The following is a 144179-nucleotide window of genomic DNA, read 5'->3' as shown; positions in this document are numbered from 1 at the left end:
AAGTGCGTGCATGGGTTAGGTAGGGGTCTGTTAATTTCTCTCTTTGTTGCTTCTCTTTTTCTTACTAGGGAAGGGAAGGAAGCAGGCAGAGGGAAGAGGAGATAGGGAGGGAGTGAAGGGGTGTCGGAGGAGAGGGAAGTTGTGGTGGTGTATGGGCAGCGAGGCTCCCTGTGATTGGCTGCCAGCAGGAAGGGCCCACCAGAAGGTCCCGGTTTCGGGTTTCGGGAAGCCAGTGTACCTGGAACATAGCCCTTAATGGAAAGAGCTTGGGGGACTGAGGGCATGGGGGAGGGCGGAGGGGGTGGTGCCAGGAAACAGCAGGGAGTTAGGTCAGATAGGGTTTGGCAAACCTGAGTCAAGAGTTTAGATTTTATTCCAAATGAACCCTTAGGAAAATTATTTAAACTTTGCACCTCTGTATTCCACTTCTGACAAAATAAGGTGAGAATCCATAACCTTTCACCTCTCAGATTCTTGACCTTGTGTGAAAGCGATAATTAATTCTTAAGTGTTCATTAAAGTAACATCTCAGATCTCTTGATTCTTAAGGATTTGTTGAAAAGTACAATTTCTCCGACAGGCATCTTCCCTCTTATTCTTTGACTAGCTTTCCACTTTGCTCCAATATCTTGATCTTCTGATTGCCCTCTCTTTCTGGAGCTTGCTTTATGGATTCAATTCTAAAACTTTTCATGGAGAAAACAAATAGGGGTCAGGCATTCAGCATGTCTTTCTTGAGCAGAGACAGTGATCCTGGCACTGTGAACTTATTTTCAGCATTTTTTGAATACTTGGCAAGAATATGAAGGTTAAAAGATTAAATGTGAACTTACTAAAATTTGATGGGCAAGTCTGAAACCAGAAATAAATATTCCTTGGGCTTCTAGGTTAGTACTGAAGCAGGGATTTCTCTTCTGTGGACATTTCCCCCCTTCCTGTTTATTCATATCTTCAGGAAAAGCCCCTTTTGCCCCCTTGTGAAGAGGCTGATCACAGCGTGATTTCTAATAGAAAAATCACAAGCATCCTGTATTTCCAAAAATCGTGCAAGCATAAAATAAATTATCCATGTGATAGAAAAATCCACACACATTTTAAAATTCTCATTTTGAAGACTATTTAATAACATGGGGGAATGCTCATGGTGTAATGAGGAATATAGTAGAATAAAATGTTTACTATAACCTCAATTTTTAGGTGAATGTGTTTTTTATTTTTAACCTGGGATATAATATATCATAACATTTTTTTACAAAACAGTGATTCTCTCAAAGTAATATGATTAAGGGTGTTGCGTTTTATGTCTCTCTGAACATTTTTTTGAAAAATTTCTGTAATGAAATGCATTCCCTTTATGATGAAACTAAAATTCAATTTACTAAGACACAATAATTTTTCTTACATCTGGAGAGAATTGATGATTGAAAAAATACCAATGTTTTTCTCTCCTGTTAGTGATGCTCCCCACTTTCTACCTACTGATGGCACAGAGCAAACTAAGGTCCCCCAATATGAGAGCACAAAGGTCCTTGAGCCACTTGGAGACAAAAAAAATAATGCTCGAGGTTAAAAGGTTCACAAAAATAATAGGGAGGAAAAGAAGCATTGAGTGGAGTATGGGGGCAAAATATAAACATATATACTAGTCCTCAGATCTTTTAAAATTGTAAATGCCTCTCTCATTCACTTTTCTATATCATGTGTTAATTGTCTCACAAATATTGGACAGTCTGTTATTTATTTAATAAGCACTTTTACAGCACTTACTCTGTGCCTGCTTTATATATAACTCATACCAATCCTCGCTGTAGATTTATGATATGGATAGCCTCTTTTAATGGGGGAAAAAGTTAGACATAAGCAGGTTACATACTAAACTAAATTGCAGACTGTGCACTAGGCTCTTGGTTTTACTTGCTCCAAAACAGCAAGATTTATTGAGTCCCTATCCTCGGGGAATGTCCAGTCTTGTAGGAAGACAGATGTCGATCCAATAATCACACAACACAAATGCACGATTACAAAATATAATCAACCTATGAAGAAAACTGCAAACAGTGTATGCGGCTGGAATGAGGCCCTTGCATCTTGGTAAATTACAGGAAACCTCTCTAGGCTCATTTCTCTTTCTTATCGAGAGCAGTGCATAGAATTGTGGTGCACAGCTGCACTAAATACTGGGCAAGAAAAGAGCAAAAATGGAAGATCTCACCACCCCCACTACTGGTTATAGACCTAAGTCAGTGATGCACTCCTTGCTTTCAATAGAGCGACAATAGGGACCGGCCCATGCAGAGGCAAAGGAACTACGTTCTCCCTTGAAAAAGAGTCAAGAAGAAAACATTTATTTCGGCAGAAGTCTCAATCACCGTTGGTTGCTCTGCAGTAAGTTGCCAATATCTCCCACCCGGCATTTGCCCTCATATACTTCTGGTGCCCACTTTGGGTGAGGGTAAAACAAAATTACAGCATAAGGAATAATTGTAGTTTGAATTTGGGGTTGGTTTTAATGGGTACAAGTGCATGAATTTTCATGGTGTAGTCCGGAGGATTTTTTTTGAACTTGCTCTTTTAGCAGAGAAAGGAAAAGATACCTTTAGTGGGAACCAAGACTTGTGTACATGGGACAAGGTGAGCTGTACATTCCAAATCTTGTTTTAGTTGTGTATGATTTTTGGGGTCTGAACACAATGATGAGTGGAATTTTCCACTATAAAGAATTCTTTGAGGAATCGAGGGCATTTGGGCAGCTCAGTCAGTTAAGTGTCTGACTTCGGCTCTGGTCTTGATCTCCTCATTCTTGGGATTGAGCTCCACATCGGTCTCTGTGCTGACAGCTCAGAGCCGGAACCTGCTTCAGATTCTGGATTCTGTGTCTCCTCCCCACCCCGTGTCCCTTCTCTGCTCACTTTCTCTCTCTCTAAAAATTAAGGGTTAAAAAATTTGTTTAATCTCCTTTGGGGAATCAGATTCAACTTTACTTTCTCGAATAAAATTCCCAAGGCTTTGGAGAACTCACAGGTTTAGAATCCAGCATAGGATTAATTTAGGGATACTAAGTTAACATCTCAGATCTGGACGGAATTTAATCCCCATATAAGAGAGCATCAAACCCAGGAATATGATGCCGGTCAGATCCCACATTTTGTGAAGAACTATGAACTGCTTCAGGCACCACTACCTGTTTGGCTGAACATCTCAAGATGGCAGCCGAGTTATTCCCGGAGCTTAAAGACTTGTGTGCTCATGGGCTAGTGGGATGGTCACTCCTCCCAGCCTCACTACTCTGTCCCGTGTATAAATTTCTTTTCCCCTCATCACAGTAACAGGGCAACTGCATAGAGCAACTACCAAACTCTCAACAAGTACTCTTAACTGTCACCCTCATCTACCCCCGGGGGCCTCTTAAGGTGAGTTCCTCATCTCCCAGTTGCATTTGGCTGGGCAACTGGAGTGTGAGAATCTGTACCAAATTTGACTCCCTTCCAATTCCTAGTAATTTTGAGCTAGGAATAAGAGAACATTCATTTCTCCATTGGAAGGTACCTTACGTCTGTGACATTGGGAGTTGCTGAGGACCACGTTGAGTCTGCACTAAGTAGCAGATAAAGGTCTTTGAGCAGAAGGCATAAACTGGAACAGACGGAGAGAATGGACAAGCCATGAAAGTGGGAGAGAGTATTCCATCAGTTCGAGGCTGGCTTTGAAATCTGGGGACTAGTTCTTCCTGAAACCCAACAGATTTCCTGCTTATAAATCCATGATTTCCCTGTATCATCATCAGGCATTTGGTTGGTTTGGTTTAAACCGTGCTTGACTATTGTCACCTGGAGCTGAAGAGTCTTAACTGATGTAGAGGCTTTCATAGTTCAACAAGAGTACTTACCATAATCACACACTCCCCAATCTCCTTTAGAAGTAGCTGAGGCAGGTGTCATGCCAACGGGTCTAGTTATAGATGCGCCCACAAATTACCTGTTTTCATATCAAAGGAACAAAGGCATCGAGCAGGAAAAAGAAAAACGCCAAGAAGTTTTAGTTTGAGAAAAAGTAGCAGGCATTTCCTAGAAATAGCTCTGACCCAAACCCAACCAGAGCAGATTCAAGTGGAAAGATATAAACAGAAATCACACCCGGACTGCTATAATTAAACTTAACTAGATTTTAGAGGAAATTCTTCTTTGTGAAAAGCAAAGAATCTCCAGAGTGGTTCGTTCGTCCTAAGCACTTAGGAAAACAATTACCAAATGTGTGGTTTGCAGGTTGGAATCTTTTTCAAATCAAATCAATCAGTGTAAAAATAAAACTTTAAAAATCCATTTCATGAATGCTGAAATAATATTCATGCAGAGGTCATGGGGGTTCAACTGTATTAGATATTTCCTGTGACTGGAGTCTGCACCCAACACACGTCTTGAATAATCATCAAGTTCAGTAAAGCTTTTGTCATTGTTTTTGTCTTACCTCTGTGTATGTTACTAGTACCTTTATCCATATTTTATCTTTTTGCTTTATGTCTGATTATACTACTCATACCTAGGGATGTGGGTCCCTGATAACTTTAAGAGAAAATAGGCTTTATTAGTTTGGATTTGTTTTATTAGTATTCTATAGTTTGATTAAAATGGGACAGTCAAGAGAGTGTTATTTACCAAGCAGAGTAAAAACAACATGAAATGAAATAAACTGAGCCTCAATGTATTATTGATAAAACACAAAGACATTTCTACAGCATTATTGTAAGTACAAAGGTCCTTGTGTGAGACAACAAAGGAGAACAAAGACGTTTTTCCCCCTAGACTGTTTTCAGTTTCTTTGCAGATACCTTTAGTTAACTGAAGGGCATACTTTTCCTTTAAAAGGAAGTTAGAGAAGAAGGTACCAAAATATACCAGACAACTATATTGAAATATTTACCATTTGTTGATTTGGGACATAGAATGAATGACAGATTTCAGCATAATATTTGCAGAGGGAAAAAGAGAATTTTCCATGAGCATCTAGAATGTTGTTTTGCTTGGGTTTATGCAGAAAATACATCTGAGAAAAATGAAAATTAATCTTGAAGAGGGGGAGAATTCCTCTGAGAATATAACCATATAATGTCAACAGAGTTTTTCAAGTGATTAGCAGTAAAGAAATAAGATTGTTGATGGATTTTTTTTTTCAATCTACCTTTTGCAAAAGCGAGTTGAGCTTTTAGATGACAAAACGGGTGTGGTCCTTTCTAAGTATTTAAAATATACATGATCTGGTGTGCATGTTTGCATATGTTTCTCTTGTCTTCTCATCTACTCCCCTACCCCTCCATGGTTTGATAAATTCAGTTGCTGGTTATAGATTTGGAGATGTTCCCTGTAAAAGCCATTTTGAGTAAAGGCATATGATTATCTAAAATCATTGGCATGCCAAAGAACAATAAGTGGAAAGAAACTAATTGGAAGTTTCACTTTTTCTTTTTCTTTCTTCCTTCTTTGCCCTTGAATTTAAAGTTGAAGAGTTCTAGCATGTGGAACAAGGAGCCCATTCATTGTTTGCATGGAAAATGTAATAACAGAAATAGTCAACCAATACAAGACAATAGTCTTAAAGACAGAGGAAAATGAATTCATGTTCAAAGGGCCTTAATGTTTATTTGATAGAAAGAGTTCAGAACATTGGAGGCATAGAAATACCTGCTCTGAGGCGACCAGAACCGGGCACTCTGGATGCGAAAACAAGGCTATTTATGTAGACAGCTTTAGCAGTCCTGCACAGTCACGAAAGATCATTCATTTGTCATCAAAACCCTATGTGTGAAGAAAGGCAGGCTCTGCCGCTCAACACCTGGGTAATCGTGAGATGGGTCTCAGTTTTCTCATCTGTATAATGGATATTATTATCTGTGAACCAGAAATATAACTCACCTAGCATGCTGCCTGGTGCATAAATCTTATCTGAACAGAAGTACTTTATCTAGACTTGATATCACCAGCACCTCTTCAACTATGCCAGAACTGCAGCTCTTATGATTGTGTTACTCCTAAACATCCTGGCTGCATTTCTGTGGAAAAAGTAGAATTGGATTTTATATTTCAGGTAATTTCAGCCACATCATTTTTCGTCACCCCACACCCCTAGTCTCAACGTACCTGTCATGTCTCCCTCCCTTCACTACACAGACTTAATGGGCAGAACTCTGGATCAAACTACTAAATTCAGTTTAGGACTATTTACAGACTTTTAGCCTAGCCCAACTTCCATGCACAAACACAATCTCTGTAAATTCAGTCTTCCTGATATAGTTGCAAGATGTGGATAGGCAAAAATCTTTCATTTTGAGTGTTGAAATCCTACTTTAATGGTTTTTAAACTTTCTAAAGCAGTAATAATTTATTTGAAAAATATTTCAAATTCTCAAAAAAGGATGCATATATATAGTACTGTCTTTCATCAAGTCCTAATACTTTGCTATATTTATTTCGCTTTTCAGAAAATAAAACTTGACAGATTTATTAAGAGCCCAATCTCAACGTTTTCTACGGTAACCACTATTCTGAATTTTAGGTTTATCATTCCCAAGCAGATATCTGTCTTATTACCGCATATCTAAGTGTCCATAAATGTGAGGCACAATTCTTGAGTTTTTTTAAGTTTTACAAAAGCAGCATTTTCCTTTATATATTACACATATGGCTTTTTCAACACTTTTGAGATTTCTCCATATTGATTCCTGTCATGTCATTCATTTTCATTTCTATATAATATTTCATGAATTGCGTGAAATTCATTGTTAACACGTATTTCATTTCTTCCAGCTTTTCATTGTACCAATGATGATATGAACATTTCTGTACCTATCTTCCAGTGAACATGCACAAGAGTTTCTCTGGTAGACAATTCTAGAAGTGGGGTTGCAGGGATCAAGGGACAGGAATGCAGTCTTAATTGTACCATCTATTGCAAAGTTGCTCCTCAGAATGGCTGTGACCTATACACTCCTACCCGGGATATCTGGGCACCCTGCTCCTTTTCATCTGTTCTAACTAGTGATATTGTCAGATTTTGTAATTTTTTGGAAACCTGGTAATCCTAAAGTAGATTTTAAATTTGTATTGTCCTGATTGCCATGGAGATCAGCTTGCTTTAATATCCTTATTGGCCACTCAGGTTTTCTCTCCAGACTCCTATGTCTTCACATCTGTGTCTTTTTTTTTTTCATTCCTTGTTAATTTTAGGAGTTCTTCATATATTCTGAATGATAATCATTTGTTATATGTGTTGCGGATATCTTTTCTGGACAGTCTGTGTTTTAACACCGTGCGTGGATTTTTTTAACTTTTAAACTGAGGGTTTTGCTTCTCATGTTTTATTTTTAAAATTCTTCTCAACTCTGAGGTCATAAAAATGTGTTCGCTTCATATGTAAGAATTTGATCCAACTGAACTTTTTGATGTGAAGTTGAAATGGGATTGTCACTATTTTACTAGCAGATAACCGTTTTCCCAGATGACCGAGTAATCCTCCTTTCTCTCACGTCAGTAAAGATATTCTCTACCTACTTCTACTATTTTATGCCATAGTATGGCACTAAAGCTATGTTTACTAAAGCCATATTATTATAACCTTGTAGTTATTCTAGATTCCCTATATGGTATATCTTCCCACCCCATCACCACCCTGCTGTTGTTACTATTTAGATACCCATGATGCTTTGCTCACCCAAATAAATTATAGTTAACTATAATCAACAATATGAATTATTAACTTCCACCGATAGTTTTTGGGGTTTTGCTTGTATTCCAGCCATTTCATAATTTGGGGAGAATTGGCACTTATGTCATTGACACTTTCTGTCCATATTCTTGAATATCTCTCCTTTTGCTTAACTCTTCCTCTATGTCCTGTATAATTATGTTAGTTGGGATTAATTCAACTAGATAAAGCAGAAAGCCTAAACCAGCAGAAGCCTAAACAAGAGTCTATTTCCCTCTCACATGAATCACATCTGGAGGCACTCACTCTGGGGCTGATATGGCAGCTCTGCTGTCACCAGAGACCCAAGCATCCTCTAATTTTCTGCAACAATCCTAGCACATGGCTTTGTTTTCCGAGCTATCTTATCATCTATTGGTTCCTGGAGCTACAAATGTCTCATCCATATCAGTCAGGAAGCAGAGAAATCAACACAGATTGATCTGTCTTTCACCCCTTTAAGGAGTCTTTCCAGAAGGTATACCCAATAACTTACCTTACATGCTACTACTAGGAAGAATATAGCCTCCTGTCCCTACTCAAATACAATGGAGACTGAAAAATGTGGTCTTGTAACCAGACTCATTGCTCCCCCCAGCAATACAGGAGCCTTTATTACACATATTAGGAGTGCCTGGGTGGCTCATTCGGTAGAGCATCCAACGTTGGCTCAGGTCACAATCTTACCATTCATGGGTTTGAGCCCCGCAACTAGCTCTGTGCTGACAGCTCAGAGCCTGGAGCCTGCTACAGATTCTGTGTCTCCCTCTCTCTCTCTCTGACCCTCTCCTACTCGTGCTGTCTCTCTCTCTCTCAAAATTAATAAAACATTTTTAAAAGTACAGATATTAATAAGTAAAAAAGTATAGATATTAATGGTCTTACACAATTTATAAGTTTTGTAGATTTGTTTGTAGGTACCTTATATTTTTGCCACCCTTATGACTTCATTCATTTTTATTAAGTTGATAAAACTCATATATAGGAATATTTTTGCATTTTTATGTGTTTGATCTGGCAATATTAGAAGACTGTTATTTGTTCTAATAGCTTGCTGATGGTTTGTACTTAGACAGTTGTTATGGGCTGAGTTGTGTCCCCTGCCTACAAATCCATAACAGAAGTCCTAATTCCCAGGATGGGCATACCTCACTTTATTGTGCTTTATTGTACTTTGTGGATGTTGCATTTTTTACACATTAAAGGTTTGTGGCAAGCCTGTCTTGAGCAGCTCTATCAGTGCCATTTTTTCAGCATTTATGCACCCTATGTCTCTTTGCCAGATCTTGGTAATGTTTGTAACATTTTAAACATTGTCATCATTATTATATTTGTTAAGTGATATGTGATCAGTGATCTTTTATTTACTTTTGTGATTGTTTGGGGGCAGCACAAACCACACCCATATAAGATGGCAAACGATCTATGAATGTTGTTTGTGTTCTTACTACACCACCAACTGGCATTCCCTATCTCTCCCTCTCCTTGTACCTTCCCATTCCCTGAGGCACAGCAATACTGAAATGAGGCTAGTTAAGAGCCTTATAATGGGAGTGCCTGGGTGGCTCATTTGGTTAAGCATCCAATTTTGGCTGAGGTCATGATCTCACAGTTGGTGGGTTCAAGCCCCACGTCAGGCTCTGAGTCAGAGCCTGGAGCCTGCTTCAGATTCTGTGTCTCCCTCTCCCCCATTCATGCCCTGTTTCTTTCTGTCTGTCAAAAAATAAATAAAAGTTTTAAAATATCCTTATAAAAAGAGGATGCTAGGAGTTACATTTGGTCATGGTAGGCCATAATCTGTGACACAAAAGGTAGAAGACAGCAATATTGAACAAAAAGAGCTAATGGGGGAAACCATATGTCATGAGTCTTCAGCACTACCTATAAATGTTCAAGTGAAACAAAGAGTCACATGTCTCTCATTTGAAATCAAAAGCTAGAAATGATTAAGCTTAGTAAGGAAGACATGTCTTAAAAGCCAAGATAGGCAGAAAGCTAACTCTCTTGTGCCAAACAGCTAGCTAAGTTGTGAATGCAAAGGCAAAATTCTTGAAGGAAATTAATAGTGTTCCTCTAGTGAACACATGGATGATAAGAAAGGCAAATAGCCTGATTGCTGATATGGAGAAAGTTTGAGTGGTCTGGAGAGAAGATCAAAGGAGTCACAACATTCCCTTAAACCAAAGCCTAATCTAAAGCAAGGTCCATGACCCTCTTTAATTCTATGAAGACTGAGAGGTGAGGAAGTTGCAGAAGAAAAGTGTAAGGCCAGCAGAGGCTGGTTCTTGAGGTTTAGAGAAAGAAGCTGTCTCCATGACATAAAAGTGCAAAGTGAAGCAGCAAGTCCTGGGGTATAGAAGCTGAAGCAAGTTCTCTAGAATATTAACTGGATAATTCATGAAGGTAGCTACACTAAATAATAGATTTTCAGTGTAGACAAAACAGCCCTGTATTTAAAGAAGATACCATCTTGGGCTTTTATAGGTAGAGAGGAAAGGTCAATGCTTGCCTTTGAAGTTTAGAAGGACAGATACACTCTCTGGTAAGGGTCTAATACATCTGGTGACTTTAAGTTAAGACAATGCTCATTTACCATTTCAAAAATCCTAAGGTCCCTAGGAATTACCATAAATCTACTCTGCTTGTGCTTCTAAGTGGAACAACACAGCCTAGATGACAGCACATCTGTTTACAACTGGATTTCCTGAATATTGTAACCCCACTCTTGAGACCAGTTGCTCAGGAAACAAGATTCCTTTCAAAATACTACTGCTCGTTGACAATGCACTTGGCCACCCAAGTATTCTGATGGAGGTGGACAATGTTTTTGAAAAAACATGTTGTTTTCATGTCTGCTAACACCACATCCTTTCTGCAGCCCATGGATCAAGGAGTCATTTTGATTTTCAATGAGTATTTAATGAACACATTTTGTAAAGCTATATTTGCCATAGTAATTCCTCTCATGGGTCTGGGTAAAGTTCATTGAAAACCTACTGGAAATATTTGACCATCCTAGATGCCATTAAGAACATTTGTGATTAATGGGAAGAGGCTAACCTACCAACATTAACAGGAGTTTGGAAGAAGTTGATTCTAGCTCTCATGGATGGCTTTGAGGGGTTCAAAACCTCAGTGAAGGAAGTAACTGCAGAAGTGGTGGAAATAGCAGGAGAACTAGAATTAGGAGTAGAGCCTGAAGGTGGGCTGAACTGGTGAGATCTCATGATCAGACTTGAATGGATGAGGTGTTTCTTCTTAGGGACAAAGAAAGAAAGTGGTTTCTTGAGATGGAATCTATTCCTAGTGAAGATGCTGTGAAAGTTGTTTAAATGACAACAAAGACTTTAGAATATGAAATCAACTTCGTTGATAAAGCAGCGGCAATGTTTGAGATAATTGACTTCAATTTTTAAAGAAGTTCTACTGTAGACCAAATGCTATCAAATAGCATCACATGCAGCAGACAAAGCATTTATGAAAGGAAGAGTGAATCAATGCAGCAAACTTCAGTGTTGTCCTATTTTAAGAAATTGCCACGGTCACCCCATTCTCAGCAACCTCCACCCTAATCAGTCAACAGATGTCACATCGAGGTGAAACCCTCCACCAACACAAAGATTATGATTTGCTGACGATTCAGTAATTAGCATTTTTTAGCAATAAAGTCTCTTCAAATCAAAGTCCATACATTGTTTTTAGACACAATTCTGTTACATAGTAATAGCTTACAGTATAGTGTAAACATAACTTTGATATGCACTAGGAAACCAAAAAGGTATGTGATTTGCATAGGTATGCTTTATGATGGTCGTCTGGACGTCAACCTGAAATAGTTTTGAGGTATGTCTTACCTCAGAATGTGACTGTACTTAGAAATAGAACCTTTAAGAAGGTCATTAAGTTAAATGAAATTCTTAGAATGGACCCTAATCCAATATGACTGTGTCCTTATGAGAAGAGAACTTTATGAGTTATATTTGGGCATGGTAGGCCATAACTAGTGACGCAAGAGGAAGAAAACAGCAACACTGAGCAAAAAAGAGCTAATGAGGGAAAACCATATGTCATGAGTCTTCAGCACTACCTATAATTTCTTTCATATTTGCCCATGTCCAGAACACTGCAATCAATAGATCCAGTAACTGATCTCCCAGGAAAGTACATTTATTGAGAAGGAATATGTGTTATCCATTGATAATACTCTTTCCTACCATCCTGTAAGCAGGACCGACCCATGGAAATATACTTTTCTACAGTTTCATGTGTAGTTGACACAGTCCTTTTAGATTAAGAAATTAGAACTCAGAAGCTAATCCACAGGGAGTGGAAAGTCATCATTTCTTTGTATCCCATTAGGTTAACCAGTGATATTACCTTAGAGGGGTAATCTTTTTTTAAAATGAATTGATTTACTGTATCCTAAGAAAATGAAGCACATTCCTTTTCCCATTTGAAATTTATCTTTATTTTTGAAGTTCATATATTCATTCATACATTTAACAAAAGAACTTGGTCACTTACTCTGTGCAAACACTGTAGTACATGTTGATGCGACGGTGCGTCCAGCAGACATGGCACAGACCTGTATTCATGGAGTTTATAATCTAGTTTTTAAAAGGGTTGCAGACTCTGTATGGAAAGAAACCAGAGCTCTGGTGTCCAATGTAAACACACATGACTTTTTAAGTTAAAACTAATGAACTAAATTTAAATTTTATTTAGATTTAAATTATTAAAATTTAAGCTACTAAATTAAATCTCATTAAATAAATTTAAAATTCCAGTTCTCTGGTGCACTAGCATTTTAAGTGTTCAAGAGCCTCACATGGGTAGCGGCTACCGTATTGAACAATGCAGACATAGAACATTTCCATCATCGTCAAGGCTCTCGTGGAAAGCGCCGTACTAGAGACAGATGTGCAGAATTAGTCAAGTGAATGGGTGAGAAAGGTCAATCTTAGAGTCCTTTCCAGAAAGCCACCCAAACACATGAAAACCAAGGGTAGAATAAACAACTGAAAAGTTTGTCCTGAGGTAAAATATAAATGCTTGGCTACAAACTAAAGGGAGCCACTAATGTCTTCCTCAGTCGTTGGATGAGAGACATTCAGTGCTATTCTGCAGCAGACGTGGGAGCTCCAGGAAATTTCCAAAAAGGAAGGATTTGGCCGGGAACATCTCCAACAGAGAAAAGTTCAATAATTGTGTGAAATCATTTGATGCTGACTTGGCCAAATTTCTGTGGTAATTTTGAACCTCACAAAATGTCAGTTATTTCACACACACACACAAATATTTGTAATGCATAATTTCAGTTCCTCTGAACAATTTGCCAGCATTTCCCGTACTTTACCTTCGAATTTTACAAAACTTCAAGATATTTCGTGGTTACATCCAAAAGAAATTTGGGATTATTTTTTCTATTTTTTCTAGGTCTTTTTTTAAAATCATAGCTCTCATGAACTTGTAGTCTTCTGTTCTTTTCTGAAAATCGAGATGCTAAATCCGTTAACTTTCCTATCAAACAAATATTTGGCCCAAATATAATTACATATTAATTAAAAAAAAACAAGAATGGCCCGTTTGTGCTCACGGTTAATAACAGTTGGAATGGTGTGTATGTGAGGAGATGTGGATGCCTGAGACGTGAGATAAACTTTAAAATGAATCCGCAGGAGAGTCAGAGTCAAAGTCCTAAAACAATAAATCTCCCAAATTTCAGTAACAGGAGCTTTCGTTTTGAAACATATAGTCATTATAGGCAACAAATAATAAATATAACTGTGTCCTCCCCCCGAAAAAATCCAGTATTGTCCTCATTTAAAAATACTTTATATAGAAAAAAACCAAAATTCCTGAATCCCCAAAACTAAGGTCCCTCAATAGAAACTTGAGCAGGCATATTTTTGCCCCAAAAGATAAGAAAAATCAAGGCATTCTATTGAATTAAAAATCACTTCTATCTTTCCTCCATCAAAATTGCCCAATCCAAAAATGAAAACAAAATGAGCAAACCTATCACTCATCCATCTGGGCCATGATAAATCCATACCAGGAGGTGTGAGATTTAAAAGTAAACTTAAAGATTCACTTAATGTTAGGAGCAGAAATAGAAATTTAACTCCAGTTTTCTGATCCCAGATCCTAGTCTCAGCCTCATTCACTAGACTAGATGAACTTGTCACAGCAAGAATGCAATCAGGGTTCTATTTGGAAATGAGGACGTCACAGTAGTAATTAGGGGTGAGCAATGATACAAAACTGAGCAAAAGGCTCGATCAGTTTTAGAACCTTTATTGAAAATACAGTGATGGGCTTCATTTACACTAACAATGCAATTTGAGATAATAAAAATGTATCACTCTATATATTCACAGTTACATATAGAAATATTTATATATTCAGAGTTGTACATGAAAAAAAAACATTCAAACTCAGGATAAGTGTTGTATTGAAACTCCAAAGCAGGATTCAAAGGAAACCATTCAGTACAGATCAGGCAGGGAACGTTCCCTGGGCTGCAGTGTTGCATCTATTTCCCTTACGTAGTCAGATTTCCTGGAAAAGAAAAAACAAGTCCCTTTGGCTTTGTTGATCCACATTGTCATTTGAATAGATTAGGCAATTCATTAAATGTTGCCAGTGTGAACTAATGAATTCTAAATTGCAGAACAGCTTTAGAGAAATAATTTACTCTAGACACAATTTACTCTAGTCAAAAGGCTTGTACCATAAAAACGAACTAAAATATCTACTAGATGTTTTTTGGAAACCCGGTTTGTTTGTTGAGATGGCAGTAGTTCAGTAGCACTTCTTCTCACTGTTCCTGACAGTGAATCATCTGTCTTAGTAAACTTTGGAGTTCTGACTTATGCGCACTACTTACAGGTTTCCATGTCTAGAAACTTTCGAGAGCCACAGCTGAAATACCAATGTACCTGCTTTGCGGAAGGCCTTGCTTTGGTGTGGAGGGGCATCTGCTTCTAAGTTCCTGAGTAAATCATCGGAGCCTAGAAACATCAGGCCTTACCTTTGTTTCTTTGGATAATCTGTAGGTAAATAACTCTATATACCTAAACTGATCTCTTCAGTTTGAAAGCATCTTCATTTGTACTCTTGGCTCTCTGTGGTGTGAATTTTTATTTTTCCATCACCCAGTCCAGTACTTTTCTGGAACCTACCCCTGTAAAATGAATCTAAACACTAGGATGGCTTATAATTAAGGTACTAATTGTCAACACTTAGTTATATGTTATTCAAATCCTTTTACACAGAGATTGGCAAACTTTTTCTGCAAAGAGCACGAGAATTAATATTGCAGGCTTGGCAGGACGGTGATCTCTAACACAATCATCAGCTCTACGGCTACAGCGCAAGAACAGCCCTCAACGATACACAAATGTATATACAGGATAGTTTTTCAATAAGACTTTGTGTCTGGACACTGCAACCTGAATCTCATACAGTTTTTATATGTCATGAAACAGTCTTCTTTTGATGTGCTTCAACCATTTATTGATGTAAAAACCATTCCGAGTTTGCTGTCCAACTACACAGCAGCCCAGATTCAAACTCAAAGGCTATAATTCGTGCCCCCCCTTCTCTAAAAGTTTTCCTAAGCAGTTGAAGGATTTTTCTTGAAGTTTCTTTTACACTATGATTAATTACTCTGGCATATGTTTTTAAGTAGGAAAAGAGACTCTTGGGCTTCATCATCTGAATTGTCTCTAGGTAAAGTAGTGGGACTCGAGCGAAAGCATCTTACCACAGATTGGCGTATCCAGGAGGATTTGGACCCTGTCTGTGTAGCAGAAACTATCCTTCCTGACTGATATTCTTCTTCCTGGAAGCACACTTCCAAACCCCGTTTGTAGTTAGTTTTGTTGCCACAGCCAGCCTAGCCTTACTAATGCCATCTTTTCTCTCAACCTGAACGCTTAGTAGACTGGATAGTACATAGTGGGTGTATTTATTGATTCCTGACTGCTGATAAATAGTGATCTTAGTAGTTAGGCATTTTATAATGTAATGTTGTATATTATTAAAATCTATTTTATTAAAATCTATTTGTGATATGTGTCCAAGCTTCACTAATTGTACACATGGATGGAGAAGAAAGATAGAAATCCTGTTCTAGTCGAATTAGTGGATTCATGTGTACTATAGTGTTGTGTTCATTCTTCTACAATGATAAGTATTTGTTGGTCTGCCAGGGATATAGATAGAAATCATTTGTGATAAATTTAATTACAATTTTCTCAGCCTCACCCTTCAAGAGTAAGATGGGCAAACCAGAACCAAAGAAGAGAAATCAGCATATTCAGGCTATGAAGGGTTATGAAAAGCGTGTGTCACCTATATAAAAAAAAAGTCTTTTGTGCCAAAATCAACGTGAGTGGTGAGAATACTCAGATGAATAAACTGTTCTCCACTCTTCAGAAATGAGAAATTTGAGGGGCACCTGGGTGGCTCAGTTGGTTGAGTGTCCAACTTTGGCTCAGGTCATGATCTCGTGGGTTCAAGCCCCGTGTCAGGCTCTGTGCTGACAGCTGGCTCAGAGCCTGGAACCTGTCCTCAGAGTGTATGTCTCCCTCTCTCTCTGACCCTCCCCTGCTCATGCTGGCTCTCTCTCTCTCTCTCTCTCTCTCTCTCTCAAAAATAAATAAAACATTAAAAAAAAAGAAATGGGAAATTTGAGGCAGATGGACAGGGGGCCATGCTCTATAAAAGGCTAAAGCTCTGTGAGTTCAGAATGGAGAGTAAATGGCAATTTCTGAGGACTCCAAAAAGTAGCATTTGAGTTGAGCCTGAAAAGAAGGATAAGTGTCACCTGACAGATAAAGGGAAAGCACTTGTCCAGTGTACCTAGGGGGTGGCATATGTGATGTAATAGGATAGGGTTTGTGGACAATAAACAGACATAAGCAGATGAGTAAATGTCAAATAGGCCATATCATGGAAATCTTGGATGACACTCAGAAGGGCTTGGACTTTTCCATTTGAAGAAGGAAGTAACCTGGATGGTTGTATTTCTAAAAAAATAAGTAAGAAAATTTCAGCCGCTAAAAATGCTATGAAGACAATGTAAAGACATATCAAAACACATGGGATGTATGTGAACTAGATCATGAGTAGGGATGAGAATACTATTTTAGATGGTAGCCAAAGACTTTTCTAAGGAGGTGAGGTTGAGCTGAAACATGGAAGATCAGAAGCTCATCCCATAAGGCCAGGAAGAGGGAGAAACACAAAGGCCCTAAGCCAGGATGGAGTCGGGCATGTCGAAGGTTCAGAAAGATGGCCAGTGAGGCTAGACTGTGGTGAGAGAAGATAGGGGTGGTAAAGCATGGGACAGAAAATCCAGTTTGGGACATTAACATATTTTTTCTCATATAGGAAGTATGGACTTTTTTTTTTTCGTCTAAGTGCAGTGGGAAGACTTTGGGGGTTTTCTGAACTACCACTTCAGCAATTGTGTAAAAAGGAGATTGTAAATTGGCTAGGGTGCTAGTTGAGCATCTGCTGAGGAAACAGTTAAATAATCCAGACTACAGATGAGAGTGTTTGGAGAGGAACTGGAAGGAACTAGATTTCAGGGGCATGTATCTGGGGGAAAGGCTGGGAGGGCTTCTTAGTGGTTGGTTGTAAGAACTGGGATAAGGAAGGAATCATATATCCCTACTAGCTTTTCAATCACCAAGTAGGAGAAAGGCAGCACTTTCTGAAATGGAAACAACCAGGATGCAGGAGATTCACAAAGGGAAACGGAATCCTGATTACCCATGCTAAGTTTGATATTCCTATTAACTATCCAAAAGACACGTTGAGTAGACACCTGCATATCAGAGTTTAAAAAAGTCAAAGCTAGAGATACAAATTTGAGAGCCATTTAATATGTTAATTTTAATTAATGCCTTAAAAATTTATGAGATCATCTAGGAGACAGAATAGATAGAACAGAGGTGAAGCCTAGGGCTGAACCCATAGGGCGTTTTGACAATCAGAGATTAAATGAACTGATAAGGAAGAACAAAAAAACCTGAAAAGAATTCAGTAGAGGAGACTGAAAATCAAGTGAGTGCTGCTTTTGGTTGGCGGGAGTAGGGAGAGGGGGGAGACGGGGACCAAACACAATAGAAGAGAGTGCTTTGAGAAGGAAAGGGAGGAACCCATCTTTCAAATGGTGCTTAAGAAGTCAAATAAAAAGAGATCAGAAAACTGACCATTACATTTCTCCATGCAAAGGACATGGTCATCTTGGCAAGAGCCAGTGATGATGAATATAAAACAAGAAAAAAAATGGGGCAAAGGAAAGGATGACTATAAATGACTCCCAAGAAGTTTCATCTGAAAGAAGTAGAGCAATACAGTTGTAGATAGAGGAGAATCTAGGAACAAGGAATGTAGATTAAGAAGGATAACACTATTGGGGTGCCTAGGTGTCTCAGTCAATTAGGCATCCAATTCTTGATTTTGGCTCTGGTCATGATCTCTCAGTTCGTGGTTTCAAGTCCTGCATTGGGCTCAGCGCTGACAGTGACAAATGGAGGAGCTGCCTTAGTTTTGATTTTGTGCCTTACAGCAATCACATTTATAAAGTTCATTAAATGGTATAAATATTCAAAAGATGTATAAGGTCTGAGGATCTAATGTATATCATGGTGACTATCGTTGCTAGCACTGTGTGGTATATTTGAAGTTTGCTAAGAGAGTAGAACTTAAATGTTCTCACCAAAAATAAAAAATTTTACAAAGGAAGGTAAATATGTGAGATGATAGATGTGCTAATTATCTCTCTGGGAAGAATCCTTTCTTGATATATACAAATCATCAATGGTCCACTCTACATAACTTATCATTTGTCGATTTTACTTTGGTAAAGCTTGGTGATGGAGGGAGAGAAGGCAAAGGGTTAGATTGTGGGTATAGATAGCTTGATACAGTAGGGCAGCTCTATTTGTATCTGTTACATAGTTTTAAGATTTGAGGAGGAAAATGGATCCACCTGCCAGGAGAGTAGACACTTGAAAACCATGCTACTAGGTAGTAACAATTATTAGAAATTCTTTCCTTGCTTGGAATTCAAAATTCACTTTGAACTTGCCAATATTGCAAATTTAACCACACACACTTTCAGCTATGGTCTGATTAGCAAGAAATTATTACATCCTTCATTGTAGACAGTAATTAATTTTGCCCAAGAGTGCTTACAGTACATGTGAGCTCACAATAGATTATTTGGGGCTTGTTTAATAAGAGCCAGATAAAATCCCAGATGTTTCATATTTGCAAAATGTTAATTTAAATTGCCTTTATTTTGTGCTTAATTTATTGGGGGAAGAGATTGGCTAAAGAAATTTTTATCTATTAAATTTGTAGCTTTAAATCTATTTTATCTTAATGGTTTTCTCTTAGTCACTGAGAATTTTGCCTCTTTCAACCAAAGTATTGACTATTCTTTCCATTTTGTGCCATCCACAAATTGAATCAATGCCTCATGTCTCATCAATCAGTGACCCCCAATCTATTCTCAGAAGAGAATAGATTTTTTTTCCCACTTAATACACCTATCTTTTACTGAACAATCAATCTGAGATTTGCTAATGGTTAACATCAACTTTATTCTAGACCTTCTCAAGTCTATTGGTTATCTCCTTTCTAAATACCAGGACAAGTCAGCCTCTCTCCCATATCCATGGACCTCTCCTGCTTCTCCTCATTTCTAAAACATTTGCTTTTCTTTACTTACTGAATCTATGGAACTTTTAAAAAATCTTGACTCTAGGAGAACCTGGGTGGCTCAGTCAGTTAATTGTCTGACTCTTAGTTTTGGCTTGGGTCATGATCTCACAGTTCATGAGTTCAAGCCTTACATCAGGCTCAGCCCTGACAGTGTGGACCTGCTTGGGATTCTTTCTCTCCTTTTCTCTCTCTCTCTCTCTCTCTCTCTCTCTCTCTCTCTCTCTCAAAATAAATAAATAAACTTAACATTTTTTTTAAATCTTGGCTCTAAAAAAAGGTTCCTCTATGGTTAACATTGATTTTCTTTTTTAATATATCTCTTTTTTCTCTGTTAATATTTCTGGAATTAAATTACTTCTGAGGAAATGCTAATCATTCTCCAAGCATAATCTTTTAGACTGTCTAAAAAATCACATTTATATTTCTTTTTTATTTTATTTAAATTCAAGTTCGTTAACGTACCATGTAATGTGGGTTTCAGGAGTAGAACCCAGTGGTTCATCATTTACATATAATACCCAGCTCTCATCCCAGCAAGTACCCTCCTTGAGGCTCATCACACATTTAAATTTCTTATGCGAGGTAGTTTTGGATATATGAAATCAAGTTTTGAGCAGATGTTTGGATATCCCTATATTCTCTCCTGTCACTGTTACTGATTTCAAAATATGTTGGGCTTCTCCTCCCAAAGTACCAGCACAGCTTCCCATTCTTACACAGGATCAGATTTCATTGATCAATCCATGATATCCCTGATCCTCAAGCAATCAAATATTGGTTCACTTTATTTCACAGGAATATTAAGTCAGTGCCACATATTTTAGGGTTTTGATATCAATGCTCATTTCCAGGACTAATTTCTATATTGGCCATTGTAATCTAGATTGTGGTATGGCAACAAACCTTGAAATTGCAGTGGCTTAACAACAGAATTTCATCTCTTGCTTAAGAGAAGTCCGCCGTGGGTCGGGGCGGCTCTCCAGGGCATCTGTCTCCCTTGCGGTGATTCATGCCTTCCTGTGGCTTTTATCTCGTGACTCTGTCCTATCAATATGTGATACCAACGTTGCCTCAGAGGGGAAGTTTCTGACAAGTCACACAGGACTCCTGGAAGCTCCAGACTGCAGATATCATCCATCACTAATTCTCAGCGTACTGGCCTGAACCATGTACACAGCTCCATAACTGCAAGGGTGCTAGGAAATGTGGGAGAGCATATGGATATTTGCTGAGAAGTAAATATCCTCTGCCAGCCTTCAGTCGGGAAAACAATGTTCTAGGAATTTCAAGTAGGAAGGGATTTAATATAGGACATGAGAAGCCCACATAACCATTTAAAGGATAGAGAAAGAGAAGGGTAGGCAATATGCCACTAAAGTTCATGAAATCAGCAAATGCAGGGATTACAGGAAACTGTCATTGATGATTTCAGCTGCCTGTAGGACTCAGAGAAGCTGCTGGAAAAACCTCCTGTCTCCTGTCTGCCAATGCCAACATGACTCACTGCACCTTCTGCTGGAGATTAAGGCCTTCCTCTCCCTTTCAGATCTCACATGGAAACTCAAAGGGCCCAAGACGCTAGCCACGAGACCCAAGTGACTTTTGAACACCTAAAGTATGGCTAGTCCAAATTGAAGTGTTCTGTAAGTGTAAAATACACAGCCAAATTTGAAAAAATTAGCATAAAAGTGGAATGTAAAACATGTCATTATTAATTTTTAATATTGATTACATGCTGAAATAATATATATATTGGACTCTAGAGACTATGTTGTTAAACCTCATTGCACTTGTTGCCAAACTTTTCTAGACTAACTGTGCTGTTTTACATCTCCACCTGCAATATGTGGAATCCACTTTCTTCACATCCTTGCCAACATTCATATTTTAGCCATTCCAGTGGTTCTAAAGTGTTACTCGGTTGTAGCTTTGATTTGCACTTTTCTCATAGTTAATGACATTGAGTTTATTTTGTTTTGTTTTGTTGTTTTGTTTTTGCATGCTTATCCTCTCTGGTTAAAAGTAAAAAAAGTGACTCACATTTTTGCACACTTTCTAATTGGATTATTTGGGTTGGTTGAATTTTCAGAGTTCTTCATCCATGTTAGATGCCATCCTTTTGTAGGATACGTGGTTTGCAAATGTTTTCTTCAAGTCTGTAGGCCATCTCTTCATTGTGGTAACAGGATCCTTTGCAGAGCAAACACTTTCCATTTTGATGAAGTCCATTGTTTCTACTCTTCTTGTTACAAATCATGCTTTTGATGGCAACGGTAATCATTTTTCACCCTGTCCTGGATGCTGAAGATTTTTTCTTATATTTTTTCTAAAAATTTTATAGTTCTGCATTTAAGTCCACTTTCAATTTTGAGTTCAATTTTGCCTAAGTTGTGAGTCTCAGGTCAAGGTTCGCCTATGGATGTTCCTTTGCTCTGGCACCATTGACTGCGAAGTATCTTTCCTCCACTGGGTTGCTTTTTACTTTTGTCAAAATCACTTGACTAGTTACCCTGACTAGAAGCTCCAGTACAATGCTACACAGAAGTGGCAAGAGCAGACATTGTCTCCTTTAAGGTCTTACTTTCCGGGCAAAGAGGCCAGTCTTTCACTTCTAAGTATGGTGTACACATAGGGTTTTGTAGGTGCACTTTTTCCAAATTGAAGAAGATCCCCTCTCTTCTAATGTTTCTGAGAGTTTGTAAAATGAATGGGTTTTTAAATTTATAAAATGCTTTTTCTATACTAACTGATAAATTATCTGAACTTTCTTTGTTAGCCTGTTAATATGGCTGACTTCTCAAATTATTGAATCAGCTTGCATCTCTAAAATAAACCATGCTTGGCCCTGGTATAGAATTCTTTTTATGTATTGTTGAATTTTTTTCCTAATATTTTCATAAAAGATGTTTGCATCAATACTCATAAGAACATTGTTTTCTAACTGTTTTGCACTGTCTTGGGTTTCATGTTCAGAGTAATGCTGGCTTCATAAAAGAAGTGGGGAAGTTTTGCCTCCTCTTTTCTGGAAGAGATTGTGTACAACTTGTTTTAATTCCTCTTTACACACTTGGTAAAATTCTCCAGTGAAATCATCTGGGGCCAAAAATTTCTGTGAGGGAATTTTTTCAATTATGAATTCAACCTCCTCAATGATTTTATGACTAATCTGTTTCATATTAGGTGAGTTTTGATAGTTTGTGTTTTTCAAGGTAGTAGTCAACTTCTTCCGTGTCATCAAATTTATGTGTATAGAGTTGTTTGTAGTGTTCTCTTACACTTTTCTATCATGTAGATAGTCCATAGCAAAGGCCTTTGTCTTATTCCTAATATTGGTAATTTATGTCTTCTATTTTTCTTTTTCTGCCCCACTATAAGTTTGTTAATGATCATTTCCATGAAATAGATCTTTATTAATTTTATCTATTATTTTTCTGGTTCAAATTTATTGACTTCTGCTCATTATTTCATTTCTTCTCTTTGCTTTGGGCTTATTTTGCTCTTCTTTTGCTAGGTCCCTGAGACGGGAACCTAGATGATTGATTGAGGCTTTTCCTTCTTTCTTTTTGGATGTAAGCATTTGATGCTATACATTTCCCTCTCAACACTGCTTTAGCTGCTTCCCACAAATTTTTATATGTTGTATTTTTATTTTCATGCCAATTGGTGTATTTTTAAATTTCCTTTGATACTTTTTTTAAACCCCTGAGTTGTTTATATGTGTATTGTTTATCTTCTAAGTGTTGGAAGATTTTCTGGTTATCTTTCTGTTTGAAAGAATGATTTCTAGTTTGATTTTGTTGTGACCATAAAACACACTCTGTGTGATTTCACTTCTTTAAAGTTTAGTGAAATACAATATGGTCTATTTGGGCACATTTTTCATGGTCACTTAGAAAGAATGTGCATTCCCTTGTTGCCTGAGTGATAGTTCTACCAATGTCACAGAACTTGGTGGGATGGTATTGAGGTCTTCTATATTATTGCTGATTTTCTCTGTAGCTCTACCAATTAATAATTTTGGATTTTTTCTTTACTTTTTTTCAGTTTTTGCCTCACATATTTCATAGATCTTTTGTTTGATTCGGACATCTTTTTGGTGGATTGGCCCTGTTTTCATTATAAAATATCTCTATCTGTGTTAATATTCTTGCACCGAAGTATGTTTATCTTATATTGATATAGCCATTCCTGCTTTCCTTTGATTAATACATTTAGAACCAAATCATAGAATGTTAAAATTTTTGCTCCGATCATCAAACATAACTTGGAAAACTCAAGATGGAGGAATATCTATTGTATTTACCAGTATTTTTACTTATCCAGTTCCTTCTTCTGGATGTTCCTTCTTTTATTATTGAGCAAATTTCCTTTATCCATGTATTTAGAGGAGATCTGCTGGCACATTCTCTTAGTTTTCCTTTAAGATTATCTTGATTTCCCCCTTATTCCTAAAGAATGCTTTCACTGGGTGTAGCATTCTGCATTTTAGTTCTTTTCTTTCAGGACCTGCAAAATATTGCGCCACTTCTTTCTGGCTTCCATGATTTCTGTTGACAAACACTCTGTCATTCTAATTATCTTTCCTCTGTAGGTAAGGTGCTATTTTCTCTACTCCTTTCAAGACTTTTTCTTTTGTCTTGAGGTTTTGGACATATAATTATGATGTGTCTTACTATGGATTTCTTTGTGTTTATTCTATTGGGGGTTCACTTACTTGGGGATTCATTAACCTGTAGTTTTATGTATCTTGGTAAATATGGAAGGTTTTACACATTATTTTTTTCAGTAATTTTAGCCCATTCTTTTTCTCCTCTTCTCTTGGGACTCCACTGACACAAATATCACATTTTTTGTTACAGTCCCACAGGTCCCAGAGGCACTCACATTTTTTTCAGTATATTTTCTTTCTATTAAATAATTTCTGTTGATCTCTGTTAAGATTCATTGATTCTTTTACCTATCTCCTCCATTTGGCTGTTGGACCCATGCATTGATCTTTTTATGCAGATTAGTGTATTTTTTTACTTCTAAAACTTCCACTTGGTTCTTGTTCTTACCTTCCATTCCTTTGTTGATTTTTTCTGTTTTTAAAGATGTTTTATTTTTTCATTTGTTTCAAGTATATTTTTAACTGGCCATTGAAGGATTTTTATCATGGCTGCCTTAAAGTCTCTGATAACTCTAATATTTCTTCCATCTTGGTGTTAGGATCTATTGATTGTCTCTTTCATTCTTATTTAAACTGTCCTGGTTCTTGCTATGATGTGTGATTTTTAGTTGAAATCTAGACAATCTCGTAGTATGTTGTGACATTCTGAATCTTATTTAAACCTCTGTTTTAGCTTTATTTTTTGTTATGGCACCAGCATGAGAAAGGAGGAAGCAATGACTCCTTACTGTCAGCTAGCAGTAGAAGGTCAGTCTCCTCACTCAGCCTCTGTTGATACCAAAAGTGATGTCCACATTAATTTTTGTGGGAATGGAAGGCTCCACTATGGTCTCCACCAACACCACAGGGAATTGGGTTGGGGCGGATGTCTATCACTTGGTAGGAATGAAAGTCTGAGCATGCAGTTGGGTTTTGCTGGTGGTGTTGGGGGGGGCATTGTTATAGTCCAATAAGGGTGACTATCTAGGCCTCCCACTTTATCTGCTGAAATGGATGGTGTGGAACCACATTTTTTCTGTGGTGTTTGCCTGGAGTGGAGTGATTATTTTCCCCAAATGTTTTGTCTTTTTAGTCTGCTGCCTTCCTGATTCTTTAACTAGAGAGAATAGGCTTTTGTTTGAGGCTGGGTTGTTGTTTTTTTGTTCAGCACCCATTGGAAATCTCTGGATTGCTAACTTCTTCAGCTCCAAGTCTGAGATACATGAGGCAAAAAAAGAGACCCAAGAAACTCGCCTCTACCATGTTTCTTGGGTCCTAAGCTCCCTATCTTGTCTGCCTGCTTTTTCTACCTTTCAGAGATGTGTCATATACATTGTATATGTAATCCAAGAGTTTTAGCTATATTTCAGTGAGGAAAGTAGGGACAGCCACATCTTCCCAGAAGTGCAAATTTATGATTCTCTTTTTAAAAGGTAATATAAAGCCTTCAAATAAATAGCCTATTTTTGAGGATCTGGCACCCACATTTTATATCAATTATCAGTTAACTACTCCTCATAGTTCTCACAATCATTGGTAAGTAAATTTCTCAAGCGGCTTACACAGAGAGCACTCTCTGCAGTCTCCTGCTTATCATAGGCTTCCAAAAGTAATCTCTATTTTTGACACTACCCATTTAACTCAGATGTCCTTCTCTAATGAAGGAGGACATGTCCTTGGTCGTGGAACTATATCTTGCTGATGGAAACTTCCAATAATCTTAGAAGATATTGTTCAGCTCAATGATCTATGTCCAACTATTAATTTGTTAAAACTAGAACATCCAGCAATGAACACTTCCATCTAAATGCCTCAAAATTCTATACCACCTCACACCAGTCAGAGTAACTAAAATGAACAAATCAGGAGACTATCGATGCTGTCAAGGGTGTGGAGAAATGGGCACCCTCCTACATTGTTGGTGGGAATGTAAACTGGTGCAGCCACTCTGGAAAACAGTATGGAGGTTCCTCAGAAATTTAAAAATAGAACTAACCTAAGACCCAGCAATAGCACTGCTAGGGATTTACCAAGGGGTACAGAAGTGCTGATGCACAGGGGCACACGTACCCCAATTTTCATAGCAGCACTGTCAACAGTAGCCAAATCATGGAAAGAGCCTAAATGTCTATCAACTAATGAATGGGTCAAGAAGATGTGGTTTATATATACAATGGAGTGCTACATGGCAATGAGAAAGAATGAAATCTGGCCATTTGTAGCAACGTGGATGGAACTCGAGGGTATATGCTAAGTGAAATAAGTCAGGCAGAGAAGGACAGATACCATATGTTTTCACTTAAATGTGAAACAGGAGAAACTTAACAGAGGACTATGGGGGAAGGGAAGAGGGAAAGATAGTTAAGGAGAGGGAGGCAAACCACAAGAGACTTCAAAATACTGAGAACAAACTGAGGGTTGATGAGGTTGAGGGAGAGGGAAAAGGGAGTGATGGGCATGAAAGAGGACACTTGTTGGGATGAGCACTGGGTGTTGTATGGAAGCCAACCTGACAATAAACTATAAATGAAAAAAAACCCAAATGCCTCCAAATTCTGCTTTGAAAGGCAATTTAGAAGAAACACAGAGTAGTTTTATCCACTTTCAAGCCTTCAATTACTTGCTCTTCACAGGTACCACCTACATCATGATGGCTCCAGCTTAGAGTTACCTTCTGAGCTCCAGAGGCATAGATCCAACTGGCCACCTGACTGTGTAGTCTAACTCTCTCTTTAAAGTCAGTATTACCCAGCCTGACAATGACACCACCTTCCCAGTCCCCACCCTTCAACCCTATTCCTTGTCTAATGTTCTCTGTGTAAGGGAATGGGTACCATGATGTAGGCAGTTGAACAAGATAGAAACTGGCAGCATCTTTGATACTCCTTCTCTCTTGACTCATATATACCCAATGGTATTCTGTTTGATAACCAGATCTCCAGGAGAGAAAATGTACACATATATATTGAAATTTATCATAGATGTTATCAATATAAAGAATGTCTGACATAGTTTACAAATAATAAAATATACAATAGCCTGTTTTAAATTTTGTCTAGCCAATTGATGCTCCCAGAATGCTTTCATTCTTATTCTTGAATCCATAGTCAACTTTGGGTTGCACCTGAGTGTATTTCTGATGTCTATGTTTATTGATAGTTTCCTTTACGTTAAAGAGTAAGCCATGAGTGAAACAACTAAGATGTTTGTCAAAATTTTATTCTTTTTTCAATGATGTGAATGACTTATTTGCTGAATCAGATCATTGTTTTCACATACTAGAGGAATGTTTCCTCAATTTTATGCAATACTAACAGTGAAACATCTGCAGACATGACACTCTTTTAAAATCAATCTGTATTGTTAACATTTTCTCCATCACTTTCTTAAGTCTAGAAAATGAACAATGTAATAAAGCAAGCCCTGATTTATACTGTTTGACAGTTACCAAGGATTGAATATTCCCACTATGACTAACTTCATACTGCAAACATGACATAACTGATGTGGATTTGGGAAGATTTGTGCGGTAACCCTCCCCCATCAAATGGTATTTCCCATAGAAACACAAAAGACATAAATACTATGAAGAGCACAGAAAATAATTAAATGTATAAAATAATTAGGAATTCATTACTTTTACATATTTACTAAGTTTATTTTAATATGATTCATTTCATTTTAAGTTTATATAACTTAATTTTTAATAATGCCTATGGGTAATAACCAACCAACAAAATTCCTGAAAAATCTGAAAATTTAACTATTGGCTCTGGCAAACCAGTAGGAACCAGCTCTGGTGCACTATGATAGATAGGCCCTGATCCTGGGGAGCTGGGGTGGCTCAGTGGGTTAAGTGTCCCACTTCAACTCAGGTCATGATCTCATGGTTCTGAGCTGTGGTGACAGCTCAGAGCCTAGACATGCTTTGGATTCTGTATCTCCCTCTCTCTCTGCCCTTGCCCTGCTCATGCTCTGTCTCTCTTTCTCTATCACATTAGAGAAAATTTTTGTAAATAGGCCCTGATCATTCACCCCTAAAAAATCCTGTAAACCAGTTTACCTTCTTCTGTTTCTAGCACTATTGCCCTAGCCTAAATTGCCATTGCTTTTTTAATTAGATCTTCCATGTAGCCTCTTGTTTTTCTATCCAACTATTCTTCAAGCATCAGCCAGAATTTTTTTCAGAATATTTTTTAATGCCAATATGATCATGTTGTCTGATGCATTCATTAATTTCTTCAGCAAATGAGAACTAGATTGCATGTCCCAGGCAGTCTTAGTTGACCAGGATAAATGTCAACAAAGGACAGAAATTCCAACCTCATGTAAAATACATTCTACTGGGGAGTATAGACATTATACAAATTATAATAAGTAAATGAAACATATTATCCCGGGAGGCAATGAATGCTACTAGAGGGAAAAAAACAAAACAAGGTAAAAGTAGAAATGGCAAGGTAATTACAGTATTAAGTCTGGTTCTCAAGATATGCCCCATAATTTAGTAGAAATTTGAGCAAGGACGTGAAGAAGGTGGGGCTGGATCCATTTGGATTCGGGAGCCAGTGGGCACAAGGAGCTCAGTGCAGCAAGAATAGAGTGAGCAAAGGAAGGAGTTAAAAAAGAAATTAAGAGCATTAACAAGGACACAATATAGAGGGTCTCATAGGTCATGGTAAGGACTTCATCTTTTACTCTGATTGAAATAGGTAACCATTGCTGGGTTTGAAAGAGATTTTTTTTCAGCAGATCACTCTTGCTTTAAATGCTTCAGCTGCTTTCCTTTCCTTTTTTTTTTAAATTTCTTTTTAACATTTATTTATTTTTGAGAGATAGAGCATGAGCAGGGGAGGGCAGAGAGAGAGGGAGACACAGAATCCGAAGCAGGCTTCAGGCTCTGAGCTGTCAGCCCAGAGCCTGACACGGGGCTTGAACCCATGGACCATGAGATCATGACCTGAGCTGAAGTTGGCTGCTTAACCGACTGAGCCACCCAGGCGTTCCATGCTTTCCTTGTTCTTAAAATAAAGTCTAATATTCTCCAGATGGCCAACAGACATATGGAAAGATGTTCAACATCACTGATTATCAGAGAAATGAAAACCAAAACAGTGAGGTGTCAGGTCACACCTGTTAGAATGACTCCAATCAAATACACAAGAAACGAGTGTTGGTGAGGTTGTGGACATAAAGGAACTCTCATGCAATATCAGTGGGAATGTAAACTGGGACAGTCACTGTGGAAAATAGTATGGAGGTTCATTAAAAAATTAAAAATAGAACTATCCTCCAATCCAGTAATCTCACTATTGGGTATTTACACAGAGTACAAAAACAGTAATTAGAAAAAACATATGCCCCCCCTATGTTTATTGCAACATTATTTACAATAACCATATTATGGAAGCAGGCCCAATTGCCCATCAATAGATAAATGGATAAAGAAGATGTGGTGTGTGTGTGTGTGTGTGTGTGTGTGTGTGTGTGTACACATACATACACAATGGAATATTATTCAGCCATAAAAACAGATGTAATCTTGCCATTTGCAACAGCATGGATGGACTAGAGAGTATAAAGCTAAGTAAAATAAGTCTTTAAGAGAAAGACATATATCATCTGATTTCACTCATATGTGAAATTTAAAAAACAAAGCAAATAAATGAAGAGAAAAGGAGAGAAGGCCAAGCAAGAACAGACTCTTAACTGTAGAAAACAAACTGATGGTTACCAGATGGGAGGTAGTGGGGGGATGGGTGAAATAGGTGATGGAGATTAAAGAGTCCACTTATTATGGGAAAAAAAAAGAAAAAGAAAGGCTAGTGTTTTTCATTTGGCATACCCAGGCCCAAATGGTGCCATCTTTTTGCCATTTTGTCATCCTTACCTCCTGCAACTCTCTCTCTCTCTCTGCTCCTTTTCCTTCCAATGTACATCTGAATGGGGTTCTGCTTTCCAGGACTCCTGTCAGGCACTCACAGCAACCCCTGAACTCATCCTCAATACTTATCATACTAAATGATTGCTTTCAGTTTTGTGATTCACCGTTTATTGTGCATATTGCCTACCTCCACTGCAACTCCCTGCTCAAAAAAAAAACAAAAAAAGCTGGATTTAAGCAAGACTGCTGACTTTTTTGTTCACTGATCTATCTCAAAGAATTAAACCATTGCTTGGCACATAGTAGACACTCAATATTTGTTAACTGATGGAATGAATGTTTTGTGTGAGGGTCTGTCTCATGATATACATTCTGCATTTTTTTTGGTTGAATGAATAGGTAATCCAAAGCATGATGCGTGTATGGACTGACTATGAAATTAGTGAAAAGAAAGAATGAATAAATGAATGGTTGAAGCATTTCTTTATTCTTAGTGCTGAACCCAAATCTAGCTCGTGGTAGGCATTCTTTGCTTTTTTTTAAATAAATAATCAGGTGAATGAATGAGTGGATGATTGAATGAGTGAATAAAAGTGAATATGCGAATGAATGACTGAATGAATGAATCATCTTGAGTAAAGTCAGAAGAATTTCCATCCTCCAAGAAGAATGTCTCTTCTGCCCAGAGTGTGTCACTTGACTGGCCCATTAGTTCTCTTCTTGGTTTATTGCCATGCGTATATTTTGAAGAACATTTTTATTAGCTTTGGAGTCACTTGCAAGGTGCACTTGAGTTCTCTTCTGGCTGGCCTGCGTTCTTGTTCACACCTGACCGGCCGTCGTTTGTGGATCTCCCTGGTTTCCTTACTTGGGCCACATTTCCAAGTGCCCCTTTGATCTCTGGTGCATACTTTTGCTAGGCTTCCAATAAGGTGTTTTTAAACAGTCTCCAGATTTCCTGTGGCTTATTGGCTTTTTAAATTATTTCTTTCATTTGTTTTTCCTAACCAGGGCCTACACTTGTTTTTAGATTCTCTTTATAAAATGGAGTAACCACATGAAATATAAATTTTCTCTGCTAGCCCAGAATGGTCACAGTGTTATGATCACTCAGTGATACTTTTTCTTCCAGGTCCTGTCCATCACTGGAGCCAAGTATAAACTATTTTCCCTCCTTAATAATTCTAAAGTCATTTTCTAAGAGGAGGTCATTTATCTTATCCAGTAAGCTTATATTTGTATCCCTAATCAATATGTGAACTGTGAATAAATATGTCTTCAGGCAAGCATGGAGTGTGCTGTGTACATATGCCACAGCATGAATGTGTGTGTGTGTGTGTGTGTGTGCGCGCGCACACACTGTATAATGAACAGGCACTTTGAAAACCATCTCATTTATTTCTGACTACAAAAGCCTCTAATCATGATCTCCCTTCTGGCTGAAACCCAAATCTATTCAAATACAAGTCATAAATGTGTTTGGTTCCCATCTAGAGAGATCAAATAAGACTTTGTTTCTTTTTTGTCATACGTTCACCTTCCAACGCCTATGTGAGGATAAAGTTCAACAACCAAGTGGAAGTAGGAATCATTTAACATAACGAAAAACTCGCGTTTGCATTTTTTGACCGAGCATTTCATCAGTCAGGATTTTTCCTACCAAAGATGTTTATTTTCAACCATTTAATGCTTTATTTGGCCAAAAGGTACATTCTTTGCTACATTCAATGGTCATGTGTACACTACCCAAAGTAGAGATCACAGGGTTTTCTTCTCCAGATTTTTACCAGACTAAAGTGAACTGAGGAGCATGTTAGGAAATTCGACCCCGTGGTGTGTATATATATATATACTTCTTGCAAATATTTTAGCAGACTGGCTGGTCTTCCAAACTTTTATATGATAAATCACTTACATAGTCAATGTTTATTCAGATTATAGATTGTGGCGTGAAAATAATCAATGGTGTTTTAAATAGTAAGAACTGAAAATGTCCTTTTTCCCACTTGCAACTTTTGAATTAATTAAGTTGTAATGAAGAAGCTTTAAAATTTTGGTGATATGTTTTCCACTCATGGTATTGATATAGGCACATAATCGGCTTTTTTTTTCTTTTTGAGACAATTTCATTCTTTGTCGTGTTGGCTGTGGTGCACCAATAAAGCCAAAATATCATATTAGAATTCATGACAGTTTTCACATTGTATTATCAATATGTGGAAATAATTGTCTGCTCTGAGATTAAATTACATTATTGTATATCTTTTTCATGCCTAATAAATAATGATGGATGGCTTTTATTTTCATCACCACCTGCGACCATTTAGTCACCCCTTGATTGTTGGAGATAAAATAATAAAGGCAAGTGTTATGTTGCAGGCAGGAGAATGTAGTCAAAACAGTTGTATGTTCCTTGTTTCCATTTGGATTGTTTTAGTCCCTAAAGAGCAATGCATGGTGGTCTATAAAAGAGATCAACCTGGGGGAAACATAGCAAACAGTTCACATAAATGAGGGGAGAAAGTGGGAAAATAGTTTTTTTTCCAGTAGAACAATAATTATTTCTTGGTGCACGATTCTTAATCTGAAAATGAGTTTTTTGTTCTGCTGTGCAAATCAGTGACATGCAATTAGAATGCAAAGCAGAGGCACATCTTACTGTTTAGCCTTTTTAAAATAGAAATGAAAACAGCCCAGAAATTGTAGCAAAGTTGAAAATGCATGCTAGGTAATTTTGAAATCCAAAGACATAAAACCATGCATAATAAAAAGGCCACTCTAAACTCATTACGTTTTTTGAAATTGGCAATTGGGAGGCTTAATTTTAAAATTCGAACTTGCGTGTTTGGGAACTTAGTAACTATATTTGGAATGGTCAGTTGTATTGCCAATGTTTAGTTGTGTTTTGTCCCTCCTCCAGTATACAGCCTGGTAATTTGGTTTTATCTATGTCTGACCTGTTCACGCTTTTTAAATTGACCAATGTTATGCTTAAGCAAAATTGATTCATGTTTTCTGGTGAGATTTTTGAATTAAAATTATAATCGCTAAAGCTCTGTGTCTTCGGGGGAAAAGAATCACCTCCAAGTTTTATGATACTATTATATGTCATGTTTGAAGAATGTCAGCTGTTTTAGAAAATAAATATATAGTGTTTATAATGGAAACTAGTCATTTGATCATTTTAGTTGCAACACTGAGGTAAGAAAGCAAACTACAGACAAAATCTTTTTTGATGTTTGATTATGAGTCACAAGTTGACTCTACAGAACAGCTTTCCACGCTTGGCTCTATTATCCTTAAATCAAAAGACGACAATCTTTTCAGGCATAGCAGACTCAGACCAGAATCTAAAGATAATCCTATCGAGTGTCAAGTTACTACATAGAAATGGCTTGAAAAATAGGCCAATGGTCCATTATTTAACGAACCCCAAGGGACCACTTAGCTTGTGGAGTCTGTCTTTCACTGGGTGTTCTATTAATGCCCTGCCCAATTGTTTTAGAGCATTCATTTAAAAGGAAGGAGGGACCTTTCCCTTGTTTATGGCGGTTTTGCTATCTGACTACCCATCTCCCTCTATAATTAAATGCCGTGAATAAAATAAAAATAAACATAATTTTATTTGTACCATTACTCACTGCAGAAATTACATCTTCACATTTCCTATGAGACTCAAAGAACACTCGTGCTCGCTTCCTTCACATCTGACAGAGTTAGGCAGAAGTCACAGGTTTTCTAGATTCTCTGAGCCTGCTAGGAATTTCGTGTGTTAGCAGCCTTTGAGACATGTTATTTTGCAGTGGGTACATATATATTTATCCTCTCTCGGTGGTCAAGATTTTGCTTGGCCTAGGAAAGCACCTTAAAAGGCTAGTCCCACAAAACAGACTTATATAAAGTCACCCAGAACTTATAACTTGGACATCTATCTGTGGGCACAAAGCTATTCTAAAGAAAGTAAGATTTAGCACGTGCCATATAACTATTCTAATCAGAGCCCCTGAGAGTCTTTTTGCACCCCATCCCCAGTGTTCTTTGGAAGTCCTGAGAACCCAAGGCTTTACCCAAATGTACTTACCCATAAATACCTTGATCTCCCTCCCTGGCAAATAGAAAGTTCTAGAATGACATCCCCATAGGATAGGGTGGGGATTTTTTCCTTTTAAATTATCTCTTGTCTGTTGTGATTTTCTTCAGCCAAAATCTTTCTGATATAATCTAGAAGAAGAAGGAGGGGTGGCGGAAGTAGAGGAGAAAAGGAAAGAAAAGGGAAGGAAAGGAAAGGAAAAGGCAAGAAAGGGAAAAAAGAAAGGAAAGGAAGGAAAAAAAATGTGTGGAGTAACCCCACCATAAATACACAAAATGGAAATGCTGAGCTAGCTCCATTAAAATAAGGTGTTCTTACTGCTGTAATCATTTTGGGGGGCTTCTCTTTTACTTTCTCACTTTCCGTCATCCTACTGGGTTTCTAGTTCTAACAGTGTTTCTATGTAGCCTGTGCTACATATACAAAAGCATTTAGGAGTTTTTAATTCACACCAAAATTATTGATGTTCTCCGCTTATGTGTTTGCAAGGAGATGTAGGAGCAAAATAACACACATCCAAGCGTGCACTAAAATACTGGAACATGGACACTCCCCTACTGTTAACAGTTAATAGTTCAGTGCTCTGGGCTAACAGCAGTTACTCTGCACTTCTCCGAAAAACATTTGGGAAAAAAATACTTCTGAGTAATAAAATTAGTGTCAGAATGACAACAAATGTCAACATATTTGAAGCAGCTTGGGCCCGTTGGACATTTAGAAAACTCTGCACACAAGTTGGTCATTTTTAGGCAGTGTCCCTACTTATAAATGTAATTTTTAAACATCAGGAAAAATCACTTTGTCTAAAATATAGACAATGTTCAAAGCATTACCACCAGCAAAGTCATTTTGGATTAAGACTCTTGAAATAAACGTACTAACTGAGCAGTAAATATTTGTCCAATTGTATCTTCTAAATGTTGAAATGTGTTAGTCATTGTGGTTGAACTAATGCGGCACAGTGAGATTGCTTTCACTTTTCCAGCAGCCGCCTTAAGTCATGTTAGTGCTGGGTTTCAGAAAACACTGTTAGGGAAGGAAAAACAGACTCTTTGGCTACAGCTATGGAAGGAGGGTGGGACCTTATGAATTACATGACTCCATAAGTTGTAGGCAATTTTCTTTTGGCAAGAAATTCAGGCTTTTGCATTTTATTTTTACACTCAACTCAAGTACATGTGCACAACTCCCCTAAAAAAAGGAAAGATTCTTACTCATCTGCAAAGCATAGATTAATTAATAAATAGTTGTTCCATTTTATCTTTCAGGTTACAGTCCCACACATTAAGGAATTCTGCGAGCCATAAAATGATCTGCCCAATGGTAAGTGACTAGGATCACAGTATAATTACAAAGAGATGAGCTCAGATCATGTCCAAATACATGTGAAGGGAGGTCCATTCTTCTTGATGAACATAGTCACGATAATGTCATGGGTTAGCTTTCATCCTCTGGTGGAATGTCTAGTGTTTTCGGTTGTCTTCAGAATATTATATAAAGCACCCAGAAAATTGTGCCTTTAGGGGGATCATTTCTTAGGTCAAAGAGTGCAGTGAGCTTATCAAGATGTGTCATTAGCAAGATATTTATTTAGAAACTGTGAAATACACATATGGGAATGACGGTGATATTTATGGCAACTTCCACTGGGCTAGTAGATTTCCCTTCGCAACAGACATCCTAATAACGGGCTCTAATCTGCCTTTCCAGACCAAGGACAATTTGATGTAGCTCCATTATAGCATATTTTAAACTTTTCCTGAAGTTCAGGAATATATCTTTCAGAATCCGTCAGTACTTCAGAAGCATGGCTCGCCAAACCAATCAATCTAGTACAAAGTTTGTTTTTAGATTTCAAGTTCCTTGTTACTGCTTTGTAAGCAGATGTCTTCAAAGATATAATATGGTGAAGAGATTATGTGATTTTTGGGTGTAGCAATTCTGCCAGTTATAATTAAAAGGGCCAACATCCAAGTTTTGTTTTCTTTATAAACACTGCGGAGTGTGTCAGTGGCCAATCTAAAATTACCCACAGAAGAGTGTGTGCTCTCTTCTTTAGCACAAGATAATGAAGATGGTGTGTGAAACGCGCCATAGTTATAATAAGCTGATGGACTTGTGGTCCTACGCGCAAACTTGTCCAAGTGTAATTATAAGAGTTTTAAGAGAATTGTTGCTTCCTAAACTGACTAGTCAAGTGACTCAAAAGTTAATATCACCAAGTTAACAATCTGACTTTGAAGGTCTACAACTGTACCTTAGAAAAGAGCTACTTGGAATCCATCATCCTTTCTAACAGGGAAAAGACATTTTTTGAGATGTATCTCAATGCAGGGCAGCCTGTTAGCATTTTCTCTATAGATTGTTTCTGGAAAGGTGCAGTGTGTCTAAAAATGAAAGGCAGTGAAGAGCTGAGCATCCAGTCTTTTTTCCCACGCATGGAGGAGAAGGGGCCAGTATGAACCTGCTCTGATGTTTATGTGGTTGGAAAGGTGTGATTCCTGGGCTCCGCCTGCAATCACCAGGGCAAGAAATCACATTGGGACCCAGAATAGGACCCGAAGCATCTCAAGTTGATTACGTAATCATAAGCCTCTACAGCAGTGTTTTTCGTGTATAAAGAATAAAATCAGTATAAAAGAATTAAGACATCAGCATAAAATTCAAAGATTGGGAGATAGTCTGAGACAGATGGACATCGATGGTAGAAATCTGGGTAAATCAGGGAAGCTGAGAAAGCCTTTTCTCCTTCATGTTTTAAGCATAATTCTTCATAAATTCCATGGGTAAACTGAGATGTCATAATGTCTTTCCAGTAATACATCAGGGGATCCTGATACCTCCTATTGGGAGTCTCCCTTGGTGACTGGTATAGATGAATAACTTACAGGGTCTTAAAGGGACTGGGTACAAGAGCCATTAAAGACAAAAATCTTACTCAAACCAGCCTCATATTTTGCTGCAACTTCATTTGCCTTGGATATTCTCGGTGTCTTAGGCTAAATGTCTTCTGTGTCAAGCTTACCAGATTGAACTAGCAGGTGACTTGTGATGATTTTTTGAAAAAGCGAGGAGTTAATAGTAACTACACCTTACCAAAACAACCAACCAATCGAAAAAGACTTTTTCAGTGCTGAACTCTTTTTTATATTTCCTTTTATTTCTGGGGTATACATACACTGATAGGTAATTCTCATGTAATCACATACTCTCTTCACATAAATGCAGGCACATGTTTACATTGAATCCATTCCCCTACAATGTAGTCAGAGCGGCCTTTTCAGAGTTAAAAAGGGAAGTATGATTATTTAGTATCTTAGTGAAGAGCAAAATATTACTCTTTGCTGGATGGGCCCCTGCATTCTCATCCAGACTCATCTTACACCATTTCCTTTCATTGTCTCTACCCCACCTACTCTGGCTCTCTTTCTTTCCATCTCCTATGATCTGACTTCCACATGGTAGTTGTGTTTCACTCCCCCTTAGCACGGCATCCTTCCTCTGGCATGCCTGCCTAACTAAGACAAGCACTTCTGATTTTGTGTGTGATTAGATCATTATTCTTTTGTCATGGAAGTAGTAGTGATTATAACTTTACATGTATATGCATGATCACTTGTCTGATGTCTACTTCTTGGACTCATAGCTCCATGAGGAACATAACCATGTTTATTTGGCTCATTATTATATCTCTTGAACCTATCCCAATGCTTAAAACATAGGCACTCAGGAATATTTCTGAGGTGTGTGAAGAAATGTCCAGATATGTTTTGATTATGTGTTCCTATGTTGTAGAGGCCTTATACCTATAATATATCTGGTGGAGCCTCTAAGCAACAGAGAGGGGGATTTGTCTATTATACTATCATGACTGGTCAGATTAAGTAGCCCTAGTGTCATCTCAGCATTTGACATAATAGAAGTTGATGTTACACTCTTGATGCAGTCAAATCTGGATTGGGAGTATGGGTTTGCTCTCCTCCACAAAGTCATGCATAAATCTGGGCTGCTTTCTCCTACTACCCATCCCTCTGTTAAATCCAAGTCCTCCCTGAATTCTTGTTATCTATCGTCCAATAAAGAAACAGAAGGATGAGGCCAGGAGGTGGATGTAATGAATCTCTTATCCTGAATATCGTCACATGATTGCACTTGATTGCAAGGCAAGCTAGGAAATATAGGCTTTTATGTGTGACACATAGTTTTGTTTCAGCTACAATTAAGTATGATAACTACAATTTGCCAACAGTTATCAGGTGCTCCAAATATCATATCATCAGTGAGAAAAGGAGAACAAGGCTCAAAACTGAACTCACAAGTAAGGCAAGTGCCAGCATTAAATGGATTTACTGGTATTGTGTCTGTCTAGGAATGTGCTACATGGTTTGGTAAATACGGTTTTCCTACTGCAGAGAATCTCAAAACAAGTACATTTTGAAAATGAACTTTGAAGAATCAGCTGGAGGGTATACAGATTTTCATATTCACTTAAGGATTTTTCATTTTCATATTGTACTAGTTAATGTGCCAAAATGAAAATAGCTTTCCACAAAGTGGAAGTTATACTATAAAGTTGGAATTGGTATTATCTATTGCTTGAATTTCAATGGAATCTCAGAGTGATGTAACTATGAAAGCAGGATCCTCTCTCTGAATGTTTCCCTAAGATTGTGTCAAATAGATCAGGAAAATGAAATGTATGCAAGGTTGACTTTTCAACCAACAGGCACAAAAAGACCCGGGTAGATAAATCAATTGAAAGAGAGCATATACAATAACTAACAGGCAGTATTATAAAGACAACTTTTTAAGCTTGACATTGAAGATATTCTTGAAGAATACTTTATCTCAGAGAAAATCAGCCTGCCCTGTAGAACTACCAAATTTAGTATTACTCTACCTAATGCATTGTCATCAACCTTACTATTTGGAAAAATGTTTCTCTTTTAATTTAACTTTTTCTTTCGAGAAAATATGTACCTTGGACCTGTGTTGCTCTTCAATGTGAAGAGCGGACATTAAACTCATTTCAGATTAAGTGACACAGGCAGACTAAGATTAAGTGCCAAGGTCATCTATGAAATCGATTTAATCACATGTGTAATCGTGACGTGCTTTGCCATAGAACAGTGCTTACCAACTTTGTATACTTTTGTTTTTCTAATAAGCAATTCATTGGATATCTTTTATTATCTTTGCTTTTTTCCATTTGCTGTGGGGAAGGATGGTGTCTTGTTAATCAGTATTTTCATCCCAGTCTCTCTCACTCTTTTCTTCTCCTCGCTTCTTAGATAATGAAAGGTGATATCTAAACTTAGTTCTGTATTTCACTGAGCCTAGTTACTGTCACTTGTAAGATGCACCATTTTTATTTACCAAGAAAGAAAACGCAGCGCTGCTTAAACGATCATGCAATGCTTTCTTACACCTACAATTTTTATTCTTTGCTTACCAAAAGAACAGTTTTAGACTTAGACACATTTTTATCATACTTCACACTTGTACAAACATAAAAAGTAAAACATAAGTAAAATAAATTGGTTAAAGTGTTCCTAAAATCTCCACATACTTATAGTCCAAGTCCTTCTGAATTCATTTTTGACACAGTTGTTGATGTTTGTGTTTTTCCATACACTCTCATCTTCTGTGCCATCACGAATGTTAGGATTCTTAAAAGAAAGCTCCACTATTATTCCCAAGACTTTCTTCCAAGCTGCTGACATGTGGTCCTGCGGCAAGTTTTCAGGAGCAAGCACAGCTGCTGATGGTCTGCCATGACCCCTGTCTGGTCCGCAGCCATCTTAAGACACTTTCCACTTGTGAAAAAAACATATCAAAAACTTGTTAAATACTCTTGACTGCTGAAGGTGCATGTGAAAACATAACCCAACAGCTTATCTCCATTCCCTAATACTGTCTGCTGGGTTTTTTGTATTTTTGTTCATGGTTGTTTACTTATTTTGAGAGAGTGAGACAGAGCATGAGCAGGGGAGGGGCAGACAGAAAGGGAGAGAGAGAATCCCAAGCAAGGTCTACACTGTCAGTACAAAACCTGATGTGGGGCTCAAATTCACAGAACAGGAGATCATGACCAGAGCCAAAATCAAGAGTTTGATGCTCAACCAACTGAGCTGCCCAGAAGCCCCTTGTCTGCTGTTTTCAGAATATAAAAATATCACTAGCAGGACATATCTTTGCCTTATTTATTTAGCCTTTTATAATGATATTGATGTTTACTGGTAAAGGACACTCAGAAAAGATTATCACAGAAACATTAAACTCCATGCAATTCATGTAGGTAATGTAGATTAAAATCTTTGTCTTTAGACTTACTCAAACTTTTTAGGCTTAAAATTTGACTCTGTATCCTCTCAAAGTCAGTGACAACTCACTGTGGGCCTTCCTCACATATTACACTATTGTGTCCTTCCAGAGCTGCCAATAAATCGAGTGTTCCTAAATAGAATCATATTTTCTACCATCTTAGATTTTTACTTCACAATTTCTTTCCTGAATTTTTGCTAGATCTTAACATTCTATCCTCTCCTGAAGTGAGTCTTTCCCTCACTCTTGCTTTTATCTCTTTTAAAGACAGATAAAGTTATGCAAACTTTAGCTTAACTGTACTTGGGAGTGCTCGGGGTTTGAAATAAGCTCCCTAGAAATGTTTTTGTGAAGTCTTAAACCCCCTGCGTATCGTGAATAATAAACAATGATTATCTGGTTTAGATTTGTTTTGTTTTACAGGCTGGCTTACGCTGAAGACATTTTGGTTTCCATTTATGAGTTAACACCCCTAAACATGTTCTGTCGAACACTGTAATTGTGTCCTAACAACTTTGTCGTAAAAGCAAAGAATTCCTTATTAACTCCATTATTTTTTATTTGTTTTTTTTTCCCTACATGTTTGTATTTTAAATATATTTTCCATGGTAGGGACTATGTGAGTCTTAGAAATGCAACTAGACAGATGTACTGACCACGGTTACCAAGGAAGCAGTTTCCTTGGCGATGGCCAGCCGTCATCAAAGCAGTCTACGTTCTCGGTCCTTCCCACGTGACTTGCTCTCACATGCTGTAAAACTTGGGTAGCGGAAGCAGCTCTTTGTAAATCATCAACCCTCACCCGTCCCTCCTCACCCAACACACCACGAATTTTTATGAAGCAGGCAAGTAAGAGCAGGTGGTAAATTGTTTGTGATGTTCTTTGAGAAGTTTCACAAGGGCCCCAGGCCACAATTCACCATGAAGGATTTCTGGTTTTCCCAACTTTCAATTCAACCCAGAATTTATTCCAGCTATTTGAAGAAGATCCAAAAATATATCAGCCAATGCCCAAAGGTCAAAGCTGCAAGAGATCCAATAATAAGAGAGAACACTTTTGCAGAGTAAATATTTTCTAGTGGCTAAAAGGAGAGGTATAAAGAATCAGGCATTTCCCTAACCAAGACTTGTAGCCAAGCTACATTGCCTCTCTGCCTGAATTTCTGCAAGTCATGAATGAGAATATTAATCCTTGTTGGTATAGTATTTGATCCTCTAATAAAAGTCTATGATTAAGATTGTTTGATTTTTTAATCTTAAGAAACATTTGAAAACAATATTTCATTACATCCTTGGCCCTTGAAAATGTTAATGTCACTTGCCACCAGACTATTGTTTTCCCAAGTGAAATTTACAACATGGATGGTACCTGAGTATTGGCTATAGTGAGACACCTCCCCCCCTGTTGCATGTCCTTATGTATGCTATGTCATTTTCTCTTTGCAGTAACTCTACTTGGTAGACATTACTATTCCCAATTTGTAGGTGAAAAACAGACCTTGAGAGAGAAAATAGTTTACCAAAGCCTACAGCTAGCAAGTAGTATAAGGGTTTGAACTTTAGGCAGATTGACTACAGATCTTACTACTCTTCAGTATTCCTTCAAATATGTGCAGACATCTTCTTTTGTGTGTTAAATTAACACACCATAGATTGCTTTTCTTTTTCTGTTCTCCCACCTGTAAGTATCAGGATGTTTGCAACTATGTATAAAATTCAAGAACATGAGGGGCGCCTGGGTGGCTCTGTCTATTAAGTGTCGGACTTCGGCTCAGGTCATGATCTCGCTGTCTGTGAGTTTGAGCCCCATGTCAGGCTCTGTGCTGACAGCCTGCTTCAGATTCTGTCTCCCTCTCTCCTGCTTTTACTCTCTCTCTCAAAAATAAATAAACATTTAAAAATTTTAAATTGAAGAATGTGATATATCAGCCTCAAGTTTTTACAAACTTAGAAAATAATTTTTTTTTTTTTGAGAAAGAGAGAGTGAGAGAAAGAGCATGAGCTGGGAAGGGGTAAAGACAGTCTTAAGCACTCTCCACGCCTAGCATACAGCCTGACTCGGACTCATGGGGCTTGATCTCACAATCATGAGATCATAACCTGAGTTGATCAAGAGTCCCACGCTCAATGAACTGAGCCACCCCATAGAAAATGAATTTTTAATATACTTCTAAAAGTTGTCAACTAATCACAAATATTAGAAACAGGGAAATACCAGTGGAGACATCCATCTCCCCAAAGGTATTAAGAAGCGTATTTATAATATAAAGACCAGTCCTCTTAAACTTAGATTTTTCTTCCATGGCATTCTTGTTTTTTTGCACCACAGTTTCAGTATGGACTTTTTAGTAGTTTTCAGTTTCAGGGTCCACATATGAAAATGCTGGTGGTTTTAAAACAACAACAGGAAACCATCGCAAAAATTTCTAATATTAGGAATTGGTTCTGACTATACAAAGGTACATGAAACCCTAGTTGTCATCCTACACTGTAGCTATTCCTTGTAGACCGGGCTGGGTCAATGAAACAAGAAGGATTTGAGGACACCTATCCCTCCTTCATCCTCTGTTTGAAATTCGACCTATTTGAAATTACAATTTTATTTGAAGAGAGATTTCTTAGGCCAAACCATTTTGAAAATAATAGTCTTACAGACAAAAAAAGGGAAGCAATTTTTGTATCTCAAAAAATAGTTACCATGGTAATTATTTTGGTAATATATAAACAGTAATATAGTTGATACCATTCTGTTTTTACTAGGACAAGAAAAGAAGAAATAGAGTTAAGTAACATTTGAAGGAAAGACTTCAAAGGAAATACTCCTTGATTCCAAGAGCATCAACATCCTACAGAAATAGTACTTGCATGAATCAAACTAATAGAGATCCTTCCCTGGGAACTTTATAGGTGATGTGGAACATTTCAAGATGATTTCATTTTCCCTATTTTCACCTTTCCAGGTGAATTATTCTGTGATACCAGAATGTTTCTACTCACCTCACCTAGTTCATACACTAAGAATTGGGTTCAAGTGGAAGAGAATGGAACCATCTTTGAGAATAGTCCACATCAATCTAATTTGCAAATTGGTTACATATTATTTTAAACATTTGTTTCTAGATGATCCTTTTTCCTCAGTGTATACCTCACTTTTAAACGTTAAACAAAAGGGGCACCTGGCTAGTTCACTCAGTAGAACACGCAACTCTTGATCTGAGGGCTGTGAGTTCAAGCACCACTTTGGGAATGGAGCCTACATTAAAAAAAAAAAAAAGGTAAATGTGAAACTGTCCTCTTTCTGCATTTCAGAGAGAATGTAAAAGCCTTTTTTATTTTGGCAATTGGGCACTAAGTATCAAGTATTTACAGGATTTATTTTCTTTCTAAAGATGGAGACTTCCTAACTATGGCCCATTACAACTCCATCTTTAACAGCCACATTGTGGTTTGGGGACTGTTGTAATTTTTTTTTAATGACACAATATGATTGATGTAATCTGGCATGATTCATTACAATGTCAAGCATCAGCAGAACATTTTGAAAAAATATTCATCAAAATCTATTACTGTAGAAATTGCCATTTGCAGATTCTTTTTCTGGCTAATTTCCTGCGTGGTGAAACAACACCTTGTTGACGTCAAAGCACATGGTTTTAGGAAGTGTGGTTATATAATAGGTGTTCCTTAAATCCTGACATTGCCTTAAGGTTTATCGTGAGAAGCTAACAAATATCAGGTGAAATCTCAAAGATGATTTTGCACTTACGCACTATGTCTAACTGAAAGAAATACAGTGTTATGACTGGTGCTCCTGCCTTGATCCTACTTTTTGAGTACCAGACACGAAAATCCTTATATTCAGGTTGGTTGCAGCTTAATCAAATGACGACAAAGAGAAGCAAAGAGCTGGGTGATGGGCTCAGTGGACTGTCAATTTCTTTCTTATGGAAGATGTTTGTTTCACAAAGCTCAGGGCCATAAGGCAAAAGTCTAAAGTCCCCCTTTTTCCTCTCTAGTGGTCAGACATTTCGAACTGGCTTTATTGTCTATGATGTGACAAACAGTGACTCACATGGAGGTAATCCAAAGCCCTGTTTAAAAACACTCTAAAACCAGATTAATCCTGCAGTCACTAACTACACAAAGCATGTTCCTCACCCATTTGGCTTGTGGTCTGGTGCCCTTCTTACATATAAGATAGAGGAAAGGCTAGAAGTCAATCAATATTCTTAGCAGATATATACCATAAGGACGTTATTAGGCTAAAACAATTCTCCAGTTTCAACAACAAGATTGTTTCATTTTGCATTTAAAACTTGCCTGAAAACTCATCTCTCCAAAAGTACTACTCACTATATCTATTGAAGCAGATGAAGTAATTACTGTAAGAAGCCTCATGTTAGCCAGTTTTCAAACATCTTTTCAACTGATTTTTAAAATATTTAGAGTTCAGCTTATTTCTTAGGTTATAATTCTATCAATCAGGAATTGTTTCTCTTTCATCTTTGTCATACCATGTGTTGTTAAAATCTTATAATTTATACAAGATGTGAGCAAAGGTGAATGTTTAAAGATACATTTTGGAATGTAAAGGATTGCTTTTTTAATAAAGTCTTTTTGGAGTAGCTTCACAACTCATTTTCAAAAACTATTTTAGCAAAAGAAATCTCTCCTGCCTCAATTTTATCTGTGTTACCAAAATACACATCAAATGTTTGCCACGACTGTATCTTTTTAGCTGCCCCACCCCCAGTTTCATATTTTATGTGCTGAATGTGGCCTACAGAAAAAACACTCACTCAAAAATGTTTATTGAGCACATAGTAGGTGCTTGTCACTGCTTTGGGTCCTCATGACACGCAATGAACAAAGCAAAGCCACCCTCCACACCATCAGGCTTACACTCAATAGAGAAGATAGGCAGCAACCAAATGCATAAGTAAATATATAATATGTCAGGTGTGATGAGCGCTGGGGAGAAAAATTAAGTGAAGCAAGTAAATGGGGAGAAGGGAGGGACACTCTCCTTCATGTGATCATTTATTCAAAATATATATTTGGAAACCACTGTACCCACTATGTGCAAGGCACTGTACTGAAAAGCAGACAAGACAGACACAAGCCCTGGATTATAGCTCATCAGAGGAGACAGAAACTTAAACGTAACCAGTTTTTTTTTACACCTTTTGAGCCCTGGTAGGGTGATTAGCCATGAAGTAGTAAAATAATTACTTTCAAGTGTGCCCTACCCAGGATTCCTTTCCCACCTCCTAACCAATATGGAGGAGTTCTCCAAAAAGTCCCACAGGAGTCCTCCTCACTGAAAGTTCGTCAGTGGATCCTAAGCCTGTTTCATGCCTCAATATTCTCTCCAAGTTCCACCCTAAAGCCCCCTGCCCCCAGCCTCTGCCTCTGCAGAGACATCTGGCAAGACAACACAACTGGTTGGTCCACTTGACTGACACAAAACTCACATGGCCTTGTTGTTGAGTGTAGTAGTATAGCCTGGTTCCCTGCTGTTCTCTTGTGACTTTATTGCCTCTCCCCTGTTTATTTTCTCATATGCAAAAGGGCACAAAGACAGAGCAGAAAAAATGATGGAGAAGCAAATGTCCAATCAGAGAATGGACTCCCAGTTTTCCACCTACAAATACCGTCTCTACAAAGGAATCTCCTAAACCCCTCAGTCTTGGTTAGGAAGATGGAATATTCCCCTTTCATTCTCCACAAGGAGGGAAGGAGAAAAGCCATATCTTTGTTCTCAATACGCTCCATCGTTCAGACTCTACATTTTATATAGGCCAGCATAAAATGGTAAATAATGAAATGTGAGAAGAAATAAAAAAGTGTACCCAACACATAATCAAAAGAAAACATAACCAATAGAAGCAGATCAATAGGTGACATTTACTGAAATTAGCAAAGGCTCTAAACTTTTATGCTTAGGGGTGCTAGGTGGCTCAGTCAGTGAAGTGTCCAACTTCGGCTCCTGTCATGATCCTGCAGTTTGTGAGTTCGAGCCCCACATCAGGCTCTGAGCTCATAGCCTGGATCCTGCTTCAGATTGTATGTTTCCCTCTCTCTTTGCCCCTCCCCTGCTCACATTCTGTGTGTCTCTCTCTCAAAAATAAACATTAAAAAATTTTAAATAACTTTTATGAATACATGAAATGGTTTATAGGAAAAGATCTATATCATGAGGATATTTCTGGCAAGAAAATGGAAACTTTCCAAAGCACCAAATGAAAATTCTAGTACCAAAAAAAATGATAATACAGTATCTAAGGTTTTTCTAAGTTGATGGGACATGCTTAGGCAAATTGAACATTGAGGAAGAAAGGACTAATAAAGACAGGTAAATAAAAACTATTCACATTGAAGCCAGAGGCAGGGAGAGGTTGAAAATAATTCAAATATATAGAGAGAGCATTGATAAACTGTGGGAAATTACCAAAGGATCTCATTTTATCATTGGAGTCCTAAAAGGAAATAAAGAGAGCAGAAAAACACTTAAAGATGTGATGTTGATTTTTTTTTCCAAATGATGTGAGAAACATCAACCCGTAGATCCAAGTAACTCAACAAATTGCCAGCCAGTATAGATGTAAAATAAACCACAGTTTAAAATAGTCAAAAATTAGATTAGACCAAGTCCAGTAGGTTTCTTTTCTGGAGACTGTCTTACAGTCTTCTGCATATACATTACAGAATTCCTACCAGAGAATATAATATGCACTGTTTGCAATTTTTTAAAAAGAAAGCTCTTTTTTTGTAAAAGGTTATTTTCCCCTGAGGCTGCTCTTCTCAGGTACATAGTTTGTGAAACTCTGGGATGGTGATAGGGATAGATCTATAAACAGACCGCACATTGGAGGCATCACTACAGTAATGTGGAGAATATGTTTTATAAACATGACAAATAGACCAAGCAGTTTTACCTAACTATAGAACACATGTACGGGTGAGCAAGACAGTAAGACTATCCTATGTGGACGAATGGCTTCTGTGAGAATAAAATACCAAAAGGGCCTCTAAGAAAAAATGAAAAATTCAGTGTGATAGGAGGTCAGGATGCATGGGGGAAAATGGCTAAGTATAGTAGGCTAATTTGGGAATGGCTTTGTATACCAAATAAAGGATTTTGAATTCTACCCATTTTTTAAAAATGTATTTTGCAAGGAGTAGGATGAGGTAAACAAGAAAAAAAGCTGGGTATGCTTAACTTGTTTGGAAAGTTTAATTTGCCAGTTATAACGAGAACGGACTGGAATGAGGTCATTGGTAATGGAGAACCAATTAGAAAGCTACTAAAATAATCTAAGGAGAATGGAAACAAAAAAAACAGTAATAAGAGCTAGTGGTAGAATTTCTCTCAGTGGAGAGAACCATCTAATGATTAATTTTATGTCTCAAATTGATTGGACTGAAATGTGCCTAGATACTTGTTCAAACATTATTCTGGGTATATCTGTAAGTGTGTTTCTGGACGAGATTAACATTTATATTAGTAGACTGAGTAAAGCAGATTGCCCTCCTTCATGAGAGTGGCCCTCATTCAATCAGTTGAAAGCCTGAATGGAAGAAAAAGGCTGACCCTCACATATGAAGGAAAATTCCACCTGCCTGACTGCCGTGAGCTGGGACATGAGTCTTTCCTGCCTTGAGATTCAGCCTGCAACATTGGCCCTTCTTGAATCTTGAGCCTGCTGGCTTTTGGACTGGAAATTACACCATTGGTTCTACTCGTTCTAGAGCCCGAGATGTGGATTGGAATTACACATCAGCAATAGGGGCCTTTAACTTGCTGAGTGCAGATCTTGGGACCTCTCAGAGGCCACAATTGCAAGAGCCATTCCCTTATAATAAATCTCTTTCTATAAACATGCACATTCTACTGGCTCTGCTTGTCTGGAGAACCTTGACTAATACACACTGTGTTTAGTTTCTGACCACTTTTGTTTGGAGAAGATATCCCTGAGCACATGGCTGGAATAGGAGGAAGGCTACACTATAACTCAACTTGCCTAACTTATCAATCAGTGGGAACCTGGGGCTGAGAACGAGGATCACCGTGAGAGGAAGGAAAACAAAGCAGACAAAGGGAGGAAAGACCCTCTACCCTAATGGGCATTTTGAGTCAGTTCACAAGTGATGATGTGGAATAAACAGTGAGCCCTGATGGCAGTTCAAAACTCTTGCAGATCCAGTGTCCTGGAATCCTGGAAGAGCGGCTTTCTGCACAAGAGAAGCCTACAGCCAAAGTAGTGTCTCCTGGGAAAATCCAGATTTCATGTGGAGGGAAAGGAGGAAGGATTCTTTAAAGAAAGTAGCATTTGGGTATGCTTCACAGGAATATCCCAACTTAGCCCTGGTATTCACCCTTCAACCCCAGAGATTGCCACAAGAGGTTTCTATACAAGGAACAGTAGCCAAATGAGACCAACTTTGCTATTTCATGTTAGTCAGGTTTCTTCCTAAGTGCCTGCTATGGTTTAAATGTCTGTGTCCCTGCAACATTCCTATATTGGAGTCTTAATGCCCGCTGCATTGGTATTAGGAGGTGAGGACTTTGAGAGGTGCTTAGGTCATGAGGTGGAGCCCTCATGAATGGGATTAGGGTTCTTATCAAAGAGACACCACAGAGCTCCTTCCCACCTTCCACCATGTGAGGATACAGTGAGCATCAACCAGCTATGAACCAGAAAGTGGACCTTCCCCAGAACATTATTGTGCTGGCATCTTGACATTGGACTTGCCAGTCACCAAAACTGTAGGAAATAAATTTGTTTATAAGCTCCCAATCTGCAATATTTTATGATAGCAAATAGACCCAAAGAGACAAAGACAGTGCCCTACCTGCAGACCTTTGATAAAGGGGCACAAGAGTATATAGCTTGACCTCAAGGTATGAGCAAGGCCTCCCATCTCTGCACAATTGAATATAGATCTTGGAAATATTTATTTTGTGTATGGCCATTCCTAGGGAAATTCCAAGAAAAATGTAGCACATAGAAACACAGCCTTGTATGTTCAACATGACCTTGTTACAGAACCAGTAGTATGAGTAATACTGGCAAATTCAGGAAGTTAATGTCCTAGATTCTGCCCATAGTAGCAATCCCTCCTTCCTTGGCTTGCTTGGTACACAGGACCTTGGGAGGGGAGATGCAAGGAAAGAAAGTAGGGTGCTAAACATGAGTAATAGTGTCCAAAGACCGCTTCTTCTCACATATTTGAAATAGTCTTGTTTATGATTAAGTAATAGTTTCCATTCTGTGTTTTCTGGACTGTCTTATATTCTACAAGGGTCTCAGGGGGCATTTATAGGAGGGAGAGAGAGCAATGGGATGCACAGTGATGAGGACACTGACAGTACTTGTGAATTTTCATCATCTTCTCAAAGAACAATTCCCATTTCATCTGGTGTAAGTATTCATCTTCTAATAGCATTTTCTTTTAAGAAAGAATTCTGTGGCTAAGTTTTTTAAAATCTCTGTGATATGAGATTATACAGTTGGGTGAGTAAGAGTAAATAAGGGATTATCTTTGAGAATATAGGAAGGAAAAGGAATTTGTTTGGTTCTCAGATAGACACAAAGATATCCAGGGCCTAAGAGAGGCAGAACTTTGTCAAATGCAGATACGTTGGCATAGGATGCACTGATAATAGCAGCAATGGTTTATTGAGTATTTACTCTGTGTCAGGCACTACTCTAAACACTTTCTATACAGTAATTTATTTGATCCTCATAACCAACCCTATGAGACAATTGAGTAGGTTCAACTTAAACTCCCAAACTTTATGTTCAAGTTCTAACCCCTAGCACCTAGTATACGACCTTATGTAGAAATAGGACCTTTGCAGATGTAATTAAGTAAAGATGGAGTCATACTGGATTAGGGTGGTGACTGGATCAGTGCATACGGAGAGACACAGAGACTCAGATACACACATGTACACACAAAGAGAGCACCACCTGAAGATGGATGGAGAGACTGGAGTGAGGCAGCCACGGACTGCCAGCAACCACCAGAACCTGGAAGAGGTAAGGAAGGATGTTTCCTTAGAACCTTCAGAAGGATCATGACTCTGAGGATGCCTTGATTTTGGACTTCTAGTCTCCAGGACTGTGAGAATAAATTCCTTTTGTTTGAAGCCACCACAAACTGGGTGCGAGCTAATACAGGAGAAATGTGGTTTGGAACCATATAAAATTGTTCTTTTTCTAAATATAGATGAACATCAAGCCATTTCACATAATTTCATCAATTATTACTTTTTAGATGATGAACTATGTTATAGACATGTAAATTCACACTTCCAAGATCACTTAGGTAGGAATAGGCAGAGTCAGAATTTGAATTCACAATCTGGCTCTAGATCCTGAACTTGAATCATTTGGACACAAAACTGGGCAGAATTCCAGAAGGTAAATGAGTAATAAGTCTGGGAGGATTGGTTTTATTTTTGATGTTTAGTTTTTATTTGCTTTTCCTTTTCTTATACTATCATCATTGAGTAGCAGGGGCCTGCTTCCATCTAGATCAGAGGAAACAGATGTTGGTGAGCTTTGGAGAGAAGATGAGAAGAGGTTGTATAGACTTGGCCTCTATGTCTGTGGCTATTTTGAATCTGGTTCTGGTTTAGTCTCTGAGTATAGAACCTTGTGGCAAGCCTCTTTTCTAAATGCACTTGACATTGAGACTATCTATTCCTCCAGGTGCAACATGCACTATAAGTATGTGTTTCTTGGTTCATATCCTTTGGTGTGGCTTCATATGGGGAAATATATATATATATATGTGTGTGTGTGTGTGTGTAGTATAGTCTATACACATCATATGTACATTGATACAGTAAACTCTGAAAGAGACCAGCCATTAAGCCTTTCAAAAACCAAAACAAAACAACACTGCCTCATTAATTCACATGTAGCTGTAGCTGCCTCCTTTACCTCCCAGGGCAACCAAACGTTCTACCCTTTAGTTATGCAGGTTTCTTTAGAGACCCCCTATATACTTTCTTGAATTTTTGAGTTCATCCAAAATTGACACTGGTAGGCAAGTGATTTCATACAAAATCCTTCTTCATGTTGGCTGTTCCTCCTCTTACCTTCTAAGACTTATGTTACCAGTAACAGGGGTCCTTAAACTTTCTTGAGATGGAGAGCATTTTAACAATCACTTTGATCCCCCAGGAAAATGCACATAGGGTAAAACACTGCTTATAAGTTCACAGATTCGATTAATCTTCTGAAATCCATCCTGGGCCATCTACCTTTAATAGGAATTCTTCTCTCAAACTTCAGGACCTGATTTGGTAAGATAGTGTGATGCTATGATGTGAAAGGTTGGGCTGTATTCGTTAGAAATGTTTTTACTTGTGAGTGAAAAAAACTCACCCTTAGATGGCTTAAATGCTAAAACCAAGTAAAATAGAACAACATGGTGGTGAAGGGATTGGAGAAGGTCAGGGTGCGCCTAAACCTAGGGGTAGCACCAGAGTGCCTTGGTGTAGGTTACACGTGAGTTGGCCAAGTTCCTTTTGTTGGCGCTGCTTCCTCTGGATTGGCCCTTTCCTCAAAAGATGTAGTCCGAGATAGCTGTCAGCAACTATCAGGGCTATTTTCTTGCAGGCACCCAGCCAGCAGAAAAGAAAATATTTCTTCTTTGAACTATTGATTAAGCATCCCCGTTTTCAGGAATTCAACCATCCTGGTTAAGATGCTCATTTGTAAGTCAATTACAACAGCCAGGAGGGGTGGGCTTGCTTTGGCCTTTTCATTCCAGAACTTCCAGCTTCCCCAGGTGTAAATGAGCAGGGAAATGAACCTAAATAGAAAATTGGACAAAACGGAGTAGACTCTGGGAGGCCAAAGCCAGCAAATGTCTCCCATAAGGATATAAACTAGGGTTTACATTTGAAATTTATAGATGAGTCATGGTTGAAAACTCATTGCTTCCCAGATGTGGATGGCCATGACCAAATCATGCCCCTTGAGTCCCAACGTGTACCTCAGTGAGTCAATATCGGGTGGCCACTGGTGAGAAGCTGGTGCCTTTCCCCTCCACCAGTATTTGTAAAAAGGTCCCAGTGAAGTCATTTATATATTTTAGAGTAGTTAATGTGCCCCTATGGGCCTGCAGCAAAAGATGCATTTTGAATTATCTAATGAGTAAATGGGGCATTTAGTTAGACACAGTCTAATTACTTTAGGTCTTTGTAAAATATTAATTTAAGGCAACTGCAGCGTTAAGGAGTAAGTTTGCCAAGTGGCGCTCAGTGATTCAGCTTTGCTGCTGCCATTAATATCAATAGAAGTCTTGCAGCTCGCTTGCCACCCATTGCTTTGGAAATGCACCCTAAGGTATAGAAATCAGCTACTGTGAAATTTTTTTTCAATTAATGTTCCAGGAGGAAGTGTAGCATTGTATCACCTTTATTGATGGGCCGTCATTTCAGGGGGCCGATTGATGTCCTTAAACTCAGGTTGCATTTCATCCTCTGCCATTGCTATACTTGAATTTCTAGTGTAAATGAAATCCCAAATTCTAGAATACACCTGTAAAAATAAATTGATTTTTCTGACAGCATACCATGATTTGCCTTGGAATTAACATACGTTGTGAATATACCACTCCAGATTTGTTTGGGCATTTTCGTAAAGATGATGGGTAGTAAGTCTAAAGCACGTGACATGAACCCTGAATAACTGAATTGCCGCTAGCAAAATAGTACATCAGAACAACCCTGAAGTTACCTTGCACTGGACTGTCTTATATAAGACAACCTTACGTAAGACAACAGTTCTTGACTTGCCTGGTTTGTACCCGTGGAAGGCAATGAACTGGCGGTTTTGTTTGCTATTCTAAAATGTCTGATTCAATTGAGAGCAGCTTCTCAAACACCTATCAGGGACTTATTGCCTGACACCACTTTATTACCCTTATTAATTCGTCCTCCAAATCTGAGGAAGGTATTGTGGGAAATGAGTAGTCATCCTTTGATCCTGACCCTTGCACCATCTCAGTGCTCAACTCCAGACAGGAGTGGCGGACATGATGTCATGGGGGGCAGTGAGAAGCTATTAGGATGGGAAGGGCTGTGGAAATGTATAGACATACTGTGATTCCATGGGAGGATCACTGACAGAAGTAGCTCTGGAACAAGTTCATAGAAGCCCTAACCCCACCCAGAAAATGCAGAAACTTTCCTGCTAGGCTTCACAGTAAAAGTTTTAAGAGACCAGTGCATTCATTCTTTAGCATGGAAACAACACATACCATGTAAGAGAACATGTAGCAAACACATAATTTTGGAAACCATTCAGGATGGTCCATTATCATTTGTGCATTTACTTATAGCCATGCCACATACCTTCATGTCTAACTTCATTCAATTCCTTCTCTTAGAAAGTCCCTGGTATCATTAGTGTCTGGATCCCTTTGCAAATTGCAAGAGCTAATTTAATTTGGGGGGCGGGGGGGAGGCTAAGTCTCTCTGCTCCCTTTCAATTTCAACAAATATTTCATTGTTTGTAATGCCTCTTAATACGCTAAACAATATTTATGCCGCACTCTACAACATTTTATAACTTTCTTCTAATTGCCTTAGCAGTCTTTAAAACCAGAGCTTAGCACTCCGATAATAAGCGTATTAATTTGTCTAACGTTTAAGTTCTTACAAAGGAAGAGACAAGCATTAATTTTGTTTAGTTAAAACAAGCTTTGCTTTTGAACAGCAGGTGGTAATTGAAACAAAACAAGGACTCATTAGAGGAGCGTCTGGTGGCTCATGATACAAACAGAGCACACTAGAAAACCCAAACACAAGAGCCCTGAAATAAAGTGGTCATCATCTAATTAACAGAACATGTTTTAATTACCGAGTAAACCATGCAGCGCCGTGTGTCAATTTAACTGATGTGCTAAGTGCCAGTTTACAATATCAGAAACAGACAAATAATTGGAATCTAATTACATGCAGGTCTATTGCACACCAGCGCCTCCAGCCCATCTTAATAAACAAGTTTTTACATCAAACCATGAATAGCAAATACAGCCGTGCTGTTAATTGCTACATTGTGATATTGGGGCTTTGCCAGCTCTGACTATTAAAATAAGCTCTTGTGTGGATTGCAGTTTCTCTGCTACGCTTTAATTAGAATCAAATGAGAGGCAGAGATCGGGCTGTATTACTGCAATTCAATATATGTAAATAAGATAACTGGCTAATCTTTTTATTTTATTTCTGAGCCTCCATGCAATAGGCGGTTTAGTTATGGTAATAGGTTATCACTTTGCAAATGAAGTAGACTTGCGCTGTGACATGAATCAAGAAACATGTAATCTTTGCTAGAGAGTCTAAATATTCCCCATCCTCGCACATGGGATCTGGAGAACTTTCTTGCCCAAGATATATGATGCTATATTTTTAATGCCCATATTGGCCTAGTTTTTCAGCGAGAGCTTTCGATGTTGTATTTCACTTGTCTAAATAAACGCGCGATCCATAACTTGCTATTTACAATGCTCAGACAGATATTTCAAGATAAACTCTTTTAATGGAGAATCATTTGTTTGAGTACTTGAAAGGTGGCAGAGAAGGTCTACATAAATACTGTATAATGCAAATTTTAAATTAAGACCAAGGCACAGATAACGCTCATATTTCATACTGTATATAAATGTGCTGCTTGTCAGAGAACTAATCAGGGATTCAGAAATACTGAGTATGAAAATGACATCTATGGTAGGGACGCTGATGGGCCATTTTTCTGTATTTTCCAAATAGGGAAGAAGATGGTATAGCTATTGTTGAAAAATTACCAAGTAATGATCTCCTGGGAAGATCTCCTTATGTTTCATTAGAATTGTAATTAGAAGTGGCCTTGACCTTGGGAAACCTGCTTCAGGAGCAAGCTCTCCTCTCTTTTGTTTAAAGAAAAACCTCTAAGTTTCCCTTACTCATGGGCCCGAGGCAATGTTAACTGAACTCAGTAGAAAGAACATAATAAAGCATTTAAAATGCACTCCTCTGCTGCAATAAACTGAAATAAGCAAATACAGAATGGATTATCATGCACTTAATTTTAGTTGTGGTTTGTCACTGTGAATTAAAACCATCCAGAGCCTTCTTTCTGGGAGGTATTTTGTGCCATTTCCTAAAGTGAGCCAGTCCTTAGAAGGATCTTCTGATGAAGATGGGGGTGCTTTGCTAAGTATCTGGAAACTCTCAGGACTTCCAAGACAACCTCTAAGCCATTTTCAACTTCTGCCTTGAAGTGCACAAGCCAAGCCACTCACTGGCTTGAGCTAAAATCAGCCGAAAACAATGTTCCGCAAACTTGGCACGGGTCCTTGCCTATTTAAATTTCCATCACACCATTGTTGAAGGCTCATGCCTTTCACATGGTTTGCCTGGTGGATGTGTTCCAACTCCCAGAAGGGAGCAAGTGCACCACACAGAATACTCTGGAAGAGCCCACATGTTTCCAACACCTCATCGGATACTTTCGTGCAGTGGTAAAAACATTCCTGGTCCTCATGTTGTTGGCCAAATCACAAAGGATTTCAGGCTGGTACCTCATCCATCTCGGTTCAGACATGAAATGGAGCCTCCTGGTCAAATTGTCAAAAAACACAAAAAAACAAGTCCACATATCCCCAGCTTTTCTCCAGTCCTCAGTGCCTTCCACAAAACCATGCCAACCCCACTAACAATATATGATCAAAATGTTTAAGCGGCAGAGTAAACGCGCATTTAAAAAAATGCACAGGGGCTGGAAAAGGAATGTAATAAGGTTAAATTTTACAAGCATAATTCCATATGTTGAAAGCATCTTGTAGTTATGTCAAATACAGATGAAGCTATAAATTACCCCAGAATCAAAAGTGTCAAGTTTCAGGCTAATGCTGAATATATATATATATATATATATACATATATATATGTATATATATATGTATATATATATACACACACACACACACACACAGCTTCAGAATTCTTATTAAAATATGAAAACATGCTAAACATAGAAAAGCTAACAACTGCACCAAAAGTAAGACAAAGTGTTACTAATGTCTGCCAACTGGTATTACTCACCAGGGCAATCAATCACATATGAACAAACCTCTATGGCGGGCGACCAGGAAAGCTGAAACCCCCCTCTCCCCCATGGTTGTCTTATTTGTGGTTACTTTTGCAAGGATTCCACATTATTCCGTTTGCTTGCCCTTAACCCTGAGAGGGCATGGTTAGCAAGGGGAAAACGTTTATTCAATTACAATGTCTTTATTTCTACTTAAAACACATACAAAACTGTCAGCAATAGACAAATTAGTACTTGGGACCGAAGCATGTGCATAGTTTAGTCTATATTTGAGTTCTAATAAATTACATCCACGTTATTACAAAAAGTATAATTGACATGCTGTCAGTGCTATACATGTATATAGGACAAGAAATATACACGATGCTTTGAAAGCTGTCACATTCAGTCCTGTTGTAAACCTCACCCTCGTTTGCTAAATGGTGTTGTTCTGTGTTTGGTTGGCTATCGTTTTCCCCCCTATGATTTGGAATATGTCTTAACTCCAGAGAAAAAGAGTGTCTCCCCTAGAAGTTGTGATGATCCGTCATGAGATTCCACATAGCATATGGAAGTGGTTTCTTTCTAAAGCACCCTAAGCCAACTCATAATATGGGCTTATTTGGTGAACTAAAAATTGGTAAACCCTTTCCGATCAACATCACAAGTGTTTCTGGCACCTTTAAAGAGGTTATCTTCAGTCTTTGGTGAAACGGCGTCTGCTTTTGCTAATTTGGACACAAACGGTGACTCTTCACCAGAAGTTGAAATAACTAGCGCAAAGTAAAAATGTGACTTCTCAAGGTCAGTGATAATGGGGATGTATCTACGGGGAGAAACGTTTTTGGTAATGAGGCATTTCTTTCTCTTGCATCTAATGAGTGCCCACTGTGTGTCCAACACAATGCTAGATGTGGGTGGCCAAGGCCCTGTCTGGCTAGAGAATGTCAAGCGTGAAGTCAGATGGCCAAGAACTAAGTATGAGAATTATGACCAAGTGAACAGCACTGGGTTCCAGACTCATGGTGCTACAAGCCAATGTCCAGGTTTCTACAAAGGTACAAGTGAATAATATAGCATTTTGATGGCCTCCAAAGCCTAATACACATGGAAACAATTAGTCATGTTGAGACCAGAGATCTTGTATGTTTTACTTAGTGCACATGGTTGCAAGCAACAGAAACTGATTCTGTTTATCATATAAAAGGAGTTTATTGAAAGGAAATTTGAGGAGCAGACTTGAAGAATTAATGGGCAGCTAGAGAACATAGCTTAGAAATGGATGGGAAGACAAGACTGGGCAGCAGGAAGCAGGGCTTAATAGGACAAATGGTCATGGTGAGCTGGCTGCTGACTTCTGATTGGTCTTTTCAACCTGGTGTTACCTATGTCGGATCCAACGTTCTGGGAAACCATTTGCAACTAGGTGAGCTTAGGTCTTATACTTACCTCCCACTAGGCTCTGTCCAGGTAGGAAGAAGGTGAAGGTGACCCCACACTTCTTTGCAGTGTGAAACCATCACATGAAAGGTGATTCTTTCACCAAGAATATGTGCAAACAGGAAGAAGTAATGGCGCCTCCTCACATGCGCATGAAATTGAAGTACATCAAAAAGCAGGAGTAGATGTGACGCTACAAATGACCACAATATGTGCTGGACCACTTCATGTTTATTTTCTCAGTATCTTGAAAAGAAACATCCATATATTAATATTTTGATATTTGATCTCTTGGGTTTTTTTTAATTTTTTAATGCTTTTTATTTATTTTTGAGAGACAGAGAGAGACAGCATGAGCAGGGGAGGGTCAGAGAGAGAGGGAGGTACAGAATCTGAAGCAGGCTCCAGGCTCTGAGCTAGCTGTCAGCACAGAGCCCGACTCAGGGTTTGAACCCACAAACCGTGAGATCATGACCTGAGCTGAAGTCGGACACTCAACCGACAGAGCCACCCAGGTGCCCCTGATATTTGATCTTTTGATATTTGAATTAATACAGGTTGTACAAATGGCTATATCACACTTTAAAAGGGGAGGGGGTTATTTCTGAAAACAAGAACTTTAAGTTCTTTAGGTGGTACAGGTATTTAGGCAAAAATATCCTCAATATAAATTTCTAAATGTATGAATTCATAAGCATGAAGTATAGGGATAGGAAAATTACAGCATTTGATGTCAGAGATTCTGCCACTACGAATCTTAATAAGTTCTTAGTAACTGTTGTTTCATCTATATGAAAGTCACCGAGAACAAAGGACATATATGTAAGCGTTAAAATGAATTGTACTAGAGGCAATGTGGAATCCTTGATTAGGTCCTAGAACAGGGAGAAAAAAAAAACTAGTAAAATCCAAATGAAGTCTGTACTTTCATTGATAGTATTGTTCCAAAGTTAATTTCTTAATTTTGATAAGCCTTCTCTGCTTGTGTACAGTGTTGCCATAAGTGGGAGATGGCTAAGGAACAAATAGGAACTCTGTATACTTTCCTTGCAACTCTTCTGTAAGTCTAAAATTATTTCAAAATCAAAAGGGTCTTTTCTGAATTGCCAAATTCCGTGCACCTAGTAGGTATTCAATGAGTGCTAGTTCCATCCTACTAATTTCCCTCCTTTGATCTTGAAATATTTATGTTGATTAGTTTCCTGGGACAGTTTCCTATTGTTCCTTCTTTAATTAATCTCTCTTGAGGCGCCAAGAACAAAAAAGGAAAAGGGAGAGAAGAAAAGCCTCAGTCTAATTTTGCTCTGCTTTGTTGTGCGATGAACTTATTCTTTAAGAAATGTCTAGACATGTGTCATCCGAGGGCATCCTAATATTGGCACCATAGAAATACAGTGTTAATGATGGCAACGTATTTCCCTAATGATCTTTGTGAGGTAGCTAGCTACTCCTTCTTTTGCTTTTACTTGACTTCTAAACAAAACTAACACGGCCACACATCTTGAGAATGCTATAGTTCATCTCTAACGGATGGAATTTTGTTCTTATTTTGTTAAATGTTACATTTACATAATTGTGTATGTCATTGATGTTTATGAGGATACACCAAAAAGTAGAAGTTCTTCTACCTAAAGAAGAGAGAATTACTAACCTTAACCCAGTACAGATTTCCCTCACAGTGGAAATTCACACTATCCCAAATCAGGAACCAAATAGATTTTAGGTAATGAGGGTGAGTTTTCTTATTCTGCTCTAAGATTAGTCACTTATTCTGTGCACAGAAGTTACACTGGTGTCAGAGATGATTCTTTTTTTCTTTTTCTTTAAATCACAGAGTATGTAGCTTTAGAAATTCCTGACAGCGGGCCAGATAACATTGCTTAATGGTTGTTTTCTTTTTTTTTTCTTTTCTTTTTTTTTTTTTTCCTTGCAGTTAGGTGCCCTTCAAGTTTTATGTCTTGGTTATGTTATTCAATTCTAGTTAAAACCACAAAACGACTCATGAAGTAGTACATGGGGATTGAAGAGTTAACTATGGAACTCACTGTTGTCGAAATATTCTTATCTCTAGACACAAAGATATTTATATGAAAACTGCATTCTTTGTGACAAACCAGAATCTTATTTTGCTGTGGCCAAATGTAATGGACATCTGTTGTTTTTGCCTGCCCAGCACATATTCCTCCCTTTACTATTAGCAGAGGCTGCATTTTGGGGGAGGTCCCACCCCCTCTAATCCCCTTAGTGCATATGGTTTTGGGAGGACCCTCATCCTCGCCCACACTCGAAGGGTGGGCCCGTGACTCAGACCCGGCCAGACATCGGAGTCTTTCCTCTTGGCCACAGAGATTGGCTCAAACGAAGCGTGTGATTCCAGCCAGACCAAAGAGATGCAATTCAAAGAATCGTATTGGAATGACTCGAATAAAGAAGCACTTTTTCCTGGAAATGAATCCAAGAGGATGTCAACCTGGAGCTACTGCAGCCCTGTGAAAAGCCCAGCACAGTGAAGGAACAACTGAGACCAAGTCTAGCAACATCATTTGAACGCGACTTGGATCCTGAAGAGAAAGGAATTTCTTCCTTCTTAGGAAATAATACCTTATTGCCCCCCCCATACTAGTCTGAAACAAATTTACAGGTTTCTTTCTCTTGCAACAAACATAATTCTACCAATTCATAAAATTTTCATGCATATCTTCTTCCCTGATGAATCTAACTCAGGGGAAGCTTCAATAAATAGGTACTGAGTATGTAAGACACCAACCAATGAAATGGATAAAAAGATTTTATGAGATATAAGCTATGGCCTCAAATGAAAAAGTCAATTTTTGTAGAAATTGACTTTTTAGGCAGAGAGAAAGAGAAAGTCTGAAATGTGTACTATCTTTTCTCAAAATGAAACGTTATGCTTTTTTTTTCTCATGTAAGGTAGTTAGAAAGTCCCTAGAACACAGTATCTAGGAGCATGGGTTTGGGCATCAGATGACCTGGTTTAAAGTCTGGTTCTTTCTCTTACTCAGTATATGACCTACAAGTGACTTAGCCTCTCTTAGTATTGGTTTTTTCTGTCTGTGAAGTTAGCACAAACATGCCAAGATCATACCACTCTTCAACGACAGAGAAAATACATCCAAATTATATATTATGTCTGGTGCATAGCATTAAATGGTATTTAAAAATAATTACATAATATGTGATTCAATATAGTTTTTTGCCAATTTTAGAATCTTTCGTTTGGTATCCAACAAGAAAAAGATTAGTTTAATTTACATCTCCAGCCCATATTTTATTTCTGTGCATCAGATTCCATGCAGATATACAAGTTGCACACGGTTATGGCCACTTGGGTTTTTCACAGGCACACGAAATTCACCATGCTCAAAACCACATCCAGTATTGCCCCCTGGTCCTACATCCACATCTCTTTCTGCAATCTCAGTTTCAATAAAGGTATCATCACACCCCCAGAGTCCTGCTCACTCCCACACCCCAGCCCCTCAACCTTCTGACCGCCCCTCTGCCTCGTTCTGTTTACCGCGTGATCCATGTTCCACACAACAGTTAAAGTGATCTAAATTAAACCACTTCCTGAAAACCAACCATGGTTTTCACTGGTCTTGGGATGAAGGCCAGCTCCTTACAATGGAGTACCTTCCCTCATGATCTAGCATCTTTGCTGCTTTCTGCTCTTAAACTTTCCCAAGCATGGTCACCTCACCATTCCATGGTCCAGTCCTGGATGCTTCTCTCATCCCTCCCACACATGTTCTATCTTGTTTTATGGAGTTTGTACAAGTAGTCTCTTTCTGTCAGAAGCACTACCTACTTCCCTCGCCTTAGGCATCTTCCATTGGTTTAACTTTACTTTTATGGCCCAACCTACCTGTTACTTCTTCCAAGCGTCCCAGTCTTCCTCCACCCATGACTATACAGGCAAGACAGTGGCATTTGCACTCTCCTATTACAACACCAGCCATGCTTTACATGTTATTTCTATATGGATATCTAGATATAGATATGGTGTAGTAGAATGGCCAAACTCATTGTCTATTCCACTTCTAGAAGTTCTTTTTTTTAATTAATTTTTATGGTTTTAATTTATTTTTGAGAGACAGAGACAGCACAAGCAGGGGAGGGTCAGAGAGAGAAGGAGGTACAGAATCTGAAGCCGGCCCCAGGCCTTGAGCTGTCAGCACAGAGCCCAATGCGGGCCTGAACCCACAAACTATGAGATTATGACCTGAGCCAAAGCTGGATGCTTAACCTACTGAGCCACCCAGGCACCCCTTACTTCTAGGAGTTCTTAACGTGACTTGACATACCTCCCAGTGATCCACTAAAAGAAATTTAGGGGCTGGGTGAGAGGGATATTTTATGTAGTTAGTTGGGGAAAAAAAGGTCTTCTTTTTCACTCATCTCAAACTGAAACTCATCATTTCCTTCCTTTATGAATGGAGGCAACAAAACACAGGAGTAGCAGCAGCTGTGACTTTGTCAACAATAGAGCATAGATATTTCATAAGACATTACAGTTATTACTGATCTCTTGAAATATTTACACTCATCACTATTAGGGTAGTCATCAGACATGCTTCAAGAATTTATTTAATACATTAATAAAGAAACATATCAAAAATTTTAAATTATTGAGATGATTTCATTATCATCGGTTTTCTTTATAACCCCATGTATTTAATGCATTTAAAAATAATATCCTAAGAAGAAGTAGGTTTCACTAAATTCCCACAGGACTCTACGGCCTGGAGGAGTTAAGAACTCTGGCACCTGATTAAAAGCCCTATGAGGCCCAACCACGTGTGGCTGAATCACCACCATAGCTCCAGGGCCTTGCACAGAGGTGCTCTGTAAGTAGGTACTGCACTGAATTGCAATGAAAGCCAAAATCAGTTTTAATCTGGCAGTATTTAGAAGTTTTCACCCCGTGAATCTGGACAGTTTTCTTGTCCCTGGTGGACAAGGTGGACCTTGTGGTTGTGGATGGCTTACATCCCATTCTGAGGTATGTCAGGTGATGTCCTACAGCTATGTGGCATGAGCTCTTACTGAGAATATGGACATTAAAGTTTACACAGGCAGAATGTAGCCAATTCTTTCCCTATATAAAAAGCAGCTGGCGACATTGACCTTGAGTGATGCAGAGACAGGTGAATAACTGTCACGGAACAAGTGTGATCTATTTTATAAAGTCCTATTTTTAATTTGACCTGGAGCCAGTTTTTCCCCTGGACCACTCTCAAGCAAACATCTGCTCCAACCTTTGTTCTTTTACGCATCGGGGCACCTTTTGCAACAAAGGACGTCGTCAGGCAGCGGTTGTGCTCCTGGGTCAGTTGACAGCCAGGCTCTTCTCAATTATCCAGAAGAGGTATCCAGGCAGCAGAAATGCTCCCTGATCAAGTCACTCCAAGCACATTTCACCTGACAGCATTGGCTTTGGGCTGGGCTCGTAATTATTTTCCTGCAAAAATATTTAAAGAGGTGATGCAGATCAAAGACTTCAAAAGAAAAACTACCAAACACATCTCAGGAGACCTCTAAGAGCTCTTTCTTGAAGTAAAATTGGACTTGTGCAGCTGTCCATTCAACACAGTTTTGAGAATCTATGTGCCAGTAATCTACTGTTTTTGAGGGAATTGGTGAGTATATCAGTGGCAGGAGGCATTGGGACAAATCTTTTGTCTGGTGTGATCTTTTAGGTCTGAACCAAATGGGTAGGAGAAGTGAGGACCAGCAGAGATATCTACTGCACCTATTATAGGCGGTACCCATTTGAGTCCTCAAAGCTGTCCAACATGACTCTCACTCCATAGAGGAATAAGAGAGATCTAGAAATCGTATTTTCAAAGTTTCATGTGTGGACGACCTGGTCCCTACCTCAGATCTACTTGAATCTATGGGGGGAGAGCTTAAAGTATTTCTAATGATTATTAATTTTGAGAATTATTGTTCTGAGTTGTTTAAGGAAGTTAGAAGGAAGTCATCTCATTTAAGGTGGTGGATTTGGTCTCGAACACCTCAGAAACCTACTAGCCAGATGGCTGACATTACCACATAGAGGGTCATAAAGCAGAAACATGAGTGTGTGGCTGGGAAAGTCAATATTCCCTACTCACTCAGGGAACCGGTTTACCCTTTATACCCATGGTGGTAAATAGTTTCATGGAGTTTATCATCTCTATCAGATTGGTGGTGACTGTTTGAGGCACTGTGTTGTAAATTCTGAGCCCACTGTTTGACTCAATAGGAAAGAGTTTTGTAATCAATGAGCAATGTCACCCATGGACTCTCCATGGGCGTAGCATACTCCTATCCTCTTGCTACCCATCACTGTCTTGCTTCAGCCTCTGTTGCGTTCAGGGAGGAAGGAAAGGAATGCAAATGTCTATCACAGCCCCACCTCTGAAGAGGATGAAGGCTTGGATAGGAAGTTAGCATCTTTTAAAATAATACCATTGTGAATTTGCCTGCTTTGTGGGGATATGTCCCCTTTTGCATCTCTCTGTTGTGGTACAGGTCACTGGAAAATGTGGTCCAAGAGGGGAAAATAAAAAGAGAAATTTTTTTGAAATAAAACAAGAGAGATGTACAACTGTCCATTGACCTGCCTCTCTTTCATAAGGCCCAATAGAAAGTAATTATACCTTTACTACTCTAAAGAAAACACTACTTACTTTAGAGATGAGTTCCATTATGTGGCCGGGGTTTACATTCTATTCAAGAAGACTCACTTAATCAGGAATATTTGTGTACTAACGTAGTGGAAAATAAAACTCCTAAGGCTGGTAACTGAAACCATTCACTGTTAGGGAAAGTTTGTGTGAAACACATTGTTTATTTGGCTATTCTTTTGTTTCTATATTCTTTGATCAAAAAAGAGTTCCAATATCCTTTGTCTGAACTGGTCAGCATTTTTAATCAATTATTACATACATGCATCTCTAACATATACACAAGGATATAGATAGCGTATATCCAAGGACCTACCATCTACTTTTATAAATAGTTCCACTCTGAAGCCCCTGTGTAATCCTATTTGACTAGATGTACCCATGGCCCCACGCCAAGCCTTCTAGAGATAACCACTATGTAGCCACCTTGAAACTTTTTATGGGATATGATAATTATAACTCCTTACTAGGCACACCCTTGAAGCTTTCTCATTGAAAATGCTCTGGACTGGCTAGCCATGATTGAACAGCTGCTTGTCCTACTTCATGTTCTTCTCAAGTGGCTAAAACAGAAAAGGCTCTGGTATTACAGTAAACCATGTTTCATCATTGAGGGCATGGAGGAAGAAGTGCTGGCCACTCATGTTCCAAATATGACCAAAAAGTTTAGGAAGCCCGTGAATGGTAGGACTTTCCTTGAAGGGAGTATTTGAGAGACAGAGATGGGTAGATATATATAGCAGATGAATGTCCAAGTTTCCTGGAAACTGTGTGAAGAGAGGATTTCAATATCACCTATAGAGTTTTGGTTTTTATTGCTTTCTTTTTTTAAGACAGACATAGGGCACCTGGATGGCTCAGTTGGTTAAGCATCTGACTCTTGATCTCAGCTCAGGTCATGATTTCACGGTTTGTGAGGTTGAGCCCCATGTTGAGCTCTGTATGGACAGCATGGATCCTGCTTGGGATTCTCCCTCCCTCTCTCCCTGCCCCCCTCCACTTCCCCTTCTCTCTCAAAACAAATAAATAGACTTTTTTTAAAGTAAAAACAAATGAATAAATCAATGACAGATGCTAGGGTCCCATCTCAGACCTTCTGAATCTGAATATTGAGAGATGGGGTCCAGGTAGTTACAATGTATATATTTCTGTGTTTCTTCCTGCACACATATACACATGGTGAATCAGACCTGGGATCCTGGTTTGGAATCTCTGATGTGAAAGAAGCCTTAGATTTCTTGCATCATTTTTTTACCATCTGGAATTACTTTAGCCTTTAGCCAGACACCACGGACACCACCTAGCTGAAGAAAGCTTTGCTCCTGCCCTCAGGAAACTTACAGTGAAATGTGGGAGCAGTGCTCTGCTAATGAGCTGAAAGCTGAAAGTCCAGCTGAGTGCTACCAGATAGTACATGAGTAACAGAGAGCTCAACCAACTGTGACTTAGAAATGCATTAGCAGGGGCGCCTGGATGGCTCAGTCGCTTAAGCATCTGACTTTAACTCACGTCAGTGTTCCTTGGTTTGGGCCCTGTATTGGGCTCCATGCTGACAGCTCAGAGCCTAGAGCCTGCTTTGGATTCTGTGCCTCCCGCTCTCCCTCCCCATCTCCTGTTTGCTCTCTTTCTCTCTGTCTCTCTCTCTCTCTCTTTCTCTGCCAAAAATAAATAAACATTAAAAAAAATTTTTTTTAAGAAATATATTAGCAGATCTGAAGCAGGCAGTCTGGGATTGTTGTTGCTGCTCAACATCCCACACCAGGTCCAGGCTCTTTCTGACTTCCACAACAGTCTTGGGCAATTAGCATTTGTCCTCAGGCTCAATGCCTTGGTATGTCAGTATGTCTGCTCCTTCTCCAGCAGTCACATTCATGTTCCTGGCACGAAGAAGACAAAGAGGACAAAGGGTAGCTGGCTAAAATTTTTAAAAGACATGCCAGTTAAGTCTGGCTTGTTTGAATTAGGAAAACAGTACTTTCTGGAATCCCGACCCAAAAGATTTCCACTTATAGCTCTTTAGCTGGAACTGTGTCACAGAGCCAAACCTAGCTGCAAGGGAGGCTGGGGTTTTTTTCCCCAGGCACACAGTCAACTCAGATAAAATCAAGAAAAGAAGAAGAATACTTGCCTACGCAATTGCCTTCTAATGATGGAAGGAAGCATGGAATGTGAGAGCAAGATCTGGGACCTGGAGAACACTAAGAATGCTTCACTTTTGCAGAAGCTCACAAATTATCATTCAGAGGAAACTCTTCCTCTGCCCATTTGACTTATTATTTGGATTAGTGCTGTTGGTAATAGCCATCTCTCGATTATATATTGATTTCTTAATTTTCAGAGGGCGTTTACTTCCAGGTTCTTAGAGTGTACTTCACACACACACACACACACACACACACACATGCACACACACCAATGATTGTATCGTCAATAGGTGTCCCGTCTGTATTAAAGAATATATTTTACCCTGGTAAACATGGACATTAACCAGTATTTCTCCATACACTTGCCTCTTTAAGATGTATTGTTTGGTATGCAGGCTTTACTGTTTTTAAAACATCAACTATTGAGTGATGGTGCTCACAGCTAACTATAAAATTTATGTCTGGTACAGCCCAATTTTGGAGGATGAGAGCTTAAGAGGGGAAGATTAGAATGCTCTCAGGTAATATATTATTAACTCTGATCTTGTCCACATCCAAACTATGAAAAATATATTACTGTGTATTCCTACTATATTTATTACTTTTTTTTTTTTAAATGTAATCGTAAGTCTATTCTAAAATTGCCTTCCTCCTATAACCAAATTTCCTGAGTTTAACTGCTTCTTAAGGACAGTTAATTTGAGTTTTTCTTTTACCCTGTCAACATGCTGTCCCTTGCTTCCTCAATAGATTAATTTTAAACTCTGGAGAAAATTTTGGCTTGACCGCTGTGTAAAGCTATCATTCAGAATGAACGGGGCTGGAATTATTCAGGATCCCAAGCTCTGTGAAAGCTAGTAAGAGAAGCAAACCTTAAGTATCAGAAACATGATCACTGAGCACATTCACCCATGCCCAATACATAACTAAAGCTGCCGGCCGGAGTTACATGAAATTAGGTTTTGTTATTGGTATTCAACATGGGCCATTATATTCTTCTAATAATAACTTCAATAATAATATAACCTTTGTTTAACATGGGCATCTGGTTAGCTAAATGAGACCCCAGCTGTCAGTGAAATATCTACCTCAGTATAGGAGTTTAAAGTTAATAAATTTATAATATGAGTAAAGAAAACAATGCCTTGCTTCCCTCCAAGGAATTCAAAGCACTGTGTGGGTACCATTTCATTAATCTCCGTATAAATCTTAGGTGCATGGTAGAAAAAAATTTTTTTCAACCTTGCAAGAAACTGACTCCAAAATAAATCCCAAATCCACTCACTTTCTCCATCTGCATGGGTCCATCTGGTCCAAGCTGCCATCACCTTGCCTGAATTTCCAGATAGTCACCAAATCTTCGTTATGTTCATTCTTACTTCTCTACAGGCAATCGCTGGCCATCAGAATTTTTTTTTCATTGAAATCAGATGATACCATTCCTATGTGTAAACCACTCCAGTAGTTCCTCTGTGCTCTGCCCTTACTCAGCTTCCTTTCCTCTCCTCCAACAAGCCAAGTGCATGCCGATCTCAGAGCCTTTATACCTGCTGAGCCACCTCTCCAAGACACCAGGTCTTAGCATGGCTGTTGCATTTTCTTTCTCTGGATCCTCTTAATCAGCTTATGAAAGTGTCCTTAAGCTTCCTATCTAAGAGGAGCTGCCCCCTCTGTGTTACTCTCTCTTGCACAAGTGTTTATTCTCTTTACAGAATGGTCCCTTTTTGACGGTCCTTCCTCTCACCCCACACCTTGAGCGCAGGCTCCTACGAGCAGGCGATATTCTCCTGGTGTTTCTCCAGGGCTTAGCATGATGCCTGGAGCACAGTAAGTGTTCATATGTACTTTCTGAATGAATGAATGAATGAATGAATGAATGTTGAGATACTTATTGCCTGTACCCTGCATGACTGCTTGTACTGTTCTTTTTTCCGATAGTCACAACTAAATTCAGAAAGTGTGTGTGTGTGTGTGTGTGTGTGTGTGTGTGTGTGTATGCACAAGCATAGAGATTCATTGGCTGAACCCATGTTTTGCACCCAAGCTATCTGTTGAATTCAGTGGTGCCAAATTTTTCTCTCTACAACACCCATATGCAATCTAGAGGAGCTCACAGTCATCATTCAAGGCTCTTGTTTCCTCCAGGCAAAACCTTGGTACACACTGAGTTGTCCTGCAATGAAAAATACCTTCTTTGAATTCAGGAGCTAAATTATTATGGATTGGACTTACCTAAAGCAAGAAGTGTGAGTTGGTTAAAAAAAATCAGGGGACAGTATCCAAAAACAAGCAGGTGGAAATAAAATTTCATCTGCAAAAGTCTTATTAATGCCGTGGATCCTGTTACATTAACGCGTCTCATCTCAGGTCCCTTTTGACCATTGTGAGTTTATCAAATTCCTGATGATACATCATAAATCTAATTGTCTCTTTAGAGTTTTTTTTTTCCGAAGCCAATTTCTTCAAAGTGTTTAGGTATGAATCAAGCCTTGACTTTAATTCACTGATAGGAATTAACCTCCTTTAATAAACTTAGAATCGGAGGTCACTGTAGCCTCACCACGCCAAGGTTCTCAGCCGCTAATCAAATTCTCACTTCCTTCACAGAGGGCTACAACCACTGGGAGGCCCAGGGAGTCAGGCTCGTTTCTGGGAGTCGGTACCCTCCATGGGAGTTCATCCTTTATTCGACTTTCCTATCAGCCGTTTCCAGTCTTATTCATTGGTGAGAGAGGCCCTTTGTACTTAACAGTGGGCAACGGGCAATGGGCAGTGAGGCAGAGCCATGCCAGCCATCGCTGGCTTGTCATGATTCACTCCTTCCTCCCTTTTCTTGAATCGGGAAATAGACTTGGATGTATCTGTTGTATATGTCAAGGCCCTTCATTTGTCAAAGTATTAGTGGTCCAGTGTCAACATAAATACATCTGTCCATAAATCTTGACAGGCATAATGATTTGTTGCATTTGAAAGGCATGACTCAAACATGAGACCCCTTTTTGATTCCTAACATGATTATCTTTAAAGCCAGGCATTTTGGATGCCTTCTGAATTGACTTCTGTCCAGTGATTGAGTAGCTCCTGCTGACTTATCCACTCTTATGAAGTTAATACCATCATGGCCCCTGCTGTCACCTGCCTTGAAGGCCACCTAGACTGGGGCAGAAAATGTGTGTTTGATGTGCTCGTTATTCTTTGTGGAAATGCCTTCGTTCTCGGGCTTTTGTTTTATTTCCGAGTGGGACACTGTTGTCATTTGTTTGTTAGCAGGGAAATGGGTTTGGCACGTTGGTCAGATGAAGGATTTCCTAGCACTCAGATAGCCGGGAAACTCAAAACCAAAACCTGGCGGCAGGCCTCTGCTCTGGGATAGCAAAGAGCTCTATATTCACTGCAGTGAATCTGCAAACCCAAAAGCAAGGAAATGTCATCTGCTGGTTAGACAGAAAGACCCCTTCTTGGTATGATAGTTAGCATTTATTGAGTGTTTATTACTTGCCGAGCCCTATGCTAAGAGCTTCTCAGGCTGTATCTCTTTGAGTCTCCCCAACAACCTAAGAGATTGAACTCAGCCCGGGAGCAGTTCTGTGAATTGCCTCAGGCTGGCAGCTGGTAAGGAGTAGAGTGGATATTTGACACCAGCTGTCTGACTCCACGGTACTCTCATTTGCAAAACTAAACTCAGTCACTGCTGTCTACTCAGCCTCCTTGCCTTTGGTTCACTTTCTAAGGCACAGAGGTGCTTAGTGCCATAACGTATGCTGCTCTGAAATGGGCACCGCGGTGCTGTTGTGCTCGTTGTGCTAGTAGTGCTCGTTGTGCTAGTAGTGCTCGTTGTGATCCCACACGTGCACTACTAGCAGGTGTCTCACTTGAGTCCGAACCCTGATATTTGCCATTTATGTTATGATTTCAAAATTGACCTTCTTCTGGGGGCAGTTGCATTGTAGTAAACTTTCAAAAACTGGATGAAAAACAGTTGATTTTTTTAAAAAGCCATCGCTATAATGATTTTTAAAAATATTGAATCCCTTGATTCATAGTTCTTCTTTTTGGAATTCCACTTTGTTTGAAATCCATTCCTTTAACATTCTTGATTCTCATCCTTCCCTTTTTTAATTCTTATTTATGATATCACTAATAGTCAAAGTCTGCTCTATTGATCCCTTTTGGGAACACTTTCATCTGAAGCAGGTGTCTTCCTGGTTGGTTTTATTTTTTTTCAATTCCTGTGACCCCTACCTCTGTTGTTTGTTTAGATAACCGAACAGAAATCCCTTAAGGAGAAATGAATTCGATGCTAGCTTTGCCACAATAATTTCTTGAGAATACTCACTTACAGGCACATTTTCCTATTTGAATTTGATATGCTTTCATTAAATACCTGCTATGTCGACTTGGGGAAAACAAAATGAAAACTTGAATCTGATTTGAATCTTAATACCTGGGGGGCGGGGCATGGAAATAGATGTATATGTGCTTATGTACATATGGGGAAGCATTTCTTACAATTTAAGGCAACTTCTATAAAGTGATGTATTAATACTGTAATGGAGACAATGCATAGAGATATTAATAGGTTTTAGTTTAAGAAAAATATCTTGGTCAGAGGCACCTGGGTGACTCAGTAGGTTAAGTATCCAACTTGATTTTAGCTCAGGCCTTGATCTCACAGTTCATGAGATAGAGCCCCATATCAGGCTCTGTCCTGACAGTGCAGAGACTGCTTGAGACTCTCTCTCTCTCTCTCTCTTTCTCTCTCTCTCTCTCTCTTTCTCTCCCCAGCCCCTCTCCCCTGCTCGTGTTCTCACTCTCTCTTAAAATAAATAAACATTACAAAAAAAAAGATCTTGATCATATAAAATGGCTTTTTAAAAGGAGTATGATTAATGTAATTATTTAAGACAGGGACACATTTGGAGATAGAAAGCCTTCATATTGGCCTTGAGGAAGAGAAGCCCATGCAGGCAAGATGAATACCTGAGCAAAGTGTGAGATGGGTGCAAATATGCTACTTGAAGAGAATGGATGGGTAGCGTGTGTCCCATGGAGAAATGCTGACGAAAACTTGTCATATTAGAGACTCTGGGGCAGGAGCCCCATTTGTTTCTGGAACAGAAGAGCGACATGAATAAACAGGTGCTTTAATTATATTAACTTTCATCCATGTGAAATAGAGAAAAGGAGGGAAAGACAGCTCCTGGAGTTTGAAAGGCTCATGCCTTTTTGGCCTTCAAAGTCCAACTAAGTGTCATTTCTTCAGTGAGGGTGTCTCTGCCACTCAGTACCTGTTCATCAGTCATGTTCTGTCACTTCACCCAGGGAAGACAAATTCTCTACTCCCAGGAATGCAAAAACAATGGGATCTTTTCTTTTTCCTAACTGAGCAGTCCCTTCTACAAAGAACAAAGTCTTACCTGATATGAATTTTCTTAATGTAAGTTTATTGTCACTTCCTGCCACTTTTGTTTTTGTCTTGACACCAGTGGAAGGAGGTTCATTCCTGCCACTGTTAGTCTCAGCATGCAGAAAATGAAGACCCTCAGGCCAGGAACTTGGGAAGGTGATAGAGATTTCCACTCAGGTAGATTATTAGGAAGTAGATCCCAGAGTGTCTGAGTGGCTCACTTGATTAAGCTTCCAACTCTTGATTTCAACTCAGGTCATGATTTCACCATTCATGAGTTCTAGCCCCGCAATGGGATTCTCTCTCTCCCTTTCTCTGCCCCTCCCCTGCTCAGGCTCCCTCTTTCTCTCAAAATAAATAAAAATAAATGTTTAAAAAGCTTTTAGAAAAATTTAAGTAACAGGGGTGCCTGAGTGGCTCAGTAGGTTAAGCATCCGACTTCAGCTCAGGTCATGATCTCACGGTTTGTGGGTTCGAGCCGTGCATCAGGCTCTGTGCTATCATCTCAGAGCCTGGAGCCTGCTTCAAATTCTGTCTCAGTCTCTCTCTGCCCCTCCCCACTGGTGCACTGCCTCTCTCTTTCCCATTCTCTCTCAAATATAAACATTTAAAAAATGAAACAAACCAACAACACAACAACCACAACAACAAAAAAAGTGGTTCCCAAACTTTAGCTTGCACATGGAGGGCTTGTTAAAACACAGATAAATGGACACCATTTCTGGGATATCTTATTCAATAGGTCTGGGATGTGGCCTAAGAATTGGCATTTCTAGCAAGTTCCTGGTGATGCTGATCCTGCCAACCCAGCACTTACACCTAAGCACCACTGTCAGAGTAGGAGCCACGATTCAGAAGCAAGGATCTGGCCACTAGAACTTCAGCATGGACTGGTGGGTACGTGTCCTCGGCCCAACAGGATGCCTCCGCAGAGAGCCAGAGGGACCCTTTTCCACAGGGCTGGATACAGGAGTGTCTCCAGGCACTGTCAGCTGATCACACACACAACCAAACATCTACCAAACTTAGAATCTAAACAGCAGCGGCTGCACTGGCCTGTTCCCCGGAAACCCCTCTATACCTTGTTATTTACAACTTAGAGTCCACACGTGTCCAGTATCATCCTTCATGGGCTCCAAGTCACACTTTTTTTTTCATTTCTTTTAACATGTATTTATTTTTGAGAGACAGACAGAGCATGAGCAGCAGAGGCCAGAGATAGGGGAAGACACAGAATCGGAAGCAGGCTTCAGACTCTGAGCCGTCACCCCCAGAGTCTGACACGAGGCTCAGACTCACTAACTGCGAGATCATGACCTGAGCCAAAGTCGGCCGCTTAACTGGCTGAGCCACTCAGATGCCCCACACATTTTTTTTTTCGTATTTTACCCTCTCTGAAATTGAGATGCCTCTTTTAACCACTATCCACAGGCCCTTTGTATTCACTATTATGGTATGAGAAGGGATTTGGAGGTTCATATATGAGAAGAAGAAGAGACATGGACAAAGAGGGAGGATAGAAGAACTGGAGCATCTGGGCAGAGGAGACTAGCAAATGCAACAATTAGAAAGAGAGGGAGAGAAACAAAGCAGAGGCTAGGAGACGCAAAGGAAATGAGGCAGGAAATAAAATGCCAAGCCTGAGAACTTCTTTCCAGAAGTTACCCACAGTTCCAGACTTTCTCTGTGTTGCCACAGATCATGGCCACCTTTCTCTGTGTGTGCAAGAAAAATGTATGATAAAAATCTATCTAAATGTACCTGAACAAGTTCTTTCAACAAGTATAAAACTGAAGTTCCATGTGGTGAGAAAACCTTATGTTACATTTTTAAGTTTGTTTATTGAGAGAGAGAGAGAGAGAAGAGAGAAGAGAGAACAAGTGCATAAGCTGTGAGGGGCAGAGAGAGGAAGAGAGAGAATCCCAAACAGGCTTCACGCTGTTAGCACAGAGTCGAATGTGGGGCTCAATCCCACCAACCATGAGACCATGACCTGAACTGAAATCAAGAGTCAGATGCGTATCTGAGTGAGCCACCTAGGTGCCCCATATTACATATTAATTAAAGCAATTCTTTCTTATTGAGTAGTACATACAGTAATGGTGCTTCTTCTAATTGGTGAGATCTTAGAGTCAATGAAATAGAGCAATTTAGGCAATACTATGAGGCAAAAGAAAGAAAGACTCATAGCAAGGTTGGCTTTTCTTTGAAAATTGTCCTGTTGGCCATTTCCAGCACATTCTGTTTTAATATGCTATGTAGCATAGTTGGTCCAAGGGTTGTGGGTTATTTTTAAGCTAATATGCTAGGTAGCAGTTAGCATGAAATGTGTCTGCTCTTTCAATAACATTGCTTTTATTTGTCTGCCCATATTTTTCTTCTAAAACAGGGTTGACACTTCTCTGTTAAAGGGTCAGATAGTAAATCTTAGGCTTTGGGGGCCATGAAGTCTCCATCACAACTACTCAACTTCAATGTCATAATGAGAAAGCCACCACAGACAATATGTAAACAAATGAGCATGCCTGTATTTCAATATTATTTTATTTAAAAAAAAAAACGGACTAACAGACTCTGGGACAGATTTGGTCCATGGGCCATAGTGTGTCCATCCCTGAAATATAGGATGGGAGATAATATAAATGTGTATGCTTGCTTCATCTACCATTCTGAACCAGAAAACATTTATTTTTAGGATTCACTTTATTGAGTTGTAATTTGCATACCATGCAATTTACCCACATCTAGTATATAGTCCAGTGGTTTCTAATATTTACGCATATATGCACCCAATACCACAGTCCATTTGAAAACATTTTTATCACCTCAAAAAGAAGTCCTATACTTAGCTATCAATCCCCTATCCCACCACCCCCCCAGCCATTAGAAACCATTAATCTACTTGCTGTCTTTATAAGAACCTGCTTATTCTAGACATTTCATACAAATGGAATCATACTCTGTGGTCTTCTATGACTGGACATCCATGTCACATACACACGACTACTTATTTCTTTATTATCATGAAATAATAATCCTTTACATGATTTACCATGGTGTAGCCATCAGTGATGGACATTTGAGTTGTTCAAAAAATGTTTTTGAGTGTTTTAAGTCTTCAACTGTGTCACTAAAAACTCTGCATTCTAAAGTATGCCTGGACACACATATATACACACACACGCACACACATCAGGAACCCTCTCAAGTAGAGAGTTGCAATGAGTTAAGTGTATTTAATCTTTAATCACATTTTTTCATCAGAGTTTTCTAGGGTCATAATACTGCTTTAGCAAAGTACTGTGTTCTAGCGGTATCTTCCAGTTTCACCTAACAATATTACTGATGTGCTATAGGACTCTTTCCCACTTGACGTTAAAAAGCAAATATTTTAATTAGTCCCTACAATGTGCCAGGCATGTCTAAGCACTGGACAGGGTAAACAACCTCTTTCTTCCAGTGCTGCTGACACTCCAGAAGGACAAAGACAGTGTACAAGCAAGCACATCTTTGTAGATATTGACAGTTGCTCAGAAAAAAGAGTGTAATGAGGTGGAGAGTGCTTCATGGTTGAAGAAAAGTTGCCTTTTGGCTTTGAAGTCAAGCAAGGCCTTTCTGACAGGGAAGTATTTAGACTTATACCTAAATAAGGGGAAGGTAGCCATGGGAATGTCTGGAAGAAGAGTGCTCTGGACCCATGAATGTCCTGAGGTAGGAATGGGCTTGACATGGAGGAGAGTAGACATAACTATGGCTGGGAATGAGTGCGCCTAGATGAGCCTTAGCTTTGGCCTTTAACATAGAGTGGTATTCATATGTTCATATCTTCGAACATACCAGCCAATGAAAATTTGGCTTTCATAAGAAATCATGACTACCTCAGAGCTCTCAACACAGTTAAGTGATGTCCCTGTTATTAAGTGAGTCTCTCAGTTCCAACCCTTTGTGACGCTAGCTCTGGAACTCTACACACTATATTTTTCCTTTACCAACTCAATTCCTAATAGGTTGGTGGATTGGGAACGCCAAAAGTAAACCCAAAGGCACAGGAAGCAGAAGGGCCTTGCTCCTTTCCTGTGAACAATAGTTGGTTCCAGGATCGTTGGTCCAACTTCCAAAACCAGCCTTACTTCACTCCATCTAGAGATCCCAGCACAAGAAGCTGTCTACTCCTCAGATGTCTGAGGCCTGGCTCTGTGGGGCTACTCTTCTGAGCTCCTCAGCCACCAGCATCAGCTGGTCAGTGCCCTTACTTAGCCATCAGGCCCCAGTGCTACAAGGCTCCTCCCCTAAGCTCTTAGATGTCAGTGACTCCAACTCTTCCCTTTGTTCTCCCTTCCATAGGAAGAGATTACTGTTGCTCACTTTTACTAACTGAATTAACTCCCTATCTTCTTCAGGTCTTTTTAGCCCATCAATTCCCTATATTCAATTATCTCCACTGAAATAACTAGTTTGGTTTCTGTCTTCCTAATCAACCCCAGCTAGTGGTTTGCAGGGCTCAGTATAAAATGAAACTACAGGACCTCTTGTTCCAAAAGTAGAGGAAAATTACCAATAAAGATACTAATGTATAGTTTATTTCCTTGTTTCTTTCTTTATTGGTCTCTCAATTTCCCATATTACTATTTATTTGCCATTTAATATTATTCTCAGTAAAGAAAAAGAAAAATGAAATCATTATCATAGTTTTTACTGTTCTTCCTTCTTTTTTTTTTTTGAATGTTTATTTGGGGAGACTGTGAGCGAGAAAGAGAAGGAGGGAGGAAGGAAGAGAGAATCCCAACTAGGCTCTGCACTGCCAGGGAAGAGCCTAACACAGGGCTTGAACCCACAAACCGAGAGATCATGACTTAAGCTGAGATCAAGAGTCAGACACTTAACCAACCAAGCCACCCAAGCACCATACCATTCATCTTTGTATTGTGCAATGCCAGTTTTAAATGTAAATAGAAAAACATCCAACTCATACATGGAATCACCAAATTCACACAATTTATATTTCATAGCTTCTATTTGTGCATGTACTTCATTTTTCCTAAAACATAGAAACACTGCAACTCTACTATTTTTATCTTACTTCTCAATTCACCCACATTCTACTAATTCTCTATGAAACCTCAGGCTTCCATAACATGCACCTTTCTACTTGCCTTAAGTCTTCCTGAATGCCTATCTACCAGGAACTTTGCACCCCCCAAATTCTGTGTTCCAGGGGCTTCTTGAAGATTATACACCAATAAGGTGGCAAGGAGGGAGGAACCCACATGTTACATATATCTCCTCTGTTCTCAGGCATGGTCTGTCATCCCATTGGCTTTCACCTGCAATGTACAGGTTCAAAGCTAACATTACCTAAAATTTAAAGACAGAGACAGCAGAGTACCAGAGCAAGCACAGGCCCTTCTGTGCACAGCACTCAGTATGAGTGTACATGTCACTTTCCTTTGAAATGCAACAAAGTGGTCTACATGGTCTACTTGTATACATCCCAGAGCACATTCACATTTTCTTCAGATGCTCAATACCAGACATTCAGAAAGAATGAAATTGGGGGGCACCTGGGTGGCTCAGTCAGTTGAGCATCTAACTGAGTCAGGTCATGATCTCAAGGTTTGTGATTTCGAGCCCCACACTGAGCTCTGTGCTGACAGTGCAGAGCCCACTTCAGATTCTCTGTCCCTCCCCCATTCACATATCAGCGCGTGTGCACACAGGATCTCTCTCTCTCTCTCTCTCTCTCTCTCTCTCTCTCTCTCTCTCTCTCTCTCTCTCTCAAGAATAGATAAATGTTAAAAAATAAAAAAGAAGGATGAAATTGGTCTTCACCTCTGTGACATCACTAACATCTTTCAGAAACACTCAAGTGACTTTCCTTAGCCCCAAAGAAACTAGTTTTCCATATTCTCTGGAGGTTATGGACTTGGATTTTTTTACTCTCTTCCCTAGAGCTAGGGCATACCTCATGCAAATTTCAGCAAATGTGAAGCCAGGTCTACTAATAACATCAAAAAATGCAGGCTATCAGATGTATTTGGCATAAATTGTCTGCACTTTTCAACCTCTAACTGAACAAAGTCATAATTGCAAATCTCCTGGTTTTCCTTGTCACTAATAATGGTCTCTTACTTGACCAGCGTGAAGCCAGTATTATAGTTCCATAAGCTATGAGAAATGTAATTTCCAGTGAGCAGGGACAACTTCCCAGCCCTGATTTTTACACAAATTATATTTCCTTTTCTGTGGTGGCTTTTAACTTCCGTGTGTAAATTTAATTACTTGAGGGGAAAACACACAGGCATCTTGGGTGACTATTTTAATGACCATCCCTAATTTGTATAGTGTTTGAAACTTTATATTGGGTTCTTTTACAGTGAGAAAGAGGCAGTGTGCTTAGAAGGCATACAGACTTCTTTCTGGAATCCCAAATTCAAGTCATACTTTCATAGAAAACACTAACTTAACCTTCCAGAGAATACTCCACGAAACACAGTTTTAGAAAATGAGAGGAATCTTATTCCTATGTCTCTTCTCACCAGCTCGAACCCCAAATTACCCAAATAAAATGTTCCAAAACTGACATGCAAAATTATTCCAGCTCCTTTTCTGCTTCCTAGAAGAAGAAGAAAAAAAAAGATTTTTTTTTAGCAGAGGACCCTGTCTGGCAAACAAAAAAAGAATGCAAATTAATTAAGCAGAGAAACCTTTCTCACTAAAGGTACACAGAAGGCCTGAAAACACATTAGACATTTCTAAAGATCACAAATTAGCAAACACGGAGCGCGGGCTGTCAAAAAAAAAAAAGAAAAAGAAAAAGAAAAAAAAAGAAAGAAGGAAGGCAAAAGGAAGAAAAAGAAGCCTTCTTGGAACATAAGGTTCTTAAAAGACATTTTGAGAGAAATTAAATCTCTCTTGCACCTTTAAAGTCTTTTTCTCAGCTATCGATAGAGTTGGCTAGAGATGGAAATGGTTCAGGGTGACACACCCTTCACTTATTTGGGGAATGTGATTTTCCACCCTGCCATTACCTGGCATCCAGACAAGTGTTATAAAAATATGTCATCATAAGCAGCCTAGAATAAATACTCAAATCCTCAGGGTTGTTTATCATGTCTAAAGAGCCTTTCCCGGATTTTACAGTCCTACTTCTCTGTTACATTTGGGGAGGAGAGGTTGTTTGGTACCACATGGACGGTCAACCCAAAGGTCACTGCATACAAGCCAAGGAGCATTAGGGCATGCAGCCTCTATTAGTACAGTTTCAGATGGGTTTCTGGATTGAGGGCCTCACTGTCAATCAATTAAAACCAGCCCAAATGTTTCATTTTGTTTGATGGAACTATTGTGTTCAATTATGATCTTCACGTTCTCAGCCAATGAATGAAATGAAACAGTAGCCTTCCACTGAAATTGACAATATCCAATGGCGTCAATTTTCTGACCTTAAATGTTTAGTGAACACGTTTAGGTGAAGAATGCCACCCTAGGAGTCAGGGACCAAGGAGTAGGTAGATGATTTCACACAGCGTCTGTCCTGAAGGGGCTGGCCATGCAGTGGGAAGAATAGATAACACTGACCAATTCAACTAAGTCAAATAATCCCACCTCTAGCATGCCACAGAGCTTTGATGGGGACTCTTTTGATCTGGCTTCACTTTATTTTATAAAACTCCTGCATACATAGGATACATTCAACATACAACTAAACTGGTTAGTTTAACTCTCAATGTATTAGACTCGAACTGAACTAAATGTATGTTATTCTATATTTTTCATTGGAAGATGCACTGATTCTGGCCATCTGGAGAATGGCTTCACGTCAGGTATTATTTTGAATCAACTTGCAATGGATTAATAAACTTTTATTGACAAGAGAATGTGTGCTTGTATGTCTGTTTATATACAAGTCCACCAGCCAAGACATACGTGTGTAAACATCATCACGCATTTTAGCGGGGCGTCTGTTACAACAAGGATCTGGCATTTCACGTGACCTTAAAGAGTTCCTGGAGGCTTCTAGTGTTCAACGACAGCCTGCTTCATTTGTTAAATAAATAACAATACTTAGCTTTCATATTGTTATATTCTGCCTTTTGAAACATTTCCTGTAGCACAACTTTGCCAGTACAGAGCTGGCTTTTTAAGTGATTTGTCTGTAACCAGGCAGTTTTAGAACTTTTACTTCCTTAGTCGGTGCTAAAAAGCAATTCAAGAAGACTTAAAATTCTCCTGGGGGCTGATTTTATAGCAACAGTGAAAACGCACAAACGTGGCCCGAGCAGCCAATTTCATTCTGTGGTGAAGGAAATGGAATGGCGAGTAGAGCCCCAGTTCAAATGGTTTAACGCCATCATAAAACCACTAACCATTGGGTATTAACATGCTTTTTATCATGAAGTTTTTATTGAAAATGATATTTGGAAGCTACTAATTTGGCAGCAATTTTTACCCTCTGGCTCTTAGCATGGAGGCAACTTCCTCTTCTGCTCAAAGGGTCACGGAATGCCTTGGCCCAGCCACACTGGGGAAGGGAGATTGGCTTTCTCACCCCCTGCCTTTGGGATCATCGTTCGCCAGCAGGGGTGGCCATTGGCTTTCAGTGCCACTTCCTAGGCATGCTCAACTGAAAAGGAGCTACACTCACTCTGTAACGCCCCCCTTCACCTCTAGAACTGTACCAGGGGCCACTGCGGGGTGGCTGGTAGTAGCATAAGACCAATCTATGCCATTGGGAGAACACCACTATTGGTCTTAATATTGGCCATACATAAAACACATGGGAAAACCTGTTCCTTTCTCAAAAAGAAGTCAAAACAGACTGCACATGCACATAGATGGGAGAGATGCATCCAAAAAAAAAAAAAAAAAGAGAGAGAGAGAGAATGTTTGTGCCTGCATTCTTCATTCCATCTGGCACATGATCGGAGTAAACTTATTTGGGCAAATGTTGGCCTCTGAGTGTCACACGGAGACTCAACGAGGCCATCGATGTATGGGTGGACAATGCACAGGGGACGCACACACACACACACACAGCCACACACTCTGCACACATCATCCAGAAAAACTTGGGTCTTTCCCAAAAGGAAGTGAAGACAGACCGCACACGCACGGAAATAGCGTTTGTGCCTTCCTGCCATCTGGAACAGGAGCCCGGCAGGAGTAAACTAAGGGGGGAAATGCTGCTTTTTCCCATTGGTTACGTTAGATCTGGATGTACCCAAACTATAGAGGGTCAAACTGCAGCCAGATTTTCCTTCAAATGTCACTTTCGATATCAAGCTCCTGATGAAACTCGTGTTCATACCCACGGATGGCTGGCTTATTTGAAAGCTTTAAAATGTGTGTGTGTAGGAACTCTATTATTAGGGCTGTTTCTTTTACAGTAAAGGGACAACACCAGTTCAAGAAGAGGCATAAGCATTTAGTGAGGAAATATTTTTATTGTTGTTATTGGAATTTGTTTAGATTTCGTTTGTTTTGGCTTTTTGTCCTACCCAGGGAACCAAGTTACTAGTCCCCAAATCACTCTTGACAAATCTTATTTTAGAATCATGTGAGATTCTTAATAAAAATAACCCTCCCAAGAACGATTGAATCTGAGTCTTTGAAAGTGATTCCTAGGAACGTGCCTCTCTAGTTAGCCACACACTGCATTGCGGCAGCTCAGGTGACCTCAATAGATACTAGAGGTCGTGAGTGCCTGGAGTAGGAATTGTCCCATAGCACAGTTTAAATCATGTAAATGTCACAACTCGCAAGCTTCCCTATGTCCTCAGTGTTAATCGCAACGAAGAAAAGTTAGTTTTCTTAAGGCGCCTGGGTGGCTCAGTCAGCTAAGCCTCTGAGTTCTGCTCGGATCATGATCTCGAGGTTCACAAGTTCAAGCCCTGCTTCAGGCTCTGTGCTGACAGCTCAGAGCATGGAGCCTGCGTTGGATTCTATGTCTCCCTCTTTCTCTGCCCCTCCCCCACTCATCCCTCCCTCAAAAATATATAAAATATTTTCTTAAATTAAAAAAGTAAGTTAGTTTTTCCAGTCTAGTTAGTTAGTGCTCATCTACAGAGTGACCCAAATAAACTGAAAGAGAAAACACCTAAACACAGTCTCCACCAGACAAAGCAAATTAAGTAGAACTACTGCCAGCTCAGTGGACAATCACTGGAGATTCCCAGCATCTCCAAAAAAAATTTAATTTAGTACATTAAATGGCCATGTGCTCTAATAACAGTCGAACCATATCCCAGATGACTGATCTGTGCTGCATTCCAGTTACTGTCGTTAGTCATGGTGGACAGGTCCAGAAGGAGCACGGGGGCTCTGGGATCCTAGTAATGTTATGTTTCTTGATCTGGGTGCTGACCTTCAAGATGTGTTCATTTTGTGAAAATTTATCAAGCCATAAGTCGACGATCTGGCCCTTTTCTTTCTATCTGTTCTACTTAACCCTTCAAAAATCACATTGAAAAATTAAAAATTCAGAGGCATCTCCAATGACTCAGTCAGTTAAGCCTCTGACTCTTTGATTTCAGTTCAGGTCGTGCGTGATCTCATGGTTTATGAGTTCCAGCCCTCCGTCGGGCTCTGCGCTGACAGTGCAAAGCCAGCTTGGGATTCTGTCTCTCCCCGCCCCTCCCTCTCTCCCTCCGTCTTTCTCTCTCTCAGAACAAATAAATACACTTCAAAAAAATTGTGTGTGTGTGTGTGTGTGTGTGTGTGTGTGTGTGTTTCTAACCCTCCTACATCCTACATATGGCTCATGATTAATTACAACTAGGCAGTATAAAACCTGTGATCAATTGTGTCTTCCTGGGAGCCAATAAGCTAGGTGCCATACGGGAAAGTCGACTGTCCCTAAGAGTTGCAAGCAGATGTTAGAAAATTCATTGTGCTCACACAATCAGCCAAGGTGGTCAGCTCGTTATTCTTTCTAGCTGGGTAGTTTCCACTTTGGTCTAAGCAAACAAGGCTGTCTATTCAACATGTAGAGTACAACAATGAATATTCAATCCCAGTTCTGGTTTTTGGCAGAACCCAGAAAATGAAAAAAAACTCCCTTTCTTCTTTTTTCCCCTGGGGTTTTGCGAATCTCCCTTGAAAGGGTTTGGAGAAGCCTCTGCAGGAAGGCCAGTCCCAAGCTTCAAGAAAACTGCTTTGGTCTCTTTATGTATATTAGAACAATTAACATCTAGTTTCACCATACAAAGGGCTTTCTCTCCTTTTATGTTTTAGTTCTTCAAATTCCCAGAATGGTGTACAGTAAAACTGTTCACTTGAGAAATTAAGTACCGTATGTGATAAGACAGTTGGATGAAATTTTTAAGCTGTCATTAAAAATGATTATAATTAGGACAAACTACAAGAAAATGCTTTAAAATGGAGACCCGAGTGAATTAAAAATTAAGGGGTGTATTATGTATTATCATGTCGGAGGGCTGGGCTTTACGCGTCTAACACCCATTAACACTAATACCGGTTGCTTGCATAAATCCCCACGTACTGAGACAAGAAAGCAGCCCTTTCATTTGTTTTTGCTAACAAGATAGCACTTTCTGAGCTCAACGGGAACAAGGCAAGGAGCAAATGTAAACAGTTTACCTTTTCTCTGCTTTGAGAGTTTCTCCCAAGAAGTTTTTTCTGTCCTGAGAGGACATTAAAATATTTCATAACAAGGCTGACTTATCTCTCATCCTGAAGAATGTTCCAGAATCATCTGGGGTGAAACTATAATTGTGTCGTGCAAAGACTTCTTTCTTTCTCTCAGGGTGAAAGCGTCCTATTCCATAGGGTCTTGGGGGGAAATTAGAATTGTAAACTGTACTCATGCCTGTGTACCTAAGAGTCATATCAGTCACTATTAGCAGGTCATGGAGAAGGCACCAAACAGGTCATTACTTCCCTAATCGAGTCACACACCGGTCATCCCGAGTCCGTCTCCCATGGGTACCCATCAGTTAGTTATTCTCTTTGACGACTCCGTCTTTGATAACTCACCATGCCTTTAATGTTCTGCCTCTCTAGGGATTCCCAGGGACTGAGACTGCGAAGAAGCTGAGTATCAAAGGCTATGCCCACTTACGCTAATGTTGGCCTGCTCTCATGACATTATTTCAGTGACCTATTAAGCAAAGAAAATCCCAGCCTTTGAACGCTTTCTCCCCCTGGAGCTAGGGAAGGAATGGCAGGGGTACGAAAGGCAAAGAAGGGGAGCAGCCAGAAAGTTCTCTTTTGCTACAATATCTTTGAGAAGAGAGTGAGCAAGTAAAACTGAGTACCTAGGATTTGTCTACAAGTACACCGATGGTTTGTAATTCCATGAGCGCAAGGGCAACCATTTAGTAAGTGCTCAAGAAAAACTTGTTGACTGACTGTGTAAGGCAAGAGCTCCTGGAATTAGGCAAATGCAGACCTATGGTCCTTACAGAATGAGAATTGGTAAAATTGACTGTGCAAGAGACACTCAAAAGCCATAATGGTTAGTACTTGTAATCCTGCGGACATACTGTCAGGGCCAGACTCTGAAAGTGGCCCCAATCATTCCTACACGCTGGCGATTCGCACATTTCTGCAATGTCCTCCCCTTAAGTGTGGACAAGAATGTGATTTACTTCCAACCAATGAGATATAGCAAAGGTGACAGGCTGTATGTGATTACGTGTACACAATTACATAAGATCTCAGTACTCATCTTTGCTGGAATCTCTCTCTCTCTCTCTCTGTTTCTCCTTCTGTCTCTCTCTGACTTTGTCTAAGAAGTACACTTCCATAAACGAAGTGGGATATCGGTGACAAGGACCTACAGGCCACCTCCAATTGCTGAGGTTGCCCTCCAGCTGACAGCTAGCAAGAAGAAAAAAAAAAGAAAAAGTTCTCAGTCCTACAGGCAGATTCAATCTGCTTCCAGTCTCACGAGCAGGACAGCTGACCCTCCCCTAGCCCAGCTTCTTCTTGAGAACCCAAGCCCCTGGCTGACACCTGGATTGTGGCCTGCAACTGTGAGATAATGTAGGTCTGTTGCTTTAAGCTTCTAAGTTTGTGGTGAGTTGTTACACAATAATATGTGACTAATATCATTACTGATTTGAATTTGTGTATAAGCCAGCTTAGAGTTCAAGAGCTCATCTCTTGATTCGTGAATGAGTATCTGAATATCACTTCATTATCTTTGCATTTGGTTTTATACAAATGCCAGAACTCTCACTAAAAATGCAAAGATTTCCTCAAATTTCTTCAGTCGTACTTAACTGCAACTTTTGGCCAAAATTCTATTTGCGAAAGTCTCCGGACATATCGTTGCTAAATGTCAAATGTCTGCTACAGAAGCTCAAAGGAGAGAGGAGACCTTTTAAGAAAACGTTTCTTCAACTGCAAGTAAACATTTAATCACTTCACCTAGAAGGGAGTTGTTTTTCGTTTTTTTTTGTTTTTTTTTTTTACGTTGTCATAAACCTTTGATAGGTCTTCTCCTCAGGGAGAGAGAACGAAAAGACATTTGCAAAACTAACATAGGGTTCTGTGATACCACATAATGATACACTGTACCCTGGCACATGTTCAGAATTTCCAAACCAATGCCACTGTTTGTGATAGTTATTATATTTCTAATCCAGAACAAAAGAGTTTTGGTGGTTTAGTTAGACTGTTTGGACCAGTGTGCTTTTTATCTTCATGTCTTTCAAGGTCTATCAAAGCTCTTTTGAACCTGAATTTTGTATATTAAAAAACTCCCACCTCTTTCTTCTCTGCCACCTCCGGCATTACACTGTCAGTGTCTTTATCTCATTGAGCTTACATGTCTGTGTTTTTTTAACCGCAGCGGCTTTTCCTGAGCTGGTTTCCTCCAGATGTGACACATTACTCAGCAAATCCATGCGGTGCCGCCGAGTTTGCTCTTGTAACAGAAGGATAGCCTAGCTTCTGTTCTCAGCGTAGTTGTTCACGGAAACATCAGCTCTCCTTCCCGTATGGAATTTTCAGCTCACCCTCATCACCATTTATTAAGCACTTGCTGTGTGCCAGGCACAGTGAGCATACTTTTCACACATTTGGCTCATCCACACACCTACTCTGTCCCTGTTAGCTTCCAGGGGACCCCAATGTAAATCACATGTGACAACCTGAAGGAATGATTTGATTCCGGCCTGAAACTGTCAGTATTTGCATCACTTAAACAAAATGAAAACTTTCTAGGCCCTTATGAGAATTATACTATTATAACTGGGCATGTAAAATAATAAAAGCCTTATTTATCCTAATAGGTTTACCCAGTGGGAAAATAGAGAAATCTACTGGCATACACATTCAGTGCATAGCTTGTTCTGACCTTCGTTCTGGTCCTGGTTCCTTTCTGGTTCACTCTGCCTCCTTGGACAACTCCATGGTCTTAGCTATAATTTACTCATCTGTGCGGGGAAGGGAATAAACTGAAATTTCCTCTAGGGAGGGTTTCTAGCTCTAAGAATTATAAATATTTGCTTCCAATAATTATAAATTTCTAGACATAGACTCTATTTTAGTATCTTCCTTTTAGAAGAAAAAACATTTTTTATTCTGATGACAAAAGTAACACTATACACACACACACACAAATATGCATTCACATACACATATACATATATTTTATTTTTAAGAGTTACAGGAAAAATTCACGTTTTCTGTCTTTCCACTGACTATTCCAGAGCAATAAGCTTGTTTTTACTGATCCTAGGGTTTGGATCCCTACTCTTCCGGGGGAAAAAAATACCTGAGTTATAAGTATGGGGCATTTGAGGGATGTCTACCCACCCCCCACCCCCACTAATCTGGCCAGACTTCAAGATGAAAGCACACTGATTAGCAAGGAACCCCTTTTCCAGGTCTTAATATGAAATTCCCAGGAGTTGCCAGACGTAAAGTGACTTGATGCCAAAACATCCAGGTGGGGAAGAAAAATTAATAAATTATAGGGATATTTTATATATACAATTCCAAATATGGCTACGTGCAGTTTGGAAACATCTGGGTGATGAATTGGAATTTTACTTTTGCTACAGCTCTTTGGCATAACGTAAACACAGCCTGCAAGTCCCTGGAGATAAATGGGAACGTTGGAAACCGCAAAAGGTAGATTGAGAAAGAATCAGATTTTAAAACTGTGGCCTGTGATGCTTGCCAAACAGAGAAAAAAAATTCCAAAAATTCAAAGCAGTCCAAAGCATTTTCTCTCAGAGTTAAATTAAAGATACAGTGTCCCAGGTAGCTAAAATTAGAAGCTATTTTGCATTTTTTTTCACCCTTGAGTTGTAAGATTTGGGGAAATATGTATTTTTTTTTCATTTTAGTTTATATTTGTTTTAAAGACCTATTAATGTGCTGTTGGTTACAGTTTTCTCCTACTGATTCTACATGTGAACTCAGATTTTGGGCATGGAGGAACTATTTTCTGAAAATAGTCTTCAAAAGTGCTATTTCTTTAAAAGCGCCAGATGAGGATCTATGGTATATAGTACAGGCAACTACAGTATGAATTTCAAAGGCTTTCACATCCAATTACTTGCAATAACTTAGTTTCTTTCCCAATCTATAATAAATCGTGTATATATAAACGTTACAGAATTTAAATTTGAGCAGCGTTTTAGTATAATAGTACATCACTAGGAATCAGTATTTTTGTTATATATAGTACTGTTTAACATATGTGAAGCAAAATCTCATTGATTTGGGTTTGCTAATTCAGAGTTTGTGGCGCTGGTTTAAAGTTGACTCTTCATTAGGGAAGTCGTTCTTCATAGAAAGCTCAAATTAAGGGTGTAAATAAGACTGCAAATGGGAATGTATAAAGTACTTAAGAGTAAATTTAAAGTACTTTAGAAGTACCATTTGCATACGAAATTGTTATGCTAATTATACGTAATTCTTATTAAAGTAGGTCTCCTAAGAAGATCTTCTAGGCAAGTTCCCTTAGTGAATTTGAGTTACAGGATGTGGCAGAAAGTAATAAACCAGGGTTTCTTTTAAATACTGTGTTTCTTAATTCAGAATTTTCATTAATTGTAAATTACTTTTTGCTAATTAATCCAAATTGCTAACATTTTGCTAGCAATTTCAGTTCTGGTTCCTAACTCTCTTCCGTAAAGTTCTCATCGTGTATTTTTCCCAGTGGTTAGAAATTGATCTGTAGATAAGTTCTTCCTTTTTTTTTTTTTTTTAAATTTAGAGCTTAGAAAAAAGGGGAACTTCACAATAAAAGAGGCCAAATTAGAACTGGTTGCCCCTTCAGGTACATGAGTTCCCTGGTCAGAAAAACAGTCCAAGAGAAAGCTGAATAACACCTAAAGGAGGTCTAAGCTAAACCACTAAACCGGTGGTTAGACCTACAAAGTAAGTGACATCCTTATTCAATCACACACCAGTTGTTTGTTCCTTGGGTCTTCATGTTTACATCCCTGTTAATATAATGTAGAAGTAACTCTTTGGAAAGTGGAGTCAGTGTTGAAGCTGATTTGAGTTTGAGCTCCTCAAAGTAGAGATGGTAGGTGAGAAATCTGACCCACAGACCACCTCCTGTGTTCTGAGGAACCACAAAGGAATACCTTGCTCTTCCCTATTGTGAGACAACACCTGTGTCTACCTTTCCCCTCAGACAAGACCCATCTCCCTCCTTCCTCATGACTTCTGGAAAATTCCTTGATGAGTCTTTTATTTACCTACATCTATGAAACCCTAAACTCATTTCCTTGTCTTTGTAATTATCCTCATTAAGATGTGTCCTCCATATTGTGATAGCCTAAATAAAATCATCTCTTTATTTGTCTTGTGTATTCAGTCTCTCACAGCTTGGGGCTCTGGCTTAGCTAAGATTCAACCTCATATTCAGATCCCTCTTACCCCCACTAGATAACAAGGACAATTCTTTCCTAATTGGCGATACAGGGACCCAATGGTCTGAGTCCATTGTCTGGATCCTTGTCCCTTGGCAGCAAGTTAAGTCTGATTTTTATTCTTTGGAGTTCTCATTTGACTTCAGGTGCTGACTGCCTGTGGCTTTATGGCCTGATCATCTGGTGATTTCTGTAAATAGGTTAATGGTTTATAGAAATCTTATCTCTGTTGGTTCCTGTTCGCAAATTGGACTGGAACTTTTGCCTTACTCAAATTGTCAATTTTTACCAAGTTTTCAATTATTATAGTTTCCTTCAGTGGCCAGCTACTATCCTACAAACTAATGTTTCCAATCTTTCTTCTCCCCTGCTTGGCCAAGAATTTAAACCTGACTGGCCAGATCCCTATCAGACTCCAAAATCTCAAGTATTTCTGCACTCTGAAACCCAGAGGTTTGATATAAATGTCAAAGGAATCATCACAGCTGACCATATATGAACCGGGATTCTCCCTAGATAAACCATATCTGTACCATTAAGGAAGTCTGGTCATGCATGTAGTTGTACCAGAGGTAACCATTAATGTGGATAGTGTCACCCAGAGCATTAACATCCTATCTAAAGGGAAGCAAAAAAAACTCATAACTGCATGTAGAAAACCCAAAAGACTCCACCAAAAAAAATTGCTAGAACTAATACACAAATTCAGCAAAGTTGTAGGATATCAAATCAACACGCAGACATCTGTTGCATTTCTATTCACCAATAATGAAGAAGCAGAAAAAAAAATCAGGGAATCAATCCCATTTGCAATTGTACTAAAAACAATAAGATACATAGCAATAAACCTAACTAAAGAGATAAAAGATCTGTACTCTGAAAAGCATAGAACACTTCTGAAATAAATTGAAGAAGACACAAAGAAATGGAAAAACCATTCCACGCTTACGGATTGGAAGAACAAACATTGTTAAAATGTCTATACTCCCAAAGTAATCTACACACTGAATGCAATCCCTATCAAATCCCACCAGCATCTTTCACAGAGCTAAAACAATCTTAAAAGTTACATGGCACCACAAAAGTTCCTGAATAGCCAAAGCAATACTGAAAGAGAAAAACTTGGAGGTGTCACAATTCCAGATTTCAAGCTGTATTACAAAGATGTACTCATCAATATAGTACTGGCACAAAAACAGACATAGAGACCAGTGGAACAGCATATAAACCCCAGAAATGGACAACTATATGGTCAACTCATCTTTCACAAACAAGGAAAGAATATCCAATGGGGGGAGGGGTAGAAAGACAGTCTCTTTAATAAATAGTGTTGGGAAAACTGGACAGCAGCTTACAGAAGAATGAAACTGGACCACTTTCTTATCCCATACACAAAAACAAATTCAAAATAGATTAAAGACCTAAATGCCTAATTTCTAGGAATCTCAAATAACTGATCTTTGCTACCACCTCTCAACAGATGGTCCAACTTGGTTGAAGAAATGCAAGCAAGAATCCTCAAGGCATGATGTTTTAGACTCTGCATTGCCCCCCTTGGGAAGTTTTTGATCACCTCTTAGATATTCAGCAAAAATAATATTAATTCATCTTGAACAAAAGAGAAAGATGACATTGTTGAACACTGCCTGCGCCCTGTGCTCCCAGAAAGAAGCAACAGTTGAAAAATCCTTCCTACTCTTTGGGTTTCCAGAAAGAACAACCTCCCAAGAACCACTGAGCACCCACCCTGAGCTAAGACTAACCTCCACCTTTCCTCAATGACTGGAAGAAGTCTTATCTCCATTCTTCCTCATGATGCTCATAAATCTTGGGATGACGTTCTTATTTACTTCTCTCTGTAAGACCCAAGGCCGTCCTCCTTTTCTTTGAGATATTCTTCATTAATGACATAATCTCTTCTGCAATAAACTAAATAAAATGACCTCTTTTATTGCCCTGTGCATTTCGTCTTTCACAGTGGAAATTTTGGTCAAAATACATAAGTGACCACTTGTACTCTACAGGGTGGAGGATGTGGTGTATACAGAGAGGCATGGAGAGGGAAGCTCAGAGCAAAGTGGAAATTCACAATGCTGCAGATTTCATCAGTGGTTGTTCCAGGCATACGGTAGTCCTCCCTATAGTTCAAACTAATGGAATAATTGCCAGATATCACAGCTGGTGCTGTGTAAACACCTCCTCAAAAACTCTGATCCTCATTAATTTTATCTCTTCACACAAAACCCAATTATTCATGCCTAAGAAACATGGGACATGAAAATTTCCCGACTGCATGGCTATTTATTGCCTGTAGATGAAATGAAATCACTTGTCAAACTTAAAAAAAAAAATAGTTGTTCACTTTCTGCTGCTTATCACTAAAAAGATGTCAATCTAAATCTATTGTACAGGTCAGTTCCTGTTCTCATGTCACATGATTTTCTCCTTCTTCTACCTTCTGAATTTTATGAGCCCTGGGAGTAGGGGGAGAAAACAGACCAGAAGATAAAAGAATAGTGAAGAAAATGTAAAATTAGAGTAAAATATGCAAATTGGAAAACCAAAGATTTCCCACCATAATTGAAGATATCATCATAAAGGAAATCTTATCTTCAGAATCAACTTTGTCTTCAAATTAAAAGTACAGAGAAAATAGATCTACCTTTTGACTAATAATACAAAATCTAAGTTGCTTATGTCGCTTGTGCCATTCAAGTCCTGTTTTCAAAAATGGCATCCAGAACACTCTGTCTTAAGAGGATGAATTGTTATTTCTGTAGCTGTTAATAACTGACAACTCCACATTTAAATCTCAGGCTGTACATAAACTGTCAGCATCCAAATTTGCCCAGACAAACAGAATTGGGAAAAACAAAAATAACATGAGGAAAAAATGCGTTATTAACAGCTGTGTAAATAACAGTGACAACATTAATAAAAGGAGACCAGCAATCTCAGAAAGAACCAAAGAAGGAATTCAAGTTGCTGTAAATAGATTTAGAAAGGTTGGCTGTGCTTTGACTCCTATCCAAATTCAGTTTTCTTTCAAAGATACTGTATTAAGGAGACTAGAGGAAAACCTTTGATGGCAAATTCTTATATTAGTAAAGAAAAATATGACAATAAAGTGAAAACTTTTTTTACCTACCATTATGGAGAGAGAGAAAGGAAGAGAAGGTGAGTTATTACTCTCTTTTCCCTAATCAGGTATCCTGATTGATACATTTATATTTGAATGGACCAGCAAAAACTGCTCCAAGTAAAAAACTTCTTCACGTCCTTCAACACAGCCATTAATTGCACGTAGTCAAAGCTCCTTTGGTTGCTGGTAACAGAATCCCTTCCAAACTTGGTCCAGCAAAACAAGGGACCTTCTTTAAGAGGTTCCGGGGCAATCATTGGGAACTCAACAGTGGGAACTACCACTGGGTCTTGTCAAGAAATAATGATTTTGTGCCTGAAATTTGCCAGGCATCATTGTACGTGCTGAAGACCAAGATGAAATAGACCAGCAGAGGCCCTGCTCCCATGAACTTGCATTCCAGGTGGGGAGACAGATAGTGAACACACAACCACATAAATGAGAATGTGAAATGCTACTTTAAAGAAGATAAAACAAATATGTAGTATATCAAGTAAGATAAAATAAGAGTCCTAGAATTTGGGAGAGGAGAAAATGGGAGCTTCTTATACTGGGGAGAGCTTTCTTGAAGAGATGACACTGGCCTTGAAATCTGGATGACCTGAAGAGGCTGACGCTTCGCAAAGTCTAAGGGAATGGCTTTGCTAACTGAAGAAACAAGTCAAAAGCCAGAGGACTAGAACCCACTGTCCAATAGATATAGGATGTGATTTTTAACTTTTCTAGTCACCATATCCACCAAAAAAGGCAAAAAGAAACAAACGAAGTTAATTTTTACATAGTTCATTTAACTTCATATATCATTTCAACATATAATCAACATAAACATTATTAAGATATTTTACATCTTTTGTACTAAGTTTTCAAAATCAAGTGTGAATTTTATACTTAAAACATATCTCAATTTGGATGCTAAATTTTCAATAAAGTAAAACATAATCCTACCAAAATAATAAAAGTTGTTTTTAATGAAAAAATAGTTTATACTGCTTCATTTTTTAATTAAAATGTAAATTAAAATTTAATTTGACTTTAAAAAATCAGCTCCTCAGATGTACTAGCTATCTTAAAGGTGCTCCATAGCCACATTTGCCTTATGGCTAGCATTTTGACCAGTATGAAATAAGAGGACAAGAATTTGGGGGCAGTGGAGGTAGATGGAACAAGAAGAAAGAGAGTCTACAAAGTAAGCCTTGTCAACAATGGTAAGGGATTTGGAATTTGGGTTTTCTTCTAAGTATAATAGACAACTATTAGAAGTATATATTGGCTTGCTATTTCTAATGTGACAAATTACTACAAACTCAATGGACTAAGATGACACAAATGTAAGATAAATGTATTATCTTAGAACTCTGATGGTCAGAAACCAGAAATGGGCCTCACGGGGCTAAAACCAAAAGGTCAACAAGGGCTGGTTGCTTCTGGAAGCTCCAAGATGGAATCCATTCCTTGCTTCCTCTGGTTTCTAGAGCCTGGTGGCATGGCTTGGCTCATGGCCACATCAGTCCATCCCTATTTCTTCTGTGCATTGCATTCATCTATTTGACTCTTGCCTTTCTCTTCTAAAGACCCTTGTGATTGCATTGGGCCCACTCCAATATTCCTCAATAATGTCCCCATCTCAAGATCCTTAACTTAATTACATTTGCAAACTCTCTTTTGCCATAGAAAGTAAAACATTCACAGGCTTTGGGATTACTATGTGGACATCTTTGAGGAGCCATCATTCAGTCTGTTGTAGAAGTTTAAGCACAAGTAAAGTGACAGGATCTGATATAACTTTAAAAAAAATAATCACACTGGCTGTTAGGTCAAAAATGGCCTACCCATGAAGAAGTAGGAAAGAGGCTTGCTCACAGAAATCCAGGTGAAGGTGGATGAACACATGGTGGAGATATGCCATGCTTGTCTGTAGCACCTCCCCTCCTCTTCCTTTGGAAAACTGCTCTTGATTGCTACAATCCAGAGGGTGGCCAGGGCTGATGCTACTCTGGAAAGAAAAAGGGATACAAGACTCAAGCCTAGCCAATCATCACCGTCCATTCACCTGACCATGGTGGTCCATCCTGGAATGAGCATGTCACTCGAAATGAATTTTTCAGCTTGAATTGTTCAGTGTAGAATTGGGGGAAAACTCACCTTGCTCTATCTCTGGCTCATGGAATTTAAATATATGTCAATACTGCAAGTAGCTGGTTTTCTTGCATGTGGAAAGAACTTATCTATACAGGGAGTAAATGAAACCAAGTAGAATAAGATCAAATCTGGGAAAAAGAATCCTGATCACACTGTTGGGTCATTCTATCAAGTCATGTCTGAAACATCACGTGGGCTCTCTGATTATGTGAGACAAAGACATTTCCTTCATTGCAAATTTGAGTTGGGTTTCTGTCACTTCCAACCAAAAGAATCCAGGTCTCAGAAGATATGAGTCCTGGAAACAGATGCATTGTCTCCATGTCTCTGGGACTACACACTCTCTTATTCTTCACTACATTCAGATTCTTCTTTTCTCCCCTTTCCCTGAAAAACCATTCACTCAGCTTGTCTATGCATTTGGCAAATATGGTCCTCTCATTACAACAGCCTTCCTGAGAATATTCAGCAAAAACCAGTATTCCAAAGAGAAATTCCCAGAACAGAGAACGTGAATGACGCAGGTTGGGTCCGGTGCCTGCATGAGGTTCAGAAGGCCTGTTTCTTGGGCTAGTGGTGAGAGCGTGTCTCAGAGAAGTGGGTACCCCCAGTCACTGACTATCCATGCAAACTCCTCTCTGGCCCTCTCCCTCCTTAACACTTCCCGCGAAGAGTTCACAGTACATCCATGTGATCAACAAATGGATATCCGAAAACTCCTTTCTTTGGTGATTCCAACCCTGGGTGTAGGCAAAGGCTGCTCTTTCCATTGTCCAACTAAGACGAGAGATTTCTGGGCTCCACTTACAAGCCAGCCCACAACAGTTCATCATTTAGTTTAGAAGTGATATTTAATACCTTGTCTAATAAATGTCCAAGTTTATTTTTAGGGCCAAGAATGGGGAAAGTGAGCAGTTAGCGAAGAGGAGAAGGAAAGTAGCTGATTATCAGACTGATAATCAAGGTCAGGCATCTTGCAGTTCAATCAAGTACTACTAGCATTAAGATCATTTGCAAACTACCTCATTCACACTACAGTTCATTTTCCGGTGTATCCTATATTAAACAACAATGTGCCAGTCTTTTTTTTTTTTAAGTAAAAAGTTTCCAGTTCAGAGAGTTCGTGATGTTTCCATGTTGATCAAACTGGTAAAGATTTTTATGAAGTTTGCATCACTTTCACCCTTTGCTTATTCACTTATCAATTCATCAGCTATTTATTGAGTCTGTGCTACAGTCCAAGCACTGTTCTAAGTACTGGAACATAGAGGACAAAAGACAAACATCTCTACTGTTGGGTAGCTTCCATTCTTGTCCGAAGAGACCCATAATACACTAAAGATGTAAAACAGATTTTGTTAAATGCTGGTAAGTACAATTGTGAGCAGTAAACAGCAGGTGATATTTTCTTCTATTTGGAAAAGGAGAAGACAGAAAGCGCAGGTTGCTTAGTTTTGAGATGGTACTCATCAACTAGTTTTTGGCTGAAAACGTTCAGCTGGAGGGGTGGGGGGAGCAGGTATCAGGAATATTATGGTGGACATGTATGAGCAGAGACATCGGCTTATCGCGGGAGGCCAACAGAGAATGGTGCTGAGAGCCGACCACACAGATAATGAGGTTTACGTGTTTTGTACCTCAAATAATCAGAACTGTCAGTTCACTCCCCAAATTTTGTGTGCCGTGTAGGTTTCCCATTCTGGCCATGAGAAGCAGTGTCAAGGAGAGCTGAAATCTCGAGCAGTTAACTGGGAGGAGACGTGTCACCGCCATCCACTCAGTACTTTGACACCTGCTTGGATAAAAAGTACCCTCTGTCGTTCATACTGCCAGTCATTTCTGACACATTAATATTGAATCTCATAAATCACAAAATATAGATCTCATGGTTTCCAAATTTGAGAAAAGATTCAAATGTGAATTTGCTGCTTTTTGGCTACAACGTTTAGACTATGAGCAGGGATCCATGTAAGCTGAACTAAAATATTAATGTAATAATCGTCAATTGATTTTTATAAACATATGCACTCACGTTTTCAACCAGTGTTCCTGGCATGTCTTTTTCATTCACATGAGTGAAGATAAGGGTTTAAAAGAGCTGCAGGTGAAATGTTTTTGTCATGGGATATAGTGCAACATATCAATAAATAAGTCTTGGAGCACCAGCATATTAGGCAGCATACTGGGGTCTCAAAGCTCCAGACCCGCATATATATTTGCTCATTGCCCCTTAGGTGTCTCAAAGTCAACTCAAACCTGACCTAAATTAACAATTAACTGATGGTCTTCCCGAACCACCACCGTCCCTCTCCACCCTCTAAACCAGAGCCTCGTCTATGTGGGTGCTATCAAACCTACAGATTCCTCTCTTTCACCTACCACGCCCAATCTGTGTGTAAGTCATATCAGTTTAACCTCCAATATCAGAGGTTGATACACTATTTCTGTAAATGGCCAAATAGTAAATATGGTAGGCTTTGCAGACTTCATGGTCTCTGTCACAAATTCTCAATTCTGCCTTTGTAGGTGAAAGCAGTGATACACAATCAGGACACGAGTGGGTACAGCTGTGTTCCAATAAAACTTTATTGACAGGAACAGGTGGGCCAGATTTGGCCCTTGGGCCATGTTTGTTGATCCCAGTTCTAGATGGCTCATGAACCCTCTCTAACGTGGTTTTACACCCTGATTCATGCCACCGCTGCCGCTTCTTGGACTCTGATAGCCGTGATTCCCTCACAGGCCCAGCTCCCTGCATCCTTGTGTTCATCTAATACAGTCTCCACACAGCAGCTGGGCAGCTGGTCGTTTTTCCCAGACATCACAAATATATGTTCCTATTTAAAAACTGCACTGGCTTTCCCTAAGCCCGCAAGATCCTGGGGGTGCATCCCTGCCAATTCCTCCCACCGCTTCCTAGAGGAAGTACCATCCCACAGTCTGTGGACCTGCTCTTGGTCCCCCAACTTGGCTGTACTCCCTTCTGAGTCTCGGGAGCCTCTTGTTCATGACATTCCCTCGGTCAGAAAGTACCCCACTAGGCCACAAGGTCGCGAGGACAGGACCTAGATGTGATTTTGCTCTTCATAGCCTTAGTGTAAGGCCTGACACCCACTGAGTTACAGTAAGAGGAAGAATGCCCCCACCCCCACCTCGCAAAGATGGCCGCGCCCTGATCCTCGGACCTGTGACTATATTACCTCACCTGGCAGGGACCTCACAGGTGTAATAAGTTAAAGATGTTGCGTTAGAGAGAGTATGGCGGATTATCTAGGCAGACCCAGTGTAATCACAGGGGCCCTTATAAAAAGAAAGGCTGAAGCGTCAGAGGCCAAGATGTGAGGCAAAGCCAAAGCTGCAGCTTTGCGGCATCAAGAGCCGAGCGGTACAGGGAGCCTCTCCACCTTGGGGTAAGGCGAGGAAATGGATTTTTTTTTTTTAATTATTTCTGAGAGTCAGCACGAGTGGGGGAGGAACAGAGAGAGAGGGAGACACAGAATCCAAAGTGGCCTCAGGCTCTGAGCTGTCAGCACAGGGCCCCATGTGGGGCTCAAATTCAGGAGCTGCAAGATCACGACCTGAGACAAAGTCAGACACTTCACAGACTGAGCCACCCAGGCACCCCGGAAATGGATTCTTCGGTGGAGTGGGTGTCTGGAAAGAATGCAGCATGGCCATCGCTTTGATTTAAGCCGGATGAGACTCATTTTGGAATTCTGACACCCAAAACAGTAAGTTTATGAATTTGTGTTTTTTAAGCGCCTAACTTTATGGGAACTTCTTAGGGCAACAATAGGAGACTAGTAAGGTATGCACGTGAAATATTTGTGGAATGAGTAAAAAAATGACTGAGAGTAAGGATTCTGTAGTAAATAAGAGAGACCCAGAAATCCTCATGCTAACCAGAAAATGTGGACTGTAGGTAGATGCAGAGAAATTTGCATTTTTTGCCTTCTTGAATCTTTCAGAGGGTCAAGTGGGGTGTCTTAGACCCCTGAAATTGTCTGCAAGCTTAGTGGGAAAGAGCCCGAAGGCCCTGCTTCGTGGAGAACGGCAGCCTCTAGGCCATGCGTTTCCTATCCATGAAAAAGAGAGGGCTAAGGCGTCTTTTGTTTTATCCTGTAGTAGCTAAAACAAATTGAAGTATTGTATCTTGTTATTAAAGATACATGGGCCTGATTTTTCCCCTGGAGGGGTTTCCGCAGGGACTCCTCCAGGCTGACTGGCCTGCTGCAGACCTGGGTTTCGACACCTCTGAGGGCTTGTGTATCAAACAGGCCTCCAGCTAGAGGAGGTGAGAGGGGTGGCTGATCAGGATTCCTCAGATTTGTTGGCTCTGACCTGTGTGCCAATTCAATGGTCTGGCTGCCTTTCTAAACGTGCCAGATTACTCTGCGCTTCTGCTCTTCTCCTGAGGTAAATGGACACGGTTTGGGCATCAGCTTCACACCTTCACTCTGGGCCACCAGGCAGCACCAAAATCTTGCCTCAGAATCCTTGTGGCAGTCAGGGGTCATATTCAAGTGACAAGGAAGTTACTGCTCCAAAAAACAAAAGGGTAAGAAAAGTGGAGGGAAGGGATTGGTGTGGGTTTTCATTACCTGGCTTTTAAACTTAAAAATTTGGCTACGAGGAAGTAATGTTTACTTCAAAACAAAATGAAGAACACAGAGTACATTCAAGGGAGGCGGGTGGGTTCTGAGGTACTTGGGTGGCTCAGTTGGTAAGCGTCTGACTTCGGCTGAGGTCATGATCTCGTGGTCTGTGAGTTGGAGCCCGGCGTGGGCCTCTGTGTTGATGGAATGGAGCCTGGAGCCTGCTTCCGATTCTGTGTCTCCCTCTCTCTGCCCCTCCCTGCTCACGTTTTCTCTCTCTCTCTCTCTCTCTCAAAAATAAATGTCAAAAAAAAGTAAAAACAAAAAACAAACAAAAAAAACTTGGCCTAAAGGACCTTTTTCTTAAAAGGGAAGAGGTGGTTCTTAAAAAAAAAAAAAATTTTTTTTTTTACATTTAATGAGACTCTTAGCAAAGATGGGGTAGACACAGACACTGTCAGCCTTTCAAAACTGATCTGTCAGAGGTTGAGGAAAACTTAGTATTGAGGAGAAGGGGTCATTTCAAAGTCAAGATAGGGTTGCTTTTCCAGAACCACCTGGCCATACTCTATTTTGATATCGTTGATATCCAAACACTCATTAACCCCTAAACACCTGAGAGGTCAAACTGATTTACTTCTTCACCACTGTAGCCCCAGTGCCTATTTCCAGTTTGGGAGCTCCATGAATTTTGTGCAATGAAGAAATGAATGGCCTTTGGGATTCCAGATGATGTGCTCTTTTGAAAGGAGCTAGATGTGATAAGCTTCTGCCTCTATTAAAAAAAAAAAAAAAAGATTCCCTTGGGTTCTGAAACCATTGGTGAATAAGTAATTGAAGTTCTTGAGTTTGTGTGGCTGGACAATCTCAATATTGCATCAGACCCTACTTGAAGTCATGGTAGAGATAGCTTCTCGTCATCTTCTCAGTCTGAACTTGGCTTTTACATTAAAGCAAACAAAGCCACAATATTATATAGAATCTGAAATACAAAAAGGGAGAAAAGAAAATACTTACTTGGAGACTGCCAACACAACACTTTCAGTTCTTTATGTCTGGCTTTTACCTAGAGACTTCCAATCTCTTTCCTGTTTTTATAGATCCAGTGGTGAAATCGTTTGAGAAACACTGATAAATCTTTGACTCGATATCATCTAATCCTCTATGAGCTTCCTATCTACAAAATGCTGGAAAATGTAAACTCTGTAATTTCCGTTCCTCTTTCTATGACATGGAGATCATAACAATACCTATGGTAGTTTTAAGAGTGGTGCTTCATACATAGGAAATGTTTCGTAAAGTTTGGCCGTTGATCTTGGGGTTGTTACTGTTGTTTTGTTGTTGCTGTTTTATTAGAGCTTCTGTGACCATATCGGGAATGTAGGGGAGCAACCACTCCATACAGTAGAACTGTTTTTAAATGGACGGTTCCAAGGCTATCCCATCCACCCCTGGTCTTCCATCTAGGAGAGACAAGGATCACTCCAATGTGTCCATACCAAGTTCCTTTAATTGGCTATTGCTTCACCCTCAGCCTTGGCCACCACCTGCAAACATAGGAAGCAAACGCATGAGCAAGAAACGGCAAACCAAATCTTTGATCTGTCACAGTGCTATCTGTAATTGAACTTTAAGACAAGTTTCTTGAGGCAAACAAAGAAGGGAGCTTTTGAAGCGTGAACAGGGAAATGCCTAAAACCTTAGAAAGCCGTGATTTGGAAACATTAGCATTAATCTTTGTTGTTAGCTACTCAGTGTCTTGTATCAGCCATGCATGAATGGTATTTACTGTAAACAAACCGTTGTTTCCCTCAGACCTGCATGCTATAGGAATATTTAATAAGGAAGTCGGTTTCCTGTAGTACCAAGGCATGCCAGGAAGTTGGGGAAATCCTGATGTTCCTAACCCTTTATTTTAGCTGTTTGTTCTATTTCAGGTAAAACTCGCATCTCCAGAAAATAAAGAATAGGGAGGTTCCAGAAGGCTTGCATAATTTGAAACACATAATGTAGACAAAATATCCCATAACAAGTGTGATGCCTGTTACTTTCCAAGTAGGACTTTATCGGTATTTTGCTATGACACCTTTTTTTAATTCTAAGAACTGAGATTTGCTTTAGAAGAGTACCAAGCTGTACGTGTTCAAGGTGTGATGAGTTTGTTCTCTACAAGGAGTGCACCGGAGGCCTGGAGCTCGAAGTGTGGGACTGAGAAGGGAGGGGCACACCAAATGAAGGCCTGCAGGACAAATCCATGCCCAGTGTTAGTGCTATCAGCAGCTGCTTTCCTCTTACAATGGCAGAATAGAGCTCGTATGGCCTGCAGAACTTAAAATATTTCCTAATTGACAGGAACCTTCTACGTAGAGGTTACATGTCAGTGATTAGGTTTGACTTCCTAAGCTAGTGTTGATTGTGTAATTTTGTTCAGCTAACCAAAGTGCTCTAGGCTTCAGTTGACTCACCTGTAAAATGGATCTGATGACAGTACTTGGGACCTGTGGCAAACTGTGGTAGTGAGGTAGAAACAAGTCAGTGTATGTCAGATTGTAGCCAGAGGACTTAACGCAGAGAATGAACAAAATAAGTGTTATGCCTTAGGTTTGGTATTGTGCTTCACAGACAAGTAGAGTCAGAGTCCTCCTTGGAGAATCTGGAAATGAGACCTCCCTCTGTGAAATCAAAAGGCAAGATAAACACAGAGTAGATCCAGGGAGAGAGAGGACAGATCTTAGCCATTGAGGCTTACGCAGGTCAACATATTTGAAGGAAGAATGTGTCAGTCAGGAACCAGAGGGTTTGGATTTGTGTTAGTCTGAAATCAAAGCCAAGAAAAAATGAGCATCTGGATATTGAGCACTGACTTTGCCCATCCCAGCTTTGCCTACAGAGGAGAGGGAGCCCCCCTATAACTGAGTTATTCTTGAGCCAAAGTAAAGCCTTCCCAGCATGGAGTCAATGCACTGTGTTTTCTTAGTCCGATACCATTAAATATGTGAATAGTAGCTCACCAAGCAAGCTTCTTGCTCTGATTTGGCTTGCTCTGATTGTACCAGAAACTTACAGGCTTACCCTAAGTTCTTGAGTCCATGGATAGTATTTGGGGACCATGAGCCACTTTAAATTGTATGCTCACTAGTGAGAGCTTGTACATTTTTCTGGAGAAAGGATCCATAGAGAGGGTCTCAAAAGCTATGATTATAAAAAAAAATGAAGAATCTGCTGACCCCATAAAATGTGAGCCTCGTGAATTATGTCTCCTGTAAACTGAGAATTTTTTTGAGCTTTTTAAATCAGCCTTGTGGACATACTATGTAGTGTACAGCCACCCATGCTTTCCCTGCCTGATAAATATGGCTACTTCCTTGCCAGAGAAGGGAGGAATAGGGAAAAGAAAGATCTGTGGATTATCCCTAGACCTTATCAAGTTCTCTTAAGATCATCTGAGACTCTACTGTCTTGTCTGATGACCAGTGGGCCTCTCCTAGCAATTGGGCTTATCACTATCCCTGGCTGGAAGTGCATCATTTTTTAAATCTGAATCTCCTTGAGTAAGCTTTTCATTAAAAAAAAAAATGTTGACTTAATTAACAGTCTAAGGCACATGTAGTCAATTGGACTTGGTTTTAAAGTTATTTAATGAAAAAAAAAGTTATTTAATGAGTTCTGACCAATTTTATATTTAAGCCTGACAAAGAACCAAAAACAAATGCCTGGCAAGAAATAGAACAGTTTCATTTATCTCAAGGAATAATAAACAATGGCTGGAAAGGTACGGCTAATGAATGAAGTGAGAGGTTTACAGGTTCAGCTGAGTGCATCCACACCGGTAAGGTTGGCCGGAACCTGACTGACAGTTGTTTATGAATGTACGTAGAGCTTGCAAAGCACACAGTAAAGAGGCTGAACAGCTGTAACCCGTCCTGTAGTAGACCATCGTTTTCTCCCCAATGGAGGTGAATACCAGCACTGTTGCATGAGGTCATTGGGATACGCTTGATACCAAGTATCTCCTGGGAAGATACTAAGATATCACGAGTACAGGGAGGGCCCTGGAGGCTCTCTGGGCGGTGTATCAAGAAAGTTGTAGGAAAATGGGATAAATTTTTGAAGTTGGTTTTCTATAACCAAATGAGAATTTGATTTTAATCCCTGGAAGCTGTGAGGTGAAGGTGTCTTGATTCCATCTTGAGGAATCTTTGGTTAGGGCTTCACACAGATCAGCTTCTGACCAGTCAGGCTCCCATTACTCTCCAAACTGAGTGAACATTCTAGAAGGCCACAAAGCCTCACTCGTTTTGGACCAGTGGGGCAATGTCTCTCGTGCTGGATGGGGTTGCATGGAGTAGCTAGAGTATGCCCTGTCTGCTCTCTGCCAGGTGGTTCTGAGAACTGGACTTGAAAATGATGTCGGTTCAGACGCAGCTTTGCAGATTTCTAGCTGGATCCCCAGACAAGTCATTAACTCTTACAGAGTAGAGTGGAGTAATGTCCTCCTTTTCTCAGGAATGTATATTTTGCTGAGGTGGAAGGAGGGTTTCTCCATACTCAGTAACAATATGGTATTCGTGTCTTCTATTATAATTGACCGTCATCATTATCACTTAGCTATCTTAGCCAGCTCAACAGCTCACTTTCCTTCCAACTTTACAGCAAATCATTAGAAGGGGTGCTTTTTGCCAAACGGGTTCTAAATTATTAATTAGAAGCTTGCTTTACTAAGCAAAAGAAGAAAATACTGAATCGTGAGTCTTCAAACACTTAGATCAGCCTTATAAATGCAAGCTATCCTGCCACAAAGAGAAGCTTTACAGGTGTCCAGCTAGAAGCCACTGCAGGGCCTAGTGCTCCAGTGTTCATTTTGCCTGCCTGCTGCACTAGTTTGTGGTTAATGTGCAGAGAAGATGTTCCAGACTTGAGCTTAGGATTTCTTCTTGAAAAGTCCAAATGACCAAACTAAGTGATTTGCTTTACAGTGTATCTTGTAAATGATAATTTCAGGTAGCTTTTAACTGGTCAGGACCTGTTGCCTAGACTGTTAATGTTAAAAGACTCCTACCTACCTGTCAGGTCCTCTGCTGTGTCTTTGGTTTGTTTGTCCTTGTGACAATCCAGTTGGGTTCTCTTACCTTCATTTTGTCTGAGGAACCTGAAGTTCAAAGGTGTTAAGCAGCTGGATCAAAGTCAAACAGCAATCAAGTGTGAGGGTATTTGTAAAGCAAGCAGAACAGTGTTTCATAAGGTCCACCCCTATTGATACTACCTGCTTCAGCTGCTGTTCCCATTATTATCGAGGGGTAGTGCTCCATTTGGACTCAGAAACACTGCAGAAGCTGGGCTTCTAGATTCTCAATTTTTGTCAACCTGATCAAGAAAAGCTGTGGGGCTAATAGCAGGTAAGACTCCAGTTGAGTGATCATAGTAAGTCAATGAATGATAAGTCATTGCTTCTAGAGCAGGTGTGTTGAGCATGAGGTGGGGGCCAGAGTGCTGGCTGCTCTGACTGGTGGGTCTTGAGTGTGGAAAGCAGGCCCTGCAATATGGGAGTGCTGAATTGCCATTGCAGGGTGAGGAGGCTTAAATGGAGAGTGCTTTGATGTATTTCCTTTTCTACAGTGTCCCCTCTCAAACTAGCAATGAATATACCAGTCGAGCAGAAATTGAGCTGTAGTTGAAGGGTCATTGGCAGCGTCTTGACTCCCCAGCTCTGAGAAGATATGCTGGGAGAGAGGGGGAGGGGCAGTTGGAGGAGTGTGCTGTCTGTACCTGCTTTGTGTACTCCACCCTAATACAAGGACCTCCCTTCCTACCTAAATGCCTGCTCTTGAGTCCTCATGGTCCCTGCATAGAAAAGCACAGAAAACATTGCCTCAGCTTTACTCTCTAGTCCCAGGTTGGAAAAGCCTTCCCTGCACACATGTCTAGCTGACTGTATAGTTTCCAGAATTTTTCTGACCTGTAGTTAAAAAGCAGAAACATTTTTCTGACCTATAGTTAAATAAGTCAGAATGTAATTTTTATCACAAATCTTATCACAAAACTCAGATCCAAAAATACTGCTGAATGCTAGCAAAGAATTGACCACATTGGCTTACTACACGTAGCTAAAATCTCAGCCAGCATCAAGAAAAAATGAAAGAAAAACTCAGTTCTGGCCATAATATATAATCCACGAAGGCTCCTAAGCAGTCTACTGTCTCCAGGGGAGTTTTTTTTTCTTAGGACAACTGATCCTGTTTCTGACTACCAGCAGAACTCCTTGTACTGGAGGGGAAAAAATATTCCGAAGAGTTTTGAGGAAACAGCCATACTGGCTGTACGACTGGGGGCAAATCACATTACCTCTTTGAGACTCTTACTCCTGGTGTATAAAACAAGAGTTTTAGTCAAGGGCTCTCAAGGATCCCTTCAGGCTCCAACACTAAGCATTGTAGCTTCTAGAAAGTCTCTCCCATTTCTCCTTTCCTCTCCTCTGTATGTCCCAATTTACTTCGTCTCCCAAAGCCATACCTCTGTTGACCAGATTGGGGCTGTCATGAGAAGGAAGACAAGTGGCTTTAGCAGAAGTGGTCCTGGCTGGTTTTTGTTTGTTTGTTTGGTCTCATCTGGGACTTAGTGAATATGTCAAACTCCCCAGCTGAGCTCTCTGGCCTCTGAGGCCCTTGAAGAAATGTGATCTTCCTCTGCCCTGTTGGCACCTGCCAACAGATTCTCAAATGAAAATGACAGATTTTATAGTAGAAAAGCCCACAGTAGTCCTGTATTGTAGTTTCAATGCTACCTTGTCGACTGACTTAGTTCAGTGGTAAAGAAGAGAGGAACTGGAGCAAAGGGTGGAGGGAAATGGGGATTAAGAACATAAATATGTGATTACTTTTAATGACCTTATTACTCAACATCAAATCTGTTTGTATTGACAAATAAGTATGCAAATGTTTATATCAACACTCACTTCATTAAAATAGTAAATGGTGGAAGTTAATATTAGTGCAGCATTGAAATCTTGAGTGATTTTGATTACATAGCAATAAGCCACTGATGAGTATCATTATGTACCAATCATACAAAAATGAGGCACCGAAGGCCATATTTCCAAAATTGGGTTGAGCAAGTACAGCCACAAAAACAGAGAAATACACTAAGTACCAGAGACTTCCTCTGTCTTCCTATGGAAGCAATAGTTTGAAGATGAGAAATTAAATGGGCATAAATGCTTTGGGGCACTCAGTTAAGCAATTAGTGTGACCAAAAGACATACATGCAGCTGTCCTACACTGGACTTCACCAGTGGAGACTTCGCCACACTTCTTGTACCACCCTACCTCTATTCTCTTGATTTCCCTTCCACCAAAGACATTTTGTAGTTCGAAGACGAGATAACTTTAAAAGATCAGAATATTTAGAAATAAGCAGAAATTCGTGTGCATAATTTGCCTATTGTGTGGCAAGCAGTTGGGTTTAATATTCTTGCAGGAAATGGCATGTGGGCTCAATTCTTTCAGGTTCTCTATCTGCTGAGTACACTTGACCATGAAAGTGTTAATAAGATTAAAAAAAACAAACAAGGGAGTTGGAAGATGCAAGAAGTCTCAGATGGACACCCAGATCAAGTTGTTTGTTGGAGAATATTTCACAGAGACTACAGCTGAGCTTTTCTTAGGCTTGAGAAAGTTGGCTCTTGAACCTTCATTGCCACATGTTTTAAATTTTCAGTCAAGCCCAGGAAGAATAGAAATCCTTTGTATTAGTAGAGTGCTGAGATTTTCATGGAGAAATGAATCATAAATAGGTTTTTATTCCATAATGATGAACATCTGATCAGACATCATTGAGCCAGAAACCCAGTGTTTATTGAGCACATACTATGAAGAAGGTATGTGTGAAGAAGACATGTGTGAAAATATCTGCAACAGGCACTGCTTCCCAAGAGGGGCCATTTGAGTTGGCAGGAAGTAGATCTCTTCATACAGACCAACACTACATTGGGTGCTAGAAGCCAATGATCCAACTGATGGGAGAAATAGACATGTGAGGGCTGCTGTGATTGGAGTGCAGGCTAAAAGATGAGATCGACTTTGGATTCGGACTAACAGATGGGATGGTGATGAGCAGTGGAAGAAGGGGCAGTTTTGACTTAAAGGGAAGCAAGAGGAGGCAATGGAGACCCCTTCCCTTAAAATAGTGAAAATAGGAGCACCATTCAGGGACCCATAGGTAATAAAGGGAAGGTGTTACCATATCCTAGAGGTTCTGACATACGTGCCAAAGGCGTTACGGATAAGGATGCAGCCACAGGGAGCTATCTTTCCTTTTTTTTTTTTTTTTTTTTTTTTTTTTTTTTTTTTTTTAACAATCTCCAACTTAGAACAAAGATGCAAGAACATCAGGAAGATGAAGTTGCTAGCATCACTTGCTCTATCATCCCCAGTACTTGAAATAGTATGTCCTACAAACAAGAACATTCTTCAGGGTGCCTGGGTGGATCATTTAGTTAAGCCTCTGACTTCCACTCAGGTTATGATCTCCTGTTTCAGGACTTGAGCCCTGCTTTGGGGGATCTCGAGCCCTACTCAGGGCTCTGCACTCTCCCTCCCTCTCTTTCTGTACCTCATGGGTGTCTGTCTGTCTCTCTTTCTCTCTCTCTCTCCCTCTCCCTCCCTCCCTCCCACTCCCTCCCACTCCCTCCCTCCCTTGCTCTCTGTGACTCTTGTTCACTCAAACTATTTCTGTCTGATAAATAAATAAACGAAAATGAATGAACTTTCTTTGACGTAACCAGTGTCTAAGTATCGAAACTGGGAAATTAGACATTGTTGCATTGCCACCATTGATGAAATTTTCAGACCCCGTTTTAGAGCAAAATGATCCAGACCAGAATCTCATGTTGCACATGCTTTGTCTATTTTGTGCTCTTCAACTTGGAGCCATTTCCTTGATTTTGATGACTTGGGTTCTTTTGAAGATGGCAGTCAGTACTTTGGTAGAATGTGTCTCAACTTGGATTTGTCTAATGACCTTTGATGTTTAGATTAAGGTAACTCCACTTTGGCCGGAAAATTACAAGCACGATGCTGTGTTCCACTTGGGGCATCTTTTCTGCTGGCTTGCAATTCCATTTCTCCCCTTCCTGGTGATAACTCTAATCACTAGATTGAGAGCATATCTGTCAGGCTCTTACACTGTAAAGTAGTTCCTTTCACTGTGAATCTTTAAGTAGAAGAAAGAATTCAAAATAGTGTTTAGGGAAAATTATGACTTTTGTTGCCTCAGGTAAATTAATTAGAGAAGACATTTGGGTCCGGGGCAGAGGAGGCCAAATCAAGCAAGTCCCTTGTAATATGTGAGCTCTTTTTGCCTTTTGGAGAGGAGGGAATATGTTGTTCTACACTTCTGACCTTGAACTCCAGTCCAGAAGCCTTGCCAACAATGATCACTGGACATCCTGAGTTTCCCAGCAGCAAACCATCTGGCCTAGATGTCAGAGGACCTGCTAAGTATAGAAAATTAAAGAAGCCAAAGTCTGGTTGACCAACCTAACTTGTGTCTTTTCAGCTGTGAACTGTGGTACAGTGAGCAAAGGATGGGCATTGGAGCCAGAGTATAATATGGCAGGGGGACCCCATTTAGTTAAAGCAGGCTTTTGTTTTCTGGCCCAAAGTGCAAACTGAAGGCAAGATCTGAACTGCATAGCATATGAGACCCAATTTTTGGAGGATATTTATGGTGGGGAAATAGACATTTGGCAGGGGAAGAGAGTTTTGATTAAGCGCACAGATAACCAGTGGCGAATCTAAGGCCTGCAGTACAAATCCTTTGGTCTTAGTTTCCACTAAACTGCAGTCTCCCAAGGACAATGCCTACATACATTTATATTAAAAGGACTGAAGGGGCGCCTGGGTGGCTCAGTCGGTTAGGCCTCTGACTTCGGCTCAGGTCAGATCTCACGTTTGTGGGTTCGAGCCCCGTGTTGGGCTCTGTGCTGACAGCTAGTTCAGAGCCTGGAGCCTGCTTCCAGTTCTGTGTCTCCTTCTCTCTCTGCCCCTCCCCCTCTCATGCTCTCTCTCTCTCTCTCTCTCTCTGTATCAAAAATAAATAAAACATTAAAAGGACTGAAAAAATAGGATGAAAGTCCTCATTTGAAATGCAGGTTCTACCCCATGCTGTCTTCGTGCATGTTCACTAACATAGGTGAATCCCAGTTTCCATGTGTAAATAGGGGAACTTGTACATACTACACAGGGATTTTAATAGAATTAAACACACTAACGCATTAAAGTTGCCATGCAAATCTCTGGGCATCAGGTTGGCGGTAAAAGTTTTAGGTGTGGCTTACTGTGTATTCCCAGGCATTTAGCACATGATTCTGCAAATCAAAACTTTCAAGAGCTATACACACGATGGAATATTAAATGGAATTTATATTTTAAAATACTATTTTAAATAATAAGGGGAACACAAGGGCAGGGAATCTGTTATGTATAATAGTGTAATGTCAGATAGAGGTCACTAGGCATCTGAGGAAAACACAGAATATATAACACCAAGTATAGAAAGTAATATAAAAAATGGACTTCAGTCAGTAGTAGATCAATATTGGTTCATCACTTGTAACAAAGGTACCACACCAATGCAAGATGTAGAAGCTGGAGAGGAAGGGGGTGAGGGAGGATGGGAGACCATGTATAACCACTCTTCGTTTTCTGCTACCTTTGTTAATAAACCTAAAACTAAAGTCTATTAACAACTTGTTAAAAAGCTCTCAAGTGCTAAATGATAGATGTTCTCTGCCTCTCAATAGGCAAGTGATGCATTTTATCATTCCTCAATGTTACCTAAACTTCAAAGGTCCTATACAGCTCTCTGTGTGATCTGGGATCATACAAATCTCAGCCTGTTTCCTATCCTATCCCTACTTACTTTTGACTCAGGACCAGCATGGACCCATTCTCTGTCTTTGAGAAAATTAGAAAAAGTTACCCCCCCCCCCAAGGGGTATGGACCATGGGAATTTAGTTTTGCAGCAGCGCCTAGTCAAGAGTTTCCTCTTTGCTCCTTGATGAGTTTGCTCTTAGAGGTAGACACAGGCTTTTATGATGGCTCTGTTGTTTCAGGTAATGGCTTCCCTGACCGAGCACAGTCACGCATGCTGCCCTCTGCTGGCCACGTCATCTGACCGGGGGCTTTTTGTACCAAAGGCCTTGGCACACATTCAGGGCATGACTGGCCTTTTTTGCACTTCTATGGGAACCCACATGTCCTGCCAGTGGCCAGGAATGCAGTCTCCATTAGCAGCCCCATCAGTCTAACTAGAAGATAGCAAAACTGGGATTCACTACTGACAGGCTTACCTCCCTGTGGACCTCTATTTACCACTAGAATCACATTGGAACAGATCAGGTACTTTTCAGAGCTGGCATTACCCTGACCTTCCCACTACCTTGAAGCAGACTCTCCATTAAACTATGTTGTGGGCATGCAGAGTAGGGCAGGGTCTGGTCAAGAGGGTCTGACAAGTCAAAATGCCATGTCTGAGAAGAAGTGGCAAACCCAGTAATGTTACTCTCCAGGATAGACCAAGGTACCACATGGTCAATCACAGGATTGAGGAGCAGAAATCCATAATGTCAAGTCCCACCCATGCCTCTTGGTAGCTTTGTGACTAAGTTTCTAACAACTTCTTGAGCTTCAAAGTATTTGTCTGGAAGAAAAAAATAATTGTCTTGCTGGGTCAACTATTTCAAACATGATAATAGAAATAGCTATCATTACTGAGAGTTGACTCTTTGCCAAACACTGGGCTAAACATTTTATATACATTACTCTGATAGTGCAGAACCTGCTTGGGATTCTCTGTCTCCATCTCTCTCTCTCTCTCTCTCTCTCTCTCTCTCTCTCTCTCTCTCTCTCTCTCTCTCTCTCTCTGCCTCTCTGCCTCTCTGCCTCTCTGCCTCTCTGCCTCTCTGCCTGCCTCTCTGTCTCTCAATAAACTATATATAAAAAAATAAAACACAGAATGTTGGATCCTATTCTCAGAGTTTGAGTCAGTAAAACCTGGGTAGGGGCTAAGAATGAGCATTTCTAACAAGTTCCCAGGTGATGTGGCCACTGCTGGTCTGGAAACCACAATTTGAGAGCCAGTGCTTTAGAACAAAGATCATAAACTGAGACTTTGAAACCAAATTCAACTTCCATTACTGTTGGACTTTTTTTTTAGGTTTCACACAAAAATTCAGACTTTTACCTTCAAAAATTGAAGTCTCAAAACTCCTATTCCTCCATAATACCTATTTGCTAGGATGAGTCAATGTTGCTATCCAATTAGGTGGTTCTACTCTACGCCTTCTTGGAGGGGGAGACAGAATTTGTCCCCTTAATCTTAATGTTTATTTCCAAACCTAGCTGTCAATGCATATTTTAATTCACTACTCTTTACGTTATATAGGCTTTAAATTATTTTATTAGCCAGATTTTAGTACCAGAACCTACGCCAGATAAGGAAATGCCAATTGGGCTAGAACATTTTATTTAAATTGGTACTAATCTGAGAATTCATACTGAGAATCTATTAAATACTAATTTCTTACATAAATGTCCCATTTCTACCATAGAAAAACCAACTAACTGTCCTGGAAATCCACTTGATTACATATTGTTTGAAAGAACTATTAAATCTAATCTCCATCGATTAAGTTACATCACAATTGCTAGTGTCTTGAAGTTTATTTATTAAAACAAAAGAATAGCTGCAGATAGTCAGGAGTACTTAGGAGCCTTTATCGAGATGTGACTAATTCTAAAGTGACCTCACTGATCCCACTTGATTGCCATGAAGTTGTAGTGTTTTTTGTTCCCCTGGCCATCCTGGTAGAAATGATGACAGAGTTGACTGGAAATTAAATGCAGTTCATATCCGGGGAGACCCAAAGCATCCCCACAGTAGAGCCCTCCCACAGTCCTGATCTCCTATAAGGGATTTTGTTGTCACCTGAGTTTCTAGCCAGTGTTCTTACAGCCTAGTAACCCTCTGTTCAAAACAATCAGTTCATATAAAAGAAAGACTTTCTCTAAGGTTTATACAAGGTAAATGTGAGTCATGATATTTCATTGAGTGGAAACATATTTTTTTCTCATCTTACTGAGATCCAGTGGAAATATTTTAAGAAACATAATGTGTAGAGTACATAAATATCTAGAAATGACCATGTCTGAATCCCCACTATGCAAATTGTGGTATGAGGACCAGGGGCCCCAGTATTTCCTTGGGAGCAATCACAAATGTAGAATGATAAATCAAAACCAACCAGATTGGGATCTGTAGGATAGAAGATTCCCAAGTGATTTATTTGGAAATCAAGCTTGGAGAAAAATTGCTCTAAGCCATGCATTCTACGTAGAAAACTTGACATCCCAGAAGAAACTAGTATCACTGATACTTTTGGTGAAGAATAAGAGAAAACTTTGGAAAAATCCTAAAAATATGGCCTGCAGGTGATTTTCAAGTCAGAGGACCGTTGCAAAATGATTATCAAAATATTTTGTGAACCTACATGTGACAGTAGCTATAGATTTTTCATCTATATTTTAGAAATCTATAGGGTGCCTGGGTGGCTCAGTCAGGTAAGCCTAAAGATCTCACCTCAGATCTTGATCTCCCAAACAATGAGATCTTTCCCCACATCAGACTCAGCATGGAGCCTCCTTGGGATTCTCTCTCTCCCTCTCTCTGCCCCTCCCCTGTTCTCTCTCTCTCCCTCTGTCAAAATGAATAAACATTTTTAAAATTCTCCAATGAGTAATACTTATAAATGAATGTGAATATTATTAATCAGATCATCTATGGATTCTGATAATCCTTCTAACTGTACAACCCACAGACTGGGAAATACTGGTCTGGAGAAATCATGATTAATCAGTTAAACTCATAGGATTTCTCTCTTTGCTGTTCAAAAAAGCTAGAGCAATTGAAAGGGATATATTCTGCAAAGGGTTTGAATAATGGTTCATGTCCAATTTTCAAACCTCACTGATACCCCACAGCAGTGATTCCTAAACTTTGGAGGGAATCACCTGGAAACTTTGTAAAACTACCAAAGAGCAGGCCCTCACCTGTTTGTGTGAGCATGAGCCTCCAAGTTCCTTTTCAGCTTTCCAGGTGGTACTGACACAAATCCAGATTTGAGAACCACTATTCTAGTACAGGATTTCTCACTTGGCTCTCTTTTTTTATTAATTTATTTTTTTAATATTTATTTATTATTGAGACAGAGAAACAGAGCAAGAGAGAAAGGGAGACACAAAATCTGAAGCTGTCAGCACAGAGCCTGATGTGGGGCTCGAACCCATGAACCGTGAGATCATGACCTGAGCCGAAGTTGGCCCCTTAACCAACAGAGCCACCCAGGTGCCCCCACTTGGCTCTCTTGACATTTGGGGATGGACCCTAATTGGTTGTGGGGATGGCCTTGTGCCTTCTGGGATGTTTCATGGTGTCCTTGGTCTCAAGCCACTACATAGGTGCCAGTAGCAAGCTCCCTCCTGAGTTGTGACCACAAAAAAAAAAAAAAAAAAAATCACCCAGCTGAGAACCACTATCTTGCAGGGCAAAATACCACATGTCTGTTGGATTGGCAGTAAGAATGTAGTGGGGATCTGCAGCAGAACCAGAGCTGGGTGGCTGTACTCGTCTATGCCAATGTTCCACTTCCTGCCTTGTCTTTGGTAGTGACAATTAGGAAAAAAAATTCTATTGTGATCTTGACACATGGAGACTAACCCAGCTAAATGATTCAAACATTACTTTGTGGTTTGAGTTCAATTTAGAAGCAATATACAAGGCTCAACCAGGCATTTGTCTTTTGTCAGGGCCTGGTCCCATTTGTCACAGAAAAACCAGACCAGTAATCATCCTTTATTTAAAAGAAAAAAGAAAAAGTCTTTTCTAAAGCCAATTTTCAATCTATGTTTGAAAATTATATTCCGCAAAGATGAAAAACATACATTTCCATTTTGTTTTGAATTAGCACGGTAAACAGCTGGCTCTCTTCTTTCAAGTGGACGACTTGGCTCCATTTGTTAGCCCTGTTTCTGATATTTCACTGATCCTTTATTTACTTAACAGAGTTTGACAGGAAATTCTCAGAGAGATAATATATCTCCATTAATAAGGTGACTGGGGGAACATAGTCTAGCGTTTCAAGTGGACTGGAACAATAACTTATATTTGTGACATTTTTGTCAGCTACTATACCATTACCAACATCCTGCAGATCCTCTCTTAACTCACGAAATCTTCGGACTATTTTGTGGCAGTGCATACTTTTGTGTCATTCAGAAGACACAGGCCCGTTACACCATTATCACTAGATAACAGCGCACATTGAAAAGTCTTATGAGAAAGGCAACCTGATACCCATAAAAACTATCTTCAGACATAAATCAGACCAGAGTAAAGAGTGAAGATGAATCAAGCTGGATTTCTGGGTGAATCTGGCCATGGCAATGTCTAAAATGTCTTCTCTTTGGAGGCCAGCAATTGGTATTGAGTTTAAAAGTGTAAAGAGAAGTATCTGCTCCCTTAAAATGTAAACTTTTCCTTTGTTGTAGTTTGTGGCTCTCACCAAACTCTAAGGAGTATCACTTTGAGAGAGCAACTCCGGATGTTAATCAGCGTAAATGTATTTTGTTCTTAGCAAGCTAACAGAAAAAATGACAAAAACTAAAAATCAGCCTCAGACTCCTCTGTTAGGAAACCCTTTACCAGTTCAATAGCTTTTTGGATTGGCATTCCAAAACATAAAAGGATGAATTAAGGGTTTTCTTACGTCAATGTTTTCACAGCCAAATTATAGAGCTCCAGTCTTGCAAGGGAAGGGAAAATTTCTCCCATCTATCAGATGCCTCTACAATTACTCATGGCCCCAATTCTGTCTAAAAGCGTATCCAATAATTGATAATGCAAGGGACATGATATGAAGTAACAATGCAATTTATAGTAGAGAGATAAAACCCAGATAGAAGAACATTTACCTTATAATGCTATTAATATAAAAGTAATTATGAAGGTTCTAATTAGAATGTTCACTTAAAATCAAGATGGAGTGGCCAGGATAGAGAGCTTCCTGGTGTTGGAACTTCATTCTTTGACTTGAAAGGTTACATGCTTCTTCCAAGCAGGACATTAAAATCTTTAATTTTGTAAGATAATGTCATTTAACAATTGATTTGCAGTTGGTTATCTCTTCCATATCTTTAAAATTATTGGGAAAGTTTGTACCTGATGTAATTACACATTGCACATTCTATAGTACATAAGAAATAGCTAATAATGAACATAAAATGGTGTGTTGAATTGTACCCTCCCCCATTCAAGTTCTAATCTAAAGTACCTGTGGATGTGACCTCATTTGGAAATAGGGTCTTCACACACGTGTAATCAAGTTAAAAAATGAAGTCATTGTGCTAAACAATAAGTCAGAGAAAGACAAATACCATATGATTTCACTCATAAGTAGAATTGAAGACAAAAAACAGATGAATATAAGGGAAGAGTGGGGAAAAAAAAAGAAACCATAATAGACTCTTAACAGAGAGCAAACTGAGGGTTGCTGGAAGGAGGAGGAAGGGGAGGGGGAAATAGGTGATGGGCATTAAGGAGGGCACGTTAAGATAAGCACTGAGGGGCACCTGGGTGGCTCAGTCAGTTAAGCATCTGGCTTCGGCTAAGGTCATGATCTCATGGTTCGTGAGTTTGAGCCCCGTGTCAGACTCTGTGCTGACAGCTAGCTCAAAGCCTGGAACCTGCTTCGGATTCTGTGTCTCCCTCTCTCTCTGACCCTCTCCTTCTGGCACTGTCTCTGTCTCTCAAAAATAAATAAAAAGCATTAAAAACATTAAAAAAAAAAAAGATGAGCATTGGGTGTTATATGTAAGTGATGAATCACCAAATTCTACTTCTGAAACCAATATTACCATATATGTTAATCAAATAGAATTTAATTAAAAAATTGAAGTAAAAGACTGGATTACAGTGAATCCTAAATCCAATGATTAGTATCCTTATAAGAGGAGAGGGAGTGGACACACATATGTACACACACACGTACGTACACACACACACACTTGAACACTCAAACACACATGCACACAAATCAAGTGTAGGTGAAAAAGGGGAGAGAGAAGACAAGAAGGCCAACGTATGCTTGCAACCACCAAAGCTAGAGTGAGGCATGAAACAGACTAAATCTTCAGAAGGACTTAAGCGTGATGACCTCTTGATCTTGACTTCTACCCTACTTCTAATTGTGTTATTTTAAACCATCCAGTTTGTGGTAACTTCTTAAAGAGCCCTAAAAATTCATACTATGTACATTTGTTTTTCTGTTTTATATTAACAGTAAGTGTGTTTTTATTCAAAGTAAGACTAAAATTTGTATTTTGGTTGAAAAAACTAAACCTTTCTCCCAATTCAAATTTGGACCAAATTTAGATATCTTTATATTTGAGACCAGAAACAAAAAGAGATTTTCTTCATCTTAACGTACAAAAGGTGGCTTCTTTAACCAGAAACCAAATAGCATTTTCTTTTTAAAAGCTGCTGCTGTTCTAAACATCAGTGTTCTGGCAACTTTAGAATATAAGCTCTGAGCAAAAACCTAACAAATATAAAACTGCGAACAAAAATCACAAAGCAAAAACCTAAACGACCAATTACCTGAAACATTTGTCACAGAACTGTCCCAACTACCTCCTCTCAAATTAGTAAGGTCTTAATAGCTCATTCAATAATTACTTACTGGGGCCCCTGAAAGTCCGTTAAGTGCCCAGTTAAGTATCTGACTCTTGGTTCAACTCTGCTCACAATCTCAAGTCCTAGAATCAAGCCCTGCATTGGGCTCTGTGCTGACAGCATGGAGCCTGCTTAGGATTCAATCTCTCTCTCTCTCTCCCCTCCCTCCCTCTCAGAATAAATAAATAAACCTAAGAAAATACTGGTATTTAACAAATACTTCTAACAATCAAGGATATTTGCCTATTCTAAGAGTGAATACCAGAGTTGGTAGAGATAGTCAAAGAAGATAAAAGAAGGCCTTAAATCCCTACAAACAACCAGCTGGTGAGGAAGAGGGAAGGAAAAATGTTAAGAAAATGCTGAGCAATTATAAATGTTTATGATGCTAACATGAGTCATCAAGAAACTCTAATTTCATATTTAGTATCTTCAGACACAAAAATTTAGATAAACCTGTAGGAAAGTGTCTACTGCAAATGTTAAATATAAACATTTAAAAGTTGTTTCTTAAGGAAAAAACTTCAATTATGTGGACATTTTACTTACACTTAGCACACATTATCCTTCAGAATTTCTGATTGCAAGAAGTGTTACTTTAGCTGCCAAAAAATAACATTTAATTTTGGAAACAATTTTTTAATGAATTTTTTCTTATTTAGAAAATTCCTATGAATGTAAATCGGCTTGTCTGTGATCTGTGTTGATATTTAAGGTGCTTACATAACCATATGGAAAACGAGATGAAAATTCCTGTTTACATTTCTTGAACATTTTACATATTTTTTAAAGTTCAAATTTTTTAATGTTAAAAAAGTGTTCTTGTTTATAACGCACATAAATATGTTTCTCAGAAAAGTAATTTTCATAAATGTCTGTTTGCTTGAATTAAAAGACAGTTTTTTTTAATGTAGCTTCTAATATGGTACTAGAGGCTCGAGTAGCAAAGGAGGTAAAGAACATCTTTAAGCCGTCTTTGGAGGCTAATGAGTGGCTGGTCACCAGCTCCTTAGTCTTAGATTTGATAATCCTGACAGACCTACAGATGAACAGTATCTGAAATCTTGAGCATTTTTTCCCTAAACATTTCAACCACCCCCTAGAGGTTTGATGCTGGTGGTCTCATAAACAAATTTAGGTGGCAAGTTGTTTTGTTTTGGATTTTCAGTCCTATTCAATCCCTTAGAGTTGATTATAAATTTCATGGCCTTCCAGTCAAGGCTGCATTTGAGTTCTCCTCAATCCCCATTGCTCTCTACTGTCCTACACCCGTTTTGGTTCGTTTCCATTTCCTGACTGTCTCTCTCACCCAAGGTATCTGTGTTTTTTATTCTGGTTACAACATACTCTCTAACAATTCATGACAAAAAGTGCCTGTTTCATCTCCTATTGCAATATTACATCTTGCTGCTTGCAGAATCCTTCTGGTCTCCTTCAAATGATTATGAAAATGTAACCATGTGGATTAGTTTTGCTCAAGTCAAAGGCTCACCAAAGAAGCCTCAGGCTATCCCAGGAGATCTCCACATGCCTCACAGACCGGGGTAGGAAAGGGCACCGCCAATGAACATGGCTTCGATTTTCCTCTGTTCTCTCCAGCATTTGATAGCATCATATGAAGCATCTGAACTTGCTGAGTATAAAGTGTTTTAGACTATGCCAGTAAGCACTACTGAGCAAATAATGTGGGGACAGTTATTCAGTTTACTGAGAATGTCTGGCCCAGCATGGGATATAACCTGGTACAGTCATCTTGAGAATATTACCAGAGAAAGTAGAGCGTGGGATTTAACATGGAAAATTAGAAGTTGATCCTACTTCTTAGACAAAATTGAGATTGACAAAATTGAGGTTTATCTACATAAACCCTTAAACAAAGATGTGGTTCTGAATCAAAATGAGGGACCTGGAAAAAAAATGAAGTTGAGGATTTGGTTCTGTTTAATTTCTTAAAGGAAACTCTTTAAAGGGAAAAGAACATAAAAATGATAGATACACAGGATCAGTTCTGTTGAGCTGTTTTGGGCTGGAGGGTGGCAAGCCTTGAAAAGATAGCTTTCTTCAGGTTTTAGTACTTCTAAGATCATTTACAACTTAAATTTGGGTTTTGAGTCTCTAAACCACTCAGCTAGTAAACCAAGAGTTTCTTTACCAGTTTTTCCAGAATTAGAATTAGGTTTTCTATAAATTGCTGACCTCAGATCGTTTCTCCATCGCGAGGCTTGATTTGTTTCACATGAAAAGTAGGTTAGTGAAAACCAATCACAGATTCCTTAAAACAGATAAAGAACATTTTCTGTGGCAGTATCTCTTAGTGGCTTGTCAAAAAGCTCAAAGAATTAAGAAGCAAATTATGGTTTGGGGCCCATTTCAAAAGAAAGAAGTGGCCCTGAAGATCTCAGGCTATTGCTGGAGGGTTATATAGTTCAATGATAGGGTGACCAGAACATAGTCTGAAAAAGATCTGTTTAAAGAATGAGGTCATCAAGGTCCCACAATACAAGATCAACAACAAAAAGAATCAAGCACATTTCTATATCCAATACACTTGCAGAAACTAAAATTAAAAAGAGAATGCCATATATAATATTCCAAATAAAATTAAATACTTAACAAACCACCTATAGGATTGATATACTTAAAAGTTAAAAAAACAACAAAACACCTGATGCATAAAATCAAAGAAGACTTAAGTAAGTGGAAACATATACAGTGTTCATGGATTGGAAGATGCAAATAAGAATGATGCAGTTCTCCCCCTCATTGATCTATATGTTGAATGTAATTCCTATCAAAATCCAAACAATGTTTTTCATAGACCTACACAAGCTTATACTGAAACTTAAATGGAGAGGCATAGGTTCTGAATAGTGAAAATAATCCTGAAAAAGAGTAAAGTGAAGGGGGTTAATTACCATATATGAAGACTTACATGATATCTCCATTAATCACAAAAGTCTGGTATTGATGAAGGGATAGGCACCTAGAGCCTTGTACTAGAATAGGACAGAAATAGACCCATACAAATAGGCCCAACTGATTTTTGATGAGGGTGCAAAACCAATTCAGTGGAGGAAAGGCAGCCCTTTTAACATGTTGCTAGAGCAGTAGACAAAAGTAAACCTAAACCTCATACTTTGTACAAAAATGCAAAATGGATCATATATTTAATCTAAAATGCAAAGCCATAAAACGTTGATGGGGGCCCCTGGGTGGCTCAGTTAGTTAAGCATCTGACTCTTGATTTCAGCTCAGGTCATGATTTCAGGGTTGTGAAATCAAGCCCCATGTTGAGCTCTGCATTGACCAAATGGAGCCTGGCTGGGATTCTCTGACTCTGCCCCTCCTCTGAGCTTGAGCTCCCTCCCTCCCTCCCTCCCTCCCTCCCTCCTTCTCTCTCTCTCTCTCTCTCTCTCTCTCTCTCTCTCTCTCTCTCTCTCTCACACACACACACACACACACACACACACACACACACACACACACACACAAACTAAAAAAAAAAGGGTAAAAAAATCACAGAAAATCTTGAGGATCTAGGGACTAAGTAAAGTTCTTCAACATGACACCAAAAGCATGTTCCTTAAAAGGAAAAAAAAATTTATTTTAGAGAAAGCATGCATGTGTGTGCAGAGGGGAGGGGCCAAGGGAGAGAGAGAGAGAATCCCAAGCAGTCTCCGTACTCCACGTGGAGTTCAACACAGGGATCAATCCCACAACCCTGGGACCATGACCTGAGTGAAAATCAAGAATCAGATGCTCAATTGACTGAGCTAGCCAGGCACCCAAAGGAAAAATTAATAAAAATTCTTTATTAAAGTAGAAATTACTACTCTACAACAGTCCAGATGAAAAGAAAGAGATGTTACAGACCAGGAGAAAATATTTGCAAAGAGCTTGCAAAACTCAAAATTAAAAATTAAATAAAATTAGAATTTGAGCAAAATAGAGAAACCGCTATGTCAAGAAATAATGTACACAAAGGCAAAGAAGCAAATGAAAAGATGGTCAACACAATTACCCATTAAATTTAAAACCATGAGGAGATCTCACAGAATCCAGATACCAGATTTCACAGATAGCAGAATGACTAAAAGAAAATTGTGACAAAAACAAATTTTGTGGATGATGTGGAGAAACTATGTCACTTCCTCACTGCACTGTGGTTGATAATGTAAAATGGCATGGCAACTCAGTAAAAGGGTTTTCAGTTACTAAATCTATTAAACTAACAACTACCATATAATGCAATAATTACACACTCTGCATTATTCCCTCCAAAAATCAAATTTCTGTTAACACAGAAGTTGGCACCTAAATGTTCATAATAGTTTTATTTGTAAGGGGCCTAAACTGGGACCAGGTCAGATTTCCTTCAATAGGTTTAATGGATAAACCAGCTCTGTGATACACATTTACCATTGGACTACTACTCAGCCTTTAAAAGCGATGAAGCAGTGATAGAGAAGGATCTTCAGGCAATTACATTGAGTGAAAAAAGTTAATCCCAAGGGTTTCATACTATAGGGTTCCAGTCACCTGCATTTTTGAAATGACAATTTTTATTTATTTTAGTGTGTGTTTATTTTTGAGTGAGAGAGCAGGGGAAGGGCAGAGAGTGAAAGAACCAGAAAATCCTAAGCAGACTCTGTGCTGACAAGGGCTCAGCACATGAACTCATGAGCCTCAAGATTATGACCTGAGCCCAAGTTGGACGCTTATCCACTTGAGCCCCCCAAGAGCCCCAAAATGGTGACAGTTTAAAAGTGAAGGGCAGATCGCCAAGCATTAGGCACTCTGATGAGAGGGAGGGAAGTGTGGCTATAAAAGATCAACAGGATTAATCCTTACAGCATCAGAACTATTTGGTGTTTTGATTGTCATATCGGATGCATGAACCTTCTATAGCACTTTAATAAATGTATACTTACAGGGCTATAAGGAGAGCTAAGGAAATTGGAACAAAGTATATAAGACATTTCTCTTTGATATTTCTTACAACCACAAGTGAATCTATGGTTATCCCAAATTTTAATAAAAAAAAAAAAGACAACTTGAAATTAACAGTTAAGACTCTGTGTAAATGAGAACTTAGAAACTAAAGAAGCATATAATCAAATAGAAGATCTTTGATCAGGATCGGACCGATGTGAGTCAGATCTTCCAGGTCACTATAACAATTTTATGACTGAAAGGAGATTTAATTGGCATCCACTTTAAAACCCGGGCCTTAGAGTGGTGTGCTCCAGAAATTTTTTACAGTTTTCAGTCCTCCTTCTCAGCTTGTTGCCCATAATCATGTGATTCAGATCTCTGGTCAGATCAAAAATGTATACCTGAGCCATCAGATCATCCTACAAGAACATAAACCACTTACTTAGATTTATATATATAAGCACAAATTGATTATAATAAATTATTTTGTGGGGTTTTTTTCTAAAAAAGGGTATGAGAGGGATTTGATGTTAAGATTTCTGACTATAATTTTGTGCTACAGTCTCTCTGTATCTGACCATTCAGAGAGCAGCCTCCATTCTTCCCTGATGAAATTCATCCTGACATATTTTTTTTTCTTTCAGTAGGGGTGTGTGTGTGTGTGTGTGTGTGTGTGTGTGTGTGTGTGTGATCTACAACCATGTGCCTCTACTGGGCTGGATTGACCTTGACCTTCCCTCCCAAACCCCAATGAATGATCATGTCCCTAGACCCAGGTGGGGGCTGCTAAAGTGTTCTGAACCTGCTTCAGGGTAAATGCCTGAATAAAGACATTTTGGAGGTCACATGGGTGGCTCAGTCGGTTGAGCGTCCCACTTCAGCTCAGGTCATAATCTCACTCACGGGTTCAAGCCCCATGTCGGGCTCTGTGCTAGCAGCTCAGAGCCTGGACCCTGCTTCGGATTCTGTGTCTCCCTCCCTCTCTCTCTCTCTCTGCCCCTCCCCTGCTCACGCTCGCGAGCTCGCGCTCGTGCTCTCTCTCTCTCTCTCTCTCTCTCTCTTAAATAAATGTTTAAATTTTTTTTAAAAAAAGATGCTTTTTGAGTCACTAAGAAAGCCTCCCCTTCTACATTAAGCACATAATTAGAGTGTGGCTGGTTCTATGTAACAGATGTGTTGAGCAGAGCAGTATTAATGGTGGTAGCTCACAGTTAGTTCTTGCTTTGTGCCAGCCACTACCTTAAGCATATAGATTATCTCCTTTATTCTCACCTATCAAGAACCATGTATATTCTTGTTTTAAAGGTGAGGAAACGGATTTGTAAAAGCAGAGTGCCCAGTGCACAACGTTATAGCTAGGAAATGGCATGACTATAATTCAAACCAACAGGATAACCCCAAAACCTGCACGATTGACCAGCATGATGTGCTATGAATAGACTTTCCAAGGGATCTTCTCCACCCTTGATTTTTCTAAGAAATGCTTGATTTGCAATAGGTTCTGAATTTGGGTGTCATTCTAACAAAGTCTAAATGATATGGAGAATTCTTACATAGTGAGCATAGGCTCAAGTATGCCTCCTCTCTTAAAACCCCATTAATGATTGGTTTAATATCTCCCAGCTCTGCTGCATTGTCATGGAGCTGACTGCCCTTGATGTGATTCAGATTTTTGCTTAGAAAACCTACCTACCTGATAGTATTTTTACAAGCTAGACACAGCTTCAGGATAAAAATTTCCCCTGTGTTCATTGATTCAATTCAACAAATACCTCCTCGATTTAGACTATAGAAAGCACAAAACATTGAGAATATTGGGGTCACTTGGAACTCACACTCTAGAGGAGAGAAAAGATAACAATGAACATGTAAACATGTATCAAGAGGAGATTTGGGGTTAAGGAATGGGCATGTGTGTGCTATTTTAGATAGAGTACTCAAGGAAGGTTGCTTTGATAAAGTCCCTTCTGAGCTCAGACCAAAAGAAAGTGAGAATAAATTCTCAAAGTATCTGGGAAGAAAACATTCTTAGGAGTGGAAAGAGCCATTGCAAAGCCATCCATGTGGAATCATGCATGGTGGGTTTGAGGCAGTACAAGGAGGGTGATGTGGCCTGGGCTTAGTGTGCAAGGACAGTGGCTGGCCTAATGGAAGTCAGGATCTGTCATGCAGGTAAAGCAGTGGATCACTAAGAACATCAGTGTTCATTGCAAGTTGAGAAGACTCTGGTGGGTATCAAATAGAAGAAGAATGGGGATCCAATTTATCTTTTGAGAGCATCAGCCTGGTTGTTGAATTACATGAACACTGGAGGAGGCAATGGCTGAACCAATACATTCACTTAGTGAGTCTTCGCAATAGCCCTGACAAGTGATAAAGGTGGCCACAAAATTTGGAAGGCAAGGTCAAGTTCTCGGTATATTTTGAAGTGATTTGACAGCATTTTCCAATGGATCTAATGTAGGATGTTAAAAATAGAGGGATGTTAAGGATAATCCAAGGGTTTAAGGCCTGAACAACTCAAAGATTTAATTAATACATTCAGCAAATACATTTTTGTGAGCTTACATGAGTTATAAAAAGTGGTGTCTAAGCTGAGGCCTGGAGAACAAAGAAGAGTTGGTCAATGAAATGTCTGAAGAGTGGTCCAGCCTCACCTAAGCATATATGTGACTACGCTGTGGAAAAGCAGAGCCATTAGGGCAGACAGCCACTCAGCAAAGCTGGTGCCTAGTCAACAAAATTTGTCGTCTGTCACACAGCCTCCACTAATCCATACAGATATGTATTTAATGTCAGGCCTCCTCTCCCGACCAGCTATCTCAATTAACCTGAATAATACCCATTTTCTCAGATTCCATACTGCCTTAGTTAACTAGTATTCGAGAGCCTGCTTGTGCCAAATGATATTCTTAATGCTAGGGAAAGAGTTAAGGGAAAGACAGCATTATTCTCTTTTTGAAGAGTTAATGTTCAAGTGACAAGTACTCCTTAATTGTGAAATTCAATCATTGGCTCCTTCATATAACAGATATTTATTCACTATCTACTGTGTACCAGGCACATTACCTGACATTGACACTAAGGCCATACAGCAGACAAAAACCTCTGAATTTACAGGGAGAGAGGCAATGAAAAATAAGTAGGATAAAGAACACTGAGTAAAACAGAGAGGGAGGCCAACCATAAGAGACTGGTTTTTTTTAAGTTTATTTATTTTTAAAGGTAGAGAGAGCTCTGAAGGGGCAGAGAGAGAGAGAGAGAGGAGGAGAGAGAGATTCCCAAGCAGGCTCCACACCATCAGCACAGAGCCTGGTGCAGGGCTCAAACCCATGAACTGCAAGATCATGATCTGAGCTGAAATCAAGAGCTATTGGCTTAACCAACTGAGCCACCCAAGTGCCCCAAGAGCCTATGAAATACAGAGAATAGACTGATGGTTGATTGGGGTGAGAAAAATGGGTGATGGGCATTGAGGAGGGCCTTTGTTGGAATGAACACTGGGTGTTGTATGTAAGTGATGAATCACAGGAATCTACTCTTGAAGCCAAGGCTACACTGTAAGTTAGCTAACTTGACAATAAATAAATAAAAATATACAATACATATATAAAAGGAATGGACATAATTGGGGTGGGGGGGATGAACATGCTGAGTAATGTTAAAGTACGGGGGGAAATGAACTAAAGAAGGGCATATAGGAAGAGGATGAGAGTTGTAATTTTAGATTCCTTGTGCCACAGATGTGCAGGGTATCATTGGCTGTGACTCTATTTTCAAAATCCTAAATGTGGTTCAAACATGGAGGGTCTTCCTTACTTCAAGTGAAATCATTCCCCTTAAGAAAAGGTTAACAGTGAATGTTAATTCTCAGCTCTCCAGATTTCTGCCTTAAATAGGAATGTTCTTTTTATATTAAAACATCAGGACAGTAGCCTTTGAAAAAGATGTGCAATCTAATTAAAATGGAGAGATTAGCTGCCCTCAGAATATTTGCAAAGCCTAGAAAGGTAATTTAGTGAAATGTATACAATTTTATCTGGCTTTAATTATTAATGACATAATTTATAATGTGTGCCTATTTCCTTCATTTACCTGCAATTGCGCAACTGTGAACCTGTTTACAAACAGATAGTATTTTAAGACCGCAGTGTAGGACAAATTAGTTAAGTAAAGACCCCACTGATAAGCATAAAATAGGAATTTGACTCCTACCTATGCAATGTTACCTTTTATTTATTTTCTAATAGCTTTTTTTTTTAAAGAGTGTGCATGAACATGTGTGTGAGTGGAGGGCGGTACAGGGAGTGAGAGAATCTTACCCAGGCCTCACGCCCAGTGCAGAGCCCTAGAGAGGGCTCGATCTCACAACAGTGAGATCATGGCCTGCCCTGAAATCAAGAGTCAGATGCTTAACTGACTGACCCACTGGGCACTCCAAAGGTTACTTTTTGCCTTTATTCCTTATATAGGAATAAGTTCCCAAGTTGAGACTCTATAATAAAAAAGATGGGAAAAATCTAACCTGCACTGTGTAGTACACCCCAGAGTGAGGTGCACTACATTGTCTGACACTTTCTAATCTTTGAGCATCAGAGGTGTCTTGATGACACTATCACTATATGTTATATAGCTACTGTAAACTTGTTAGTTAAATATTTATTTAGATGATGATGAAACTCCATTTGATATTTACTATGCTGAAGATATTTTTTAAAGTCTTTTTTTAAAGTGCATTTATTTTGAGATAGAGAGCACATGTGCACGAGCAAGGGAGGAGCAGAGAGAAAGGAAGAGAGAGAATCTTAAGCAGGTTCCGCACTGTGTGGGGCTCATGCTCACGAATTGTGAGATGGCCTGAGCCAAAGTCAAGAGTCTGACACTTATCCGGCTGAGCCACCCAGGTGCCCCTGCCACAGAAAATTTTAAATGTTAATGATTATTCCATTTCTCCCCTGCCTTCACAGGACACAGGTAGGTTTTCCAATGGCATTTGAAGGTAGACAAGGACAGATGTCTTGCTTGAACCAATGAAATGGAAGTGGAGATGTCAGGTGTCATTTCCAGTGGGAGACTGTAAAAGCCTGTGCGTTGGGCTGTGTTTCCTCTTTCCCACATGCGCCATCATCAAAGCGTGAGGCAGGAGGCACCAGCTGGCCTCCCAGAGTGACTAGAAGGTGCTGAGACCCTGCAGACCCACGTTGGTCATGTAGTATGAGTGACATTTAAAGTCATGTTCTGGGAGCATCTGGGTCAGTGCTAAATGGTACTAAATTACTCTTGGAGGCTGTTCTGGGGTAATGGATAGTTAAGTGTCAGACTCTTGATTTAGGCTCTGATCATGATCTCACAGTTGGTGAGATGGGCTCCACATCAGGCTCAGTGCTGATGAGATTCTTTCTCTCCATCTTTCTTGTACATATATGTTCTCTCTCCTTCTCTCCCATAAACAAACTTTAAAACATAAAAAAAGAAAGTCATGTTCTGTTCAGCCACTGATATGTGGAGAAATTGTTACTGCAACAAAAACCATATTCGGCCTGATGCTGACTCAAATTTGAAATGCCTTGGAAATAATAGAGAAAACATTTTTTTAATGTTTTTAAAGCTTTTTTAAATTCCTGCCCGCTTCCTCCGAACCCCCTACCTCGACTCTGATTTGCCACCCGGGGAGTGTGTACCAGGATAGGATAGGGTAAGCTGTGGTAAACAAAACAACCAACACTCCTCTGTCTTAATAGTTTAGGACAAGAAGAGTCAGTTCTTCACTCCTGTTACCTGTCTCTCATGGGTTGGCTGCTGGTCTGGTCCACAGCATCTCACTCCAGGACCCACGCCAAGGGAACAGCCTCTCCCTGAAACATCACCTGTCTCATGAGAGAAAGAGAGGACACCATGGAGAGCTCCACATCACTCTTAATCTTCTGACAAGGAGTGCTACATAACCTCCGGTCATATTTTACTGGCCAGAGAAGGTCACGTAGGCAAGCATGGTACCAAGGTGGAGAGGGAAGGATCATCTTGCAAAGAGAGGCGCAGCTGATACTGGGAATAACACAGAGCTTACTCTGTGACTGATGAGGAGTTGTCCAATCCGTTCACTCTGCTGGAATAGAAATAAGTTTGAAAATCACTTTGCATCTCTGCCCTAGCTTTTAACTATAGTTCCTTAGTACATCATGAAAATGCAGCCAAGAGGATTGAGGTGAGCCAGGGATAGAACTGAACCCTCCTCTTGAGCCATCCATTACTCTTCTCTCTTACAGCACACTTTAGACAGACTTGGTAAGGAAGCCTGTGGAAGAATTTCAGACAGACAGTAGGAAAGACATTCTATTGTTTTGTCTATTTGAAGTGAAAAACAAGTCAATTAATTCTAAATAGCTTTCAGTCATTATCTTGTACAGAAATTAAGGCTAAATTTGCCACGTTGTTTCTGGTTTTTCTTTGCTTGTGAACAGATGTGTTCACACGCCCAAGTTACAGCCTCCACTCTACTCCCAGGTTATCAAGTTTGCCCTCTGCCTGAATATTCTTCCTCTCTTGATGACTTCATGCCAGTGCTCTGATTGGATAGGCTGGAGAGGTTTCCACTTGTAGTTTTTAATCCTAATGAGAAAGAAATGACCTTATTCATGCCTTTAGAACTGCAGCATTGCAAAGGCAACAAAACAAGAGATCTTTTTAAAAACAGCATTACCAGGGGCACTTGGGTGGCTCAGTCAGTTGAGTGTCTGGCTTCAGCTCAGGTCATGATCTCATGGTTTGTGTGTTCGAGCCCCACGCCAGGCTCTGTACTGACAGCTAGCTCAGAGCCTGGAGCCTGTCTTCAGATTCTGTGTCTCCCTCTCTCTCTCTGACCCTCCCCTGCTCACACTGTCTCTTTGTGTCTCTCAAAAATAAATTTAAAAAAAATTCTGCAAAGCCTGCCTTCCCCCAGCAGATAAACATTAAAAAAAAAATAGCATTACCAATGTCTATATATATAATAAAGTGGTGAGTTTTTAAATGGAAAAATCATTAAATATTGACTGATTCACTGGTTGGTTGCTCTCCTTGTGTTATGTTTTAGTATCCACAAGATCCATAAGCACACTATGCTATGGAATTTCCCGAGAAAATGTCTTGATGGAAACTCAAGTCAGTGAGATGCTCTCCAGCACCTCCGAGGGATTTTCAGTATCCATTAACATACTTTAGCTGAAGCAACCAAATCATGGGTTTTCAACCACATTTGGGCTCTCCTTTCTTCATCATGGCCCATCCAAAAGTTACTTGTACTGTTTGCTAAGTCAGTTAAAGTGTTGAAATTCTGCTTTTGCCTTTATCAAGGTGCTTTAGGCTGTGAACACTTAAATCTCCCTGTCCTCTCTGTATTGGGCAATCAGCATCCACTACGCAGTTTATGGCTGAATGATAACCCATTGTTAAGTGTTACTGCCAAGGACGGGCGAGAGGACTCATTTTGTCCCAGTTCGAAAACATAGTTAATCTTGAACATGCGATGTAATACCATGGAATCTCCAGTCTGGAAAAACATTGTTGCTAACAATGGGTGTGCTAAACTTATTTTTTACATAACCCCAATGTCATTATCACCACTGGCAAATGTTCCTTCTTGTCTCAAATATCTCTTTGCACTTGGTTTATGTGAATCAGAATCCAAACAAGATCCACTGCATTTGGTGTATCCCACATTCTCATACCTACTGATTATTTTTCCCTAAGTGTCATTGTGTTTGTTTCTCTATCTCCCTAATTTTATGTAAGTTGTTAGAAGTAGAGACTTTTTTGATTCTGGTTAAATTTTATTTTTGGCAAGAATTTCAGGGGTGGGGCTGTGTATTTCCCCTTGTAATGTATCAGGATGCACATGACTTTTGGTTCTGCTTTTACTAATGTCAAGATTGATTAAGGGCATCACTGACCATGATGGGTGGGTAGAATTTGGATTGCTAAACCCATTTCTCCCCCGTCTATTGTTCAACTTCATGAGAAGAGCTTTGATGATGTCTCCAGAGGAAACTCAGATTTCAATTGTTGATCAATAGGGAGTAAACCTCCTGACTTCATGTAGGAAGTGCAGCTTCAATGATGAAAATTTGTATTCCAAAGTAGACCAAACAGCTTGGGAGAGGAAGATGAGAACATTAGTACCTAAGTTGTCATGTACCACAAGTGCTGCAAAGTCATCATTAGACTGGAATTAAACTCTAAAAGCAAATTGAAATCTGCAGAAAGAACATACTAAGTCAAAATGAAATAGTATTTTCAGAAAAATTGACAATACATTCAAGGTTACTGAACAAAGGATTTAGTATGCTGATGTTTTACTCAACTTGCATTAGATGTCTGTGTTAAAGATCCTAAAAACTGGATTAAGAAAAAAATAAGATGCCTGGGTGGCTTAGTCAGTTAAGCATCCAACTTCAGCTCAGGTCATGATCTTCATGTTTTGCAAATTCATGCCCTTTATCAGACTCTGCGTTGACACTGCAGAGCCTGCTTGGGATTCATTCTCTCTCTCTCTCTCCCTTCCCCTCTCCCTCCCGCCCTCCCCTTTTCCCTCCCTCCCCCTCTCCCTCTCCCTCCCTCTCTCTCCCCTTTTTTCTCTTCCCCTCCCCTACTGGCTTGCACATACTCTATCTTGCTCTCTCTCAAGATAATAAATAAATTTCAAAATAAAAAAAGAAATAATACCAGTAGCATGCTTTGAACAGACACTACTTGACTGGCAAAACCATATGGCTTTAAAATATAATACCAACATTCCCTGAAGGTCAAATATAAATCATTTGGAGTTTTCACCCAGCTCAGTTTCATAGAGTTGAAATTTGGAGAATCCTAGTTTAAAGAAGCTGAAAATAGGTCTAAATGTACAACACTCATGGAAGTTGCTCAACTCAGCACTCTTGACATTTTGACCTGGATAATTCTTTGTTGTGGGGAGCTGTCTTATACTTCATAAGATATTAGTAGCATCCCTCATGTCTACCCATGATCATGAAAAATGTCTAGAGATTCTGTCAAATTCCTACTGGGAGACCAAATTCACCCCTAAGTGAGAACCGTTGGTCTACAGCAACACTTATTAGAATTCCAAAATTCCTCTTTTTTGATTTTCTGGTTTTTATCTTCTATTTTGGATGCCAGAAGGTATCCAAAGTGAAGTCCTTAAATTAGGACATTATGTACTAATGTTCTCCACAATTAGGCTTCCCACAAAAATGCTTTAGAGGGGTGCCTGGGTTGGCTCAAGTCGATTAAGTGTCCGACTTCAGCTCAGGTCATGATCTCACAGTCCACAAGTTCAAGCCAGGCATCAGACTCTGTGCTGACAGCTCAGAACCTGGAGCCTGCTTCAGATTCTGTGTCATTCTCCCTCTCTGCCCCTCCCCTGACCATGCTCTGTCCCTCTCTGTCTTTCAAAAATGAATAAATGTTAAAAAAAAATTTTTAATGCTTTAGAAAGCAGACTCCGAAGTTTGATTGTCTATGAACAAATTCCAGATCTATCAATTCCTAGTTCTGAAATGTTGGGAGTCTAAATTTTCTCTATTGTAAAGCAAATTTACCTCCATCTGTGTGGTCCATTTATGGAATTCATGCTTCAGAGCCACCTGTACGGCATCTTAAAAATCCACAACCCTGGGGCACGTGGGTGGCTCAGTCAGTTGAGTTTTTGGCTCTTGATTACAGCTTAGGTCATGATCCCAGGCTCTTGGAATCAAGCCCCACATTGGGCTCTCTGCTGAGCATGGAGCCTTCTTATGATTTTCTCTTTGTGTGTCTCTTTCTAACCCTCTCCTTCTCCCCCTGCTCTTGCACATGTTCTATTTCTCTCTCTCTTTTCTCAAATAAAAAAATAAATAAAAATAGACAGCCCTAAGCTCTACTCCAATCTCACTGTGTATGACTAGGAAATGTGTGTTTTAAAATTGAGATCCACCATCCTCAAGAACTGTACTGTCTAAGCATCTTGGTCTACAACTACTTAGCTTGTGTGTGTGTGTGTGTGTGTGTGTACATGTGTGGGCGCACTTTTTCCTTTCTTCTGCGTGTGGTAAAATGTACATAATGTAAAAGTTACCACTTGAACCATTAAGTGTATATTTCTGCAGTGTTTGTAGTTTCATCCTGTTGTGCAACCTTCATCACTATCTGTCTCCAGAATTTTTTATCTTTGCAAACTGGAATTGTACCCATGAAATATCAACTACCTCTCTACCCCCAACCTCTGGCACCAACCATTCTCCTTTGTCTCTATGAGTGGCTATTGTAGCTACCTCATGTGAGTAGATTTTAACAATGTTTGGTTTTTGGTCATTGGCTTATTCCACTTAGCAAAATGTCTTTAGGGTTCATCCGTGGTGTAGCATGTGTCAGAATTCTTTTTCCTTTTTTAAAAAATGTTTGTTTATTTTTGAGAAAGACAGAGACAGACTGTGAGTAGGGTGGAGCAGAGAGAGGGAGACAGAATCTGAAGCAGGCTCCAGGCTCTGAGCTGTCAGCACAGAGCCTGATGCAGGGCTTGAACTCACAGACTATGAGATCATGACCTGAGCCAAAGTTGGATCCTTAACCAACTGAGCCACCCATGCACCCCTCTTTTTACTTTTCAAAGCTGAATAATATTCCATTATACATAAAATTTTTATTTTATTGATCCGTCAATAAAATAGCCATCAAGGTGTTGGCTATTGCGAATAAAGCTATTATACACAGGGGCATACAAATACCTATTTAAGTCCCTGCTTTCACCGGAAAGTCAAATTACTAGATCATGTGGTAATTCTATGTTTAATTTTTCAAGGAATTGTCCTACCTCTTTCCACAGAGGCATTCACATCCGAATTTACAAAGGGTCTAATCTTTCCACATCCTCACCAACACTTGTTATTTTCTGTGTCTTTGTTTATAATAGCCATCCTAATGGGTGGGAAGTAATATCTCATGGTTCAAATTTCCAGTGATTTAGTGATATCGACCATCTTTTCTTAACTTGTTGGCCAATTGTGTATCTTCTTCAGAGAAACCGCAATCCCTGTCCTTTGTCATAAGTGTTGAGTCATGCTCTATAGGGGAAACATGGGCTTTGGAGCCAGAAAGCCCTAGGTTCTGATCTTAATTCTTTGGCCTTTTAGCTGTGTAATCTCAGGCCTGATTTTTATCTCTCTGAACTGTCTTTTTCTCAACTGCAAAATAGTAAATGGAGAACAAGTTTAAAGTGAGACTTGGGAAATAAAATAATTAAAATCCTTTATAAATTATCTGGAATCTGTTACTGTTATTTCCCATGTTGAGATTTTTTCTAACTGTAATATCTATATCAGAAGGAGGCAAAGAAGAACATTCAATAGGAAAATAACGATATGATAGAAAGATTTATCTACAAGCATGAGAAGTTACATAAGTAGTATAGGAGATCATCTCTGTGTTCACCTTGACAAACAAGTATTTGCTCTAGATCTTGCTTTAAAAAAATACTTACAATGATCAAGGCCTGAACTTGACGTTTGTTTTTACTGGGATTAAAGGCTAAGGTGAACTACAAGCGAATTCTACTGTGTTCTAGAAAACATGGTCACTGGAACATATATAAACATTAGGTATAGTCTTCAAGGGTTAGTCGTGTTACTGAACTCTTGTCGGGAAGGCACTCTTGGCCAGTTAGGTGCATGTAGATTCTTTCATTTGCCACTTAGATCATATAGAACAACCCATCAAATTAGAAGCCACTGATAGAGACAGGTAGATCACCCTGGCCTGGCAGCTGCTTCCCACTTTAGAAGGGCATTTTATTTTTTGACTTCCCATTCCCTGTTGCCCCTGGGTTCACTAGAAACACATGCTCTTGAGACATGCCTTTATTCTCTGAGCTGCCTTTTTCTGAGGCCCCTATTCAACCAAACCCAGTCGTCTTGGTCAATACCCATGGGCTCCATCCCAGGCTGTGTCCAAGAGCCTCAGGTACTTGTCAAGCCATGTCCAGAATAGGAGATGAAGGCATGGGAGCAACCTCCTGTAATAGTGGGCAAAACATGGACAAGAGCAAGAGAAGGCAGAAGTCAATTAACATTTCATGAGTACCTAGAAACTATTAACATGGGAATGTACATGACCTTGAGCAATTCCCCAGCCTGCCAGAGTAAATTCTGAAATTGCCAGTCCTATGTTCCTTTCTTCTAAAGAAGATGGGCTCTCTTTCCTAGGAGAGAGGCCAAGTGAATCTACATAATAAAGGGCTGAGAATGAGAAGATGGGGGTGGGGAGGAGAGAAGAGGAAAAATAAGTCACAGGCAAGGGCTGGAGAATTTTACTCCAGGAAATGCTGAGAAGTCCCTTAGGAGTTTGTAGACTGTGAGCAAAGTGGCAGGAAAAGGGAAGAGGATTTTGATAAGTGTTGCTCAAATATTTGGGCTCTCTTTAATGGAAATTTAAAAAATTCTTTTTGGCAGTTAAACCATGCTTCTTCAAATTTGATTCTATGAGACTAAGCTATGTGGGAAACTCAGCTTCATTAGGATTACGCCAATACGTATTATCTGCTTTTCACCAAGGAAGTCAGTATTTGATGGACACCATAGTACACAGTGAGCCTCTGGACTCTGCTAAATTTAAAACCTGGTTCAGCTACTTATTAGCTGTGTGGACATGGGTCAGTCACTTAACCTCTCTGTGTCTCCATTTTACCATTTCTAAAATGAAATAAGTAAAATTAGCTTATAAATTTTCTGTGAGGATAAAATGAAAATCTATATGACATGTAATAATTGCTCTGTAATTGTTGTTAATGGTGTCCTTCCATAGGATAAAATTGAAGATTTCACATGACTTGTGGAAGGTCACATAGCCAGATAAAATATGGGATGCCCATTAACAGAGAATTTCAGATAAACCACAAATATACTTTTAGGATTGGTGTGTCCCAAATATTAGTTGCACTAAAAAAATCTTAGGGGCCCTCGGATAGCTCAGTCAGTTAAGTATCAGACTTGGGCTAAGGTCATGATCTCACAGTTCATGAGTCTGAGTCACACACTGGGGTCTCTGCTGACAGCCCAGAGCCTGATTTGGATCCTCTGTCCCCCACCCCTCTCTCTCTGCCCCTCCCCTGCTCATTCATGCGCTCTCTCAAAAGTAAACATTAAAAATTTTTATGTCATGTATCTGAAATTCCTTTTTAACAGAGGTGTGCTGTGTTTCTATTTGCAACATCTGTCAATTTTACCAATAAGGAGTGCTACAGTGATTCAAATCCATGTTTTGGGGCTGACAGACAGTCCATGTGATTGGGTGTTCATGAACTTCTTGGCACTTTCTCCCAAGGCAAATGACACAGAGTATACTGAGCGCCTCATGTGTGTCCAGGCTGTGCTGAGCATGGTGTTAGATAATCTCTAATCAATACGGCAACTCAGCCATATCAGTGTTGTTATTCACATTTTCCAGAAGGGGAAATTTCAAATCCAAGGCACAGGGTACCTGGCCAAGGACACAACAGACAGAAAGAATAGGGGTGAGCTTCCAAACTCATCCTGTGCTCTAGGTCACCACCTATCACTTTAGATCATCTTGTTAGGATACTTTTACCTTGAAGAATTTATATACCATAAAAAGATGGGCTGCTGCTTCCTAGGAAAATCTAGGAGAGTGCCCTGTCTCTTTAAATGCCTCAGGTCCATACAGCAAAGTGAAGGATGGGGCTGTCCACCTGCAGGTTTAAACATATAGACAACGAATGTCTAGATATTCCAAGGCAAAAAATAATCCGGGTTGAGGTTCCGCACACCCTGCACTTATTGGATGGCTGCCAGGACTGCACTTAGCAAGGAAGAAGAGTGAAGTTCCTGGTCTCTTGTTCCTGGGGTTGACAAAGTTAGCCATGTGACCTGTATGAAACTATGTGCAAAGTCACCAAAATGACACGTGCACCAAAGTTTGTTCACTGAAACCCCATCAAAGCCAAATGTACATGATAGACTTTTCCTGTATGTATTTTAAGAAGAGAAACTTTGTGTCCAATGGCGTCTGAAAATGAAGTACCCAGAGAAAAGTCTCCAATGATAAATATGAAAAGAAGAAAAACTCATGTAATTTTGTTTTAAATTCCCCAAATGTCATTAGCAATTTCACTTCCCGATCATCCACTCATTCAGGTGAGACAGGCAGTTGAAAAGAGGCTGTCATTTTCTCAGTCCAAACAGACTGATACTGAAATGAGGAACTGACTCCATCCATAAATGACCATGATTATACTTCCAGCAGTACAAGGAGAATTGTGATGGGCCTTTCCTTGATTTGGCAATTTTTTCTGATCACCTACAATAGAGAAGGGACCCTCCCAGGCACTAGGAAAACATATTGACTCATGACAGTTTAGACCTTTATGAAGCATGCTTGATACCTTTCCATAAAAACCAGCCATTATTTATGACAATTGGAGAAGAAAAAATTAACAGTGATTACTGAACTATAAAAAGAAACAACAGGGGAGAAAAACTGGGATTATTTCCGTGTCTGCCTCTCAACACCAGAGCTTCTATGTAGTCCCAACAATTAAAGAAGAATGCCATGTTAAGGTCACATGAATGATTCCTAGCTTAGCCTCCCTCATGAATGTCAGGAAAGTATCTTGGACAAGGGCACTTGCTACTTTTCTTAACCAGCCTTTGTTCAGCTGCAAGGACAGAAACTGAACTCAAAGTGACTTAAGCAAAAGAGGATTTTCGTGGGTCATGAAATCAAATTGTCCAGAGAGTGAATGTCACTGGGTCCAGGAGCTCAAGTGCATCAGAAATATTCCTCCCCATCTCTTGGTTCTGATTGAACTTGAAAGCCCAAGGAATCTCTACTTTACATTTTCCAGCTCAGCAGGAACAAAAAATACTTTGATTTCATGGAGTTTCCCATAAAGTTTCCTATTCCTGAATCAATTATAAAACCACTTGGGAGGATGGTATCCCAAGACAGAAGATGTTGATGGTCCGGGACTGGGGTGTGGCACTTCCCCTGGAATAACAAGACGAAGGGTGGGAAGGTGGGGTCATCCAAAGAAAATTGACGGGCTGATCAGGAGAGTAAAAGAAAATGGATATTGGGCAAAGAGAAGCGAAACCCATCAAAGACACCATTTTTAACATCCTTTCCATCACATTGTGAATACAAAATAATTTTTAAGTCTAAGATTTTTGTAAAAGTGGAGGAAGCAATAGTCTTCCAATCTGGAGGTACCTGAAAACCCAGAAATAAGGTGGAAATGCGGGGGGGGGGGGACTGTTGAAATGGAGACTATCAACTTGGTCTCTTGGATCCAGTGTCCATCTACTTTCCAAGCTATTTGCCTGAAAAAAGTGGTTGAGCTTGAGTTCAGTTAAATGTTTAAACCACTGATTTCAAAGTGAAAACTAACCATGGATTGTTAAATAGTGCATTGCTCTTTAGAAGCAGAGTTAAGTGTAAAAGCCAGCTTTAACCCTCAGGACTGCCGTGACCCACAATATAAGTTTTTTTTTTTAATCTGAATGTCCTCATCTGAGGAAAAATACAAGCCATAATTTTACCTAAAGGGGTGTTTAGGACTGAAACAATCATCCATGCTCAGCCTAGAATCCAACTTGTAGTAAGAACTTGGAAAACCTTTCACATTGTACTGTTTTTGTCTCTCCACAAGGGAAGAAGTGTTTTGGAGAAAGTATTCAGTGCTCTGACATGTTGATTCTCACCAGGACAGGCTACATTATTTGTAGAGGGCCTACTGCAAAATGACAACACCAAAGCTCCTTGTTCAAAGACTACTGAGAATTTCAGGCTGGTGACAGCAGAGCATTACCCCCAAATATGTCGGGGTTCTTCTGAGCACAGGCCCATGTGATTGCACAGGCCAGAGCCCTGAAGATAGCTCTTTTACGTGACTTTTGCTAAAAGAACATGTTAAGCCAGATCACTTCCAAGTGAGAAGCAAGTGGAAGCCTTTGCCTTTTGAGGAGCACAGTCTCTGAAAGGAAGTTCCATTTTCTTCCCCTGCTGGGAGGGGGAGAAACTTCAGATGTGGATAAGAGATGGACCCATTCCCAGGAGATGCCACTTCCAATTGATTTTAAGGAGGTGGAGAAAGAAGAAAGACTTTTCTTTTTTTTTTTTTTTTTTTTTTTTCATTTGGATGGGAAGCCTTCTGGAGATAGAAGACAAATGACAATATGGAAAGGAATTTTCAGTGAAATAACATTATAAACAGCTCCAAAAGCATAACAAAGTGAAGCCAATAAAAATGGATGCCTTGCACAGTCTGAAATTCCACAAAGATTCTCTTTCAACAATACACTTTATTAATAAATCAGTTTTATTTGCTCCGTTAAAATCATAAAGCTGGGCAATTTGTGGTTAGGTTAACATCACTGTTGTCCTCACTTGAAGAAACACCAAAGAATTGTTTTGATCTAAGAGATTTAAAAATACATTTTAAAATTTTAATTTCTGGAAATTGAAAAAAAAAAGAAATCTTGTTTATAGCCCTTCATGGATTATTCTACAGTTCCACAGCAATAGAGAGAAGGACCCAAATAATCCTCTAATCTATATGGGCTGCAAAGATAGATGGGAAAATCCTCTTGCTGTGACTGATCCAAACTAATCCAAGATGATGGCAATGTTGCCCCAGCTTAGAAGTCAAGAGTAAGAAGCCGGGCCATGCCCTCGTCATTTCATTTCAGGTAGCAATTTAATCTTGACTTCAGCCATCCCCAGTAGCAAAATGACATGCTAGCCAATGAATGTGAATAGAAAATAAACATTTATTTAAAATATAATATATAAAAAGCAGTAAACTGGGCGACCGGGGCTTTACTATATTTATTTTAGCATCCAAAGTAGAGGGAAGAGAATACGCAAAGCCCAGAAGTCTGAAATGGCAATTAAAGCATGGCTTGCACCAACAATCAGGCAAAAAGCCCCATAGAGGATTGATGATTAAAAAAATAATAATAATATTGGATGGAGGAAAATTCCAAAACAACTGTGCTTTGGCACATTGTCAATAACCTTACCAACTTCTTTGCAGAGAACCATGGAACATGGTCAAAATTTCATTTTGTTAGTTTTTTAATGAGGAGGTTGCCATGTTGGTGTTCCATGTTCACAGATAACAAGCATCTTGTTCATTTTGGGACGTCCTCCAGGAAATCTCATAAATCTCAGATAAGTTATAGCTCAAGTTACCTCTCAGATGAATTTGGGTATGTTTATAAGGAAAGATTTGACAACTCTTGGAGTGGTCACCTCAGGGCTCTAGGTGTTCCTGAAGGATCCCCCCAGAGAATGTTAAACTTGAAAGATAGGTAGACAGAACCCATTCATTGTGGCTGCAATACTCAATGCTTAGTGACTCAAGGCAAGATTCCCCACATCAGAATTGCCCCCCAAAACATAGATTCTTGAGCCGCATCACCTTTCTCTGTAGGCTTTGTATTTGTAAAATGTCCCATCAGGGATCCTGACTTGGGACCACATAGCTCTGTACAACTCAGTCCCTTTCTTGGCTGGAAACAAAGAAATTAGTTCTGCCTTACGTCAACCTATTGTCATTGAATTTATTTTCAGTCAGGTGTCACTAAAATTATTTTTAGTTGGAATGTGTATTCCTACATAGGTTAGATTAGAAGAGGGTCAACAAACTGGGTCCCACTGATCAAATCTGGCTGGCAGACTACTTATATTGGAACATAGCCACACCATTTGTTTATATATTGTCTGTTGCAGCTTTCAAGCTGTAAGTGTAGATTTGGATAATTTCAACAGAGACTACTGACCTGCAAAGGCTAATGTATTTGCTAGTGACTCTTTACAAAAAAATGTTTTCAGACCTCTAGTTTAGAAGATAACAGCTATTCTTTTTCTTTAAGAATTTACTTGCAAGAGAACCACATGGAGTACCTGATATTGTTCTTATGTTGTTTTCCTGGAATTTTTGAAGGTAGATTTTATCTTCATTTTTTTTTTAGTTAAGGAAAGCATGGTACAAAGAAATTCTATAATGCAGGCAAAAGTTGCCCAGCCAGTGAAGAAGAGAGCTAAGCTTTAACCTCTGGCTCTCTAGCCCATACTCTGAACTCCTGTTCTCTACTGCAGAGGACTTCACAGGGTCCTTGCAGTAGCTACAAGAAAAGCCCCAGGCTACCATTGAAGGGCATGGCTTAGCTAAGTGATTTATTTATCTAACAAAAAAGGAAGGATTGGGCTGGATTTTAACCTAGCCATTAATGAGCTTGTTAACCCTGACCTTTCAAATCAATCTTCAATATCTACCTTTACCTTTTAGGAAGGATTCCATTTTCTAGTGATAAAGCACATTTTCCTCTTCTGAAAATCTGATGATCACTCATGATAATATTAGACATCCATAGCAGCCCATCAAACCATTAGTTACACATAAAATCTATTAATGTATATATTCACAGCTGCATTATCTTTCAAGTCAATAAAAAGGAAACAATTTATTATAAGATCTGATATCTGCCTTTCTGTGTTAAGACAGTCTTTTCCAAAGACTTAGGTACTGTTCCAACCATGTTTAGGGACCAATGTAGTTAGGTAGTTAGAGGTATTTAGAAAAGCACAGCTTCTCTCCCTGACTTGGCCACTTAGAATTGTGTGGCTTTTCTGGGCACAGAAACTTCCTAATTACCCTGTTTCCAAATGGGGTAACCCTACCTATGTTAAAGAGTTCTTATGAAGATAAAACGTGAAAACTTCTTTAAATTAATTAGAACAAGTGCTTTATAGATTGAGTAGGTTAAAGTATTTCCTCTCCAGATTGAAGATGCTTGATCATCTAACGGTCATCCAGACATTAGCACTAAAAGATCTTCAGGCTCCCCTAAGCAATCCGTGGGCATGCAGACCAGGCCCGAGCAAAGGGATTCTAGGAAACCAACCCAGACCACAAGAGCACATCCGCCAGATGTCAGTCATTAACCCAGGGAAGGAGCACTTAAAAGTTGTAAATGCTCAAAATACACATTTAATCCTCAAAACTAGCCAGAGTCCCACCTAGCCTTCTAGCCCATGGTACTCCCCATGAAACGCCTAATCTCCATGAGATTTTTCAGCTACGAAGTTGGGGGGGGTATTATGTGAGGGAATAGCAGAGAAGACAACTTTTTAAAACCAATCACTTAACCTCCAAACATTCTGGGAGCTTTTAATATTTACCTAGAAGAGGCAAGGTCAGGGAAAGAAATGTGACTAGTGGTGGTCTCTGGCTTACAGCCTTTTATCTACGAGATGGATGGATTTTTTCTATCCATTGTTCTATTGGTAATATGGTCTGGGTCCTTGAAAAAGCAGCTAAGGGGAAAGCCAGTGATGCTGTGCCAGGTTGGCATGCACTGGGCGTCAAAGGGGGTAACAGGTTCTCTTCCTGCACTACAGGAAGGTCACATGTGCGACCCAATCTGAAGTGGGATCTATAGCAAAAGTAGAATTCAGCTTAGTAAGGAGGAAAGAAACTGCATTTTACTAAGAATAACATGAGCAAATGTTAAGAAGTGAGGAAGAGTAAGTTGTTTTGAGGGAAAAGGTGGGTCCGTGAGTTCATCGGCCTTGCTGTTGAAGAGGGTCTAAATATATGGTATATAAGGGGCAAACTGTAGAGCAGGTGGAGACCATACCATCCATGATCCTAAATGACCGGGTATGAAAGATTTTCTTGTGAGTGTGGAATGGACCTGTGTCTCCACCAGTTCTGAGAAATAAGTCTTTGTGCCAGAAGCCGACCATGCTGGTGCTGATCTGTCTCCTCCTCCCTCCTTTACTCCCAGCTTGAGTTTCTTCCGAAGGAATCATAAATATTTGAGCAGACCTCAGCACGTTGCGTGGTTGGCACACCAGCTCTACCATTTAACATTGAGGGGAATGACCTGTCATGTGAGCATTTGGTCCTCAAGGTGGCTCGTCAGGCAAAAATTGAGTAGGGGCAACATCAGCCTTGCAAATCCTTACAAAGGTCCCCCAGCCAGGGCCACCATTTTCTCTTACCATGTGCCCAGGATGGCCAGTTTTTCTCACAGTATTGGAACAGATTGCTGTTTTTTTGGCCTGAGAGCATGATGAAGTAATTGAATGTTTTAGGAACTTGATGTACGGAGAATATGAACCTTTTAACATTAGAATCACACTTATTTTGGCAGCAGACTCAAGCCTGAGAGACGCCTGGGAACAGAATGTGATGGAGACAACAGCCCTTTTCCCCTCACTTCATGTTCATTCTGGAGCAGGCATTGCTTGGAGAAGAAGAGAAGAGAACAGGGAACACTATTAAATATCCATTTTCTCTCTCTTTCCCTCATTGCCTCTTCTCTTCTTCCTCCTCTCCCCACCTAAACACACAGCGCTCAATTCCAGTAACTTCTACAGGCTTATGCTGTCTCCACTTAGCATGTGCTCTTTATAAATTCTCACAATTACCCTATGAGGTAGGGATCATTACTAGCCTTATTGTAAAGATGAAGAAACTGAGGCCTAGCGAATCAAGAACCCAACAGTTTATAAGTGGCTGTGCTGAAGTTTGAACTCAGGTCTACTTGACTCTAGTGTTTAGAGCCCAACTCAACTAATCATGTAACCTTGGGCTAGGTACATAATCCCATGTTTTTTGATCCTCTTATATATACTATATATTTGTTAAATATAAATTACATATTACTATATAAATACACGTATAATTCGTCATATTAATATATGTAACAGGTGTGCCTGGGTGACTCATTTGGTTGAACATCTAACTCTTGGTTTCAATTCAGGTCATGATCCTAGCATAGGACTCCATGCTGAGCATAGAGCCTGCTTAAGATTGTCTCTGTCTCCGTCTCTGTCTCTGTCTCCCTTTCTTCCCTCCCTCCCTCTGCACCTTCCCCACTCACATGCATACTCTCTCTCAAATAAAAAATATATGTAACAATAATATGTATTAATACAGCCACTATAATATCTGTAAAATGAGGATCCTAGTGCCACATTATAGGGAGAACATATGGAATAATGTAAATACCTCACTTTGGTCACACTGTCTTCCACAGAATAGCTAGACTTGTCATCACTACACACATAAAAGGTGGGGGATGTATCTAATATGTATACTATGTGTGTAAGTATAAATATATAATGAACAGTTTATAATGAACATTATTCACCAGCTAGTTACTGCAATTACTCCTGGATGCTTTTGACTTCCTTTAGATTTTGTGTTTGTTTGTTTTTTATAACTTTCCCTTTTTTTTTTTTTTCAGAGTGTCAGCTTTATGACCAAGAAAAAATAAGATATTCTCATTTTAGGGGGAATAGTTACCTCTCACCTCCTTTGACACTGTTCCTGCTTCATCTGCTTTTTCATTCTCCCCCTCCTCCCTGGGCCTACCCCAGTTTGGAGGATTTTGTTCCCCACAGAGATGTAAGGACCCCTCACTGCCATGAAGGACCTCCAATCTCTGACCTCCTTACTAAGGAGGGTAATTATCACTCCTCCCAGGAAACTGAGAGCAACTTCTTTCCTGGGTAGGGAATGGGAAACTGTAGCCTCTTGGATATGCAGTGGATCCCTCAAGGCCCATCGGCCCTGGAGCAGGAGGATGGCAGAGCTCCCTTTCAGGCTGACCTAACAGAGAGAGAAAGCTGGAAACTCACGCATAATAGTTGGCGGAACAGAGTCAACAAGCTAGAAGAAATTAAGGGTTCAGTGACATGCCACTCATACTTTATTCTAAGGAGATAATAGCCATCTACCAGAGAGCTGTCTTGTGATTGTATTTACTTCTGCTCCTACCACCAGCACAGGAGAGGCCTAATGTGGGTCACAGAGTCACCTAGAATGTCACTGACGGTTCTTTGAGGGCAGTGGAATAAACCCCAATTTCCAAAGCTGCTGCCAAGAAGGAATGGGTGTCACAGGCTGGGAATGGTCGGGATTAGGGGACCCATGAATTTCATGTCTTCTGGCAAAAGTGTGGTCCCAGAATACCCATGTGATAGGATTTTGACGGTCATCTTGCCTAAAATGGTTATAGAGTAAGTATGGCCTAACTGAGTCAATGCTTTTGTTTCCTGTGGGATTTTGATGCAAAGCCTTCATATTACTAATACACTTTGTGTGTCTCGGACAGGAGGATGGGGCTTACAGCAGTTCCCAACCTTATTTGTCCACGGAATCCTTTTTCCATGGAGTATCTGGATGGCTAAGTATTTCAAACCATAGATTTTCAGAAATGCTGTCATAGATATTTGTGGCAGGAATCAGAGGGACTCCCCAGAAATATTTTGGAACAGTTTAAGGGGCCCTTTGTATCATATTCTTCTGCAGTGGTTAATACCATTTTGGCAAACAAATTGCCAAAGAAAGGAAAAGAAAAACGAAAAGAAAAGAAAAAACCTACAACTCGTACAAACACAGTGCTAATTCTTTTTTTAATTTATCAAGTTAATCAAGGCTAACTAGAAAAGTTCAATCTTGTAAAATGAAACTCATGGTCTC

The sequence above is a fragment of the Suricata suricatta genome, chromosome 12, assembly GCF_006229205.1.
Source record: "Suricata suricatta isolate VVHF042 chromosome 12, meerkat_22Aug2017_6uvM2_HiC, whole genome shotgun sequence".
Taxonomy (NCBI): domain Eukaryota; kingdom Metazoa; phylum Chordata; class Mammalia; order Carnivora; family Herpestidae; genus Suricata; species Suricata suricatta.
The sequence above is the reverse complement of the archived record's forward strand: the minus strand, read 5'-3'. Positions refer to the sequence as shown.